The sequence below is a fragment of the Rissa tridactyla genome, chromosome 6 (genome assembly GCF_028500815.1).
Source record: "Rissa tridactyla isolate bRisTri1 chromosome 6, bRisTri1.patW.cur.20221130, whole genome shotgun sequence".
Lineage (NCBI taxonomy): Eukaryota > Metazoa > Chordata > Aves > Charadriiformes > Laridae > Rissa > Rissa tridactyla.
The window spans coordinates 9,211,088-9,354,146 of NC_071471.1; the positions used below are offsets into that span (position 1 = coordinate 9,211,088).

The following is a 143,059-nucleotide window of genomic DNA, read 5'->3' on the forward strand; positions in this document are numbered from 1 at the left end:
CCTTATGTCCTTACTCGTGAAGGAGAAAATCCCAGAGACTGTATTTGCTCCTGAAACGTATTCCAAAATACACACACAGTTCTTCATAAGAGCATCATGTTAACCAGCACCATAGCCCATGTGACATTTATGGCTTCACTGCACTGAGCCACCTCTTCAAACGTGTCTTTTTTACCACTTATGGCAGGCAAACTATGGTCTACTACTCACCTCAACGAGCGTTGGGTTCGGAGGTGAGGCTGAGCGCACGGAGTGGCGTTGCTTGGTGCCAACCGCATGCCTGGCACATTTCACCCACACACCGTATGGTTCCTCGCACACCCACCAGCCCCTCTCACCTACACGAGCAGGGTCTTGCTGAAGCCGATGCTTTGGATGAACCACTGGCTTTTCAAGTGACTTCCCAGGAGCCCAGCACCACCGGCACAACCTGCAGAAATGACGCTTGTGCCTCTCACCAACGCAGGCAGCTCCTTTCCTTCCTGATAAAGAAGGTATCAGTAACAGATCTGTGCAAGGCAGGGGCCATGTTAAAAGAGCCGTTTAACGGCAGCAGCTCTTAACTTTAAATAGAGGCCACAGCTGGCTGCACTCCTCTAAAGCAAAGGGCATAGCCTGCCTTATGGTGACAAAAAGCAAGTCTTTCATGAAGAATTGAAGTTGTGGTGAAAATTAAAACCGTTCTTCCAACCCTCTGCATTTCCACAAGTTACTTCTTTAAAGACAGGACGTGTCGTGGGATTATTTTCTTGAAAAATATAATTAATGACCTAATCTTTGTAACAAGAAATTTTGAAGTAGGTCAAGAATTAGCGAGGGAAATGGAAAAATATTTATTCAAAACCAGTACCGTTCAGCCACCAGTTCTTGTTTTCAACTACTAAATGAGTAAGTACCTAAAAAATTTAGCATTCTGCCTCATTGCACACATCAAGTTCATAACTTTCAGTATCCACAAAATGCAGGTTTACTTCTGCTGGAAAAAACAGTTGCAAGCATGTTAGCTTCTTCAGATTGTTATTATGCAGAGGAACAGTAACTACTTGGACTGTGTTTAATACACTTGAATTGAGATGACTGGAAATCATACTACTTGCAGAAAAAAAATCTGCAGTATCTAAAAAGAGGATTTTTTTCATTTAAATATTCAGTGAATGTGTATACAGAAAAAAATGTATTCCACTGTTTTGTGTTCAACCGTTTACTGCTTTTTCCTTTTTTCTCCTATTTTATCACGGAACGTGAAGAAGAGGAAGGCAATGACATGAGACAGACCCCAAGAAGAGATCAGTGCAAGGATTATAATGGATAGCTCTCTGCCAGCAATCACTGTTCTCCATTTGCACTCGCCAATTAGCTCTGATGGGCCAGAAGAACCCCAAGGTGCGATTTTGGTGTCCAACCCTACAAGGCACAACTATACCAAGCATCGCTCTGTGAAGCCTTTCACACCAAGGACATTCCTGTTCCTGTAGGCACACAATTCGGCAGCCAGCAGCTTTGAAATTTTAAAAGAACACGTTGTTGATCTGAAATACCCCAGTTCTGGCAACACGATCAGCAAAAAAAAAATCACTTATGTTCTTAATCAGACAGTAATTCTTCGTTCATTACAACAATTGATTGAATTGTTTTAAGCAATCCAGCAACATAAGAATTTATAGTCACAGTCGAGAGATCAGTTAATTTTCTAATTGTAAGAAAAATTTCTGCTAAATAGAAAATGCAAAGGCAATAAAACGCATGCTATTCAAACAGAAACAGAATGGATTATTAACTAGTCTGTATGTCCTATATCTCATTGAAAGTATTCTGTTTGCTGTATTCATTTGTTAATCGAGTGGTCACCCCACCCTGGCCCTAGTCCCCCCTCTTGCGACCGCAGGCATCCAGCCCCGGGAAGAGGCAGAGCCCCAGGAAGCGCTTTCTAGAGCAGGGATGTATTTCTAAACGCACCAGCACTGGGGAAAACAGGATTACAACAATTCTACATTTCCTGAGCTGGTTCCCAGGGGTGTGAGGGCAAACAGGAGCCGCTGCTCCTTTCTGGTCGCTCACCAAAGACGGAATTGCTGCAGTGACCTTCATCAGTCCACCTTTGCACTGAAAATGGTGTTTATTTAACATTGTTTCTATAGATTTCCTTTTTTTCTTTTTTCTTTTTTTTTAAAACCCATCAGTCAGCTGATCCAAGCGTTCCACACTGAAATAAAGGTTCCATTTCACACCGCGCAGATCTACTCCAGTTGAGTCGCTGCCAGATTTTAATGATAATCTCTCTTAAGAGCTATTTAGCAAGGTAGAGGTGAAGTCTCCTGCTGCTGCAAAAAGAAAACCAGATGCTGTGTTCACCTTATTTTTCAATTACACAGTTCCGACCTTCACCTGTTACTCGATGTTGCCCTTCTGAAACAGGCTGCAACAGTCGTGGAGTTAGCCGGGAAACCATTTATAAGCACCTGAGTGACCTCCATCGTTTGCGTCTTAAATAAACTAAAATCCTCGTGGTGCTGCTCCGTGTCCTAACCATCCGAAGACAGACAGACCCTGCAGAAGTAGCTGGCAAATGAGGCACATGTGCATATACACACGCAGAGACGAATATTCTGCAATGCCCTATGGATAAACCCTAGATTTTCAGGGAAACCACAGAAGGAAAAATTAACTTTAATAAAGCAAATCCGTTTCTGCCGTAACGCCTCCTCTTGCCATCAGTCAAGAGTCATAGAATCATAGAATTGCTGAGGTTGGAAGGGACCTTTAAGATCATCCAGTCCAACCTTTAACCTACCCTGACAAAAGCCACTTCTAAACCATGTCCCTAAGTGCCCCATCTACCCTTTTTTTAAACACCTCTAGGGATGGTGAATCCACCACCACCCTGGGCAGCCTATTCCAATGTTTAATAACCTTCAGTGAAAAAATGTTTCCTAATATCCAATCTAAATCTCCCCTGACATAACTCGAACCTGTTTCCTCTCGTCCTATCACTTGTCACCAGGGAGAAGAGGTCAGCCCCCACCTCTCTACAACCTCCTTTCAGGTAGTTGTAGAGGGTGATAAGGTCTCCCCTCAGCCTCCTCTTCTCCAGGCTAAACAACTCCAGCTCCCTCAGTCTTTCTTCATAAGGTTTGTCCTCCAGACCCCTCACCAGCTTTGTAGCCCTTCTTTGGACACGCTCCAACACCTCAATGTCCCTCTTGTAGCGAGGGGCCCAAAACTGAATGCAGTACTCGAGGTGGGGCCTCACCAGTGCCGAGTACAGGGGGATGATCACTGCCCTAGTCCAGCTCACCACACTGTTCCTGATACAGGCCAGGATGCTGTTGGCCTTCTTGGCCACCTGGGCACACTGCTGGCTCCTATTCAGCCGGCTGTCAACCAACACCCCCAGGTCCTTTTCTGCCGGGCTGCTTTCAAGCCACTCTGCCCCAATCCTGTAGCGCTGCATGGGGTTGTTGTGACCCAAGTGCAGGACCCGGCACTTGGCCTTGTTGAACCTCATACCATTGGTCTCAGCCCATCGGTCCAGCCTGTCCAGATCCCTCTGCAGAGCCAGCTTCCCCTCAAGCAGATCAACACACCCGCCCAGTTTAGTGTCATCTGCGAACTTACTGAGGGTGCATTCAATCCCTTCATCCAGATCATTGATAAAGATATTAAAGAGAACCGGTCCCAGCACCGAGCCCTGGGGGACACCAACTGGATTTAACTCCATTTACCACCACTCTCTGGGCACAGCCATCCAGCCAGTTTTTTACCCACGGAAGAGTACACCTGTCCAGGCCATGAGCAGCCAGTTTCTCCAGGAGAATGCTGTGGGAAACAGTGTCAAAAGCTTTGCAAAAATCCAAGTAGATAACATCCACAGCTTCTCCCTCATCCACTAAGTGGGTCACCTTATCATAGAAGGATATTAGGTTTGATAGGCATGACCTGCCCTTCACAAACCCATGCTGACTGGGCCTGATCACCCTGTTCTCCTGCACGTGCCGTGTAATAGCACTGAGGAGGATCTGTTCCATGACCTTCCCAGGCACCGAGGTCAGACTGACTGGCCTGTAGTTCCCCGGATCCTCCTTCCAGCCCACAGTCTGCACAGTCTGCAGTCCCACAACTGCATCCTCAATTAGGTCCTTTCCTCGAGCTACTCACCTACCACAGGAACAAGGCTTCTGAGGGGGAGATGAAGTTCAGATATGGTTGTGTTTAGTTTTTTTTCTTGGCACGCGAACATCTTCTGTTTCTTAGAACCTCACACCGTCAAATTAATTTAATACTTACAAACCCTTGCAGGGAAATAACACAGCAAACACAGGAATTTACAGAAGATGTAAAAGGCAGCTATAATCAGAGATATCTCAGCAGTAACACCACATAATTTTTATGTCATCTTTCAATCACCGTTCCCTTAATGCATCCTTGAAAAATAAGGACTGCATCAGTCACGGCAGATTTAATAGCCAGGTAGATTTATACTGGAACAAAGCCAGAGGCAACTTCACGTGTTAAATAGCAGTGTTTGGATTATTTTAAATACTATTACCCAGCCCAGTTTTGTTTTTAAACTGTATTAACAACCCCAGGAGGTGCTGCAGTATCGCAGATCCTTATAAGAGGAAAAAAAAAAAAAAAAAAGTATGTATCTCAGTGTTACCAAAAGGTCTTACACAAATGCGTTTATTAAAATAAAGCTAGCGTTCTCAATCTTGCGTGTGCTTAGTTAACGGTAAATTAATCAATAGCTCTTGCCTGCAGGCAGGAGACAGGCAGGAGCTGGGGGCTGAGGTGCCGGGCGGCACTGGAGCAAAGGCGAAATCCACAGATTTGAGGAGATGTAGATGTTATTTATCCTCTTCTTTAATGGTACCAAGGAGTGGAAGGGGAGTGAATGGCAGAAGAAAGTCTGCCATTAAGCAAGCCCCCTTTAAAACCGACGATCGGATTTATTTCTGCTGAGTGTGCAGACCAAGCAAAAGAACAGGGGTTTTTATCATAAATGTTTCTCCCGCACAAAACCGATGCTTGCCTCCCAGCATGTCAAAACATCGCCTTATTAGGTTGCGGCTAATTAAATGTTTGCAGTGAAAGTCATCAGTGCCCTTTGCAGCCAAAGCCAAGCACGAGGCTGGCTCAAGTGAAACCACCTTATGGGCTGCTTCGTAAGGGACTGGGGGTCTGAAAGGAGCAGAAAACCACACGTACCTCAAAAAAGAAAGGGCAGGTAAATAAAATCCAGCTTTTAGGAGTTTTCCAGTCAGGAGCAGAGGACTCAGGGGCTCCACCGTGCTCCCCAGCTCCAAGGTTTCTTGCAGAAATTCACCTTGAATGTTTCATGTCCCCTCCCCACGTATTCATAACCAACAGGTTTTTCTTGTACTGCAATCCTAGAAAGTTCAGACTTGTTAGCAGACCAAATTTTCAATTCAACATACCCAAATAGAAGAAAGCTATCCCCAAAAAATGGCATTTGGCTGTCCCCTTGGGAAAGGGAAAATGGGGTGGGGGGTGCAGGAGAAAGGGGTTGGTACCATCCCCTCCTGCGTCTCGGGGACAAACAGCAAAATGATCTCTCCAGCCAACCGCACGAAGGACCCAACAGCTCAGTAAACACACTCAGACGTTCCATGCGATGAGCTGCGAGGATGCGGTGCAGAGGGGATCGTCGGGGGAGGAGATTTGCACACAAGCACCTTCAGCTCAGGTGTTGCTTAGGAAAGCTCAACAGCAAGTCCCTCACCTGAGCCCCGGTGCAAGCTTGCAGTACCTTGCGATCCACTTACATGCTCTGGGGGGACAGGATGGTGCTGCTTAATTCAAGGGCACATTGTATTCAGATATTCTTTTAACAGAGTTAGGAAGCAGAATTCAAGTCCCATAAGAAAAAAAAATCAGTTGCAGAAAAATACACTTAGCAGCAGCCAAGGCAAAATTTGGTTACGAGCTCAATTCTCCTACTGTAACTTTCTGGACTGAGATTTTAATACTTTGACATTTGAGATGAGAAGCTTAAATGAACAAAAAAAAAAGACAATTAGTCACAACATCTGTTCCCTTTTCCATTACAGTCTTCCTAAAAGCATGGCTATGACAAGGCTACATCAACTTCCAGTCCTTGCACAGGGAGAACCACACACACCACGTTGCTGCTGCCAACAGACGTGGCAGAACCTCTCCATACCGACAAATTAATGACTCTTCCACTGATGCTTTCTCATTAAAAGCAGGTTAGGGCTTCCCACACCCACAGTCAGGCCATCAGCATTACTGCATGTTGTTACCAATCTGGAGGACGTGCAGTAGACTACTTCCACCTTCAAACCCTCCTAGCTGCAACGGGGGGAGGCAAGAAGAATCCCTATTATCCGCTGCTTTTGTGGTCATAGTAACGCCTACATTAAATCCTGCTCTCGGAGGAGGGCAGGGAACAAGCAAGTCCATTATCCCATTGATGGCTGAGCAACAGATTTATCCACAGCCTGCTGAAGATGCAATTATAGGACACTTGCCTCATACGTGGGTTCAAGTACCTACAATATTACAGATTTCCTATATAACCCAGGAGCAATTAGTTAGCTGAGGTGTCCCAACTTGCCCTTCACCCTGGGAAGCTGGAAAGTGTTTAATCATCTTTAATTTATCTTACATTACCATGGTTCCCAGCTCGGGGTTGTATGCAGACCTGGCTGATCTGATAGAGGAACCAAAAAAAAAAAGGGTTAACTTCAGAGCAGGATTTTGAAATATTATCTCCAGCTTTGGAAGTGTTACTGGAGATGCAGATTGAATAGGGTTCAATGCAAACTCGGCAATAATATAAAAAGCCCACAGTTCTCTTGCAGATCTAAAGATCATTTGGCATAAAATTGTACGAAAAATCCTGCTCACAGATTTAATGAGTGGCTAAATGAGTTTAACACTGAGGGAAAAAAAATAATAAAAGAAAACACCAGGAACTGTAGGCAGCCCTATATTCTAGTGCAAGATCCAAGCCAAAACTGAATATCTGCTCTCAGCTGGAAAGCAATCCTGCACCCAACAGGAATTTAAACAAAACCTCTCACTAATCTCAGATACCGACTTTTATTACAAAAGTCTCTCCCAAGACCACTGGTGGATAACTGAAGTGGCAACTCACCTGCTGAGTCAGAACATGTCAGGGGCTTTGAAAAAAATTTGTTGAGTCGAGAAAAATCCTTCTTCATGACTGTCCTTGATGGGAATCCATTGAAGGGGACACACATTCATGTTTCTTGACCTCTAGGGACACACCAGGTTGTCACAAATAATATAAGTGATTCGGCAGGCACGCAGAGGAGCATTCCTCTGTCCTTGGCTTTGCAGACCTCCAGCTTCATAGGTAAACCCGTAAGTCTAATATGCACATTAATACTGGTTTAGTAAATGGGTTTCAGCCACTCTGCAAATATCTTTTCAAATTTGAAGTTTCCAAAAGCCTCAAGTACCTTCCTACTGAAATAAAGTATGATGAGGACACTTCACCATTTAACTAGTGATGTTTCCAGATGGAAAGTTAAAATTAGCATGCATTCATCGTATGTCACTTAAGCCACTAATATGAGCACAGTTGTATTGAATTTCACCTGCATGGAAGGAAACCAACTTTTTATTCTCTCCCATGGTTTGTAAAATTTATTTCAGAATTTCATCCATGTTGGGTATTTTCAGATTCGATACATGGCTTCTGTGATGATGTGACAGCTGTCATTTTTATGGTTGGGGGTTTTTTTTAGGGGTGGTTTGGGGCTTTTTTTGGAAGCCACAGATTTCTCTGTCCTCTCCACATACTCTGCTTTGGTGAACACAACACTCACAGGACCAGCGTGCAAAGGCATCCTGGGTCTTTTTATGCAGTGCCTCCTTCATTTCACTTACTACAGGTTTATCTTGTCGAACAAAGTGAACTACAAGTACCTCGGAGTCATGAGAGATGGCAGAGGCAGCAACTTATCTTCAGACCGACGAGCCTCCCAGACACCCTTTGGGTTTCGCAGGATAATGAATGAGACGTGGTCAGGAGCTCATTCCCACTCGGACAGAGATCAGTGCGCAACCCATTTGTATCATTTCCACTTAAAGCAAACGGTGGCTATACGCTCTTCCAAAAAAATCGCAACCAAACAAAACGCACGTCACCTGCAATCTTAAAGTTGACAAGTACTCTATTTATTCTTCCCTCCTGATTTATATCCCTTTAAATCAATGGCTTGAAATTACAACCTTCCCACAGGCGCGCAGATCCCATAAATTTCTGACTTTTAATACTACTTTATTTCAAGACTGACAAACAGTAAGCCATGTCAGCGAGGGTAATTAAGAAAGTTATGCTTGGTGTCACCGGATAGTGTGGAAAAGCACTTTCCTGCTGCCTCTGCTCACCTCCTTGCCAGGTGAAGGTCTCTGCTGAGCCCTGGCTGCATTGGGGATGTGCCCCCGCGGCCACACTGGAGCGAGACAAGGCTGAGCAGGACCGTGACCCCCTCCCTTCCCACCGCCTGCAGGAGACCCCCTGGTTTGGGTCCCACCCTGCATACACTGCACACAAACCCACCCTCCCTCCCTCCCATCCTCCTTTTCGCATTTAAGTCAGTTGTGGAATTCAATGGTACAGTACAAATGTAATTTTGGAAAATCAACAGTATCTGTCAGGCTATTTAATTCCGATTACAACGGAAACAAGGGCTGCACATGCACTGGATTTTTATTACACACAGAAAGACTTTGTATTTGGGTGCCTTCTCCCTGAATTATTACTCTGCAACTTGTCTCCCTGTGAAAGTCCTGACCTCGAGAAGTCAAACTCTGGGCAGGAAAGCTTTAGTCTTTATTACTATGCTCCTTGTGGGGGAATGAATTACCTTGTGATACCTGAAGCAAGTCGGCTGTTTTAAGGTTTCTCCTTAAATCCGCTTCATTTTCTGCAGTGTTTTAACGGACTGTTGTAATTATTGTATATATATTTTCTTCAGGAGTTTCATGCCAGTTGTTGGAGAGACACTATGCAAAATAAGACTGAATTTACCAAGTGCTTTATAACATAGTGATCCCACTGCTTGACTCATCACAAGAACTCTCACGCCAGAGCAGTGCCTCTATCACTGCCCTCAGCGACACTAGAAGCTTTGGAGGGAGGAGATTTGGACAGCCAGACACCTTCCTGCACAGGGAGTCAGCACACGTGTCAGGGGGAAGAATTTCTGTTGTGGGTTTGGGGTGTTTTGGTTCTGGTTTGCTTTTTGGAAACTCACCTCGTAAATCTGCTGCCTGACGGCACGACCACATCATGGCTCACAGGCTGAACGCCACAAGGCCTGCAGGAGAAACCCCCCGCAAGCTGACAGTAAAATAGAGTTGTTCTTCCCCTCTTTGAGCTCACCAAAGCCATTCCCATCACCATGACTGCCCTCAAGACCTGGGATTTATGTTTTTTTTTTTTCTATCTCTGTGATGCTGGAAAGTTTGGGCCAGATGCTGGCTGAGCAAGGGAAAGGTAAGGAAACATTAAAGCTCAGGACCCGTTGCCCTTGTCCTGGGGCCACAGAGGGCTCTGACGTCCACCCCTAACCCCAGATGGGAATTCCTGGGGGATTTCTTGCTTTTTTTCTGCAGAACCAGCATCAGTGGCTGGACACAAAGCTTGTCTATCAGCTTGCACTTTGCCAAAAGCCGGGAAAGCTCAGCTCACACAGCAACCAGGGCTTTCTTTAAATGTCATTTTTAATATTTAATCACCCTGGATGGCCTCAATATTTACAGCATAAGCCATTTCATTGGGAAGTTAAATATATAGCCCAGATATTTAAGGAAACTGATTCAGAGCCACATAAATGTAATTGCACTTAACGTGACCTGGGAATGAAATCGCACGCAGTACATTTTTTTTCTGCAGGATGTTTAAACTCCATTTTGAATACATTATGCTAAGGGGATCTCTTTCGATATGTTGCCTGGGTAGAATTCACTAAAGTTGAGTTGTGCAAGCAACCCAAAGATTCCAGGCTTAAAAGACGAGCTAATGAAAAGTTTGTATATGTTACTAAACATATATATATTCTTTTTTTTTTTTACTCTAATATATATATAGGTATATAGTGGAGCTTTTGTAAATTGACACCTGTTTGCTGAAGCAGCCTATTAAAAATGCATTTCCCAAAACACAAAAGACGTAAAGAAAGGCAATAAGGAGGAGTAATATAAAATACTAGTTTTGTAACAGCGAAGATGCATAAATATCCCCATGTTAAGCAATTATGATTTGTTTGTCTATTATTTATCTATATCCAAACTACAAACTCCTCACACAGATATTTGCTTTGACAGGAGCTTCCCGACTCGCAGCGTCCAGCCCCGCTCCGGCACCGTCCCATGCTTGCAGACGTGACCTTGGTCACAACACCAAGCGAGCTGCTCTAGGAGAAGAGGTTTTGCTTCAAGTACCAAAACAAGCTTTACTGCTCTCTGCAGAACAGTTTCTCTTCATAAGGAGCAGGGAAACACACGGTTTTGTCTTCGATTAATCAAGAACTGAAGCAAAACGCCCATCTGTGCCAACGTACGGTCTGCAGATGGTTTTGTTAATGATTTCAGGTCCATGTCTTCCAATAGCGGGTTTTTTTTGCACAGGATAAGAAAACTTCAAGCCAAAGGTAGCCCAGAGTCGCCCATTTTTTCCCCCTCTCCGAATTTCTACGAGGCTGAATATCCCAGCTGATATCCTAGCCTCCTTCCTCAAAGATGTGGGTTCCATTTTCTCCCATAAATACCTCAAAAACGTCAAGCGAGCAGCTGGAAGAGGCCAGGTTTCACCTTCCATTTTGCCGTAAGTGAAACCATAACTTACAGAAGTATTTAGGAGGGGAGCAGAGATCCCAGCACGCAGCCAGCCCTCCCCGCATGCTTCGGGGTTACATGTCGTGATGAATCAAGACAAGAGCAAGGAGAGCAACGGGGGCCCTTTTTCCAGGCATAATAAATGAAAGCAGAGGGGTATTTTTTCTTTCAAGTTGACAACCCAATAACACAGCAACACGGTCACAAATCATCATGCCAAAGAGGGATTTCTAACCCCTGCCAAAGCTCTGCTCTGTTTGTGGAGGCTGTATGTATGATACCTCTCAGCATACACCCCAGGGAGCAATTTTTTTTTTTTTCGGATCAGAGACAGAAATACCATCGTGTTTTTGACCCACTAGTCAGCCGTAGTCCAAGGAATGCATTTAATGTATTCTTCTCCATATCAAAGCAAAATAACTCAAGTAGAGCAGATGATTTCTATTTGCCAGTGGGAGAAGGAAGAAATTAAGATTTGCGGAGGAGCCTCCCATCCCTGCTTGGCCACACAGGGCTGGTTGCCCGCACAGCAGGACTTCCCTGGAAAAATCACTGCAGGAGGATCCCCCTTCACTTAGGAGCTGTAACAGCAACCATAAGGGCTTCCAAAACCATCCCCAGTATCTCTGAGGAACAGGGAAACGCTGCGCAGGGCTGGGAAACACACATTATCACCTCTCGCATCTCAGAGAGGTTCAGGCTGAAAAACAATGTGTTCTGTAGCCAGCCAAGGGACGTGGCTTCGGATGATTTACCGTTACTGGGTTTTATTTAACAGGGATGGGGAAAACTGTCAAACGTTTTATCACCCGTGGCAGTTAGGGCATGATACATGCTGATATCAGCCAAAGATTATAACACAATAGTATAAAGTCTTATTGGAAAGAGAATGGAAGCTGGAAATCTTGGCTAGCGATCACTCCTACCTTTGTAATGAGTTTCTGGACCAGTAGGGGTGAAATTGCATGCCAAAACCCACGTATAATTTATCCCTTGTTTAAACACATACTGGCAACCCAATTATTATTTTCAGAATCGCGGAGTTTAACTTATCATTGTGGTATTGAACAAGAGCTTTCTCTCGTTTCACATAACACAGCAGAATGTGCTTTAACAAGCAGAGAAACCCACGCTGAGGCCCCACCGCTGGGTGAGGGGGAAAAAGCACACAGCACCTACGGGCACCAGCCATCGCAGCACCGGGATGGGCTGACTGATCCCAGACCCTGCTCCTCCATGGGACAAGGATGCTCTTGGTCACCAAGTGCCACGCTGGGTGCAAGAACACAGGTTGTGCTGTTTATGCTTTTGAACCTGAAGGTAACAGCTCAGCAATCGTTGCCAACAAAATTGCGGTCGTATTCCCCCCAAAATGCACAGATTTGCTGGGCAACTAAGTTCCTTAGTCTTCTTGAAAGAAAGGGGGAAAATAAGTTTACCTTCAGAGACACCCATCTAAACAGACAAGTGCTTCTTAAACATGGAGATTAATTAATGAGAATGACACAGGACCCAAAGAGCTGAGACCTTCTGCAGGATGTAAACCCACAGGGCGGCACAACACAACCCCAATACTCTACACTACACCCTGGAACAACTTTACTCTTCAGTGTTTCAATCGCCTGTGCATAAAACAAGGTTTGGGTTTGTGCCTTTTGGCTACCAGTCATTTGAAGCAAGGACTATCTTTCATCTTGCTTGTAGCGGTCAGCCCAAGGGATGGAGAGCAGCGTGGTATAAGGGGCAACTACACGACATTCTCCTGCACTCCACGAGCATCACAGGTTCTTGCACAGGCCAGCTGTATCCACATCCACGGGAGAAACTGCAATCATCTTGAAGCCAAAGGTACAACCTCCTCTGGCCTCCGCAAGCGTTAAAGACGGGAGGTGGACAAAAGTATGAAAAATATTAGCCAGCCCTGATACTTCAGCATAGGGTAAAACCATAAGGCACACTATTTTCCCTGCAATGTTACTATGGTGATTTCACTAAGGACAAAATAGCAGGATGTTTAGTGGAGACGTGGTTATGAACCAAAGCTCACAAGCAAGACACTAATCTGCCCATTAAACAATACCAGGGTTGGTGAATAATAATCAAAAGGCAATTACACAACAGACAGACTATCAGAGCTCACCCCGCTAAGCGTGAAGGTCAAACACATTACATTAACTAGGGATCCGCTCGCTGAAACGCTGCAACTTGGTATACAAAATCATTACTTCTAGCAGTACTAATAATGAAAGGATTGCCAGCACTACTTCATTTACTTAGACCAACATGAAATGCCTGATATAAATATTGCACTAAATCACATGCAAATTGGCTGTACGCAGTAGATCGAACCATATGAAACTACTGCACTGTAGAAAATACATATATATACACTTTAAGTATACTTTCCACACTCTATAAAGATGCGGCGAATTTTGTTAACTGTTTAGAGCTCCACACTACTGAGAATTTATCGCCAAAGTCTACACATTTTGCCAGTTATTGCTATATTGCACATCACTCTTTGAAGTAAAAGGCATTCATTACATGTGGAGACACTGTGACTGCTCCGGTTTTGTAATTATTTCCTTTTGGGGCTGCTTATGAGTCTTACTTTTGTGCTAGAATCATCTTCACTTGCTTTCTGCCAAAGGGTAAATATCTCTACAAAACTCTCGGACAAACTTGCAGGTGTCACAAATTTGTTTCTCACCAAGAGCAATGCACTCAAAGACTGGGCTGCGTGCCGGGCCGCGTGCCGGGCCATTTAAAGTGCTTCATGTGTATTTAAAAATAGAAAGAAAGAAAAAAGAAACTAACATCCCAAAGCTCTGGTAGAGCAAAGGCTCACTTTGCTGAGCTGGGATGATGTGCTTCTTATTCTTGAACTTGGACCTTTGGTTTATAAACTACTTTTCCCACCTCACAAATTCTGTCAGCTTCTCACCCGCTGCTGGAAATTGAGAAATGTAAACCAATGTAAATAAACCGGAGATTGCCACGCCAAGAGCAAGAAGCGGTATCTATTGGGTCCCAAAATAGACTAGGATGGGGAGGGAAGAGAAAGATGCTGCTGACTTTTTCTAAAGGAAACCCATGCGATTTACATATGAACAAGCGAAGAGCATCACGCCAAGCTAGAGAACAGCTCCTCAGTAAAAGGGGAAAGAAATCACACTGGGCGTTACACTAAAGGAGCCTAGACAAAGGGAAACCATGAGACATCGTTGGAATTACAGCCTACAATACAAGAAATATCCCCTTATCTTCTTGTTTATAACTGCCCTGATGTCTTAAATTATTTATCTCCCCAAACCTCTGCCTTTTCCCCACCTTTCCCGCTTATTAATTTTTCCTGGGAGATATGGGATTGTACCGCCTGGGCTCAGGGCAAGGAGCTTCCTCATCCTGGGGAGACAGCACCGAGCTGCGGGATAAATTCTTTCACAGCAAAAATATATGTAATTTCATTACTTGAGTGACAGAAAGCTACTCGCTGTTTACACCGCAACTGCTATTACAGCAATTATTTGGGATCAATGCAATACGGCAGCAGGATTTAAATCTTGCCTAGCAGCAAGGCAAAGGAACTGCTTCTCCAGACAGGTCAAACTCATAACACTCTGTTCCCTTTGCAGCGAAGACCAAAAAGCAATTTCTCTGAAGTCCTTGGTAATGGATCTATATTAAAATGCTTTTTAAAGTCCCCTGCTAGACCATATTGCTGCTACTTACGTTCTTCCCGGTACCATACCACAGATTACATGCAGCTTTCGGGATAATGCCCTGTAAATGCCAGGTTCTTCCACTGCAGACTGTGCTCAACAGCCTTCTCCTGGGAAACAACGCAAGAGCTCAGCCCATCGCACTGCAGCAAGCGTGGCTCGGCCGCAGGGATTTGACTCAAGCAGGGGCAGAGCCGGTGGGCAGCGATCGCTCACATCGCCATGGGCTGGATGAAAAAAAAAAAAAAATCCCCACAAGTGATTTCTGTCCCCGTGACATCAGGCCGTGTCCCTGCATTGTAAAAAACAGCTCGGGGTCTCCACATTAGCATGGAGGACAAGAATTGTATTTTTTTTAATTGCACCTGTCGGATTTTAGGTATTTCCAGAAAATCCCGGATTAAAACAAGCTACATTATAACTATGTTTAAAATTCACTGTTTTGTACATGCTACGGCTGATTTGCCTCACGTCCTCAAGCGGTGCAGATTCTGCGACGTCCACATGAGCTGCTGCAACTCAGTCCTTGCGCCAGCACTCCCCATCTTAAAAAGAAACAGCAACAAAGCAACTGATGCCATACGTTTAATTAATGTTTTAAGCTACAATGAAGCATCCTCTAAAGAACACTTGTAAACCTATAAGCTTACAGTTTTACAAACCCCCTTTTTGTGTACTCTTCCCCCTTCTTCCTTGTTTTCGTATCACTGGCTATCACCAACAGTGCCTTTTGGGAGCACACGGTTGCGGTGGAGCTGCTGCAAGGGCACAAGGGATGGCACCATTGTTGCCTCCTGTGCCACAGATGCTTCAAAATATGCACAAAACATTGCAACCAGAGCAATGAAAACAAGCCAACTGGAAACCAGCAACCAACTGGCAATTCCACTCCCATGGGTGTTCTGGATATTAAAGCCCACTTGAGTTCACCAAGGAGATGCTATGGTGATATGCTATGGTGATATTAGATATCAATTACCTACGCGCCATGCAACTGCCTTTCGGGATGCTCCTCTCCCGGATCCCCCATCCCTCTGCTTCCCAGGGCAGGGGCTGGGAAACTTTCCCCCATAGAATCACAGAATGGTTTGTGTTGGAAGGAAACTTGAAGATCATCCAGTTCCAAGCTCCTGCCATGGGCAGGGACACCTCCCACTACACCAGGTTGCTCCAAGCCCCATCCAGCCTGGCCTTAAACCCCTCCAGGGATGGGGCAGCCACAGCTTCTCTGGGCAACCTGGGCAGCGTCTCACCACCCTCACAGGCAAGGATTTCTTCCTAATATCTCTTCTAAATCTACCCATTTCAGAACATCTGCAGAGACGGCATCCATTGGCCTTGGTCCAAAGCTCAATGAACTTTTGTGCCTGGACTCCACAGATGATAATAGTGATTTCTTCCTCCTTCCCCACAAAGCAGTATCTGCTGGTTGGGGAAACTTATCAAATGAAATGGGAAAAAAAGTCATGTTTGGCAAAAACGTGTACCTGTCAGCACTAGAATTTGTCCTTAGGGTGACAAATGGTAAATGGCACCATTGCAACCTTTAAGTAGGAGGGAAAGTCGCCCATACATCACATCATCTTCTCCATTTGTCATCTTTTTGTGCAGTGCTTTTATTTAGCAAGCCCATTTGTGTACAAAAGGGTATTTTCCCAGGCTCTTCACAACCCTGGCAGAAAGCATGGTCCCTAAGCCAAAGGGTGTGTAGTCTTGGTAATGCTTGTCAGCAAATTTGGAAAATACCTGTAAGTAGAAATACACAAACCCATCAAATTCATACAAACATTATAACAATCACTATATTTTTGAGTTCTTAAAAACATTTGTTATTCTTATCTTTTTTTAAGTCTAATTCCTGGCCTGCTGATACCAGGGTGTTTCTCACTTCACATTGAAGTTTGGGTCTCACATTTCCTTTTAAAAATTATTTTCTCCTGTAAAGGGACCCTGAAAACTTTTTATTAAGTATTCAAAAAGATGCATGCAGAGATCCAGTTCATAAACCGGATAAAATGTTGCTGTATTTGTCCATCCATCTCTAACACTGAAGGCAGCGTGGAAAGCTGGTTGCTAACGCTTTTCAAATTTTGCTGCAAGTAGGGAAGGTATTTCTTTGGTATTTAAGCTGTAGGTGAAAACAAGACAGACATCTGCTAATTGCTGGTTTCTGGGGAAATGGGAATTATTTAGATTTGGGGGCTGATGAGTTTTTTTAATTATCTCGTAACTCTTCTTGCATGCAGTAGATGGATAAGACCTTTCTACTTACTGAAAAGTGACAACACCAGCAGAGGAAAAGCATAATGATTCCTGCACAACCCCCAGCCAACATGGTTTTATCCTGCACAAGAACACACACCCGCCTTGCACCCATACACGGTGTCACTCCGTCTCCCTGACAGACACGTCAGTTCGGGCATCGGACCGAACCCGCGGCCTTCTGGATCCCCGGGTCCCAGGAAAATTTGCGGGTGAACAGCCCCCAGGGAGACGAGCAACATCCCCCGGGTGCTCTTCATCCCTTCCCTTTTACATGCTGTCCCTTATGCCCTTTGCCTGCACACTTCAGTCCGTGAGCGGCTGCTCAACACACACCTGACACAAGCCCCTGGCTCGGGAAGACACACAGAAGTATTTCTTCTTTCCTCCTCCCTCCAATCTCCTTCCCCCTTATCTTTAAACCCCGAAGATACCAGCAGCCTCCAAACACTTTTAAGTAGGGTATCTGCAGATCTCAGGCACGGTACAATGGCAGCGAATCACTTCCATGTTAAAAGATCAAGGCAGCTTTAAAATGGAGGCCAAAGCCTGCAGCAGATACCATCATAAGCTTTTTTTAGGCTACAGTTTATTTTACGATACGTCTTAAAACGTCCCCGTCAGTTTTTACAGCCGGTGACCTTCATTTAACTCTGCCAGGCTTTATGATTTAAACCAAGATGCAAAATGCCATCCCTTCATCCCTAGGAGCATGCTGCTCGCGATACGCCTGCCTGGGGCTCTCCCCTCCGGTACACAAACCCGCTTTTACCCAGCAATTCCCCACGGGAGCATCACTCCTGCTGTACCAAGCCCCATGCCACAGCCAGCATCCCCCGCCGGCTCCCCGCCTCGGTCCTGGTGTGACATTGCAGCTCCAAACATCCCAGTTACGCTCCCCAGCTCATTTCACACGCTGGTACGCAGCGTATGTTCACCAAAACCAAGATCCTGATGCCTGCTTGTACAAGCAAAATATATTTGCCCAAGCCACGCGCAGAAAAAGGTAGCAGAGGCAATTTCCATTTAGGAGCTCCCAGTGCGGTCTCCTGCTAAGCAAAGCATTCTGCCGAAGAAAGACTTGGCCTTTGGAGAATGGCGATAATGGGAGGGAATGAAGGATATCATCCAAACCCAGCAGCAGTGCGGCGAGGTGCGAGGATGAAGGATGGAGCTCCCCTACAGCAGATGGTGCAGATGTTCCCTCTCATCCATCTTCCATATGTTCCAACTCAAAACCAGGCAGGTCTTCAGTTCTGCTCTGGTTGCACACACGAGGCATAAGGCAACAGGCACCAGAGCATCGCACCAATGCCTGGGACGGCGGCTCTCCCATGGCCCCCTCCTATGTCACCATGGCCCGAGGGGTTATTTTGCCAGGTGAGAAAGTTTTTCTCTGATATTACTCCTGCAGAAGCCAGGAGGTGAGACTCCCGATTCTCAGCTCCATGGATTTGCATGCAGGTGGGATGGAGGACATGCCGTGGTACCGGGGGGATGCTGGCTGCCAGCGCCAGCCACCACTCCGATGCCCAAGCATCACCCGTGGCTTCCTCCTTTCTCCCAGGGACAGCAGGTAACTCCTGACCCATCCCACCCGGCAGTAAACCAGCCATCCAACCTGCCAGGAAACAAGGGATACAAAATTGAATATAAACCCCCGCAGCACAGACCCCGTTTTTAATGCCTGCTTCTCATCACCAGGCAGCCGGTGACAGAGTCAAGCGGCAGTGTAATCCGACTTTAATTGATGATGAGAATATTCATTTGGGCTCTGTCCAATTTGGTATACTTAATACCTTGTGCCTTCTCCACACGGATCGATTTTTGCATTGGGTTTATGAGGGGTAATTAATATTCATTCAGAATTAAATAGAATAAGATTCCCAATGCATGAAGATGTTTATTATTTATTCATATCTAAAGCTTGTTAGATTAATCTATTTTAAATTACCGCATGCTGCCAGGCACAATTATTATAATTTATTAGGATAATTTTGGTGTTTTATTTCCCTCTGATGCAACCTTGCAGAAGGTGTATGCTGCTTCTCGAAAGCTCCCACAAAGCAGCTCGTGCTGCCGCTAACGGAGCTGCAGCCCAGCAACAAACATCCCCTTCTCCAAAGGGGCCAACCTCCAGATCAGGCGCGTAAGTCCATGCTAATTAAAGCAAATACCCTGAGGTATAAAAATCCTCGGACCACATCCGAGCACGGGGTGGGGGGTGCATTCATTTGTGGCAGGATGCTAGGAAAAAAAAAAAAAAAATAGATCTGTGGTGACTTATTCCTAAAGATGCTCGATGGTGAATTGCAATAGCTGGCTCAGGCAGTTTAAGGTTACCGCACACGGCATGTCCCAGCTAAGCAACGTAAAATGATGGGCACGCTTGGTACCTCCAGGACCTGCCTTTGGCCACCAAAGAAAACCCTGAACCACCTTCATGTCTCTGTTTCTTGCACATAAAGATCTCCTCATGAGACTTTACGGGAGTGGTACTTACAGCGAGGGGAACATGGAAATAAAGTCTTCAGCTCCATGCTGTGCAAAAGACTTCACCTAATTTCTTTAAAAAAACCCTACATATTTGCTTAAAAGCTGCAGTTAACATTATTACATTTAATTGATACCCTCAGGGGCTCAAAATGAGACAGGCTTTTATGAAATTTAATTATTTTCCACCAGGGCTTGCAAGGTAAAGGTACGATTACAGCAGCAAGGGCCGCTCCTCACAGCGAGGGAGTGCCAGCGTCCTTGACAGCCCCACGCCAGCGCCCAGTCGCTGAGCGCAGATCTCCGCTGCGCATCAGGCTTTGCCTCCGCCGCAGTAGCCCCAGAATCCTCTGCTCATTTTAGCCTTTAAAAAAAATAGTTTAAAAAAATAAAACGGACCAATTTCACTCAACAACGGAGCAAATCACTCCATGTATGAACGCGTCATAATTACAGCAAGCGTTACTTCATTCAGCGATGTCCTTCCAGCGATGCTAAAGCGAGCAGACACCGAGCAGGGTGCAGAAACGGAGATCCGCCCATGCCCGAGGAGGGCTCTGGGCAAGTCCTTCCTCCATCAGTATAATGAGGGAAGTAACACCTGCACGACTGGCGGCAAATCAATTGATACAGTGATTTGCATCAAGCCCCAACATGAGAAGGACATGGATCTGTTGGAGCGGGTCCAGAGGAGGCCACAAAGATGATCAGAAGCTGGAGACCCTCTGCTGTGAGGACAGGATGAGAGAGTTGGGGGTGTTCAGCCTGGAGAAGAGAAGGCTCCAGGGAGACCTTAGAGCCCCTTCCAGTCCCTAAAGGGGCTACAGGAGAGCTGGGAAGGGACTCTGGATCAGGGAGTGGTATGATGGGACATGGGCTAATAGCCTCAAGCTGAAAGAGGGTAGATTTAGATCGGATATCTGGAAGAAATTCTGTACTGTGAGGGTAGTGAGCCCCTGGCCCAGGTTGCCCAGTGAAGTTGTCAGTGCCCCATCCCTGGAGGTGTTCGAGGCCAGGCTGGGTGGGGCTTGGAGAAACCTGGTCTGGTAGGAGGTGTCCCTGCCCAGGGCAGGGGGGTGGAACTGGATGGTCTTTAAGGTCCCTTCCCACCAAAACCACTCTGTGATTCTATGATACTTATACATCACTTTAAATAATATTTTCTCACCTTTGAAAAAGCCCTTCGCTTATCCTGATGCCCAGGGAAGAGCTTCCAATGTGCTGATGCAGGAGGAATAGAAGAAGAGAGCCTGCTTTGAAACTCCCCCCGGCTGAGCGGCTGCAATACCCACAGCACGCCTAATGATTTCTGCCTCCCCCCCAGAATGACCGTACAGTGCAAACTCTTTTGAACTGAGCTGCTTAATCAGAATCTCCTGAGAGTAAATGCAGCCACAAGGAAAAAAAGACCCAACTTTTTAATATAAAAAGAAAAAAGACCTCCTGTGAGTAAAACAAATGATTTTCTAACAAAGAATGTCCTGGGGACAGGGAGACAATGTCGTGCTTTTGATGCTACAATGCTGTACTTGCGATTAATCCTTTCACAGTTAAGATTTTACCCCAATTATAAATCTCCCATAGCAAGTTTTCTCTAATGGCAGATGGAATTTTAGCTATTCTTTGGCTGCTAGTTTTCAGATAGAGAGTTTAAGAGCAATCTAACAAGATTATTTCAGTATTCCTTTCATCAAATGCCTATTATCTGAATATTATGCTTTGATATTTAGGGCATGCCCTATCAGCTATAAGCAAATAACATCAGGGCATTTACATTTTTTTGCCACTTAGAGCAATCTCCAGTTTCCTCTGCTTCCATGAACAGTGGGGGAAAATGTTGGTGTCACCGGGGCCGATCTCCCACCAGGGAAAAAGCTGCGCATTAAACTTTGATCCAACCAATACTACACTAACACTGTCGTCTCTCCACGAGACTCAGGAATGGAAACATTTAATTTCTGTGAATAACCAGGTCACGGTTCCCCTTTGCAGCCCGAGGGAGAGCAGAAGAGCATACGCATTTCCTCGTGTTTATAGTGAAATGACCAAAAGCCAGAAGCAGCAAAACCTACACCAGCGCAGAGCCAGAGGATGGCATCCCTCGCCCTCCTCAAGTCCTCAGACTTTGCTTGGGAACCAAAGTCCTGGCTTTTAACTCATGGGGTTTTTTCCTCTGGGATGTTGGCCCAAGCAAATACAAAACATGTCCAATATTTTTGACATCCGGTAAGCTGTTATTTTAAACACAGTTTCAATAAACTACAAAAGTTGATACTGTTAGAGGCTTGAAAATATACGATCTCATTAAAAAACGCTGGCACTTCGAAAGATCTCTGGTGGCCAATCACAGCTTGTGGAGGGCTGTAATTTATAACTTTGATCCCCACAGCTAAACCATTTAATCTGATAATAAACATCAATCACTGATTTTTATTGCACCATTTTGCAGTCTGAGCAGAAAACCTTGCTCTCGCGGACAAATTAGGCACCCCAAAGTGACTCTTGCAAATAAATACCGACTTTAATATTCAGCAATATAATTCCATGGGATCAATTTTTTATTTAAGCACTACTGGAGCTGGGAAAAAGTTTGTAATTACAAAAATATCTACAAAAGGCAACTCAGTGCAGCGTAACGGCATCTGGCGAGCAGGAGCCTGCCTCTCCAGCAGCTCAGTGACAACATGTACCTTTACCTCTGTTACAGTTGTCATCAGAAAGTTATTAAGTGTGTCCAGATATTCTGCGTGACAGTCCATAACTCACCATTAAAAATGAGGCAAGATCCCATTATGTTCCCATGCAGCCTCTCTCGTTGGCTCGAGGTACTAATCCACCATCTACCACTCAATAGCAGGGGAAATGGAACGGTCAGGCGTAATACATCGTGCAAGCGGATAACTGCCAGAAAAAATAAATCAGATGGAGCCCATTAATACATAATGATGCCAAACTACCATTAACTCAAATACTCTTTCTGAACCAGAGAGCTATTTAAGAAGTAACTGAAATAATGATTTTCCTTTGGACACATCGAACATCATCATCGCTTAATGCTGGATTTTTGCGCTCCGCGGAACAAGGGAGTTTGTCAGTATGCCTTCTGAAACGTCCTTCTGTAAACTAATATTTTCCAATACAGATAGATGATAATTAAGTTAAATTATTTATAAAAGTTCCAGTCCAAGTAGAGACAGAAGATTAAGAACATAAAGCCTGCCTCAATCTTCTCAACGAATACCTGCAAGAATCAAGCAGGTAGGCGGCAGTGAGAACATTGATATCTGCTGGTTACACTCTTATTAACGGGATTAGCTGGGTTTCTGCTTTAGAGAAGGCAAGCTAAGTCTAAATTTTGTTGTCCAAGAATTCACTTAATAGAATGATGATCGCTAGGGGAAAAAAAAGGTCCATTTTTGTCTTCACTTACCAATTCTGCTTCTCCCCAGAAAGAAAAGACAAACGAAGGAGTAGAGCAAGGAATATTTGTCTTGAGACAAGTACTAGGAAGGACTGAAATGGACTTTCTATGTCATGCTTTTAAATCAACACTCACACGAAAGCCAGAGAAATCTGAATGAATGTAAACTATTCCCCACGTCAACCCAACAGTCTTACGAGGCGACTCCAGCAACGGCTCAGCCAGAGCAGGGACCCAACCTCCAGCCCCGCGGTCTAAGGCTTGGCCATCACGATATGCAGACACAGCGTGTATACACAGGTCAAAACTCAATCAATCAGTACATATTGACCTTCCTTAATTATCTCCCCAGAGGACACTCAACTCCAAGGAGCTTTGCTTATAAGAAAAAAATGTTTCACCTTTGTTCCATGCAAGGAAAATATAGGAAGGCACTTAAATTCATGCCTTTTGGTCTTGCAACTCCATGAATACAATTTTAGTTACTGACTACAAGTATTGGAGCTACTCAAAGTGAACTTTCCAGTTGTCTCCGGTAAACCCTCCAGTGTGTATATAAAATAGCTTTAACAGAGACTCACATCAGCAATTTTGTAAGTGTTGCATTAAATCCAGACGGTGTTTTTCATCTCAAGACAGAAAAAATGCATATTAATCCCCCAGCAAAGCAATGCATTGAGAATTTTAAGCATTTCTGTCAGCATCGGTAAAACCATAATACATTCTTTGCTAGATGAGATACTGAATCATTTTGGTTCATTTGGAGGCCATTTGCTAACTTTATTAGGCAATATTCAGATGATGGATATCAAAAGGATATTCACTGTAGAAACAGGCTTTGTTTCTGAAGACAGTAATTAGGTTAACCTCATGAATAAACCCTTTATATCAGCAGCCTGTACAAAGTGAAAGTAAAAAAATGCAGGAGAAAATGAGAAAGGAAGAAAAAATAGTTTCATGAAAGGGAAAAAAAAAAAACTTACATCTATGTATAGCACTCTCCCTCTGACACTTTTAAAGCAATTCATATGTGACTAGAAATGTCAGAGTTCCCGCTGTACCAAAATGGATAGGTATAGCGTTATAGAAGTGACCATGATGCCATTATGGTCATATGCTATGATGCATGTATGAAATTATTAATGCATCATCCAGCGGTTAAGGCACAACCAGCCCCAGGTGGAAGCATCGCTCCTGAGCATCCCCGCTCTCCCGGGCAGCCGGCAGTTCCCCAGCCCTGCTGCAAGGGTTTTCCTACACATTCAGGGAGCCACCAGTCCTCTGCTGATCCCTGCTCCTCACGGCTGCCCTTCCCTGCCAGCGGGCTGAAGCCAACCTAAAACCAACGTAGACATGAGTTGCAGGTGGTGGGATGAAGTTACCCAGCAGTGATTTGCAGAGGTGATAACCAGGTGGAGCTTTTAGTGGCCGCTCCTGGAGCTGCAGGTGCTCAGCACATCTGCACCTGGAGGCCACCTAAGTCAAGAAGCTCAGCATTACCCGCCTAAGGGGCTTTTCCAAAGTGGTACACCACCAGCAGGCTCCAAGCACACCCGCAGACAGTGCCTTGCCTCTTAGCTACAACACCGAGCAATGAGCCACAGCCACTTTCACCCATTATACACCTTCGGAATAAGTTACTAGATAAAAAGGGATGAAAGCTTGTAAAATTTGCACAGGTAGACTTCTGCTAAACTGATACAGTTCGACATAATTTAAGCAGTCTAAATGCAAGCTAAGAAACAATATAGGCAATAGAAGAAAAGCCTTGAGTTAACCCAGTCTCTCTCTGCCATTATGGTTCATGGGCTACCGCAGGACCACACCACAAGCCCAGCGTGCAGCAGCCACGCTTGTACCAGCATCACCGCTATTTGCACAGCCAGGCTCTCATAGCTGCACTGGGCAAACGCAGGGGCATCAGTTAACTGAATGCTGCTAAGTGCTTTTAATGAAAAAGAAATTTTTCGGGGTTTTGTTGGGTTTTCTTTGCCTGGATTTTTTGTTTTGGTTTGTATTGGCTACTCTTTTTTTCTTTTTTCTTTTTTTTTTTAAAGAAAGCAAATAAAGCAGATATAGAAGGATGTGGAAGAAGTGGATCTAAGTCAGAAGTGGGCTGGAACATTCCTACTGGGGACCAACAGGACTGAGAAAGGCAGACCCACTGCGAGCCTACAGGTTCCACTGGCTTCCAGCGGCTACAGCCAACACCAATTAACCTGGTCCTGAAGGTCCCATTGCCTAAATATCCAGAGGTTTGACCTGGAAAATTCAGAATGGAAGGCGAAGAGCAGAGGCAGTAAAGAAAAAATGGTGAATCCCCTTTGCATCAGGCTGTTCATTCAATTAATAGCTATCCTTTCACCCCAAAACTTCTAGTAGTTCCTCCACCTCTAGCAAGGTGAGCTCCAAAACAAGTGAAAATATTAAAGACCTCAACGCAAAATTCAAATAAGGTCAATTTTACATCTTAGCATGGGCTAAGGGCCAACATTGCCAACAGACTTGTAACCCAGTAGTTTGACATAGTAGAACACCCATATTACGCAGTATAAAACTGTTATTAGCATCAAAAACTAATGGCCAACATAACATGAGCAACCTGGTCTAGCAGGAGGTGTCCCTGCCCAGGGTAGAGGGGTTGGAACTGGATGGTCTTTAAGGTCCCTTCCGAGTCAAACCATTCTATGACTCTATAATGGCCAACCCGCTGCGCAGTGGGGATGCAAGTTTAGGTTACTCCATAAACAGAGAGAAAAGGCATGAGCCACAGGGCTGGGTGCAGCTATGGGACATGCAGCCCTATGCATAGTCTGCTATTGCCCTGAAAGTCCCAAAACAGTTTTAGGATACAGAGTGCCCTGAGACAGGTCACCTCTGCTGTTACTCACTCATTTTAAGAGCCATTACAAAGGGTCTTTAGAAAGAGCCTGTTTGATCGTAGGCTTTCCCTTTCAGCAGAACAAAGCATTATATTTCAGCACTAACAATGAGATATTTTTCCTCGAGTCAGCTTTAAAATAATGTTGACATTATAGTCAATACATTATATATCACTATATTTATGTCAGAACCTATTGGCATAAAAATAAATCAATCTAAATGCATAGCTCTTGTATTTAAATGAAGCCTGGCAATGCCATATCTTTCCTTCAATTTTCACTCAGTTTCTCATATGTGTATCAATCATCTCTGACAGATTTCGTACACTGGGATATCACCTCCAGTTGCACTAAAAAATATTTTAAGTGAATTATACATACAAAGATTGGAAAAAAATCTGCTTTTGGGAGCTCTTTTTATAAGCAATGTAGCTTCTGATAGCCTAAGCATCACAAGTGAGGTTTTACTCTTAACCTCATGTTCAAGGCAGGTCTGAAACGCAGGACAGCGTCACCCCGAGTCAGCCAGCTCGCGTTAAAGCAATGGCAAAGACAAAAAAGATGTTTTTTAAACTCAGGTTAGCAGGACTGATTTACATAGAAATACTGACTGGAAGAAATGGCCCAATAGCCATGCAAAACCATCCAGCATGGAAGAGGCCAACAGGGAACACTGTATTTTAAGAGACAGTTCCCCAACAGACCTCATCTTGGCCAACAGATCTAAGCCGACTTGTTCCCATTGCTGTGTTATAAAATAAACCCCAAAGATATCTGTGTCTAAAAATATAAAATAATCTAAATAAATAAAAATGCAACGATCACCTGTAAGGTATTCACTGGCCCACAAACAAAGTAGAATTAAAACAAGTCTTTAAGTCTCAAGTAGGTTAACCAATTTCCAACAAGTATTTAAGTGACATCTGAGATCTTTTCACCAGTTTGCAACCGCCAGAAGTGAGCCATTTCAGCCCAGCTGCTGTAAGGCAGTTACTTCACTTACCTTAATTTGAAGTGGCCAGTTATGCTCAATCATCATTTCAGCTGCCAAGAGAAATGCAGGATGCCAACTCCGCTATTTCTGAATTACTGACATTAACAGCTGTTTTATATCTACAGACAGAGCTTTGTAAACATGTAAAGAAGTCAATTAATTAAGATACTATAGTAACATAGATTTTAATAATTTGAGGAACAGCCTGATGCTCGCAGATCCACAGATGCTCTATAAAAATACCAGAAACAGTAAAATTTGCTCGTTGAGAGGAAGCAGAACAGGAACTATTTCCTTCCTTCTGTTTGCTGGAAGGCCCCACCTTTTGCTTGCAGAACAAAGAGATTTCAGCCCTAATTCCACGGACACCTTAGGACGGATGGTTAGGCTTTCCTCTAAAGGTTAGGTCCAGTTGCAGGACCCATGTGAAACCTCTCCAGTGGCAGCTTTCCATCCGGATCAGATAAAGGTGCACCCCAAAAGTGGTCAGTATCACACTGAATAATGTACCAGTCTCCAAAACAAACTATTCCCGTGCCAGCAGCCTAAGCAACATGGACCAAATCACCCCCAAGGAAACGGAGAAGACTAAGAATTTACCCACCTTGGAAACCAATTTAAGAGAACTGATGGGTTTTGGGGGACATAACTACCTGGTTGGATCAAGACTCCATGCATCAGAAACTTCTCTATCCTGCTCCAACCCACCAAGACTGTACCAACAGAAGCAGCTCTTGATAGAAGTGAAATTGCAGAAAACAAGAGGGTTTTGTGATGGCAACACCAAGCCCTGATCATGAAAGGGGTCAGCAACGCTCCCTGTGCCTGAACACACACACAGAGCTATGTAAGAAACCACTGAGCACGCATAACGCTTCTCTATGGAGGACACGATTTAGGTCTTAGACTGCAAAATTAGAGGACTCTCTTGACAACTCCTTCCTTTTCCATCCAATCCAGAGGGCTGGATTTTTTTTGAGAGAGTTGTTTTAAATAACTTTGCTTCACACATATAACTGATGACAGCAGGGATCGCTCCAGCTGGAGTTTAAACCTACATCACTTTATGCGACTTCAGGCTTCACAAAACGCAACCAATTGGGGTCAAAAGGATTTTTGCTGAGGATGCCAATGCTGCCAGTCAACAGCTCCAGTTGGGGTTGATGCATTCCTGCTGTTTAACATCTTTGTCAGCGACATGGGAAGTGGGAGAGTCTGAGCAGCAAACCACGGCAGCCTTGGGCAGCTGGCAGGGGACACAAATGGGCCACCATTTCAGAAAATGAGACATACAAATTTATGACTGCTTGAGCAGGACTAGGTGATCTCCAGAGGTCCCTTCCAACCTCAACCATTCTGTGACTCAGATTTAAAAAATGCCAAGTTTGGTCACTATATTACCCTACTGTGTTTTACTTGCATGAGAAAAAATAAAAGTGACCTCTTCCTGCTGAAGATTGTTGATATTAATATTTGTCTTTGGCAACGAACCTCCAGAGTCATGTAAATAAGTGACAGAAATGAATGACAGCAGTTGCAGCCTTGAAATCAGACTTTCTGTCCCATTACAGAACACATTTCTTGTATAGTAATGTTGCAGTACTGACCTCTAGTGACAGATAACCCAAAAACCAGGAGCATTTGTTGGGATAAACCACACTTCTCTCCTCTTCCTCCTTATTTCATCCACCAGTCCAGACCCATCTCCCCTACCTCGGAGGGTGAGCAGCCCCCAGCAACCCCGGCCACTCGCTCCCTGATAATACCACGAACATCCCATCCTGATCACACAAAAGTGTTTTTCAAAGGATCAAAACATGAAGAGACATGCGAGTAAAAGTTTGCTGCTCAAGTTACGCAAAGCAGATGATGAAGAAATGGGTAGAATAGTTCAAAAGCCAAGCAGTAAGTTACCGATTTTAAGATATGCGAGTTATTTACATCACTACCTAGTGTAGGCTAAAGCCCTTTTCCATAACTCAGGGGCTGATGCGTGCCTGGAGGGGTTTTGCAATAAGGACAATGACCAGGCAGAGAGGAGCCAGCCAGAACCCTCCATGGCTGGATTCGCCGCAGGACCACGGCAAGGGAGGGTCTCGGGAGCGATGGGACGACCCAGGAGCCCACAGCTCAGACAGAGACGCTCCAAGGGGGTCATGCTGTGATTTACAACAGAAGGCAAACCCAAATAGGGCCTGACGTGAGAGCGTAAAACAAGCATCCTAGATAGATAAAAATCAGGGAGGCTCACCAGAACACGCACGTGATCATTCCTGCCAGGAGAAAACTCTTCAACAGTTCTGGCTCAGGTGACCACGGGCAGAAGTTACCAAGCTTTCCTCAAAATTAAGAACAAAGAGACATTCAGTCATTTCTCGGTTTGATCCTTGCCCTCTTTAGAACAGGGTGCTTGCTAACAAAGCCCTCCTGGTTCCCTTCCTTTTCCGGGAAATTCAGGAGGTATATTGGGTACAAACTTCAAAAAAAGAAATCTAGTCTATACAAATTACATTAATATTTTCTAAATGGGACTAAGAGGATACCAGAAAGCAGAAAAATGCCTCTTTCCCGCTCCTTTGGGAAAAGGGAAACGGCATTTATATTTTCTCAGATTGCAATGACCACACATTTTGAGCAAACCCTTCCCCAGCCTGCCCGGCTTGGCTCTGCTTCCACCCCCGCGAGTGAAGCTGCTTGCGGCTACCCTTGAGGCTTCTTTGCTTGTTGCTGCCGTGGGCAAGCTGTAAATTCACCTCTTCTCAAACGACCTGCGTGCACTGCCAAACTAGTGGCAGTCCCAGGCACCGCCTCTTGCAAAATGCACTCTTGCTTGAGCCCTTCCCTCCGCTGTCCCCGTAAAGTATCTGAAGCTCAGAGGAATTTCAGCACGTGGCAGAGCCCACATTTGCAATAAACGTCATTTTACTGTCCTTGCAATGCCATGCTGGTCCCCAAGGACATATCACCAAGTGTTTGCAGCAGTCACTGCTTTGGTTGAATTCAAGTGGTAACACTGATGCACCATTTCCATCACAGTTTTGTCTCTTCAGAGAATGGTGGGTGCTTTAATTAGGATTTTACAGATTTCTTTGAGGTAGCAAGAGACAAGAGCGACAAATGAGTGTTGGGTGTTGGTGTTTCTATTTCTGGCAGCTTTAAAGCAATAGAAGAGCGGTGCATGGTGCCTAAAGCTGCACCCAGCAATGGAGGGGCTGAAGGAAATGGAGAACAGCCCCTCCGGGAAGGCTTTGTGCCTTCTTGTGGAAGGCTCTAAACACATCTTGTCACCCCCACTTACAGCTCCGTCTTCATGCTGGGGCTGCTCCTCAAGGGAGCCACACTGTGGCCTAGCTGCTCCCACACCAAGGACCGGACCTGCACCACTATCTACCTGGTGAACCTGGCTGTGACAGACCTGCTCTGCCTCTTCTCTTTGCCCTTGCTCATCCACTACATCCTGCAGGACACGTGGCCTTTTGGAGAGCTGCTCTGCAAATGGGTATTTTTCTTGTTTTACACCAACCTGTACGGCAGCCTCCTGCTGCTGAATTGCATCAGCATCCACCGCTTTCTAGACGTTTGCTACCCCATCAGCTTCCTACCCTGCTAGACCCAGCGCGGCTGCGTCTTGGGCACCGGTGTTCCTGCAGCTGCTGCCCACCTCCATCTATGCTCACACCAGCGGTATCAATAACCACATCATCTGCTATGACATGACGAGCCCTGAGAACCTCAGCAGCTACTTTCCCCTACAGCATCTGGTTTCCTCTTTCCTTTCCTCATCACTTTAGTCTGCTATTGTCTGATGATCAGAAGTCTCACCCAACACACCGGAGACACCAACCCCACCAGTAGTGCCGCCCCAGACAAGTCGATCCGAATCGTTCTCCTCGTTCTTTGGGATTTTTGCTGTCTGTTCACTGCCATTTCACATCACCCATGGCATTCACCTCTTCATTCACGTGTACCAGGTAGCTGAGCGCCAACTCCTACAGCGCTGGAGTTTGCTTTACAAGATCTGGAGGTCACTGGTGACCTCAACAGCTGCATGAAAACCCTCCCTCTACTTTCTTTCTGGTCAAACTAACAGAGCCAGGCTCACCTTAGAGCTCAGGCTGCCCAAGGCAGGTCCTGTTGCCAGGCCTGCCATCAACACAGAGGGGACAGATGCCCCAGCAAGACTTGCCCCTTGCCAAGAAAGTACGTTCCTGCAGATTTGTTCCCCTTCAGTGGGTATGAGACTTGGAGAAGAGCCATAAAACTCACCTGCACAACAACAACAATAAAAAAAGTACAATTACAATCCTCTCAGAGTGAGGGCAAACTGCAGTGAGGACAAATTTGGGTGAAGATAGGAAGTGTTTTTATGAAGGACTGAGGGGCAAGTTGCCATCATCTCCTGGGTGAGTTGTGACTAAATAAAGTCGAAATGCACCTTTTCCAAAAGGCATATACATCATTTCTAGTTGTGAAGAGGGCTGTAAAGAAAAATCATAGTGAATAACTGAGGAAGACACCTGAGCAGAGGTAAGCAGTCATCTCCAGCCGTTAGTTAGGTAACGAATTTTTAAAATGCTATGAGTGTACTTCAAAAAGCTACTTGAAGGCCAATTACCACCTAGCTACTGCTGCCTTGGTGGGGTCCATCACAGCAGCACCTTGGCTAAAGGGCAGCAGTCCCTTCTGCTGCTAGCCAGGAATATTCACACTGAATGCACTACGAAGAGAGGCCTTTACCTTAGTGTAGTGTATTTCAGAAAAGGTAAGAGAGTGATTCTCCACAGCACCTTCAGATGCAGATCACAACAGCAGCAGCCGCCAAAGTTTTCGGGGAGTTCACTAGCCAAGAAGCACCGGTTTGCCTAGCATAAGGCAATTAAAAATGTGAACACACTGTCCGTATGGTCACATCTTAACGCCACACCTACGGCACATTCACTGTCACTGCGGCAAAGGTCTGGCTCAGAAACCTTCTGTTCTCTCTGCAAAGGCAGCTCAATAAAATAGCTAACCTGGTGCTCAGAGGAATGAAGAGCTTCTGATTTCTTCCCTCCCACAATGTCAAACCCCATTACATTTTGTTTAAATGCCGTGGGCACTACGGGATACGAACAAGCTTTGACTATCTGTACAAAACTTAATGTGCAAGAACCTGATAAGGACCTCAGCAAGTGCCATAACAGAAATACAATTTGAGATGTTCTTAGAAAGTGCTAATTGCTTCCAAACCCATATTTGAGCTACAGACAACTGCAGACCCATTGCTGCCCACACTAGAGTCGCACACCTTCGTTCAAGCCAACTGGGAGCAGCAATTATTCAGGAGCTGCCAGCCATATGAGACCTAGAAAAAACTACAAGAATAAGAGGAATTGTTTTAGAGGCTGACAACAAATGATCTAGCTGGGACACTGACTGACTGCATCCACATAAGCATCAGAATGAAAAAAGAGAAAAAGTAGAAAAGCAGTGACAGTATACGCCTAAGAAGCAGCAGAGACAGGGTGGGAGAAAGCGAGCTTAGGAAACGCCAAGAAACCGGGTCCCGTTTGTTCATAACCTCTTCGTAATAGACAACTCTAAGGAATTTGGCAAAAAAAACCAACTCAAAATTAAAGATAAAAATAAAAATGTTTTCAAGTCATCTCTGCAACAGCAGTGGCAGCTTCCCTCAGAAGGGCAGACCAGATGGCCAGGACACAGTAACTGCTTCGGCTATCCAATTTTACACATGCTGACACAAGCCAGAGCCCAGACGAAACAGACAGAACTACTTTGACTTTTTTTTTTATTTTTACGAACATTTTTTTTGTTATTTAAATAAAACAAACCCTTTACTTCAGATGTGCCAGATCACGTCCATCGGAACTCTGGGCAGAAGTGCATTTGCTTTGTCCCCACCTGAGCATGGTTGGTGTAACCACAGTAACACGGGCAAACTCAACCAGGGAATACAGATGAAGCCACCCAGCCAGGCAAGGCTGCTCCTATTTCTTTCTCTAACGTTCAGCAGACGGAGGCTTGGCAACGAGACAGAGCAGCTTGGCTTCCCAATCTGTTGATTCAAATTCAGCAGAGGTTGGTAACAACTGAAATCCACCACTTCTGACAGCTGTTTCGCGGGGCCACGCGAGCTGGTTTCAGCACAGTCCCTCACGGGTAATGACAAACAAAACCGTTCCTGCTAGCTTGCTCTGCGGCCACCTCAAAGACAGGCTGCTTGGAGTGTTCAGGATGAGGAAGAGTTCACTACTGTCACTGTTACAAAATTTCCTGGAGGATAAAAAGCTTGTTGATAAGTACTATCTTTATGGCACAAATGATGTTCCTAGTGACCAGTATTTATGAAAAAATTTCAAATGTGCAAAAACAATTGCATACATACTTGGAGAACACCATGAGATGTGGAGCACCGCAGGGTCACTTGGGCAGCCACTCCATTACTGAATGTTTGAAAGAGATACTTCATGATTCATATGCATAGGAAGTTTAAATATTTAGAGAATATTTCTATGCTTTAAACATTTCCTTTTGAAGAGGTCTGCATGAAAGCATGCTGTGTGTACTTAAGTCTAGGGCTTTCTGGCTTCCCATTCACGCCAATGCACATCTGCCCCGTCCGACAGAACACAGCGTGAACATATTAGGAACAGAGATTTTTCACCTTACTCAGATGCAGCTCATTTTCAACAGCTCCGCTTTGCCTCTTTGCTTGACCATCTGCACAACAGGAAAAGTAACAAGAGAGCAGCTACAGTGGTTAACATACTCAGTGGACTAAACTAAATTTTTTAATGAGAAAGCCTATTGAAACATCCAGCAATGATTCCTTGAAGGAAAGACGTGAAAAGGAGAAAGAAAAAAGAAACAACACATCAAAGAACCACAAACACCCCACCCAACAGAAAGGAACAGAACCACCCAAAAGCCACAGCAGCTCTGGGTGTCCCCCATGCCTGGGGGTACCCCACATGAGCAGCAGAAGTAATACAGATGGGTAACACTATTTGTATTCTTCCTAAGTTACACCTCCCCCAGAAATTTGCCCAGATAAATTTGATAAAATACCATGTTGAACCACCGCTTGCTACCATATTTACTAACTCTTCTGTAAACCGCTCCAGGCAAGCGAGCATATCCACTAGCAGAATTTAGCCAGACCACTGCAGTCCAGCAGCAGAGCCCAACCCAGAAACTCTGTATTTAAAAAAAAAAAAAAAGTACCAACAGCTTCTTTGGCTTGTGGGTTAGAAGCCATTAAGGGAAGCTTCGCACGGGGAAAAAGGCAGTCTTACAAAGATAAGCAACTTACAGCTCAAGCCATTCCAAATTAATTGCAAACAGGACTCGCACAAATACTGCCAAGGAACAGCCCCTCCCCAGCCAAGGCGGGCAGCCCGCTCGCTGCTGTAGCTGCTGGCCGTAGCCCTCCCACAATGATCACAACCAGATTTTCACTATCAAAGAGAAACCACATTTCAGAATTAAAAAAAAAAAAAAATGAAAAATCCATTTTCCTCTTGACGATCGACCTGAACCTATGAAGCACGTGTTGAAAGTCTGAAGCACAAACACAGCAGTGAGACTAAAAAGGCTGGCAATAGGAAGAAGGCGGCTCTATCCTATCAGAAATTTATCGGGGGATAAGGCAACAAAAGCCAGATGGCTCCTATGCTGCACATCCACAAATGAAAAATGGAGGTAAAGGAAATCAAGGGGCTGAAATCCCTCAGAAAGGAAAGGCCAGGGCGTTTGGAATTGAGCTGACGCGGGAAGTTACATCATTTACAGAAGTCCACCACAGTACTTTAGCAAGATGCACAAGGGTACAGGGAATTTAGGAACTGAAAATAAAGTTTCAACAAGACATTAAGTTCACAGTTACTGTCTGTCATGTCACATGTGAAACGCTGACCCGCAGGTAACAGCAGAGGAGTTATCCACAAGCACAACACATCAGAATTAGGAGAAGCAGCTAGCTGAAGGAGATGAAGAGCAACAGAAGAGCAAGAATCTAACTCCCTCCCTCCGCAAGAAAGAAAAATGCATCAACCCATCACTGCGGGGAACTGGGGAAAACTTTGCCTTTGGATCCTCAAAGATATACTTCCCCAGAAACTCTACGTATTTCTCAGGGGAAAGCAGAAGTCATGCTTCTTTAAAAAAAAAAAAAAAAAAACCCAAACGCAACAACAACCACCAAGGGCAACAACGCATCACTAAGAAGTCAGGTAAGAAAAATACACATGCCAATATCCATTTAAAGCTTTTATTAGAAAAAAAAAAAGAAAAAGACCCAGAATGCACAAGTCTACAAGGAAAAATAAACCATCTTGCATCAACCAGTCTCAGAGCTGATAGTGTTTGATTCTCAAAGGAAGCATAGAAAGGAACGATAAAAATTATGACAGCTCAGGGTACCACATCCCAGCACAGTTCACAACCTGCCACTTTATTTTCCTAGATTGTTCTTCAGAATACAGAACTATTAACCAAAATAGTCCTGGCTTAGTCTTTCATGAAGACAAAAAAAATCTCCACTGAAAAGTATCTTTAAAGAAAAAGACCTTAAGATCATGAGTTCCAGAAGGTCTGCTTAAATTATAGTAGGCAAAAAACCCCATGTTACAGGTATAATGTAATACTTTTATTATAACAAACTACTTTCTCTGCCATCAAGCAATTCGTCAAAGGCTCTTAAGCATTTTGTGGCACACAAGGACTCCCTGAAGGCAGCCAAGGAAAGCTCACTCACCCCTGTGTGCCTTAATCTCTACTTGCACAGCAGCTCCAAAAAGCCAGATGCTCTTGCTTTTTAAAATAAGATTAGCTTAGTTTAGGAATAGTTTGTCCAATTACCTAAGTAAGTGAGCCTTTATCATTGACAGAAACGAAGGAAAAAGCACTCCACGGGAGTTGCTAGTAGCTAGCTATTCAGCAACAAGCCTTCCACTGAAAATTCCACTTCCACTGAAATTATGGAAAAGCTTTGAGTTTCATTATGAAATCGAACATTTTTCCACTGAACGCCAAACTTCAGTTCTTGCATTTAATGCTTTTCATCATTTTTACTCACAGTTTCTTAAAAATACATCAATTTTCACATTAATCAGGACTTACATGAGGTTTATTGCTAAGCCTGCGACCCGGGATTAAATTCCAGGGCTGGCACTTTTTGAATTGTAACACTGATTGTTGTATAGTTTGGTTTCCTCTGAAATATTTGCTAGGACCAAAATAAAAAGGTAGCCTTTCCTTACATTTTTCTATAAGAAAAAATGGAACAGACCATTTCCGACATGGTAACCGAGTCGTTCAACCTGAGAAGCTAAATAACCCATACCTACCCCAAGGCTCATTTCACAGCAATTTGATTATTGAAACAAAAGCTTTCACATTTCAGACATCGTTGAAGAGATCAAGTCTTAGCTATCGACTCGAGCTACTCACTGAGTATTTTAGACAGGAGGGTGTAGTACATAGCTCAAGGGGCCAAATAAACAGCCAGTGGTCCTTCCTTGGTATCTGTGTTATTTACCCACAGTGCGGAGGGGAAGCTTAAGCCAAGTATTTTTAAAATAGGATCTATGCTTGCGGAAAAGTATGGTGCATCACTCTGCTTTCGCTGTGGTACTTCTCAGTACTGGAAGCAAAGTTTTGTGTACCAGGAACTTCAATGTGTTTCTGCATTTGCAAGCGGGGCAAGATGCTATTTCAACACGCTTCTGTGTACCATTGTCGATAAATAGGAAGAGTAATTATCTGGTAGCTGCAAAAAAAATAAAATTAAAAAAAATCATGCATCATAAGAAGCCTGCTCCTCAACTTATTTCATCCGCCAGCCATTGATTCATTTTCTTCATTAGATTTCTAATTACCATTGGTGAGACTTCATTTCTGGGAACAAGCATGCATTTAGCATTTTAATCAGAGGTTGATTTGCCAGCTATTTGAAACAATAAGCCAAGTTCTTAAAATAAACGTCTCATTGTTCTAGTGTTCATTATTAATACCTCTACTTTGTTATTAATACCTGAGCGCCTAGTCTGGAGAGGTATTTATTCCTTAAACTAAAGTCATCAGCTTTTGGCTGTAATTTAGCCAAGTCATCTTCATTTTGACGTCTGAGTCTCTCTTGTTCTTCCACTCTGGAAAAGAAAATTGGTTTAAGATATTTGCACTGAGGAGTGCAAACCCAAGCAACTTTATCTTGCGTACGCACACAAGTTCTATTTTTAATAACTAGAAGGTTGTAATGTTTATAGATGAATACAGGATATGAGATTAAAAGAGACTACGAGATGCATATGGATTACTCTAATTCAGTGTAAAGAAAGAGTGAGGCTGTTTTCTGCAGTTTCCTTTTATTTAGATTGCAAGACTTCGGTAGAAAGATAAACCTTTTGATTTTCACAGATTACAACATGCTCAGTGAGCTTTTGTAACAGTTTTTACTATGTCTTTATTAAACAAGCTTTCACTCCTTAAAATAAAGATTACAATACAAAATAATCAGTCGTCAAAAATGCAAATAAAAGACTGCTCAGCAGTCTTCAGAATTAATAGCAGTCTCCTACAAAAGAGTCAATATTTGACCAGAGCGCTGTCGCTCATTTTCCACATAAGTCTCAAACAGGACCCAAGAGAGCTCTAAATACACTTAGTTTAAGACAGTGGTTTGCATTAAGAGTGTGACAAAGGTAATAACAGTGACCCGTTTCTAAGCTCTGTAAAGCAATGAGCCTCCTTACAGAACATAAAATGCCGTTACGTTAAGAAATCTCCACCCCCACCAAAACGGTAGCGCTGCACACAAAGACACTTTAGACTAATCTTGATCTCAAGATGAACATGTTTGCCTTGGGTTGCAGGGTACCCTCTCCAATGGCAAAGCTTAAACACAGTGCAAAACCCTGTAAACCCACTCTGTTCAAATGAAAAGATGATTTAGCATTACTTAAAACTGGTTACAAAGCATAAAATTTAGCCATTTACTGTAAATCCCAGCATGTTAGTTTCTTTTCCAAAGAACTACTGTCCAGTGCTGACCACCAAACTAAACACTACAATTCTTCGAGTTGACATGATGCTGATCAAATGCTCCCCACTTCTGGATGTTATTTGCTATTCAAATTTCTTTTCTGCAAGAAACATTGTAATAAAAATTACTGAAAATATTGTTCTAAGACACTACATCCCACAGCATACACCAATACAAAGCCACCTTTCACAGTAAATACTGGAAATGTCACACACATCCCACATGGGCCAGGCTGATTGAAAAGCAGCTCTATTTGGACACAGAATTCCTTTGCTCCTGGGTACAAGGTGAAGGATTTTTTTGTTGCGTTTGTATTGCTTTCGGCTGAGAATGATGCTTATCACAAGTAAGGTAGCATGCTCATCAGGGCTGGTGAGGTTTTAGTTTCCTTGAGCTTTCCTCAAGACCAACGTGTAAAAAGCCCACAAATTAGGACAAGAAACTAAACCATGTTAAACCCTGCAAGTCACTTGACTAGACCTTGTTGACAGGTGTTTGGTGGGTTTTTTTGAGAATAACTTAGTTATCATCATACCAACAGTTACACAGTCCAGTTTCACAGAAGCCCATAAAGCCCATTTATATGAGATGTCTTGTTAGCAAAGTATTTATCTGGAATTAATTTATATATATGCTGCGAGATGTATGATATCTGCAGGCGAAATACAGTTACCTATTAAAAAGTAAAGAATTCCGACAACATTATAGGCAAATGAACTTCAAGATCTGAAGAGACTCGCTGAGCTGAATTAGGTCAGAACAGAAAGCATTTCAAAAGGAAAATGCCGTGTTGTTCACATGCGGCTTGAATTCTACAGATGTTATCTTGAAAGCTGTGACTTGCTGCATATTGACTTACTCTTACGCATGACAGGTGTTAAACTATGACTAGAGTCGTGAAATGCGTACATTCTGCCCTCTCCAACAGTTCTCAATCACGATCTCACCAAAACAAAATTTCTTAGACTTGTTCTACCCTTAAGCAAATTAAACATTTCCTTTAAATATAATAAAACAATAGATTAGCCAAGACTTCATCCCCATTGATATTACATTCTCCAAGCACACATTTTCAAGCCTCTCAGCACTAACTAAAACTAGGAAAAGGTAACACAATTTTTTGGGTGCTGAGACACTACTGGAAGAAGCATCTTCAACAAGGTCATCAGGACAAACTAAGCTGCCCAAACTCAGTCTGACGGACAGACTTTACATTATGTCTACTTAAAAAAAAGCATTTTTTCTACACATTTAAGTAGGGAAGCTACAGAGAACAGAGCTACAGAGAAGCTAATAGAGAAGCCGGAGTGGAAGGGTCTTTCGTTTTGTCTTTAGGTGACATCTCTTGATGGACTTTGCCATACAATGCTTTTTCTTCCCTCTTCCCCCAGTACGAGGCAACTATTTTGAAAGTTGTAAGACTAACCCAGTGTTTGACTCTCTCGTACAGCATTCCATACCCACCGAGAGCTTTATGCCTCATTTAGCATTCTCAGATAGCGAACAAAAAAGCAAGTAAGATTTCTGCTCTGCAGACAGGATAAATCCAGTGCCCTAGAACTTGGGATGTCCCAACAGCAGGTGACTGATACCTTCACATTTGCTCAAAAAACACTCCTAAAAAGCAAGAGTACCTGATTCCAGCTGTTAGGGCTACGCACAGCAATGAACCCTTAACTTGGCACCAATGTTTTGTCAAGACCAAGGAAGAGAATTTTTTAAGTTACTATTCTGAAGAGTGTCACTGTCCTTATTTTCTGTAGAGAGGCAAGCAGGATGTAAGTCTCCCACAGAATGAAGTTTGCTTAATTGAACTATCAAAATTTGCTTATTTCAATAGCTTCTGCCCTAAGCTCACCCCAAGTACTCCATTTCCTTTTAAAGGAAGTGGATTCCAATTTCTTGAAATACCCCTGCCCCATCTGCTTTCTAAAAAAATGGAAACTCTTCACTGTAATCAGTAACATTAATGACACAGATCTGACCACAAACTGAGTTTCACATTAGCACTGCAATTTAAACTCAAGCCACAGTTTTCAGAGACAAGCTGAATTAAGACTTCTAAATAAGACTGCAAGAGCAGCAAGCTGGAACTGAAGGGGAAGTGACTGGAGTGTAGTTTCTTCTGAAGAGAGATGTAGCTTTTAATGACACTTAAAAAGACTGGTCCATGCATTACCTGACATTAAACCCAGGTAATGTTTGCTGCTGAGTGGGTCAGGTACGCACCATATAAACGCTTCATATAAATGAAGTACACTTTTAAATAAGCGATATAACACTTTTTAAACACACTTCAGTTCTGCTTAGTTGGAAGGCTACTGAAATAAAGAAAAATAGCAAGGAAAAGTGCCAGAAAAAGACACCTGGTTAATGGCTATTTCCTCTAATTATTTATCCACAGGAGGCAGGAATACGAAATCCTACTACTAACTGGTAAGAAGGAAAATAACATTCAATAAAAGTGTCAGAGCTACGAGAGATTGACTTCAGACTGTACCCTACTTAATTATTTCAGGTTAAACATTTCATAAGGACGCTGTTCTTTATACTTACTCATTTGCAGCTACTTTTTGCAGTTTTTCCCTTTTCTTTGCAGACCAGTTGAGATCACCACCTGCAACAGAAGTAATACACACTTTGAAACTTTTAAAATTGGTCTTTTTGCATTATATCTTTGGTATCTGTGTTAGGGATAATAGAGGATGGTCCAAGTGAGGCATGATGGAAAATTCCTAGTTGAATCAAACCCAGTATACTGAACTGGGTTTGAACCAAACCCAGTGCTGAGAAAAAGGACCTCAGTACTGTTGCTGCAAAAAACTACGTGTGTATCCATGAGAACCTGACCTTCGGAGAAGATAACAAGAAGGGAGTACAACAGTGTAGTCAGGTATCAGGCAGCCGCTGTTAGCAAAGCTGGATCATGAGTCTGGTAAATTCCGGTAAGGCTCACTGCATGCGCTGGCCACGCGTGCAGCGACTCTAGCCTGTACTTTTCCACTCAATCTGGTGCAGGATATACAGGGGCTGTTTCAGGCCGGGGAGAGAGAGAGAGAGAGAGAGACATGAGTGCACTTTGAAGATACAGGGGACACCCTGACCACGCTGTGCCTTCCCTTCCTCTGCCGTACTGATGCAGCTCCTCGTTATCCTGCTGCTCAGTGGTGCTACTACGATCTACGGGGTGGTAAGACTCTCTGAAGTAACTTTTGGGACAATTGGGAACTGGTTAGCAAGGCTTCGCAATAAAGCTGAATTCACTGGGGTTTTTTTCTGTAGCAAGGCTTCACAATAAAGCAGACTTAACCCTTTCCCCCCCCCCCCTCATTTGTGTGGGCTCCGGTTTGTACGTTGGAATCTTTAAAAAAGAACCGGTTACAGTATCGCACCTCACTACAGAAGTTGTCAGTGCACTTGACAAAGGCGTAGTCATTTTACGAAAGCAGAAATTGAGGTAAAGAGAAAGAGCAATGTATTCATAATCATCCGAGCAAGCAAAATCAGGACCCAAATTAAGCTCTCAAGCCTGATCCAGTTTTCTATTGAGTAACAATGAAGTTTCTCTACAACCCACCATAACACCCCATAAAACTAAAGAAAGAGGAAACAACTTTGAAAGAAACAAATTAATATCCCTTCCAGACCTTTCAAAAGTTACCGCTTCAAAAAAACAGTTGAGAAAGAACACTGCTATTTGAAGGAAAGTCTACGGAATTAAGTTTTTATATTTGCAGATACATGTGCAGTCAAGTTTGAGACACAGCTTAGAAAGAGCTGCAGAATATGCCACACGTTTATTCAGGTCATCTAAAAGAACAGGTATCACTGCCCTGCTGATGAGATTTAACGTCACAGCAAGGTTCAGGGAATTACACACTGCAGCACCTACAAAAGCGATATTACAAGGACAAGGCCTCATCAAGAGATGCTCCTGGTACCAAAGCCGTGAGCTATAGCACCTGCCACGGGACCGTACACCACCACCTGTGAACAGTTCAGCTTGATAATTTCAAGAATTATGATTAAAAAAAATATATCAAGAGAAACTGAAAACACTTACTTACCTGTGAGGTGATTCACAAAATACAGCATGACCACAGCTATTAGTGACACTAAAAAAAAAAAAAAGGAACTGTTTTAGCTGAGAAATTCCCAACAGCGACAGAACAGCAGCTTTAACATACGACAAAGATTTTTCATGATAGTTGTAACTGAAGGGAGATTTTTGCGAGCAGCATCTCTTAATTGCTTTTGAAAATTCCACTTGCTCATAAGTAGCATAGTAACTCAGAAAAGGTTATTTTAGTTTTAGTTATATCAATAACAGCCCTTGTAAACATAGCCTTTAAGAGTATCAGTCACCCACCCTTTTACTCACTCTTCGTATTTTTTCAAAACACTGAAACTACTTACACTAAATCACTTCAAGAAAACCACAAAACACTTCAGCAGGTTTGAGTTACTTTCAACATTGCCCCGGTTGAAACCTCTATCTAACTGTAAGAAAGGAGTTATTACTGTTTTACAGGAAAAAAGCCTAATAAAGCTTTCTGAATGTACAGAATCCATTTTGAATGTTTTTAGTACTTACAGCAAACACAAGCACTGAAGAAGACTTCAAGAAACAAGTATCCTCTTGTGTCCAGAATCATCCCAGCTGCTATAGCAATAATTGCTAGACCAAGATTCTGGATTGACTGCATACTAACACATAAACAAAGGATTACCACTGTGTAGAAATTTATTTTTAAAGAAAACATCATTAGCGGCACTGAACAAATGACGAGATTAACTTCCCCCCATTTGTTATGACATGTGACAGAGTCATGACCACACGTTTTTGCAGAAGCTTCTGTGCATCCACCACACACACACACCCCCTGAAACTACACGGGACTTCCTGCTAGACTGAACTTGGAGGAATTAGTAACCATTAACTGCTTGCTATTCAGTGGTTCAATAGTATCAGGACACAGTCACTGCAGAGCAGCACAGACAGACAGATTTAAGAACTTACAAGCCATAAGCAGTTCCCAGCTGGTGTTCTGGAACAACAAAGGCCACCATGGGCCACAGGGCACAGGCAAGCAATGAGTAAGCCACTCCCAGCAAACACTGGTGAAATAAAAGCAAGTAAACAGATGTTAGACAAGACGCATTTTTGCTGTAAAGTTCTAATAAATTAACATTTTGATTTTCCCCTTTTCCCAAAAGAGGAAAAAAAAACACAGCTAAAGTAACACTTTTTGCAGTATCATTCCAAATAAATACGCACAGATGCGTATTTAGAAGGAGAACGAACTTTTTCCAGGAATGGCCCTATCTAATTAGCATTAAGTAAAGAGCTTGAATTGAATACCCAGAGGAAAAGATCAATGCTGCAACTTGTCACTAGGAAAATACCTGAAAAACAAGGATCCTGTTTTTTAACACTGATACACTGGTGAGCACCATGTTTAAGCCTGTAAACCTTAGTTCAAGAGCAATTTTTCAAGAAATCTGCCCTAAAAAGGGAAACCGATAACAAAGACTTTCATTGACATTTACTACTACCCAACACGGCACATTAGAGACTGTTCAAGTGATAGTAATAAGCTTCAGAACTACACCAAAAGAAGTTGTTTTAGGAGAAAAGGGAGCACCTAGCACAGTAATCTAGCAATAGCTAGCGTAAGGAGCGTCCATGAAGCACAAGAGCAGACCTCTGCAACAGAGCACCAGCAAACCACAGATACCGTGACGAGTTGAGGCCACCTCTGAAGGGACAAGGAATTGCCACTCCATACAGCCCTCTGGTCTAATCCCATCCTTCCTACGAAGATGAACACCCTTTTGCACTAAACAACTATAGAATTACTGCTACAGGCTGCAGCAGCCAGTATTTTCCACTTCAAAACACACGTACATAACTACTGCCTCCCTCCACAAACAGCAAAACCTGAAGCATTACCTTTAGGCCACAGACAGCTTACGTTAGTTTTGCCTGTATTATGCATTCTTTGCTTTCTCACCATCTTCAGTTTTAAACTCAGTTTCACATAGTAAATCCTTCTTAAAGTCAGGGACATGAAAACAGGTTTTGACGACTACCTAACCAGCCAGAAGACAATGGCAACTTATGCAGAATAATTAATAATCAATACCATTTCTTATTTTATCATGTTTAGCTATAAGTCTCAGAAAATTAGTTACCATTGCTATCCAGGGGTTCCAGAAAGTAAAAGCCAACATAATGTGAGAAGCAAGTGTAGTTATTACAGCACATAAAACCCAGATGATATTCTTTCCAACTTTATCCACCAGGAGTCCAAAGACCGGGGACATGGGTGCCGATATGATATACACGATACTACAAGAGAATAAAAATAAAAGAACTGAACACTATCTAGCCATGGATAGCTGTAGGTGTTACACAAAACAAGTCTCCAGACAAAACACCATATTCCCTTGTTACCTGTGAGGCCATAAGAAAAAACATACAACCCACTCCCTCCCCCTGCCCCCCACCCCCAAACAATAGACTCCAGAACTCGAAATTCCCAAAAGGTCCAAGGACATGAAAACATTCAACATCCAAGGAAAAAGAGTGACATACTCCGAACTCTTGGAATCGTATATTAGCAAGTGTTTTGTTATTTTTGGGTTTTATTTGTTTTGGTTTTTTGCTCCATCACAAATTCATCTTAAACTTAGGAAAATTTAGTTCATTTAGTGCTGCTATTAAACTGTTTTATCACTCAGAAGGGAATCACCGAATATCAAAATAATACCCTTCAGACAGAGCCTTTTCTTTCCTTTTCCTCAATGGGAACATCTAAGATGTTTTTATTTAAACAAATACCCACACCTCCCAATTATTCCTTGGGCCACGTGAAATCCGTCCACTTAAATATAAATGATCAAATACGGTCAGAGCCCAAAGATACATACAGCCCCTAGAACACAGCAGTAGCACAATCAACCACAATATACCTGTTAATTGCACTTGCTTCTTGAGATGAGAATTTGAATTTCTCAATAAAGAAAACCCTAAAAAAACAGATTTAGAAAAATGAATACTTGTATGACATGAAAGAAAAATTAAGTTAGACAAAGTAAAGACACAACAACCTAGTTTACAGGTTAACACTTAAATATGCCTATATAGCTTTGACGTAAACATGCTATCACAGATCCTCATTTATAATGCATTTAGGAGCTTATTATCAGACTCTACAAATTTTTGTCTAAGGACTATTCAAATTACACTTTGGGGAAAACATCCAAAGTACATAACCAGCATGTAACCCGACAATAAGACATTAGCAGTAAGCATACAGTAAGAGACAAAAGTGAGAATTTCTGGAATACATGCACGAGCCAAAAAAAAAAAAAAAAAAAAGGCATCTACATTGCTGACTGTAAGGTCTCTCTGAGTCATCTCAGACTTTTCCATCTCACTCAACGTAAAACATGCATTAAGCTCGAGAGATCTCCTTCTAATTCCAAGTGTATTCAGAACCCATCTGATTGAGTTATTAGATCAGGTCATGTGGTTCAAAAGGGAAAACTACATAATACGAATGCTTCAAGTTTCAACTTCATATATACCAAAGTCAGCACAGTAGGAGAGTTCCAGTCCAAAGTTGTAACTACATTTAAGCCCCCACCAGACACTCCAGCAGTCAACAGCTGGAGTATGAAAGGAATTGAATGTGAGAGCTGTCCGCAGCTTTCTACACGAAAACTCACGCCATGCTTTAAGTCTGTATCAAGTTTTAATCAGGAAGTGGAGCACGCATTAAGCTTTTGAGTTCTGACAACCAGCCTATGCCAAGCTGAGTTGGCATACCAAGCCAACGGTATTTCCCGCAAAGCTCGGCACGTAAGGAAACTATAAGAGTAATTTTAATTTGTATAGCAAACAATGCCACAGAAGAAGTGACAAACAACAGCACAGACTCGCTGGGAAACCAGTGGTTCCGTAGCCATCTGGGATTATTAAATACTAGCTTTCACCTCTCCCTTTACAAGTAGCTAGTTAAACCCTGGGCAAATTCAAGAGGAATAGCTGCATAAGTGAGACAGACTTACTTTCCGAGTCCAATGAAAGGAAAAACCGCTACATAGTAACAGACACAGATTACAAATATAAGCCACAAGGACAAGGAGAAGTCCTTCACATCAGTCAGCTTAATCACTTCACCTGGAGTGGGGCAAGAGACAACATTGCTTCAGTCAGCATAAGCGTATCTGAATAATGTTTATTCAGTGAATAAACATTAAGGTGATCATAAGTCACTACTAAAGCATATATTCCTGACATTTATCTACTCTCATTTAAAATTTACAAAGTGAGATTCGGTTAAGAATACAGAAGTCCTAACTCAACAGTGCCAAAGTCAAGAACAAATTGTCTCTCCCACATTAAGCTGGATGCACAAGTTCTCTAAAGCTTCTGAAAGTATTATGCAGCAGAATTAAATACAAACTTTTTCAAGGAAATGTTTAATCAGCTAGCAAAATTCAGGTCTGAAGCTTCACATTATATGCTCTTACTTGGATCTCAAATTTAGTTGATTTTTAATCGGCCTAAATTCTCCCACACGGAAAACTCAAAACATCACACACTGATGGAGAAGAGCTGCATGTTTTTCCACACCTATTAACGGAAATAAGACTAATTCCAACAAAAAAAAGGTACCAGTTGTAATGGCACAGATCAAATTGATGTGAACTGGGAGGCTCTCCACATGCTTTATAAATAAAGCAAATGATACTGCATCTGCCTGTACACTGGTGTTTGAAACTGTAAAACTTCCTATCGATACAAAAATGAACTAAAAGTTCCGATTAAAGCTGTAACTGTGAAAAAGATGTTAAGGGGCAGCCACTGAATTACAGAAAATGCAAACCTACACAGCGCATAGTGTAACTGGAAGGGTCTGTTCCAGAATGAAAGACTGAAGTCAGAATGAAGCCCAAGGCAGGGTCAGCCACACCACTCACCCGTCTTCCCTTGCTCTTTACAAAGAAGCTTCTGCGCCCTCCTGTCCAGATAAGCAAGGATTAATGCACAGGTCAGTGAAAAGAGACATGTTACGCCACCTGAAAGAAGAGACAACAACTAAACATGTCGCATTGCCAAGTAGTAATCTGGCTTTTAAGCACAGCTAGTGTAGCGTACGTTTACATATCTACTACAGACTAAGTTTAGCACTGGCTTGTCTTAAGTATAAGACTCAATAGCTGTACAACTCGAGGAATAAGGTGTAAATGCTGAAACCTGCCACACCAGAGACACCTGCCTTGAAATAGAGTACAAACATGTAGCCACATTTATTTTATTTAAAATACCACCACCACCACTCCCCCTCGGCCCAGCCAGGCTCCTTATCTGTACCTTGTAATAACAGAAACAAAACCTGGGCCTTGTTACCAGCACCAGGGCCTTAATACCCATGGCTCTGGAGGAAAGGAACACAGATCCGACAGCAGTTGAAATTTCACTTTTACATCAGACAACTACGTGCAAGCTTTGACGTGATGCCTTTCACAAAATTATTCAAGTCTGTCTTTTACTCAAAGCATGTGAAACGTTTCATCTCCATGAGATACAAACTTGAATTTGGCAACCACAAAAAAATTCACACAGCATTTTATCAGATGCAGTAGTCACACACTCTACATAAGAATATTAGCCATTGATAGAAACAGTATTTGAATTGCTCTTCCTAGTCTCAAATATATTTGCCCTACTTTCAAATTAGTAAGAAATCATTAACATGTATGCATGCTGTTCAAATTCAGAAGCCTAAAATAGCAGATGACATCAATTAAAATATTACTGACCTATCATGAGGGTTAACCCAAGAGTACTGGGACCAGTATAGCCCAGAAGATCTCGAACTCTATAGTACATCCATCCCATGATATTCATGTTCACTGTGCTCCCCTAGGCAGAACAGACTCATGTGATGTGAAGAATAACGTATTTTACAATTATACAGATCAAAAAGGAACATTAGGCAGACTGCTTATTGAACGGTGTTTAAAAACAAACAGGTAAGATGCTACACAGAGAACACAAATCACCAGCAACAATGATAAAAGTATTCATTGCTGGTTTGGTCAGTGTTTCTAACAAATTAACCATTGCAACAATAACATACCATCACAAACAGACATTTTACACAATGCTAACAGTGTCTCACTGGAGACGTTAGAAGCACCATAAACGTACGTCATACCTTGCATTACCTCATAAACTGAGTTGAATTTAATACCACATGTTAAAGCAAACAGGATTCCAACCTGATAGGCACTAGGAAGAAACACTTCTTTTTTCCCCCCCTTCCCTCCCTAGAGAAGAGACCCATGGCTGCGATATCATGGCTAACAACAGAGAGCCAACTGCAGTTCAGCCGAGACAAGGCAACTGCTAATTAGCAACAGGCTGAACACGAACCCAGACCCAGCTGTGACCAGCTAACCCTCTTTTACCGAGGCAAATACCTGCAGTGGTTCAAGATACCACAGGCTGATGAGGACCCCTAACAGGAGAGGCATGTCTCCACTCTCTTCATTCGCAGGCTGGTGTATTAGTGTGAACCCACCTCTAGCAGCAATTTAAGGGATTGTATCAAATCAAAACAGCACAGCTCAGATGCTGTCACACATTTCCTATCAGAACCAGCAACAGGGACAAAACCACCTTTACAACAGCAGATAAAGACGGGAGTTCTTAAAGTAGCCATCCCAACTCATTTACCAGAGCCTGCACTTAAGACCCCGAGCCACGAGCTGCACTCAGTTAAGGAAACATTTTACAATATGCCAAGAATCAATGTCTGATGAAATGCGGCGCTGTGACTGTCCCACCCAGTAATCTACACTAATAACACCACCAGGCTTCTTCAGAAGTTTGATTCTAAGAAACCTTATTAATCCATTTCCTTGTGCATCCTTTGTCTACTCACCACAAATTTTTAACATTTCAAATTTAACATCCATTTTTAACTAAAACTCCCTAGAGAGCATTAGAAATGCTATTTTCCACCCATCTCACTGCCAAGACAAGCCACACATCTTAAAAGTCTATGAATTAAAGCTATACAGTTGTCCACTTACAATTCTCGCCATGCTTAGTTGTAATCCAAACACAAGATTTAATTCCTTGCCTTTAAACCAACTGACCGCATATGTGTTTTGTGCCACAGCTAAGGACTCTCCACCTATTCTAAAAAAGAAAGCAGGCACAAAAGAAAACACATTACTTGCGACATGCAAAGCAACAAGGAAGCAGTCCATCACTTGCTGGCAATACCAAGATGACAGTATTTCAGAGAAATTTATCTATGTACAGGTAGATTTAATGCATATATGCAAGGCAGTAGAAGTCTTAAAGACAAATCAAAAGAGAATTGCAAGCATCTTAAAAATAATTCAGAGTACCAGGTATCTTAAGTAGTTTAGGAGGGATTATAATTGCCTTTGGTTGTTTACAGAAATTAAATCAATGGGCAGCAGATTCTCATTTCTCTTCTGCATTAAAGAATCAGGTGGTATAGATCCTGACACAAATGAAACCAAATCCAGGCATCTTCCCTGGAATCTGAATTTAACAGAATCATCTGCCCGCACCCCAATACAGTTGGCCAGATTTTCTAACATTTTTATGCTGTGGCACATTCACAACTCTGAGGTATTTCTTCTGACATTTGCTCTCATTTTTGCCACCACAGGAGCCCTGTTGCATATGCTGTTGCTAAGAATTCTTTTTACTCAGGAAAGTAAGAATCAAGAGGAAAAGGAGGACTATCATGGTTTTATCAGCTTACTGCATGTCTTTATTTCAGTAGTTTCATAATTTCTGAGTTCGGTAAGATCTGCAAAGTCCTATTTTTTTGTTTTCTAACTTTAAGTTAGACTGGACATACAACTGAAGATCTTGCACACCTCAACTTTACAGATGCCTCAAAATCCAACGATTTTGTCTCCGAGTGTAAACATGGCAGCAGTTTTCTAGGACACAGACAGTCCTTACCTCCGAAAGCACATACCATACTCTTCTAGACTTACCCAAATATGAATCTGCCCATGTCCATCAGCCAGAAAGTATTAAGTAGTGCTCCCAAGGCAAAAATTACCTGCCACATAAACATTTGAGGAAAAATTATTATTTTATATTTGAAGTATGGAACAAAGTAGAACACACTCAAAAGAGAAACAAAAATGCTTTTCCCTTCTCAGACCTGCAGAAATACTTCACACACACTTCCTACTCCTAGTTTTTTGTCCTTGCTCCCTCTGCCTTATTCATCATCCTGCTGGCTACACAACATCCAACCTAGCCCACCCTGAAACCGCACTCAGAAAACACCTCCACAGGCTCAAGTCATGCTTCACCTTTATCATCATACTCTACCCAAATACATCTACATAGTAGTTTCACATCAAGCAGATAAAACATTTGGTTCCTTCACGTTCTTATTTCCCTCATCTTTCAAGGTCCTCGTTTCCCAGTTACCCCATCTGTTCCCAAGTACCCCAATAAAATTCAGGGTTTTCCCATTTCAGTTCTCTTCATGTGCCCACCCGCAGCTGAAACATACGCTACTACACACGAAGCCACTTGGGCTTCTTCCCCACCCCTAGCAGAGAAGCTCCAAACACACATCATCCTCCACCCTCTCATTTGCACTTACCTGCCCAACACAAACAAAGATACTAAATATTATAGTGCCCAACCTGTAAGAAAAACAAAATCACTTAACGCATAGCTACACTTTATTTTCCTATAAAACACTAATTAAACCTACAGCAAGGAAACAGGGGGAGGCTGACATGCAATAAAAGGTCTCCATGATAAATGCTACAGCTTGACAGATTTCTTTTAAGAAAGTAGTACAGGCTGGCATTTTTGAGGCCACTTTATTTAAGCCATGAAAGGAAGGAAGCCCATTTATACCAGTGGAAACTCCCAGACTGTGTGAAAAATGTTTTGAAGAAGCTTATTACAATTTGAAAAAAACTTTGTATTATAAAAGCTATACTTCACATGCACCGTAAGTCTACCATCCATTGAACACAAGTGACACCAGCATCACACTTACCGTATTCCAAATACTCTGTCTATCAGAAAACCTCCAAAAAAGCAAAGAACCACATTGGGCCAGGAATACCAGGCATAGAGTGACATGAACTGGGCTGTGTTCACCTTCATATCCTACATAAAGAAGGGGGGAATTAAAAAAAAAAAAGTAGTTACAGGGACACAGAATAAGTATCCAAGTAGAAACAAGTGCAACTTCTGACCTGGCCCGAACCTCCCTGGTCTCCGTGACCCCCTTCCCGCCCCAGGCAGCCACTCACCCGTTGAACCTGCGTTTGGAGCGCCGCCGGGTTGTCGTAGCAGAAGTAGCTGCCTGCAAGGAGAAGAGGAGGCCTCAGAGCTCGGCCCCGGCACCCCAGGCCCCGGCACCCCAGGCCCCGGCACCCCCCTCCCGCTGCCGCCGCCGCCGCCACCACCACCACTACCCACCGAAGCCCAGGAAGCACATGAGCGCGAGGACAAGGAGGCGGTGCGGCAGGCGCCGAGGATCGCAGACAGCGGGCAGGGTACGAGGGGGGCCGGGAGAACCGCCGCCATCGCCATCATCACGGCCGGCAGGACCCAACAGCGCCTGCTCCTCCTCCGCCGCCATCGCTGCCGCCGTCACGTGAGCGGCCGTCACGTGGGCTCCCTGCGCGTCAGGTGAGCCCGGCCCAGAGTGCGCCGCGGCCGGTTGCCATGGCAGCGTGGCGCGCGCGCTGGCATGGCGGCGGCCCTCGGCCCCCTCAGGGTCTGTGAGGAACCGGGAACTCACTCAGGTGAAACGTGTGAAATCCCGAGCGTCACATACTGCAACTGATGAGGCTTCTGAGTTAAAACAGGAACGTAGCGGTGCCACAAAACTCCTTAAAATCCCCCAGAAAGGTATCCCTAAACTGGTCTCCTGGTCAGGTGAGGGCATTAGCGATACAAAGGGTGCCCAGCAGTGTGGCACGGGCAAATCGGTGTGGCAGGCACACAGCTGGCAGGGCATTATTTCAGGTATTAGCACCTATAGCCTCCTTTTCTATTTAAAGGGAATTTAAAGGCAGGCCTGTTGTCAAACGGTGAGTGAGCTCCACGGAGGAAGGGTGCCTCTCTCACCTCCGGTTGTTTTAAAATGTAAAACACGGGAGGTAGTTTTATTCCTCCTGGAGGGCAGTCTGCTGGCTCCATGTGCGCCCTGCCTGGCGCTGGAGGTGACAAGGAGCTACCCCAGCCAGCGCTGCAGCCCCCACGGGCCCCTGCCTCCCCAACGGCTTCACCGGCCTCTCTCCTTGCATGGCCAGGCTTCATTGGTTTATATTAGTATTTTGCTTGAGATGTTCAAGGGGAATAAACCTTTTGCAAACTGAAAAAAAAAAAAGCTTAAAGGTCTAGACTGCAATAAGCCCTACAATAACCATACAGGGAAATGTAAAAGCTTGTAAAATTGCTCTGTTATGCTCCTTTCAGCTATTAAAGTCTTTTTACTTGAGCTGTTTGGTCCAAGAAGGTCTTCCCTTTTAGACAAACCGTTGAAAAAGCTATTTATTCACTGTAAAAATGTCCATCCTTCTGTCAAATTTTATCTTCTTACACCAAAGATGACCTGAATCCTGTGTGCACATTTTCAAGTGGCAGATGGTCCTTTTTGATTAAAATATGCTCTTAATGAAGGCAGAAATACTTGTTATTTAAGCCAAAGGATTTATTTAGGATGATAAAAAGAAAAGCATTGCATTTTACTTGACATGCTGTAAACGAAGAAGTCCACTTTCCAGCTACTCTGTATTAATTTGATCAGTAACCACCCAAGAAAATAAAAAATAAGTTTTCAAAACATGCTGTTATCGCATGCTTGTAGTGCATATGCTGCGAACTACTATTAGGCATAAACTACTTACTTTTCACTCAATATGTATCTTTTAACAGCTCTGTTAAATGAGAACTATGTTTTCAAATTATGGGGTCACATTTTCAACTGTCCTAAACTAGTCTAGATTCCTTAAAATCAGAGCAGCTCTTTCAGTTTACTATATTTGCTCTTAAAAACATGGTCTTAAACTGCAAGACTTAGTTGCAAAAGCAGCCGTGCAACAAACTTGAGGGTTTCGTGGCCGCTTGAGGGAGCTCAAAGGTAATGCATGGCCATGCAGATCGCCTTGAGTTTCATAGGGGGCATAATTAAAGGGAGGTAGTTTATATACACAGGTGAAAAAGATATTAACTTTGGAAAGAAAAGTTATATCTAGTGCAAGCTTGTGTAAAAAAGATAAATGTAGTCTTTTTCCTAGCTAACTAGCCCAATGATTCCAGGAGACAGTTGTCATGGCACCATGTACTTTTCTAGGTCTCTCTGATCCACAGAAAATGTATTTTGCTCATGCATACACTCTAGTTTCCCTCCAGGACACAAATATGGCTGTTGCAAAAGGCCAGAGTCGCCAGACTACCCTCTCATCGTCATTCTCAGAAAGAGAATGCTGAGAAATGTAGGACACAGCCGGATCCATCGTTGGTGAGGGTGGAGGAGCCCCATCACGCACTGATCATGAAATACAGGGCCAGAGCCAACAGAACTGACTTCTCCATGGCTCACAGCTGCTTCCCCAAGACCCTTCTGCTCCATAAAATGATAGGTGCCAATTCCAGGCTGCTCTACCCAGCAAAGTTCAACTTAGCAAATCTGTAGAGGGACAGAACATCATCATCAAAAAGATGTCCCTGTAACTATTTTTAAATATTGGTTCAGAAGGCACAGGTAAATATAGAGAAGTGGTAGTTAAAGCTGAAAGAGAGGTTATGGGTGCACACTCAGGGCTGCCATTTTAATGCTTTATCATTGTTTTAAGCAGTAATACTTTGATTTTATTCCTTAAACTATAATACTCATACCAATTTCAAATCAATCTAACGTGTAACTCATATGGCCAGCACTTTGACAAAATGATCCCCCAGAAACTTGTCTCGTATAACTTTTGATCAATTTTATCAGTGAGGACATTTAAAGGAAGATCTCAAAAAGGCTTTCTAGCTCCATAATCAAACCAACAGGCAGAACCGCATAGCAAGTAAACATATTAAACTGCAATTTATGATATAGGATGATAATATTATGGTCAGATTCAGCTGCATATGCCAATGGGAAGAATGGAAGTGAACAGCTTTCAGAGGCTCTGGGGATATCCTCACCAAAAGGTCTGGTTAGGATGACTTCAATTAATCAATTAACTGGCACAAAGAAATCCTGCAATCTTTCAAGCTGACTTGTGCATCAGGATTTCATCCTGGGTACTTTTCTTGCAGTGTTTTGTACGCTGAAGACGAAAAAAATGCACTCTGCAGAAGTATTTTTGAGAGCTTCTGAGAACCGTGGCAGATTGTCACTGCCAAGCACAATGACAAAGGATTCCTGGAAAAATAAATACTCAGCAAAGAATATCATCTTGACTCTCTGCAAACTTAGCAGTAGGATTTTAAGCACTGTTTTCCCATCTTCTTGTCCCATTTTAGTTTATGTAAATCTCTGTAGCATTACAGTCCAAGTCTTCCTTACTGTAAGAAATTCAGTGTGCCACTGTTGCATCAATATGTAACAAACATGAAAAGATCATCTCCCTCCTTCTCCTGTAAAAAAAATGAGACAAGGCTAGTTCAGTACATACCACCTCAAAGGTTGAATACTGCTTAATAATCTCTCTCTAATTTTATTATTTATACTAAAGAGTCCTGGATTTGTCTTTTCTATTTAAGTCACTACCCAAATGAGCTGTATTATCCTGAAAACTTCAAGTTCATGATTTCATAATGTGTCTTGCTTTCTCTTGTCCTCTCTTCTGCCTACTATTGTGAGACCAGAGAATTCACTTATTCTATGATTTCCTAAAAAATAAATGCATGAGTATTAACATTCTGCTTTGCCAATGAAGCCTTGTCGTTCATCCCTTATAATATCAATTACATTATTGGCACTCTCCCACTCCATTACTATCATACAAAAATATGTAAAGTTGGAAGGATCCAGCTATTTAAGCTATTTAAAATGCTACCTAAATAATTTAAAAATTATTACTTTATGTTACTCTTAAGCAGGTTCCACCGAGCAAAATTAATTCAGTACCACAATAGTAAATGTCATGGTGGGGAGGGTTCTTTACATGGAGCACAGCCGTGGCAGGTTCCAGTACAACAAAGGGTTTCTGTGCTTTCATTCATCCTTGAGGAAGTTTCCATAAACCTGAAACACATGCAATTTTATTACATTCATTTTCAAAGAGGTCAGTGGGTTTTCATGTTATTTTCCTTGCTGTGTGCTTAAATATTTCATATTATACAAGACTGGATTTGTACTTTATCTTGTTTGGTATAACATAGCACCCTTTATAGTAGAGTAAGAAATTACACTCATGTATCCAGAATATTTAACAGGAGTAAAGGAATATTTTTCCATTTGCTCTTTCAAAATATTTGCCATGCCACCCTTTTCTTCCCAGCCACTTCTGTCTTCACCTTGGATATGACCTTGCTGTGCCTGAAGCTTAATGGCTGTAATGTGCAGTGTGAGTTAAGTCTAAGATGATTCTCAAATGCATTGCAGGTGAGTGTTTATGTCACAAATAAATACAGTAGATTGCTCTTAAACTCATACTTTAGAATGTTTATTACAGATGCAATTTCTGTCTTAACATAAATCAAAGTACTTAAAGTGCCATATGATACCAAATGCTTAGTTTAACAGCATAAAATTGAGCAAAAACTGTATACAGTACTTTATAGGTGCTATAAAAATTCTTGTGCTTGTGGCCTCACCTTTTTGCATCACCCAGATCAATCAAGTCCACTGAAAACTCTGGATAGTAAATACTCACGTGAAACAACGATTAGCTTTCAGACTTTAGTTCTTCTAAGTTATTACCGTCTTCAGTGAAGATCCTTCAAAATATGACAAAATTGCAAAGAAGCAGGAACTAAATTTAGCATGATTAAATTTACTTCACCATCATTAGACTATTATCTATTCTCTGAAAGAAAAATCTTGTGCTTTGCCTCCAACATGCATTAGCAACCTGTTATGAAAGATCTATCACACATAGGCGTGCAGACATTTTTTTAATCACTTCATGTGGTAAGGAATGTGTTATTACAAAGCTCTCCGTGTCCTGCACTCTTTCTGTCTCAATCAAGTATTATTGGACTTGTGTACATAATCTCCTTAAGACGTGTAATTTCTGTAAACAGCTGGGAAAAGGCTGAGGAAGCATTTTTGCCTCATAAATCTATCTGTCTTAGACCAAAGATCTTGGCCTAAGGAACCTCCTGAGATTCGAAAGGATATTCTGCCAAAGCAAACACCTCCTCCCCTCTCGGCTGAGTCAGACAACAGACCACAGCACTGAGCCTTGTGGGTTTATTGCTCCTTTTTCTAAGCACGCTTATCAAGAAAGATTGCTCTTTGGTATTTCCCAGAGTTACTTAAAGCCCCTAGCTGTTCCCTAAGGCAAGTGGGTACCAGGCTGTATCTCTAACAGTCAAATCTACTCAGGTAGTGTATAAAAAAACACCTGCAGCGAGAGTGTGAGAGCATCATTAATGACATGTAGCTTCTCAGCCAAGCCAGTACTTTCAGGAAGCTTTTTTGTAGTTATTACTACCTGGGTAATTTAACCTAAATTCTAAAAAGTTCTTAAAAAAAAAAAAAAAAAAAAGAGCAGACTGCTAAAATACCTGCTAATTAACTTTATAAAACTTCCTGTGAACAGGCTATCCTTTGAAATAACACAATGCAGGAGACCTCTAAACCTTTCCTTTCTGGACCACTTTGCCCTATCTACCTGCTTTCGGTGCCTGGGGATGTGATTGCTCTTGCTGCCAACACTGACCCTTCTTGAAGCAGTAGCTGCTCGGTGCTTGCGCTCCCACAGGCGCTAACGTGCCAATGTGAGACCAAAGTGAGAGGCACTGACCCCAGGAGCAGGCAGAAACACAGGCAGATGCTGGTGCCTGTGCACATATGGGCCAAAGCATTGCTAAGTGGTGTCACTCTAAGTGTGGAGGCCACAGCACACATATAATAACTTCTCCCTGTAAAAGGCCTCTGGATCTATCACCTTTTCTCAGAAATTCCCATTTATGCATAGTTTTTGTGCTGTTTTTCATGGGCTCATCTGCACAGGTGTAATTTTGAAGCTGGCCCATTTCCCAGCTGCTGGTTACTTTATCGCATTGCTCTGAGAGATCGCTTCCCACTTTCTCTGCGCATCCCAGCAGAGATAGGAGTGAGCAGAGCTGTGTAATTTCAAGCATCCTGCAGGAGGGCACTGCATGTGTAGTCCAGAGCTTAATTCATCTCGCTCATCTTGTTGCTTGCCTAAGTGTAACCTGGAGGAGTTCAAAGTGTTTTTCACTTTGGAAACAGCTATTATATCTAATAAGCCATCTAAGGAAAAATAAGTTTATCAGAGGCTGCTTAGCATACATGTATGTCTCTAGAGCCAAATAATAAAGTGTACAAAATGACTGAAGCATTTACTGGATACTCTGTTAGTGAAAATATGCATTCTCATAACATTTAAACATTTTTAAAACTCTACTGTTTCTTTCAGTGGGATGGACATGAAGCATTTTATAACCAAGCCCAGCAATTTCGGAAGGAAGCTTCAATTTTCAATAAAATGCTCAACAGTCGGTGCGACACACTACCACCACTTGCTGGCGCGGCGGCCCTGGGAATGAAGGAAGTTCACACCCTTGACAAGGACTTTGTTTCCCTCCCTCTGGCTGAAGACCAAGTAAAAGCGGTGCAAAGGCGCTCTTTGTCACCAGGGCTAGACTTTTCATTCTTTTGGAATGGAAGCGTATAGAAACGCAGAAACAGATGGGAGAAAGAAACTCTTTCCCACCAACTCCATTGCAGGCCTTGCGGTCTGCCCTTAATAGCCCTGTAGATATATAATGTGCATAGTTCACCACACATATATCATTCTGTTCTTAAATTGATGTATATTACTACCACCCCATAATTTGGCTAGCCGGCTGTCACACATTCTAAGTACCCAACAAGAACCTCTCATTTCTAACTGCAGCATAAAGCCTCATGGTGTCCCCACCTAGCTCTGGATTTATGTCCCTCAGTTACTCGTATTCCAAAAGCAGATCTCCTGTCAAACTCCTTTTTCTCTCCCTACAAGGCTGAATATTTTATGCACATCAAGCAGTTCCTCATCAGGCATTTCCTCTGCCCTCAAGATACTGAACTTTTCTGGAGAGGTTCCAAGACATGGGTAAGGTGGGTTGTTTTTCTTTCTTTCTCTCTCTAGGCTACAGCCCAGAGTTGAGCAGAACTTTCCAAGCAAAAAGCTTTATTCAGTGACACGGTTGTTCGCTGAACTTTGTGATTAATTTCTTTGCTGATACACCTGATCCTCCTTCCCTTGCAATTGAATCCTCTCACCTTTGTGCAATTTGCTTCTCACTATCTCTCCTAAGCCTTAGATCTGAGGAACTGCTTTCCACTTTTAGCCCGTAAGTGTATTTGTTTGAAACACCTTTTCTCCTGTGCAACCTTCTCCTTGAGGTCCTTTTTATCTAGGTACAACGTGCTGCAGAGCACCAGCTCTTTCCTGACAACACCCTGATAACCATTGCCCCACTTTACACATGCTCTTATCCAGCAATTGTTATTCCAGGAGACACCCTGCCATCGATTTTTAGCTTCCTGATTTATGGTCACTTCCCCTTTGCTCCATTGCTCCAGCGTTTACATGAATTCTTATTCTAGCTGCAATACTTTTGGCAGGTGGCACAGCATAAGTAGATATTTCATCCACTGCAGGAATTCTCAAAATTCCCTGATCCTGCTTGATTGTCCACAAAGAGCAGCAAAGAATCAAGACAAGTGATGTGGTTTCACCTATTAGGTTTTTTTTTAAAAAAAGAAATATTCTGTACCTGTGTTTGAGCCGTGTATATTAAATATTCTTACTGGATTGAGATAAATAAAATAAACCAACAAATGCAAAATGAGTACCACTCCAGTAATTCTGAGTATTCTCCACATACCCAGCTTTATCTCTGAGTGTATGAGGCTTTGCTCTGTTTCATGACCCCAAGAAGTGATACCATGGGGAAAAAAAAAATCACAAAAAGCTCTCATTTAGAAGAAAAAAGAGGAGAAAAAAGCGTAATTCTTTCCTCATTGGCAAAGAACGGAAACTAGCAGTTTATCTACGTGGAGAGGGAAGGAAAAAGTTTCCCGAACTGATGATCAAAAATAAAATAAGGACAAGATATTCTGCTTAAGCATTTGTTAAAGTAAGGGGCTGGAGCAGGCGATGAAACACAGTTTTCTTTTTTACTTTCCTTCAAAGAGTGAATGAAAAATTATTCTGCACAGGAAGAAAATCACTTGTAATATAATTCAGAAAATATATTGTTTCCTTTAGAAGCATCTTGCTCAACACTTGATTTCACACTTTCATTCCTTAGAGATTACAAGTCTTTGCATTTTTATATCTCGGAGTTCACCACCTTGTGGTTTTGAAGTACAAACAACTTCATAAATATTATTCATAGCATTAGAAAAAAAAATCAAGTAGGTTCAGGTTCTTCTACATAAATGACAAGTGAATAAATACAAGTTATATGGGTGACTAACTGAAATATTACACTAACGTTTCCTGGCACTATAGGCATATAATGATTGCTGTACACGGAGGTACTCAATACTGAGTAAACGCGCGTTAAAGCTAACATTATCCCTAGGCCAGAGTTTCAATGAAGGGTCATTCTAGCTTTGTTAGCGTGGAAAATTCTACCTTATGTTAAGACACTTTGTTTCTTCTACAGGACTCACCTTCTTTCTACAACATAGGGACGGGTGGAGAAGGTGATGTAGTGGCATGCATGCATCCTTTCATCGTCTATACTGTATGCTTTGAATATATAGCATATATATTATGTGTATGTCCATAGATGGTATGTAAAATGTGTATATTGTATATATCTCTGTCTAATGTTTTTCAGTACTCCTGTTGCACATTAGAGACAGGCGTGAGCGCCTGGAGAAGCAAACGCCCTAGCCCTAAGGGCCCTGTGCACCAGCTGGCGGAAAGACGTAGTCCCTCTCTCCCTCCGGCGGAAAGACGTAGTCCCTCTCTCCCTCCCTCCTGCATGGCATCCAGAGCTGGGGAACTGCCCGGGCTCCATCCAGGGTTGCGGCTAAGCAGAGAGGGCACGCACTCCTCACCCCACTGCCAAGTGAGGTGTCCTTCCTTGACTCATGCAGATGGGAAAAATCATTCTGTGCGTGGCACCTGTTTGCCACCTGAGCAGCAAAGCATATTTGTTCCTGAGCTCTGGGTGGTTCCTTTCAGAAAGGAGAAAAAGAACAAAGACTTCTTTGCAAATAAACTTATTTGGGCGTAAGCAAATGGTTGAAGCAAAAGTTCTGCGATGGTTCTTATTGGAAATTATGCTATGCTTGTATAACCTTTCACTTACAACTTGTTTTATTTATATATTAACTTCTTCCGTTTAGGGAAATCCTAAATTACATCTGCAAATCTGAAATTACATCATCAGCACTAGGGCAACACGAGAAGAAACTGATCCCACTGACGTGGGAAGGCTGTGACCTTACTTCTCCCTGCTTCCGTCAGGAACAAAATTCCCAATAAAGTTAATACTTCAATTACCGTAACTGAATGTATAAACCATGATCTCATTTGGATGAGCAAGGCAAATCACACTGCACTGAACTGGCTTTGGCCATCTCCTGTGGACTCTGGTTTGATTACACACCATTCAGACGTGCAGATACCCTTCCGAGCTATAACAAGTTGTTTGCTGTTTTTAAACAGAGCCCAAGATTGAAGAGAAAGCTAACCTTCAGCAAAGAGCTCACACCACGGCGTCCCCTGCACGGGAAAGGAAACTTCTGAGCACTCCTCTTTGTCCCTTGAACATCCCCGCTGTTCCCCATCAGCCTAGGAGGGGTTGTACTGGCTTTACCTATCCCGAGCTGATGGAATTCCCTTTGTCCCAGGTGCTCCATGTGTAAATGACTGCGTGCTCCATGAGGAACAGCTTCAGCTTCCTTTCCTGCCTGTCCCCAGGCTCTGCACACTGCGCAGAACTTGGGTGAACACCAGCTCCCTGTTCCGAGTTCTCTTGCACATCCAATGCTTTCCTCACACAGGTCTAGCCCAGTGTCTGCATGGTAACCCTTAGATGAAGTCTTAGTTTAGAAGAAGTTGAAGAGGAAAAAAAAACAGTTTTCTTTCTTTTCTCTTATCTGGAAAGTAAATGCAAAACTTTTTCAGGAAACTTGAGCAGTCAGTTCATGTGACATATCTAAAATGAGATCCACAACCACAAGGTGTTCAAATAAAATACAACAAGGCAGTGAACTGCTGTGACATTTTTTTCAAATATCTAGCATCTAACAACACATGCCAAGCATACTGCTTTGTAAAATTATAGGGAATGTAAAATGGAAAGAGAAAACTGAACTCAGGAAAGGGAACAGATAAAAGTCCTGCTTTTGAGAATGACGCCAAGTAATAACATCCCATCCTGGCCCCCGCACAAGATCTGGAGTGTTTGCTTCCCTTGGCAAACTGCATAAAATCACACTTCTTCCAGCTTATAGTTACACTCTAAACAATAAGTGCTTTGGGACAGACTTAGGCGCCGAGATCTCCAATTAAATGCCCTGCTACCCAATTTACATATAACCCACTGGTGAACAAGAACTGACTCTTAATTTCTTTGGGGAATGCGTCCCTCGGAGTCTTTCCAAGCACGACTGTGTTATTTTGGATGGCTTTTCTGTGCTGCATGGGAGTGTTTACATCACTACAAAAAGAGACGAAACAAACAATTAGTGCTTTTATAACTTCTTAAAATCTGATTATTCCAGGGAATTAGAGAGTCGGTAGATTCACTGGAGGTGAGAGGGGTGGATCTAAACCCTGCTCTGGGACATGCTGTGGAGGAGGGGTGGCACCAGCAAGCACAAAGCGTCCATGCTGCCTTCTCCTCTTGCAGCCAAGCTGCAGACAGGGGGCTAACCTCACAAAGGAGCCAGGATCATATGGGTTTTTTTCAAAAAAGGAACATTTTGCAATGACATTTTTAACGTCATTAAATTTCATAAAAAGTTGCATTGTCCCTGGTCATTCATCAACCTGGAGTAGCGTGTATATACTTCTCAAAGATTACATTTTTCTCCAATAATTTAGTCCTGGATCCTGAAAGGCACCTCAGTGTGACTGAGGAACTAGACCTGAACGTCTGAATAAGATTTAGATATTTTACTGTTCAGATTTAGATGATTTAGTGAACAAATGTCACAACTATTGACACTGAGAAAAACATAACTTTGATAGTCAGGTGTTCTGACTATCTGCACTTCTTAGAAGTCAAAAATCTCATTTTGCAAAGTCAGTTCACATGTACCAAAGTCACACTGCAAACCAATCATAATTCTTCATCTTTGTATAAATTTCTGCCTAGAATCTACGTTTTCAAGTTTTTTCTTCCTTTAAAGGCTGCCTGTTACTACACCCAGCTCTGCTTTTCCTGCTGAGCATTGAACAAATTCTTCTCGGTATATTAGTATGCTCAAATAGATCCGTTATGGTTATTAAAAGTATTACACATGCCAAAATATTTTGACTGACAAAGTGAAAAACATTTCCAGCACCCTGAGATCTCTATCTGCTGTAAGCCTTGTGAAGAGCTGTCCCAAAATCAAATGGCGCTGGTGGTTATTACCACGACCAGATTGGTAATTTGGTAATTACTAGGAAGCACACCAGCCCAGGCAGAGCTGCGGCATCAAAAATCCCCAGGGTGAGGGGTAGGATGGAGCACTGATCCCCAGGCAGCAGCAACGCTTTAGGCAAGATGTACGTGACACACAGCACTCGGGTACAGCCTGGATGCAGGTGAAATGAGCATTACTTACTTGCTGCTGAAAATTATTTTGTTCCACAGAAAAACAAAAGGAAAGCCAGGAACCCTGCACTCGTCACAATAACCCTGCAAGAACGAGTCTGGAAAAGAAGCTTTAGCAGAAAACACAGCCTCAGGGTTTAGACTTTGCTTTTTCATGAATGTAATGAACACCTCAACACAAGTGTGACTTTTTATAGGAATCTTCCATAAAGGACCCTCCTGCCTCCATCCCTATCTGTCCCAACATCATTTCAGCTTCCAATCCAGTTTTTCCTAGCACTGGCTCCCATTTTACTGCGTTTTCTGCTCAACAAGCAAGACTGAAGGTTTTTTATAAGTTTCTTGTACTGACACCTGAAAGAGCAACGCTGCTGTCAGCACATTCCCAGCCTTTATTCCCTGTGAATATTTCCCACAGCCAGCCTCACACCCTGTGTCCCCCATAGGAAAAGTAATTTTCCTACAAAACTGAAGGGCTGGGATTCTCAGGGAGATAATGTCACGGACGTTACACCCAGGAGATAATGTTTTGATAGCCAGCCCTGGCCCCAGCGCGGCCGTGAAAGGCGTCCAGCAGCAGCATGTAGCCCAGCAACCTGCCCCAAACAGCGAGTGCTTCCAGGAAATGGAAAAGAAACACAGCGATTTTAAACAACCCTTTCACAGATCCCACGGGACTGGGAAGAACTGGTGGATGAATCACTGCTCACAACACATGTCTTCAAGGAAGTCAGAAAAATAAACGAGCTCCAAATGTCATAATTGGCTCCCTGGGGGACGAGGGGGACCTTTGCTGAAGCCTACAACCGCGTTTCTGCCTACAACAGTACCACCTCGATCTTAACATATGCAGCAACTGGCTTAGTCACAGTTTGGGCAGGGGGGTCTGTAAGAAAAGAAACTGTGTCCGGCAGTAAACAATCTTGCTGACACAGCATGATGTGTTGAATTTGTAAGAATATCTTTGTGCTGTTGCAATGCTTTTCTCATTCATGTGTGCACCGAGTACTCAGCAAATAGATTTAGCAACCAGGCATTGTTAAACTAGGATATGCTCCTCCTTCAAGATTTATTTTGTATGCTTACTATTAATATCTGCCCCAGCAATCCTGCAGTTTCTCTGAGTTAGCACTAAATGTTGGCCCCGAAGTGACAGTTTTCTCTTGATGCTGTTGCCTTAGAATAAGCCATAAAGCCCAATAAAGGTTCATCAAAAGTCCAGCTCCCAAACAGCAACTCACTCCAAGGGCTCATGGGATGCTCCTGCACTCCCACCTGAGGGGCTGCCGGTTGTTCTCATTGCCTCTCAGCTAAGGGATAAGCAAGAAAAAACAGGGGTAAAAACGAGGAGTTAATGCCTGCAACTCCTTTTCCAATCAAAAACTGCAAAGCTGCTTCAGACCCTGGACACACACTGGCTTCGTGAACAGGTCGTCTTTGTTTTAGTCTGAGAAAAGTCTACCACAGCCTACTTCAGAAAAATGCAAAAATATCCAACATCTTTTTCAAGTCTGTGTTTTTATTTAATTAGACAGATCAAGGAAACCTGAATTTCTTAAAGTGTCAGCATGACTGTCCTGACTAAACTCATGCTCCCTCTTTACTTTGCTGGGAGACGGAAACACAGCAAATATAACTGAAGGGGGAAAAAAAATTAAAAATTCCTAACACTTCACAGAACTAATGGAAAGTATTATATGCTAGTATTCAGGATGGATTATAAATATCTCAATAGGTTAGATCATACCTTTGCTTTCGTATCTAACATTTTGTTCCCTTCTTAAGCTCTCTGATGACCCTGTGATTGAAAGCGAGCTTTTAGAAAAGAACATTTTCATACTCAATCCTCACAGCAGAAACCTCACAAACAAAACAGAGGAATTGTATTGTCAGGTATAATTGTACAGTGTCTAACAAAGAACATAAACAGATATACCTACCTACAGACTTGACAATTAATATCTGTAGTGTCTGATATATACATATATATATGTCTACAAACATGCGCACACACGTATGCAGCCCACACCCGAGTCACACGAACTGTGGGCCAAGACCAGGTACAATATTGTAAGTTGAGGCTTTTATAACTTTTACCCTGAAAAAAACATGTTTTTTCCCCGTGATAAACAAACAACTTAATTCTCAGGAGAGCCAATCAGTGAGAGATGGGCTACAGGATTTCCCAAGTCGATTCCCATCCCACCGTCTGTGATTTTGGTGTTGATCTTCCACCATCTCATATATTCTTAATATAGCAGCAGATTTCTGTTACCTTCTCTAGCTCATTTAAAACTTTCCTTAATTTCAATGATGTCACGTCACGATACAGTCATGGGTTTTCAGGTATCTTCGTTATTTGTATAAGAAAATGTTTTCTACCACGCTCACCATGAGCAGTTAGTCCATTCCTGCCAAAAATCTGTTTGACTTAAGAGCAGGTGCTTATGACTCTTCCACTGGAATTGCCAGGCATTTCCTCTTTCAATCAATAGGCTGCCTTCATAAGTGAAATATTAATATTAAAACCCCTCCATTTTAAGTGTCTTGTTAAGAAACAAGTTTTTATGCCTAAGTCAAACTTACACTGCTCCTTCTAAAATCCTGCATTCACTACAAGTATGCAAAGTTGCTTATTAGACTCCAGAAGGCTAGAAAAAATTATTTCATTAAAAATAAATACCTAAATCATAAAATCTGTACGATCTCAGCAAAAACTAATCTATTCCATTAGATTTTGGTTCTCTCTATAATTGCAAAGTTGCATACAGAAAAATACTTTCTGTCTACACTAGAAGTTAGTTTGTAACATCTCTTGTGAAAACCAGCTAGAGGTGTTTTCTTCTACTTTCGTATGCAGCGAGTTTCTTTGTGCCTTTTTATTCCTAATTCCTCAGTTATGGTAAAACACGTGCAGATTTGAGAATTCACCCTGCCACTACAACCAGACCCCCCAGCAGTGCCAGTGTTCACAATGAGGCACTTGCACAACTGAGACTTTTTTTTTTTTTCTAACAAGGTCACACTTCGCCGATTTAATACTACAAAACCACATAATTAGATTGGGCTCCACCTAGAAGGCTGAATGAGAGCTCTGCATGAGTAATTCGAGATTAAATCTGTAGGCTTCTGTACTGACAAATGTTCAGAGTGCAAAATGGGGATTGCATTTATGCCCATGAGGAAACGTGGGTTAAAAGTACCATCCTCCCAGCTTTTGCTGTCTCCAGTGATGTATTACTCGCCAAAACAACATTGCTCTCACGAGTCTTTTATAAAATCCCCTGCCTTCTCCTCTCTGTCCATGAACACGTTTTGCCTTGCCGGTGCTTTCTCTGTGCAAACTCACGTTTGCAATCCACACAGGGCCAAGCGCTGACTGCTGAAAATCCTTAGCTACTATGAAAGTACTTTATTTTTCTCCATCTCTCTCTGCAATCTGTGCATTGTGGCAAAGTTATAACAGTTAAAAATACATGTTTAACCTTCTGAAGTAAGCCTCTAGACTATGTCGTAGCAGAATATACAGAAACCAGAGTGATAAAGGAACTTGTATTCAACTTCTCAAATTAAATCATGACTGTGCTACATCAAGTTGATTTGGAAAACACTTTCACTTTAACTCAGGTCAGTACAAAAGTCCAGTTATTACAATTAAAATTGATCTATTACTGTACAGAAGCCAACGTGTAGCAGAATTCTTGAACCTAAACTCCTGCTTCCCAAAAATGTGAAGAGGACAAATCCAAGTATACAACCAGCAATGTTTTTATTCAAAGTGAGCACTAATGGTACTTAACCAAGCATTCATTAGAAATTTAACTGGAAGACGCTAGAGAGAAATCTGCTATTAAAAATTAGCCTGTGTCTATCATAAGCAGCAAATTATGCATAATTTTTAAAAGTTTATCTTAGTCCTGTTGTGATGAGATTTTATTGTACCCTTGAAATGTTACCACTAGAATATATATGTTTTCAATATTGATAACAATTACCTTATTGAAGAGGCTCACGGAACCAGGGGCCAGTAGCGCAATGGTGGGTACAAGCCATAGGTTTTGCCAGGGGAAGGAAAAGGACTCGGTGGCAATGGGAGGTCATCAGCATTTCCCATTATTGTGCTTTAAATATGCTCAGCATTCGCTGCCTTCCTATTGTTTTTCACATTCACCTTTGGAAGCAAGGTCAGCCAGGACTATTTAAAAAAAGTCAAAACAAAATGTCAGTATGGGTTTGAGCTATCTGCATGGAAAACTGCAATGGTCATGTCTTACACACAAAAAAGTAAAAGTTCTCCCTCTTTTTCCTTTACACAATAATTTCCCTTAAATCTTCTAGGTTTGTTTGGACAAGACCACGAATGGAATACTACCCTCAATTAAAAATTCCTTCAAAAGGAAAGGGTGGATGCAATCAGGGATTCAGGAAGGAAATCTTAAACACAATATTCACAGCAGTACTTCGATGGCATGTGTTAGACCTTTGTCAATATATATATATTTTTGCCATATCCATGTGGCAATATGTTTTGTTCATGAACGTATTACAGATCTGAAGCCCAGCCCTGTATAATAGAAGGTTATAGCATCAGGCTCTTAAACTGGCAGCAAATCATTTCATCTGAGATGTCGATACAAATACTTTAGTACATTATAATAACACCTAATAACAAAGAAATCAGGAAGAATAAAATTCCACAATTGTGAATGCATTTTTTCTTTAAAAAAATTAGCAAAACCATCCTGACCATAGTTTTACATTGTAACCCAAACCCCACATCTCATGCTAACATTGATTCAGTACACACAATCTGACATTAAAAAGCAACTTCCCCATAAAAGGAAAGTGGAGAAGAGTTTTGTTTGATGCATCGCATAAAACTTCTGATAAGAACTTGCCCTATCCCAAGGTTTCATTGCTAATGCATTAGTGTCAGTGGGAGAACCAGAGATCTTCCAACAGAAAATGTCAAATTTGCATCTGTAAAATATAAAATATTAACCTGGTTTCTGCCATAAATTGCATTTTCTTAAAGACTTTGGAGGGAATCACATCCAAATCCCTGACATTTCATTTGATTTAGTGAAACAGCAGAATAATTTCCCAGATCACACTGCATATCCTGTCAGGAGAAGCTTAGCTAATGGGTTAGATGCACTTTGCTAGTGATAACAAACAGCTAGAAAGGCTGATGACCAGGTGAAAAATAATGTGTTCCACAAATTGCAGGAGAAACCCAGTGACTGTTCAATGGCATTATGTCTAGATCTAGATATGCAGAAAAAAAACCACCCCAAGACCAAGTCGTTGGTTTGTGCTGGAGATGAGCATTAACATCTCCTGATCTATATATACTAATACGCCAATTGTTTCCAGGGAAACTGATTAAATATCACATTCCCCACAGTAAAATATCAGTAAAAATCCATAAAATTCTTAGCTTTTGACCTAACAGTCTGCTGATGTGTAAAATTAGAGATCAGGGTGTAGATTTCCAAAAAAATCTGATAAAATATATCCAACATTTGAATCTACCAAATGCTTAGTTTCCCAGACTGGAACTACCATTTAGACTATTACATGACATTAAACATTTCCCATTTTCATTTGCTCTATTTCTCATAGAAGCTCTTAATAAAAAGGAAAAATGCTAAACATCAATGCCTATTTCAGCATAGAATTGTCTAGGTTGGAAGGGACCTTTCAGATCATCAAGCATTTTTGACCAAATCCATAAAACCCATTTTTACAATGGCACATAGCGAAAAGTAACTGCACGAGTTGTCAGCTCACTCCCCGTTGTAGCGTGATGCCATTGTGCAGCATTCAGCTCCTGGCAGTGGAGGTTTGCCAGATTACACAAGCTCACTTTAAATTCAAACAGCAAGGAAAGTTGAAGAACTTTCTCCTTGTAGTCTCTCCAACTGGAATTAATGTAGCTGAAAATTACTGTTTAGTGCTCCTCCACTGTTCTTCACAAACTGTTTTTTCCTTCTGTTTTAAACGGCTGGAAGTCTTTTAGTCAGTCTTACTATGGGATCAAAGCCACCGCTGAGATCATAGCTTTCGGTTGTCACTTGGATTTTTTCAGTATAAACAATGTTTCGGTGACTAGAATGCTCATGAAAAGTACCACATTGGCCACACTGAAATCTGCGCTTTCTAAGAGATGTTCTTTCTCCCTATTTTCTTTAATCCTTACATCTAACAGAGAGATTTTAATTTTGACTCCACCATCATCCTGCTGACTAAGTCCAACTACGCAATGTGGAGAAATAAACACAATTGTTCTTATACGTTTACGTGAGGAAACAAGTACGTATTTGTCAAAACAGTATGACTAATCGAGAAAAAAAGATCATTTTCTCAGAAGTTCTGGGAACATACAGTGATGCAGAAAAGAACAAAGAAGGAATTATTCCTAATCAGAACCAAGAAAATGAGATTATCGAGAGATGGAGCAGTGATAAGAAAACTGCATTGACCAATGAGAAACGTGCTGAGAAAACAAACCATTCATTAGTAGATAAAGGAGATATTATATGTATAAATTACTTAAAGAACTGTAGACAATCACTCTAACGATTTTATTCCATATTCATCTAATGGTCAGTGTAAAAAATATAGTTCCAATTTATTTTATAAGGCATATAAGCAGTATCTACAATAACCAAATATGAACCTCGCAATGTAAAAAAATCATAATACAGTTTTTGATTTGTTCTGTGAGATGGCTTTAGAAACTCCTGAAGAGTAATCTGCCTTTATTGCTATCAGGGTGGTTGATCTGTTCCAGAAGACCCTGCAGAAGAGTAAAAGCGACCTGCAAATTGTCATCCCACCATTTTATAGGCGTGAGCTGAAAATTGGGTAATATATTTGCTAACAGAAATACAGATTACAGTATTAAACTTTGAGCAAATCTTAAAAAAAAGTAAGCACAAAATTCAGTATGTGAAGAGAAAATGCAACACATAAATCAATTAATCTCTGAAAAGTCTCCCTGCAACAAGAGTTCTTCTTACCAGAGAATTAACAATAAATTCTACCTATTTTCCAGCCTAAATAACATCCTTAACTAATGAAGGGAACCCTTCAATGAAGAACATTTTTGTGTGTTTCATCTTTTGTCTGAGAGACGCCAGAAATTATTTAAAAAAAAAAAAAAATTAGGATCACCTTTTAGGTCTGTCTGCCTAAAACAATCTGTTCAGGAATGACAGCGCAGGATTGTCCCCAACTGTGCTTCTGCCAGTGTTTTGGCTTTCGATTATATGCGCCAGGGACCTTACAGGTCAGCATCCATGGCTCCTGGGGAGAGCAGACCCCTGGAAACGGTCGCTGCAACGGACAGAGAGAACAGTGGTCACAAAGGAGAGGGCAAATGGGAGGATATAGGGAGCAAGACATGGAAAATGTGTTTCCTCTCAATTGTTACTTCTGCTGGATCCTTTCAAACATGTCACCTTGCAAGAAAGACGGTTTGTGATACAATGTTGTGGAATTTAGTGTAAGAATTCACTCATTTGTCCCCACCTTATTTAAAATTAACCAAGGCGTCATTCCCTTATTGTGCAAATATTTCATGCCTTGTTTAAACATTGTGCAACCGAACACTTCAAAAAATACTGTTCTGTTGCAATAGTTATTTAACAGTGACATACATTGGATCTTTATAAAACAAGTGTCAAAAAAGACGGTATTTCAAGGGGATTTTTATTGCTATCAGCTATGAGTAAATGTTAGCTTCAAACAAATTAAAATAGTTTGTGTGTGGGGCAAGGGTTCGTGACTAAGGATCCATCTGGATCTGCCAGGAGGAGTTTAATATAAACAGTGTTTTAGAGGCTTCGTTTTAGACCCCATCTTTTGGAGATCTGGAGCAGTGTCCAAACATCTCCCGAGAGGCAGTATGGCTGTAAGAGCTGTCGAAAGGAAGGAAAGACTCTAACCAAACGTCACTGCTTTGCCCAACCTTACAGCTGAGTTCCTCTGTGACAGCCATCAGCGGTACAAAATGATCAAATAGGTGTGTATTCCTATCAGCATTTCATCTTTAAATGGCTGACATAATTTCTGTTTATTTTTAAACAGGCCTGAGCATGTGTCCAAGATCTGTTTGTTACAATTTTACAAAGCAGAATTGTGTTTTCAGTTTATTAATAGGCATTATTTATTGCTTGTGTTTATTCTTGGCTCTGTAGGATTATATCTCACTGGGCATGTAAGGGATTTGTTTGCTGGGGCCAGTCTATAAACTAAGATTTACCTGTTCCATAATCAAAAGAAAATTATCCAAATAGGTTAGCAAAATGTTCTGTGTCTCCGTTTAATGTCAGAATAACGGTGATAATAATCTGCAATTATTTACTCACCCTTGTTATAATATATGGCCTTTCACTTTTCCTGTGTTTAGGTCATTTCACATATATTCCAATTTTCTAGCAAAATTCCATTTCTGATTCCATTATTTATTTCCTAAATTCAGCTATAAAGCTCATCTCATTTCTCAAGCCCAGCAACCCCCAAGCAAAGTCTATACCAAGAAAAACTCTCCAAACCTTTCACACTGACACACTGAGCCGCTTCCTTTTTTGACAGACAGGCTCCAGAGGCGCTGGCACCGCAACACGTGTGGCATCAGTCTTGTACACTTGATAAAGGTTAAGAAACTAAAAATAGCTGTAAATGGGGTAAATCTTAGCTTTGTGACTATTCCCCAAGGCAAATATGGTCCTATTATGAAATACCCCCTCAAGAAAACCCCAAAGAATCAGTGGTGTGTAGTCACTTGAAGTGGCTGAAGATGCAGCCCAGTGATGCACAATTTCATGCTGAATTCCCCAAGTACATACGATACCACCATTAAAGAGAGAGGATTCAAATTGCACGTGCTTTGTGTTATCAGAATTGATGCTAACACATTTATACTGCAACCACTGTTCACATTTGGGGAAGTACAATAAAAGAGGATCCTATAAATACTCACATGCTTGAGAATTTCTGTGCTTCTCTGTTTCACTGGGCTCACAAAGTTTTTTTCTGCACTTCAACGTGTGACAGTGTAAAAGGTACTGATTTGATACACTAAAGCTGCAGTAGATTGAAAGAAATAGCACTTGGTTTCAAACCAAGGGAAAGAGAGTAGAACGGGAGATTAAAGATGATTTATACCATCAAACATCGCCTCTGAACTGGAGGAGCCTCCAAACAACAAGACCAGAAGACTTGATGGATAGTTCACTGGAAAAGTTTGTCAACAGCACAGGAGCGGTTAAAAGAGAGCTCTGAAGCCTGCTCATTACTGTTTCACTTTTATAGGATGTTGCACGCATTTTAAAAGCAATAGAAAAATATATAAAATAATGAAAACAGATAGAATCAATCTATTTGCAGGTTTTTGTCCAGAAGAGGTTACTAGACCTCCTTGATGGACACGGATATCACAGTCCCTTACATGTCAAGTGGTATTCCTGTACTGACCCAAATAACTTGCATTTAAGTGATAGCTTTCAAGTCCTTTTAACTTTTCTTCACTTCCTGGCTTTAACAATTCTGGTCAAAAACAATCCCATAAGTTTAACAGGAGACCAAGTCAAAGGCCTTGAAAGTAATTCATGTCACAGTGAGTATTTATTTGCTTCAACTGCTTTCTCTCTCCTTGTTTATTTTTCTATTAGTTGCCTGTGGAACTATTACAGCTACACAGCAAACTTCCCCATAGGCCAATTGGCACGTATGATACACAGGTTTTTAGAAAACTTGTCTATTGTACACTCACTCAAAACATAAGAGACTTCGTTTTGTCTTTAGCATAGCCTGTCCTTTTTTAAAAAATGCAACATATCATACATGTTGAGCACTAACACCTGCAGGAAACAGAGTCTGTGTTGAGTCACATATATAAAATCCATTGGAAAAACTGTTACTGGCTGTGCAAGAAGGGCGTCTGTCACTGCTGACACCGAACATATATGTTTGTCTTTTGAAAAAAATAATCCTACCCATAACCAGAAAGATTTAAAAATAGTCAGAAGCCTCCAAACCCTGAAAAAAAGACCCACACTAAAAAGAATATACATATTTTTATGCCCATGCTTAACCGTAGCCGAGGTCAGCCCTGCAATGCATTAGATCACCTCTTCAAAGCTTGATTTATTGAGCGAAAAATTTGGAGACTAATTACACAGAAAATACGTTCTTGTGATTAATTATTTGGAATAAAATCAAGCCATAATTATTGATGGGGGGTGGGGGAAAAGCCATAAACAATTTACTTAAAATCAAGTAACAGGGCTTGTTTTTAACTACAGCAAGATGCTGAAGTTAGAACTGGAAAAGTTGCAAAACAAAATAAACTGAAGCTTTTCCAAATTCATTGTATTATACTACAGTCATCTGTTAGTGATTAAGAGCCAGTGAGGTCTGTTGTAAAATGCTTACAAAGGATATAGAAATAGTCTTCAAATATGAAACAAATTAGGAATAACTGGCCTCTAAACAAGTATCTGATGTATGAAAGATGGTACGAAAATGAAAACCTCAGAATGCTTTTTAGACCAGCTGCCTGAAACAACCCTCATTTCCATTTCTAAAGGGTCCAAGTCAGATGTGACATAAGTGTGATGCAAACCATCGCTCAATGTTAATGTGGGGAAATTTGCCATATTGTATAGTTTGCTAAAGAAGAACAGGGAAGGGAAGAGTAAGAGAGGCTTATTAACATATAACTTACACCACCGCCATCCTTTTTGAATGTGGACCAATTTAACTGGGATGAAAGGTAAAAAGATATTCTAGAACAAAATCTACACGCACTGCATTCTAGAAACTAGAGTATACATGTCACTTCAAGTTAGATCACTCACTTTGGTTCCTTTTCTTCAGATATTAAATGCTGTAGAGCTTCATTTTTACTGTCACCAAACTCTGAAGCAAATGAGCAGAGCCTAGCTTGAGGCCTGGCTGTTAGAGGATGCACTTTCAGCTTTTAAGGGACACAAAAAATCAGGGTTTAAAATAAACCTATTTTCTAAATTATGTGGAAGCAGAAAATGCCTGTGTTTGTACATATTTAGGAGCATCCTCCCAGCCCTGACCTGGACCTGTTCAGCATTTGAGCTTTTATTTTCCCAAGTCAAGAAGCTTCTTCGTAAATTCAGAGTCACGTTTGCTCAACAGCAAATTATAGTAACATAATCTCTACAGCAATTTAGGAAATTGCCATGGAAATTCCTTCTTGTCCTGGTTTTGTGATACGGGTTCTCTGTCCTCGTGGTACTGACCCTCAGGTCTCGGTTACTCACAACCTCTTTGTTGCACTCGGGAGAAAGGAAACAACCATATCACTGACAGTGATGCTGACAGAGGAGGCAGGAAAAGGAGGAGAACATAAGAGGGGAAAGGAAGTACCTAGAAAGTTACCAATGGGGTCAAAGCCTCATGGCTCAGGCATCAGGGGTTTGCAGGCTTTCCAGCACGAGTGACAAAGAGCCAGATCTACAAGCTCTTACTTCTCTTTAACCTCTTACCTTTTTTTAAGCTCATAGATCTCATTTAAGCCTCTGAACTCCCACAAAACCTAAAGCACCAAAACCACGAGCATGAAAACTCTGTGCAGGGTGGTTTTAACTCCTTTCCTCGAACAGGGACAGCTGCAGCACATGAGTGCACTAATGTCGTGAGTGGGAGAAGCTGGCCCCTCACAGTCCTCGCCTCCTCCCTCCCCACCCTCTGTTACGCACCCTGCACCAAAGCTTTTCTCACCAGCAATCCCTGCTTCACCTCGCTGCTTGCCTTTCTGTGGCCTGCGCTTCCTCTGCTCCCATGACGTCCTCAGCCGCTCGTCCTACCTCCAGAGCCCTGCTGAGAGAAACGGAGTGCGTGAAGGGAACTGGTAGCATCAGGAAACAATTGGCGCTGCTCAGACCTCCATGTGTCAGCTAAGGAGAATCGCGCTTTGTATTTCATTTTAAAAGTAACGTCGGAGCTGTCATCGCAGGGAGGATAAATGAGAAAAGACTGGATCTTAGTTTCTTCCAGCTAAAGAGAAAATTTTAGAGACAAACATGGCAAGTGTTCCAATAAGGAAAAAATTAGCTTGCTCCCTCTGCAAAATTTTATAAACACTTCCGCAAAAAAATATTACAAAAATGCCATTACCCTGTAATAAGCAGCTGTGGGATACCAGATATGACGTTAAGTAAAGCAGTGCATTGTAAAACTGGCAGAGATGTCAAAATAATCTAAAGTTAACCTTTCTATATGAGATATAACTCAGGTGCGGATGAGAAGTTTGCCCCCTAAATTAGATAAAAGAAACTTAATTTGCTGCATAAGTTATTGACAGTGTCAATTAAGACTGAAGGCAAAAAACCCCAAACTGCATTGCTGCACATTTTCTCTTGGGTGCTGAACTTACTGAAATTGTCTGAATTTAATAAAACTTTACCGTCTTCTAGTACGATTGGTGTCAGAAAACAAATTATTTTATTTTCCTAAGTCCTGGAGGAAACTGCCACACAGGTTACAGAGACTCTCTGGAGACAAAGACAGAAAGCTAAATAACGGCAAATAGATGGGAAAAGAACATGTTTGTAATTCTGTCTAGAACCATCAAGTATTACAGAAAAACAATCATTAGGCTGGGGTAGGAGCACAGGCGCTGTCAAAGGACACTGGGCTAGATGAGCTTTTGGCCTGACCTGATGTGGCTGTCTTTGTCTTACATTTTCACCCAAAACATGGCCCATTTCTCTTGAGGTACTTCAGACTTGGTTACAAAGAATTTGTAACAAAGAATTTGTTAACAAGCAACTAAAAGGAATAAAGGAAGCTGCAGAAGGGACAAAACAGAAACAGCTCGGGGTTTCTGGGAAGGTAAGAAAAAAAGGGAGTAACTACATTTGCATCAGCTACCCTAGCAGAAAGAAAGAAAACAGCGTGCAAGAGAATGTGATGATACGAACTATTATTTATTGAAAGTATTTCAGGAAGGAAAATCATAATCACCAACAAAGTCAGGGCAATTAAATTAGTTGGGTAACACAGAAAACGGCATAATAAAGAATGTTATTATGCCTTTATTGTAATAATTCCCTCAGCCTCAAAAATACTGAATTTCAAGTTCTGTGAAAAAGCATTAAAGTAATACAGGCAACTTAACGCTCCATGAGAAGCAGTTTGAATCTTTAACACAGAGTTCTGATTTACCTCTTTGACGTCCCAGCCCAGAAGCATGCCCCAATACACATGCAGAAACATAAAAATAGATTCCCAGCTGCGCATACTAATACCCATCTGCTCGGATGGTAATAGAATTGATCATTAAAAAAAACTCAGCATTTTTAACCCAGGAAGTATTGCAGTCTTTTACGTTATACCACATTCAGTCTTTCCAAAAGAGATGCTTCCAGGCATAGCAAGGCAGCAATCCCACTTGCGTTCTAAAAATCATCTTAAGTGAATCTGGCTGCTGGGCTGCTGTCTCAGTTCATTTTCTTCACGCTACGAGAGATACGACCATACTGGTTCCAAAAAATTTCACTTGGTGAGATTTATTTCAGGGAGGAATGCTTCCTTCTGCTTCTTGTGCACAATTTTTGGAATATTTCAGCTGCATCTCAGGGAAAGTGAGTCTCTCTCTGAGCAAGCCTGTTTAGTTTTGGGAAGTGTCGAGTTGTCAGCGTTGTAACGCTAAGAAAGAGATAAATGGAGGTTTTTTCCACATAATTACCTGTGTTTGTTCTGACACGTTATTATAATTGCAAATCTGTCTCAGAGCGACAGTCTCTCGCCTCACATGGACACCTCTCCTGGCCGAGGGGGCTGGGGGTTGTCTGAGGGGTGCTGGGGGCCTCCGGCTAGTTCTTGGAACTAGGGGGTATTTTTGGAATATGGACTAGTTTGCCCTTATGGTAGGGCAGTAATCCTATTTCTGGTAAGATCTAAAATTCTGAGAAAGCTAAAGTGACTGAAGCCTGAGTGATGCTTTTAAATACAGGAAATTTAAGAGACGTCTGATAAGGGATAAAAAACTTCTACGATTAATAAGGGCATATGGACTCAGTTCTCAAAATGAATTCATCTGAAAAATGATCAAGATGAAACAGTCTTCTCATATAACTATACTATTTTTACAACAGCCTTAATTCCTTATTCACCAGAAACTGTTCTGGAGTTAAATACCCACCTTGCTCTTGGCAAATAAGAATACATTAGCCTTTGGAATTAACCTTGGATGAATTTAACACTGGAGAGTTGTAACTTTAACTATATGACACACATTGAGCATCTGTTTGGTAGCTGGATTAGAGTGATCAGTTTCCAGTGGGTGAGGGAGTTTCTCATGCGTCTGTTTCTCTTGGGGAAGATCCTATAGTTAGGAAGTTACACAGCTATTCATGTGAGGCTTCAATGCCTGAAAAAGAGCAAAAAAAAAAAAGAAAATATTACAGACCTGTCTATGTCAGGCTATGAAGATGAATGGTGAATTGTAATAAAATGTTTTCTTTTTTTCTTGCTTTTTGGTTTTGCCGGGAATTTTTCATTTCAGCCTCCCTGGCTCCCCTCAGAACTCCTCCCGCCCAACATCCAGCCCCCCAGCTCCCCCTCAGACAACCCCTGGCCCCCGTCAAGCCCTCGTGGCTCCCCTCAGACCCCGCCGCCCCTCTACAGCCCTCTGGCTCCCCTCAGACCCCCCTCGGCCCCCCTCCCCACCTGCCCTCAGACGCCCGCCGCCCCCCTCAAGCCCTCTGGCTCCCCTCAGAACCTCACGGCACCCGCCAAGCACCCCAGCTTCTCTCAGACAACCCCCGGCCCCCCTCAGACTCCCCCGGTCCCACTCAAGCTCCCCCCGGCTCCCCTCACACCTCTCCGGCCCCCCTCAAGCCCTCTGGCTCCCCCCCGCCCCTCAGCTCCACTCAGACCCCCCGGCCCGGCTGAGGCAGGTGGGAGGGCTGAGGGGAAGGGGAGTAGCCGAAGCGACAGGAGTTTCCCCGGGCGCTTCCCGGCACTGACAGCGGGCGGAGGGAGGGCGGGAGGTAGCGGGCCGGGCCCCCCGCTATTAGTACCGGCCCTCGGCGGAGCCCGCCTCAGTGTGGATCCGTCTCGATCACCCGCCGTCTCTCAGCACCATGCAGGGGCTCCGCGCCGCGCCGCCCGCCGCCTTCCTCCTCCTCCTCCTGCGCCCGCTGCTGCTGGCGGCCGCGGCGCCCGGCGCCGAGCGGGAGCTGAACCCCAGCAGCCGCCTGGCCGCGGGGGCGGCGCGGGTGGCCCTGCACTACCTCAACTTCCAGGCGGCCTCCCCCGGCGCGCTGCTGGCGCTGGGGCAGGTCCGCAAGGCCACGCTGAAGGTAGGGGGAAGGCGGAGGGGGCGGCTGCGGCTCCGGAGGAGCGCGGTGCGGGAAGGGGGCTTTCCCGGGCGGGCAGGCGCGGTCTTTAAAGTGACACTGGAAAAAGTACAATTAATAATAATTCTTATAATGGAAGAACAGGGCGGTGGTGCGGAGCTGAGCCGCCCTGAGGGTAGCGGGCACGTACCCGCGTTCCTCAGGGTGCTGCTGTCTGGCTGCCCCTTCTCTCAGGGACTCGGGGCACCAGGTCCCTTCAGGGCATCGCTGTCCCACCACCTCCTTCCCTCAGGGGGCTCAGGGCACGGGGTCCCCTCAGAGCATTGTTGTCCCACCAACCCTTCCCTCAGGGGGCTCAGGGCATTGCTGTCGCACTCCCCCTTCCCTTGGGGGGCTCAGGGGAACAGCTCCCCATCAGGGGGAAGTGAGGATCGACCTCAAAAGGTCATTAACTTAATAATGATTTAAATATGCCCCAAATTCAAGGTCAGCGCCCTGTATGTTGGTCGAGGTTGCTCTGAGTGCCCCAACCTGGAATCAAAAGCAACATAGCTTCCCACAGATGAGGGGAAGAGGAAACTGAGGCACATGGCAGGCACATGATGGAAAGGAAAGTTTGATAAGTAAACATTGTCAGCAGAATCGCTTCTGGAGGGAGCATTGACTTTGTGTGAGTAGGGATGGAAAGGACTTTGGCTTTCTGTATCTGGAGATCAAGATCTCAACTAAAGATGATGCAGTTCCCATCAGAAAATATGCCTTTATCTTCCAAAAAACATGTCAAATTGAGGTAAGAGAAAGGGGCGAGAGTCCTAGATCCAGGGGCAGAGCTTTCAGGTCATGGGGAGTTTGTCAGGAGATGTCCAGGGCATGCCCAGTGTACCCCGACGGGGGTTCTTTTCCTTTGGCCTCAGGTTGGTTTGGGTTTTTTACAGCTTACTCAGTTTCTGAAAGTAAGAGAACAGGCAAAAACTTTTGAGGAACGTTTGTTCAAGGCTGCAGATCCTGGAAGGAAAGCACCACCTTCCTGCAGAGCTGAGGAGGGTCTAAGCTATCACAGTGGATGGGGTTTAAAGCTAGCACTCTCATCCTAGTCTTTACCTCCAGGCTACTGCTGGGCAGCTCCCTAAAGCGAGGGCCGGTTGGTTTTGATTTCCAGTCTGAAGTGCCAAATGCAGCACTGGATTCCACTGGATCCTTTTCATGGCTCTGGCATCTGAAAAAGAGATCTCATAACATTTATTCTTCAGCATCTGCACAGCTTGTTCAATCCAGGTCCTCACTCCTAAAATTGAGAATAATATTCTGTAGTGTAAAATCTCCCCTTTCAAGAAAGACATTCCAAGCCAGCCTAAAGTGCTTAGGATGTACTATTGAACTTACAACATTGAACTTGAGCCTTAATAACATATATCCCAGTTGACAGTGCTTCCAAAACAATTTGAAGCCTGTTTGAATTGCACACAATACTTAACAGACCAGAATAATTTCTATTTAAGTTTGACAAAACACAAACTACTGCATAACGATTTGGAATTTGCGTATTACTTTGTGTAATGCAAGACTGAAAGATAGCATTGGTGATGCTCCTTATCTGGGAATGCAAACACGATGTCCTGCTATAGATTTGTCTGAGACCACAGCCTTTAGGTAACTCTCTGTTCTCATCATCATTCCCAAACACCTCAGTAAACAAAGAGTGTAATCAGTGCTGAGGATGGATGTGCTAGTGTGACACTTCATTCTTCCTACTATGATATTTGATACTTCTCTTGAAACTTACAAGTGCTCTTTTTGTATTTACTGGGTAGTGCACATATATTTACACATACAAATGCTTGTGCCTCTTTTAAGAACTACATCATGGCCTCTGGGAGTAGTGTGCAGTTCTGGAAGCGGTGCACTGGTCTTTTGTAGAGAGACGAATCAGAAGTAAGAGGTCAGTGCAGATTCTCTTTCCAACCCCAGTGTAACCGAATATTTGCAAGGTGGTTCTCGTTGTGGGGAGGGGAAGGGATTTTTTCCACCCACTGTCAGCCACCTGCCTTTTAATATAGGAAAGAAAAGAATTGGTTCGTTATAGAGAAGTGAAATGCCTTATTTCCCCACAGTACTTGATGCTGTAGGAGCTTGCTGTAACCCCTTTCTGCAGTTTATTTCCCCTTTTTCTTTGCATGCTCTGTGAAAACAAGAGGAGAAATGGTCACTTCCTTCTTTCCTGTCCTCTACTGTAAAAAAATGAAAAGAATTTCCTGGAAGGAATGTGCTATATTATGTGAATGCAAGAGAAAGAAATGTTGGGGGGTTGGGGGTTTTTTTGTTTGTTTGTTTGGGTTTTTTGGTTTTGTTTTGGTTTTAAGTATTTTTTTCTTTTTATAGAAGGATAGTTTCCTGTTGGTTAGTCTATTGGTGGATCAGTAAAGTAGGTTAATTTTATCATGGAATTTAATTATGAGCATTGTATTTTAAAACTAACATTATTAGCCCAGTAGCCAGTGAAACTGTGGTAATTAGAAGCAGGGCTGGAGACAATCACCAGTATGGTAACTCTGTTAGATGTGAAGGATTTTTCAAGTTCAGGTAAAATGAGACTTCAGTGCTTTTCTCTCCTAGCAACAAATAGCAGTGATATGCCAAACATATAATAATTCCTACCTTGCCATTGGCTGCAGTTTGCTTTTGTTGTCCCTTCTCATTGATGTGGGTTTTTTCTTAACTTTAGTGTCTTCTAGGAAACAGCAGCAGGCATCTCATGGAATTGTTGACAGCTGCACTTTAAAATACATTTTTGAGGAGAGAAGCATTAGCGTATGCCAGTTGAAGATCCTAGAATTAAAGAGAGAAACTTTCAAAAAACTGTCATAGCAGTATCCCATACCAAGCTGTCCTGGGAATTGTAACTGAGACATAGGTAGGTGAACCAGGAGGTGAAGTGTAAAGGTCAAGCTAGGCAATCTCTTAACTAACCTGCAACATTTGCTTAAATTGGATTACAAAATACAATTTTACAGCTGGATATTTCTCCTCACAAGCTCATCTTGACACAGAACAGTGTAATATCAGGACTATGGTCCTAATATTAGAAGTCAGTTAAAATATTTCTATTTGTTTCCAACAGTCAGGACCCTGTGTTACTGGGTGGAAAGTAAAATCAGCATCAGGATGGGTAAATTGTCTAGGGAAAGCTAGATACAGAGAGGTAGAGAAAATAGCCACCTCTGCTGGCTTTTCCCTCCTGCCTGGGGCAGTCTGAGAGCTCACCTGGATGCTTGTGGATCTCCAGAAGCCACAGGCCACTTAAGTGTGCTTGCAGGGACAGTGGCAGGGCTGCAAGGTGGAATCCTCCTAAGCAAGCCCCTGAAGCACACCCCTGTCACTCCTCTCTCAGCAGTGTCAGCTTCTCCATACTTAGTGATCAGGTCAGCCCTCTGACCCAGCGACTGAAAACTGGTCCCAGGGAAGAAATGCTGGTGGGGAAACACGGAGGTGAAGAGCTGGAAACCTGCGGAAAGGGGTGAGAGAGGGATCACCCCTTTCCATGCCAGTGGGGAGTTAGAGCAGTGTAAACCAATTGTGAAACCACCTCCTTTGGGACCTGGAATGAATTGCTCTTAAATTGCTATTCTGGCCTTTATAGTACTAAAAATCTGTTGTGGAAGTTGCATTAATTTTGAGCCCGGAAATAAAACAATCCCGTGACCCAGATATTCAGTGGAAAAATGAATTACTCACTTGTTTTCTTCTCTTTTGGACACTTTTATCTTTGGCTGCTTTCAGCCAGCTGTCATTGTGCGATGTCAAATATTCCTGAGCTCTTATTTAACTCATGCTTGTGATGGTTTACAGTGATGCATTTTAGGATGATAGTGGAAAATAATAGTGGAAATAAAAGCGATGCTTTTCTTAGAAACTAGAAATACTTTTGTAAAAATATTATTTCATGCCAAATGTAACTTCTCGCTCTCCCTGGGAAGATCAAAGAAGGTCTCTGGTATGTGTACCAGAAAATACATATTGAATACGTATTTCAGCTGTGCAGCACCACTTGAAAGCTTTCTAGGAGACTAGTACTGCTACTTGTAAATGAAGAGAGAGTATCTACTTCAAAAACCACTTAAGCACAGAATTAAGTATTCTTTTTAAAGTGAGTATTTACCAATTCATTACTCATGAAGTTTTTCTATATCCTTCTATTGAGAAGAACTGAAGACTGAGTAATAAGTATGTAAGAAGCCCCAACTGACTTTGTTTTCTTCATTAATGCTTAATATCATGCAAATGCAATGAACCTGTTGAGACATTTTGTCAGAATCTGATTGCAAACTATTCTCAAAGTTACCACAGCTATAAAAATGATTTTTTTTCTTCAGCAGAGAGAACAGGTGACACGAACGCAAGAACAAATAATACTGGAAGAAAAGTTGAACAAATTTTAAATGACTGAATATGCTGGACAGAAAAGATCTGGTTTAACTATAAAAGAGCTTCTGTTACAGTCTTTAAGACCCTGATGTTGTAACTGGGAGTGTGCAGTCAGGCTGCTGTACTGTGCCCATTGAGGAAAAGGTTCAGGAAGAAAGCCCATCCACCATCATCTGTTAAATCGCAGCTAAGTTTCTCTGGCTTCAGAAGTGTAGTTTAGCTGACTTTATTTCAGGTTCTCTCATCTGCGGTACAGATGACAAGAAAAGAAATAAGCCTAGGTCACTGTGCTTAAAAAAATACCCATACTTGATCAAATGAATAGTGTCAGAAACAACAGAGAGAACACCTCTTGGGTAGCCTTACAGGAATTAGAAACTTAGACTTAACTGCAGTGATTATGATGAGAAATTGGACCCTTCTTTCAGCTCCACAAATTATTGATTCTTTTGTAAACCTGCCTTTCAGAAAGCTAGTTTTTACCATTTTGCTGTACAGAGCGTCTGTTCATGTCTAATCTCCTGTCATTTTTAAGGACAAGATTTTAGCTAATATGCAAAATGGGGGCAGGAGAGAAGGGGAGAACGAGGAGGTAGAGAAGAGGCTATCAAAGTCTGAACTCATCCTCTCTCCATTCCCTTCTTGGTGTCAGCTGGGTCCAGCTCCAGACTTGCCTCATTGCAAAGCTTCAAGAGGGGATTTCATGGAAGCAGAGCAAGCGACTAAACCAATTTGCCCTCTTATCTGCAGTGTATAACTCTGTGTATGTACTAAAGGCAGGTGCTGGGCTGATGGCCTTGCCCTCGGAATGAAACTTTGCTATTAATGGCTTCCTGGAAGAAAGTATGATGGGAACACAAAGGCCCAAGTTTAGATAAATAAAACGTGTGCACGTTTGCTTTGGGTTCTGATCTTCAAAATTGTGCAAACAACCACAGTTTCCCTCCCGTTTATCTGAAAAGTATTGTATTTAAAAACAAACAAGACTAACAAATCAGTGCTGTTGCTGGAATACAGTAATTTGACTTAAATATACACGTCAAAAGGCAGCTTGCATTCTCCAGTAAAATGCGTTTTCTACATACTATCTCACATATGCCCCTATGTAACAATATATCCTACATCAGTAGCAAAGAGAAGCAAGAAAAGGTTTAAGAGAAGAGAGAATGCCTTTTATTAAACCAGGTAATATAAGCAAAAGGAACAAATTTTAAGACAGAGAAATGACCTGGCTTGTATATAGAAAGCTTGTCTTATAAATCACAGTATAATATACAAAAAGACTTATTTTCTTTAATTTATTTCTGGCTGATTTAACCAAAGGAGAGGCTTGGAAATGTACCAAGCAGTGAAGAGACACAAAATGTCATTTTACAAGCAATTGGTTGAATAAATAGAACATTTTCCACACTATTTGTTACTTGGACTGCCCACTCAAAAATAAATATAGACATTTCAAAAGTGAATATAGAAGTTGGTAGGCAAATAAGGGCCTGACTAATGAAGTAAAGAGCAGATAATGCAAATACTTTTTATTAGACTCTGCTCTTACACTGTTCAATGAGACACTGATCCTGTTTCAGGTCAATTAGTATTTTTCATGACTGACACTAAGAGCTAGTTTCTGTTTCAGCATGCTTGGGGACAGGACAGTCTGTGATATCCCACACCAAAAATAATTTGTTAACTGAACTATTTCTGTTAGCAACAGGAAAAAAACCCCACAAATTCAAGAAAATGAGAGATTTCAAAGGTGTACACTTCTAAGGCTTTTCTGATGTTTTGTGCTACAAGAGGTGCCACTGTCTGCTTCCCATCAGCAAGGAGTATTCTTTTATTTTTCCTTAACAACTGGAATCTCAGATAGTTGATTGGGCAACTCGATGACTAGTATTTTCAGGGCAAAACAGAGCAGATGGGTCAGAATCCTGCTTTGACGTGCTGTGAGGAAAAATTAGTCTCTTTCCAGTCACAAGAGAAAAAAAAAAACTAGAAAGTTTAGCATCCCTAAGATTAAATTAGCCTGTGTGATTCCTGTTCAGCTGTGAATCAGTGAGCAAGATTTGATTCATTTATTCAAAGTCACTCTGATAGCCTGTGCAAAAAATACCTCCTCAGAAGCTCAACACTGATTCATAATTTTATTATTTTAAAGTTACTCAGTATCAACCTGTCCTGTGAAGGACTTTGAGCTGCATTTTTCTTCTTGCGTATGTCTGTGAGGAAAGGCTTTAAAACATCCTTTAATATAAAGGTTATTTATTGTTGTTGTTAAGAGTCCTTGTGTTTGCTGCTAGGGTCATCTCAGTGCCTCTCTTCTGACCAACTTCCTGATGCTACAAGGCCATGAGAGAGCCATGGCACCCTCGTTTTCCTCCTCAGCACTCAAGTTACAGTCCGTAAGGCTATAGTTATACTGATGGCTGAATCCTTCTCTCTTCCAGAGCATCCCAGACTCTGGTCACAAGTATTACCTGCAGTTCACTACCGAAGACTACAAAAGCGGGGTGAGTTTATGGTCCTCCATGTTTCTTCTGACAGTGTGCATTAAATGAACTTCAACATCTACAAAACAGCGCACATTTAAGTGCTTTTGTAAAAGGATCTTTCACAATGGAAAGACTTACCTTTATGCTTCTACCTGCCTGTCCTGCATGGGACATGGCTTCCTCTTAGCATCGCTCCAGTATCTCATCTAATTAGTCTTCTGCCTGCGTCGGGGATCCCAGTGGCCAGAGCACCGTAGGTACCTGCTTTGCTCACTGCCTGAAGAGATTGTCTCGTTTAAGTCACATCAGGCAACCAAATGCCCGAGTGAAACTTTGCGATCGTCCAAGCTCAGTGTCACAGCATGGTCCTCATTATGCAACTGTAGCTCCTGCTGTGTCCACACACCAAAATGAGAATAAAGAGTTGACAGCTGTGTGTTCTTTTTAATTATAACCCCCCCCATTCATTCTGTCAGACAGTTGTCATTAGCAATTTTACTGTAAGCATCTGCTTTTTCATTACACACACATTTTATGAAATTCAGATTATTTTCAGAATTTAATATGAAACATAAGATTATTTTTATTTTAAGGATGAAGCGTCATACAATGAAATTCCCTGTTATCAATTAATGTTATTTCTTAAGAACTCTCAAACATATTTCCAAGATTAATTAGTGCATTTCAGCTACACTTGTTGATTAAAAACTTCTGTTAAATCACGTTAGCCTTGTGGTTTTAAGATATTTACTTTTCTGGAAAAAAAATTATATCCATCTAAAGACTATCTTGACCCCCATACAGCTTCAAACAAAGCATCTCATGAAGACATACATGTACTCCACATGTATCTTCACATGTTAATACCATGAGCTTTTTAAAGAATGTGTTGCTGGTTAATAAAATCTCTATTAAAGATTACAGTTTTGAATCCTGCCTTTACAGGAAAATGCTGGGAGCTGCCTTGCTACAGTGTTGTATCCCAAGACAAAGTCTCCGCCTGTTGTCACTATCAAGTGCATGCATACCAAAGACCAGAAGCAAATCGAGGAAGAGGACAACAGACTTTACCAAAAAATTAGGCACCAAACCAAGCCAATAATTGGAAACAATATTCCAGGTATATTCCTCCAAATAATCAATTATATTTCACTTTATCTCGAAGATTCTGGGCACTTTTAAGAATACAAACAAATGTACATGGATTTTAAAACAGAGACAAATGTATTTACAGTAGCATCCTAAAACCATAGAGCTAACCATCAAAACAATTCCACCTTGCCAGCAATTCCTGGGGAGAAAAAAAATCCTGCTGCGTTTAGTGACAACAGTAGTCAACACAATGTTGTGAAGGTGTTTTGGATTTAAAAGCAAGCCTATGCAATTTTATATTCAAATAAAACGTCCTCAAGTAATAACAACTGCCTTAACTCACACACCTTCCCCAGCTGTGGGTGGAAATTCACAAGGGATGACTAACAGAATTTTTTCCACCCTGGAAACAGAGTGCCCCAGTCCCTCTTTTCCTCCCGGCTAGGTAAGGACGTCCATTATCATGGATATTGGGTTTCTCACCTCCTTGTGGGGACCCAGCAAATACTGTCTCTTGGCAATTTCAGTTCTGTCATGCTTTCATGCTTTTACTTTGACTGCAGGTTTAGCATCATTCTCCTCCCTGTTCAAGACTAACACATCAGAGGGAAAAGTTGCTTCCCAGGAATAGTGCTATGCCAGGCTGAAGTGCTCTGTGGTTTATCATTTTTCCGCTGAACAGACAGAATTAATAATTTTTGTATTACTCTTTCTCCCTTGCAGACAGCTATGGCAATATTGAACCTGCCCTGGAGCCAGTGTGGGCTTTGGCTGTTGCTGGCAGCAGTTACATCATGTGGGAAAAGTCAACAGAGAACTTGGGTTACTTCATGGCACAAGTCAAGTCTGTGAAGCAGTGGGTAAGTGAAGTGGAAATTACACGTCTGCATTACAGAAGGTAACAGAGTCTACCACGCAGCAGAGAATAAAATAACCATCAACAGCTCACGCTGTCTGTAATGGCTGTGATTCTCCCAAAATCCCAGTGGCTTCTTCATACAAGTATCTCCACCTCTGGACAAGTATTTTGTCCAGGTTTGGTGGAAGAATTTTACTCATTTGGACAAAATTTTGTTTTCCTTGTTTGCATGAGTGGATCTGTTGGCTTCTGCAGGTTTAATCAGGAGATTGGTCCTGCAGTTCATCAGCCCCATACTAAATTGCTCCTCATACTCTTTGCCCTCATAGCCAAGCTTGAAGGTAGCATCCGTCTAGTGCCTGGCATGCGCTCTCTGGGGAACATTAACCTGCAGCATATAGAACAGGAGTTCCCAAAGCTTTGTTTCCCTCAGTCATCTGCGATCGATAGAAAGCATTTGGTTTCTACTCCCTAGTTATTTAGAATGAGATTTCTCTGAAGGAGATATTAATAGTCAGGTTTGATTCTCAGATTTATTTGAGGGTTAAACTCAATTAGCATCTGAGTTTCATGTAAGAGAACAGTCAGACTGCAGAGCCACGCTGCAGTTGGCGCCTTCAAAGTTTTTATGCAGGAAGTGCTCTTAATTCCCTGTCTCTCCACATAGAATATCTGTCTCACTCCAGCCGACGACCACAGCCATCTCGAGCCCTAATCATCTTGCTCCCTAAGCACGCTAAATGCAGTCAACTAAATCAGAGCAGACTCTAAACTTCAACAATATAACTTGTGTTCTTGATCATTTTTTTCTTTTTGACACATGCCCAGATAAGGAAAGATGATTTTACTGAGTTTGACTACACTGTCCTACTCCACGAAATTCCAACACAGGTAAGAAAGCATAAGCACATACCTCCTTTCATCAACAAAGGAACAGTATAAAGATCATAAACCATGTGTATTTTTAAATCTGTTCTCCAGGAAATTGTTTCATGTCACATGCGCCTCACTTGGCTTCCTGGTCACCCTCTGAAAGTGAAATACTTCTGTGCCTCAGACAACCAGGGGCTCCAAGATGGATCTGGAATGGAATCTGGATCAGCCGCTGGGATTTTAAATGAAAGGGGAGCAAATTTTTAAAAGAGATTGTCACCTTTATGTATAAGTATTAAATGAGAAAATCCTTGTGTTAATAGACCTGTAATTGCAACAATTTTTCTATACAAGTCAAACAGCGAATTTGAATGCTTTCATTACTCTGTTTTGTTCCAAAATTAATTCCTCTGATTTCTTAAACTGCAAGATTCATGTTAGACAGTTCTAGCTAAAAAACTTTGTGACTACATATATACACAGATGAACATACACAAGTTGATTTTATGTCATTAACTTACTGTTACTTAGAGTAACATAGTTTGTAAACAAAGTTAATATATTTGGGTACAAATCTTGAGAAGAGTATTAATCTGTCACTAAGAACTATTTGTCTACTAAATTTTTTTTTATTTTCTTTTTTGAGATAGGTACAGGCTGATTTTTACCTTACGTCTCCAATAAAACAAATACCATTACTCCGGGTCGAGGTTGGGTTTTCTTTCACGCTGCTGCCGTTTGACCCCAACTTTCCGTCTTCTCCCAGTGTCTGGCCTTTAAAAGGATGTGGACGAGCGTAGGCAGCGGAATGTCTCCCCGCAAGGCCCTAGAGCAGCCAGTAACCAGCATCTGCATGGCGCTGGTCCCGCTGACGCACCGCCGTTCCCTGCAGTGTGAGATTACATAAAAATAAGTTTCTTCTCTCATATTTGTGAGGGCAACTCAGAAAATATTGATATAAGGAAAACATGTTTTGTTGTCCCCCATCTGTCACCAGTCCAGAACACTGCAAGGCAGTGTTTGTCAGACGGAAATTGAGGATGTTGTCTTAGCCTATTTGCAGTTCTTGCTATTACCTTGAACGAAAACAGGCAGAACTGCAGAGACAGGGAGGCACTGTGCACTGTGCAGATGGATTTCCACATTTGGGTTTGGTGAGGGAATGGCCCGCTGCCAGAATACCCCGTCAAACAGCTCTTGTATTAATGACTGCCGTGTCTTATACTCATCCTACATACAACAAAGTCCTACTGCAAGAACACGTTTTTCTTCTTTCACACCAAATTCTCCATTTGGGTTTACAGCAGACCCACTGTCCTGCCTTTGTTTGCTGAGATTGTGCCAAACTCCCTCGAGTTCGTAATTTTTTTTCCCCACTGGCAAGATTTATGGCAGGTTAAATTAAGTCCATATCAGTAAGTAGGAAAACAGGCTATGGTCTCTGCCTTCTGGGATGATTGTGTTCTTCATAACTCATGGTATACTGCGCTATCATTGATCTGTAATCAGTAACGATGATTAAGGTATTTAACATGAAAGCTTTAACTGGGGGATATTTTAGGCTGGGTGATGTGTTAAGCCCCCCTCCCCCAAACTCAGGCATTTTACACAACTGTATTAGTCTGATATACTTTCACTGACTGAAGCTTTTTATATCAGCAAATAATAGGCATTACAATAAATTCAGTGACGCAGCATTTCACATACTTTTGGTGTTTTCTTTTGTGCTGGTAAAACATATCAAAAGCATGAAATCAGAGCTTATAATGGCAACATTTCTTAAAGAAGTTGGTGATGAAACATTGGTTTTTTGGAATGAAAACAAGAAAATCATATGGATTTTGCACTTCAGGGTTTTAGCAATGCACTTAATCACAAGTTTCATTTCCTTACCTTGTTTTTGTCACTGCTCTCCAGACCTGGAACAGAGGATCAGGCACTTCTAACTTGCCAGATCAGTGTAACTTTTCACTACTAATAAGCAACACAAACTTAGGTCTGTTAAGAAACTGCATAGTAACTTCCAGATAAGTAGCTAAACCTGTTGGAATTCAAAGGCAAAATTTCCACCAACTTCTTTAGTGCCAAGTTTTCAGTCAGCGGATTGGAACCTAAAATCATAACAGTTTTTACTCAAGTAAAATTCTTGGTTAACTCAATGTAGACATTATCCGAGTCGAGGCTCAGATGGGTTCACAGCTAATTCTTCACACTAAAAAAAACCACGTGTAGCGCATATCTGTAAGAGGTTGTATAGACAAGAGGAATAGTTCTCTTCCATCTTTTCTGCTAGGAAGAGTTCAACTAAGTCAGATGAGTGCTATGTAAAATCTGATTAAAAAAAACTCAAACAAACATCACACACAAAGAAACTAAATCCAGGGTGCCCCAAAATTAGTCTCTTGGTAGTGCTTCTGTCCTTCTTCCACTGTCCCCTACTATCCATGAGCCTTCCCACTACCCACGGATCTTCTCCCTCGCGCTGACATTGAGCAGACCCTGCTGTGCCTCAGCCGTCCCCGCACTGAGCTACCCGAGGCCGTGCTCTCATCGGCCACGTTACATTTGCGGAGAACCAGCACACACCTGGCAGAATCCGTTAGCCAAGAATTCACATCGTGACTGGCCTCTAATAAGTATAATGTAACAGCTTATAAATATAATATAAAATATAAATAAAATAATAACCACCCCATTTATTTCAAATAGTAACCACCCCGTTTATTTCTTCCATTTGTACTGCTTTTATAAGACATCTTTGAATTTTGGTAAATGTGCTATATTTGCTTGTTTAAGTAAAATCTCCAAATGTCAGAGAACCTGCAGGGCTTTTCTTGAAACGAGTTCCAGCTGGGTATTTTCACAAAAGTAAAGCTCTGAATGTCAGGGAATCAAGAAGGATTTGGCCCAAAGCAACATCATACTCATACACCACATTTTGCCAGTGTTTAGTTAGCATTTATGACACTGTACTTTTTTCAAGGTTAAAATCATTTTCACTGTCTTTCTGCGAGGGCTGAGGAAAAGAAGCCAGGGCACTGCAGGGCATTGCGCACTGTCTGCGTCTGGTAAAAATCAACCACAGCCCTGTGCCAGGAATTTAGCTGGTTTTGTACTGGAACTTCATTCTGTTTACTGGAAGTCTGCAAAAATGCTGTTAAGCCGAGTAGGTCAGGAAGAGAGAGCACGCAAAGAAAATTCAGCATAGATCTTCTGGTAGTAATTAAGAAAAAATATTTATGTTAATACCTTCTCTTTCTCACACAACTGTGACGCCCTTGTTTTATCTCTCTTCTATGAGTGAGCAAGATCTGCTCAACTGATTCCCAAGCTCAGCATCATCAGCAACGCGCCCTCTTGATTGTAAGATTCTGTAAGATTGTAAGATCTTTTCTTTGGTTTTCTAACAGAGAGCCAAGAAAGCAAGCACATAAAATAAATCCACATTGTTCATAGTTCTGGAAAGAGTTAATTTCTACACGTATTATTATGAACTCTTTTCAAATGCCTTGTACCATCAGTGATAAGCAGATGTGGTGACAAGCAAGTCGCAGTGACAGATGACTTTGCGCAGTTCGTTAGGACTTCGGAGGCTGCTAATGTTGTTTCTGAAGGAGGAGGGAAAGCTGACATTCCTTCTCTGGAACTGGATAATCTAAAAGCAGGAGCTAAAGGATGTGCGCTTGGAGCACGTATGTGAAAACCGCTCAGTATTGGATGACAATTCACCCCCCATGCCTGTCCAGCAGCTCACAGTTAGTTTAGTTTAGTCTCCTAAACTAAAATTCTTAAAAATTTTTAAAAATTCAAAACCAGAGAAACAGCAACTAGCCTAATTAGAAAATTATGATGTATCAAGTAAAAAAATAAAATTATTTTAATGCAAATGGATTAAGACAAATTTCAAGACAAATTATCACCAGTGTTTTAACATTTATATATTTTGTTAAGGAGCAGCATTTACACGTGAACAATTCCGCTGTAATCTTCTGGTGGCTTCTGAGAATACCACAAAGGAAGGATATTACGATGAAATTTCAAGCCCAAGTCCCACTGCAACCTGCACTTATCCAGCCAGCCTTGATTGCTTCTACCGCTTGGGCAACCCAGCTTTTAGAGAAGATTGTGAAAAACTGTTCAATATGCTCAAGAGGAAAAAAGTCAGCTCTTGGCTTTGCCCTTTTTTGCAGGAAGTCGTCCTGTTGCTTCGAGGTACTTGTTAATAATTTCTTCTTGAGTGCTGGGTGAACACGGTTGATATTTACAGTATTCCATTGTATATTCACCCTTTCCCTGTAGAGTTGGAAAAAGAATGGTCAAAGTGAGGATGTTAAACATATAAACTTGTTTAGGGCATCGGCCACACCCTAATCTGTGAAATAATACACAAACTCGCCAGATTCAAATGCATTCAATAAGCACATACATCATTAAAGAAGGACATCTTAATAACGTGAGCACTGCTGTCAAAAATCTCTTCTACTTGCAGACATTTGTAATTTAATGCCTCAACTTTTCCAGCCTGTGAATTTAATACCTTTACGGATACCTATCACTTTGTACTAGTTGCAAATTTGAATCTTTTCCTCAAAGTACGAAAGAACTTATTGGCCAGAAATGACATAGCTAATGATAGCTATGTTAATTAAAAAGCAGTTGAAGTAACAGTAAAAATGCTAAGGTTATTCACCTATTCTGCATTTTGGTTTGATTTTTATCGCTTTTACTGCTGCACATGTTATGTGTATGATGATGCAAATCAGCACACTTGATTTACAGAAATAAATATGTTCTAGTAAAAAGTACTGAGCATACTTACCTCTGTGCCAGACCTCAGCTCGGTGGCGTATCCAAACATATCGTTCAGTGGCACCTAAAATGCAAGCATACTATTCTTGTAAAAAGGTAATTTTCCATCAGCTTTGTGTTATCATCCAATTAATCTCAATTATGATATAAAGAGTCATCAAAATCTGGTGGTCTTTGTAAACAGTACTGATCAAATGACGTATTTTTGTGAAGTACCTCTTATTTAAACTAATTTATATTCATAACGTGTTTTCAGCAAGAAACCCCAAAAATTTTAGAGTGTGAATGCAGCAGATACCAGAGCATCCCAAATTCAGCAACCTGCGTCACCAGATAAGAGATCGTAACGCTTGAAATATCTCAAGACCGCGGCTCTAGACACAATTCATAAAGCAGAAGTGACGCCGGGTGCGGCTTGTCATTAGCTAAGGCTTCACTGAAACAGTTTACCCTACCACCACTGTTAGACGTACACTTCTATACGACCTCACGTGAGAACAAATATATTTTCAGAAGGGACATAAAAGAAGGGACACTGACAGCAAGTCATTTGCATTTATCTGCAATTATTACAGTTAATGCAGGTAGCAGCTGGAGGAAGGCAGCTGACAAAACGACCTTCCCCCTGAACTCTGTGCACCTCTACTGCTGCACAGGTGTCTTGCCCTCTGAGGCAGCACCGCCAGCCCGTCTCAAGAAACCGGTGTTCTGTTCCTTTCTCTGCCACCGTGTGATTTTAGGTTAAGTTGGCTTCTCTGGAGCAAGACAGATAACAGGTTCACCAATAGTGTACGAGTTGAAAATTAATGTTATGCTTATGCACTGAAAAACTAATGCTGTGTTTATCCACTGAAAAAACTGGCTACAGGTTTACGCATATTAGTCAATAAGCAAAACAGGAATGGAGCCGAAAGGCAAGGCAGGAAAAGAAAAGGTCAGGAACCAGTGAAGAACACAAACCTCAGCATAGAGAGTAAAGTAACCCTCTGTGCCGTCTTGTCCTGTGATCACTCCATGACGGCGATTAATTCCAGCTATCACTGCTCCTTGGAATTCAGTGGGTGCCATCACCTCCACTGCCATAACAGGTTCAAGTATACGCACGGCAGCATTTTCCATAGCTGGAGAAAAAAACCACTTAACTAAATAATCAAACATCAAAGAACAAACCTGGTATAATTCAAGACACCCCTATGCATGGCAAAGAAGCGCTTCATGGTTAATGCTAAGCGTTTCTTACATCAGTGGGGGAAAACAATAATCAGCTATGTGGAATTCCAGCTCCTCTGCCTTTTATTCCCAAGACTGCAATGCCGGGAGGCAGACAGTTTGATAAAATGTTCTTTTCATACCCGTCTAAGAATGAAGCTGTTGGTGTTTATTTATTCTAGGACAACTAAAAGGATTATTGTGCCTCCCTCAAAATTTCTATAAACTCTTGCATATATTCTGCTCTACACAACTGGCCACACTTTAAATACATGTATGGATACACGCGGCAACAAACAAACCCATAGAAAAGAGCTCGTTAAATTTAGCTCTGACAATACAGAAGCCAGCAGGATTATGCGTTCTAACGACGAGCTTTATACCTTGCTTCAGGGCTCCTTCCCCTGCTCTGATGAAAGAGATTTCATTAGAGTCCACCGTGTGATGGGCACCATCGTCTAGGACGAACCGGACTCCAGATATCCTGTGCCCTGACACTGGACCTTTTTCACACGCTTCTCGGAATCCCTGTCAAATAACATCTCAAAGTTAGTTGTTTGTAGACGAAAATGAAGCTTAAAAAGGTGGCGTTAACAACAGCCTATAAAAGACATTCAACTTCAAAGAGAAAACAACAATAACAAAAACGCCAGGAATCCCGTATCTACCCAATGGACCTTCTTGCTTGATAAGATAATGAAGAAAGTAACAGTGGGGAAAAATTGTCATTCCCAAGTGTCTGAAAACTTTGTATCTCATTCTTTGGCACCTCAGTTTGATACTGATATTTTTTTTTTAAAAACAGAAATCATGTAACACGCAAAAGTACAAGAAAAAGAAACGTACTCAGGATTTTGCTTTGTTAAGAGACTGTATGACCAAAGACTGAAAGAATGCTCCACGTGGAAAGAACTACTCTAACCACTGGAATGAAGAACAAGATTCCTTTAAGAATACATGCTTTTTCCAGGATTTGGAAAAAAGCTTTTAAGTCTTGCATCATGGAATAATGAAGGAATTATTTTAGGAATTCAGAGATTATGCTAGGTACTACTTAAAGCAGTATGTGATAAATTACACAGTTACAGAGAGACAGACACAGAGGAAGACCACAGAAGAGATGAAAAAGAATATTTAGCAATTCATGCAGGAAATCTAGCTTAATTACAGTTTCCTCCATAACTGGCCTCAGAGAAATCACAAAAAAAGTTACATATTTCGGGGTTAGAGATGACAATCACGTGGCCACAATCAAAAGCAGAAGAGGGCCATTAAAAAGCAGATTTGACAGGAGGAGGCTTGTTTGACTGTATGGAAAAAAAACGTAGGAAAGCCTACTTCTTGGAGTGCTGCACTGCTATGGAAATAGAGCAAGCACACACCACCAAAGAAAACAAACAGCAGCTTCTAAATTAAGTGGAAAACCTCGGAATGTAAAATATTAAGCAAAGCCACACAAATTTGACTCTGCTTCCACTGAGGTAACAGGAAAAGCCTCCTTGCCTGGAGCAAGACAGTCACAGTAAACGCAGACGGCATAGCAGGAAAGCAACAAGAATCGGTATTTTTCGTATCGTACACACACACAAAACACTTTGTACCTTTTCAACAGCAGGAATGAATTGTTTTGGAATATTTGTGCCAACGGTTCTGTCTTCAAATTCTAATTTTGTGTAGTCCTCCGGATCCAGGGGCTCAAGAACGCCTATAACTTTGCCGTACTGGCCTGCTCCACCTGTCTGTTTCTTGTGTATGTATTCAAACCTAAGAACAAACAAATCCCCCCAGAGAATACCGCGTTACTCATTACACAAACCATGCTCTAACTGCAGTTTTCTAAGGAAAAAGTTCCCATTCTCCATTTTGGTTTATTCCATTTGGTTACATGTAACCAAAACGGCTAAATGCCACTGCAGCGGCAGAAACAGCAGCTGAGGATACTTAATGCCCAAAGAGGGAGTTCTTCACCGTTCTTCATCTTGCAAGCAGGAAGCTGAGAGATCGTAATGGGTTAAATCTCTCCAAAAACAACCACAAAAACAAGCTGCTTCTCTGTGTGGCAAGCAAGGCTAATAAAGCCTGCTTACCTTTAGGCTTATGCTTGTTGTTGAGTGAATAGCAGTAATTTTTGTTGTTGTTTCCACACATACCTACAGTTTCCACCTACAGAGTACTTTGATGTTCGGTGCAGACATTGAACAAGGGGGTAATCGGGGGGCAAATCGTCAATATGAACTGTTAAAACTGGCGGGATATGAGGTTTCTCTGAAACATCCACCCCCTGTCCCACCCAGCTGGGGTGGCCGGGCTCCAGGCCGGGGGGGACACACGGCTCCCCGGCGGTGGGACAACCCCCGCGTGTCACGGCCCGTCCCCGCACCGCCCTCGGCCCGGCAGCTCCGGGCGGGGCGGGAGGAGGTGGCCCCGGCCCCGGCCCCGGCCCCGGCCCGGCCGCGCTCCGCCCCGTCCGTTTCCTGCGGGAAGAGGAAGCGGGTCCCGCCGCCATGGAGGTGCCGCTGAGCCACGGCCTCGCCAGCCGGGCGGCAGCGCTGGCCACCGGCTACCTCTGCTACCGGCGGGGCAGCCCCGGGCGCGGGCTGGCGCTGCGGAGCCTCCGCCGCGCCCGCAGGGAGGTGAGGGCCGGGGCGGCGGGGGGTGACCGGGGCCGGTGTCTGGTTATCTGCTCGTCCAAGGGCCAGCTTGTCTCCGTGGAGGGAGAAATTGGCAGGAATTCATAGAATCACAGAACGGTTTTGGTGGGAAGGGACCTTAAAGTCCACCCAATTCCACCCCCCTGCCCTGGGCAGGGACACCTCCCACCAGCCCAGGTTGCTCCAAGCCCCGTCCAGCCTGGCCTTGAACACCTCCAGGGATGGGGCAGCCACAGCTCCTCTGGGCCAGTGTCTCACCACCCTCACAGTCAAGAATCCATTCCTAATATCTCATCTAAATCTCCCCTCTTTCAGTTTAAAACCTTTCCCCCTTGTCCTATCACTCCCCTCCCTCATCCAGAGTCCCTCCCCAGCTTTCCTGTAGCCCCTTTATGGACTGGAAGGGGCTCTAAGGTCTCCCCGGAGCCTTCTCTTCTCCAGGCTGAACACCCCCAACTCTCTCAGCCTGTCCTCACAGCAGAGGGGCTCCAGCCTCTGATCATCTTTGTGGCCTCCTCTGGACCTGCTCCAACAGGTCCATGTCCTGCTTATGTTGGGTGCCCCAGGGCACCCTGCAGGCAACACTGCAGGGGGGTCTCCCCAGAGTGGAGCAGAGGGGCAGAATCCCCTCTCTCGCCCTGCTGGCCACGCAGCTTCTCATCAACCACCACCCCCAAGTCCTTCTCAGGGCTGCTCTACATCCATTCTCCACCCAGCCTGTGTTTGTGCTTGGGATTGCCCTGACCCAGGCACAGGACCTTACACTTGGCCTTGTTGAACTTCATGAGGTTTGCATGGGCCATCTCTCAAGCCTGTCCAGGTCCCTCTGGATGGCATCCCTTTCTCTCCAGCATGTGTCAACTGCTCCACATAGAACTGATGAGGGCAAGGCTGCCTCCAACAGGCAAGGGAACAACCTCGGTGGCTACTGAACCTCACTTGGGAGGAGGATGCTCTTTTCGTGACTACCTGGATTTGCTGGTAAACCTGCTAGAACAGGGGTTATAGCAAAACTAACCTGCTTGCTTTAAGTCATTATTGCAGATACCCCCCAAAAAATATGACATGATACAGTTCATAATGAAGTGCGAAATAATATAAGGAACCCAAGACTCTTACCTCAATATGTAACCAAGCAGCACATTATTGGACAGAATCATACGGGGAGCCCAAATATGGCAATTAAGTAGTATACAAGAGTAGGAATGGACGAGGAGTTACTAATCAAATGTTGCACCAGATGCATATTAAATGAGTGATTTTAATACAGCAGGAAGAAATAAAAGAATATCCTGGCTCTGCGCAGGCCCTGCAGAGAATGGCACTGCTGCAGTGTGCTTCAGTATGCAAAATAACTCAATTTACAAAATAAATGTTATTAATGTTTTCCTTATTTAGGACATCGATGATGTTGGGCATAAGTACTATCTGGAATTGGAATTAGAAGACGTCCTTGACAAAGTGAGTTCAGATTTATTTAATTAATACATTCTGTGGGCAGAAGCTGGCACTACTGATGTGTAATAAAAAGCCATCGCTTTATGCTCCTGATCCTAGCTGAGGCCAGTGGGCCCGCCAGTTAATAATACCTGGTACTGTGCTTCAGATTGTTCTATACTGCAAATCAGGTAAAAAAAAAAAAAAAACGAACACGAAACAAAACAAAAGGCTTAACTTTACCAAAAGGGAACTCCCATTTTCTACACCATAAAAACCCCGAACATCTCATACCTAGTACTATGACACAAGGAAATGCTTGAGGGATAACAAGGACATTTCAGTGTCGTTCAGTTTCAAATTGGAATTATTTGAACCCACTACTCCCAGCTGAAGAGTGACAACACAAGTGACATTCTGCACCACAAACACTGCCCTTTCTATCACTGCAGAAAGAGAACTGTCCTTATGGTAGAGTCACAGAAATACTATGAATTTAACCTTGTCTTAAAGAATCGCAAATCTCTATGGGCCAGACTCAGAGAAAATGGCAATTACATAAAGAAGGAAAAAACATTTTAGAAGTGCAATTACCAATATTACAAATGTATTTAATCAAGTATTAATACCCATAATTAACTCTGTAACAGGACAGTACTGTTAACTGCACTGCTGAGGTTCTTTATCATCTGGGCAACAAAAACATTGCTCCAGATGTGCAATTCACACTTGAAGGAGAGCTTAAGAACACAGATGAAGCAGATAACATATTCTACAATCGAGTCAAGAGCCTGGAAAAAGAGCTTGTGGCAGAAAACATACCAGGTACAAAGAAGGGGTCTGGGCGAGAAGGAAATTTTTGAGACCATGTCCTCCATGGCCAGAAGCAAACCTGAGCTCAGCTGGTGGTGGTCCACAATCTGTATGGGAGCCCCTTCCAAACGAGCAGGGGCCGAGGGGCTCAGGCCGTTAGCCCTACTCTCAACACATGCTGCTTTGCTTTCTCTTATTAGGTTGGTGCATCAATCACAATACTACTAAATATATTCCTCATTTCTGAAATCCAGAAGCTATACGTGATTTGCATGTGACTGTTCTTGGAAACCTCCTGCTACTGTCACCTCTCCCTTTACCAGCGTCCTGCTCACTGTTTGTGGCTGTGGAAGGTCTCTGACGCAGCAAGGAACATAAGCGCGTGACTTTTAGCCCCAAACCCTACTATTAGGTGATGAGGTTCTGTTAATGGCTGCAACTCCACGACTCTTGCTTCATGTATGTTATTCATTTTGTTTGCCAGACAGCCACGGCAACGTGCCCCCAGAAATGGAGCCCATCCACCTGCTAGCGTGGGTTGCCTCTGGCTATGTGATATGGCAGAACTCAACGGAAAACACTAAGTTCCAACTCGCCCAAATTAAACACGTGAAGCAAGTGGTAAGTTACCATCAATGCCCTGCAAGAAAAATAGCATTTAAGAGCTAAGCAGGTATGGCGTGTACTAGAGTACAGCTGAAGGTAAGTTCTTAAGCAAGAAACCTCAACTGTGTCTGATTTTCTTGGCCTGGTTCATTTTTAAGCCAGTATTTGGGTTTTATTCCACCTACTCCTTTCCTCTAGCAAATAGTGAATGCTTGAGTGTTTAGTTAGATCACTCCTCCTCTTCATAAATTTTGCTTATAGAAGCTGTGTCTTCTTGGCAAGAGCAGTATTCTATGCTTATTTAGTTAAGAAAATTGACTCTTCCACTTGGAGGTCATCACGTTGGTTATGGTTTTATATTACTTTCCTGCCTTTCATCTGTAGTGTAAGCCCAGCTGACAGTATTCTTGCATCTGCATAAGATGCACTGGAATATGGTACTTTATCTCTTGATCTACACCATGATCTAGCAATCAGTCACAGTAATACTGCTTGACATCTCTGCGATAGCCATGTCTAGACAAATAGCAATGGGCTGCCCCTCAAATTCAATAAAACACAATCTGCGTCGCTTTTGTTTGCAGTACTGCAGTCTCCAGCCATTTGCTAGTTCACCTCAAAATGCTAATCAAGAAAGAAAATACTGATGTAATTCCACTCTCACCATTAGCTTTTTCACTTTGTTCTTCCCAAACTTACTTTTACTGATTTTTAACATTGGGGGGGGGGGGGGGGGGGGGAGAACATAAAATTAATTTTTAGTTGAGCTGCATCACTTATACTAACAGGATGAGCATCAATTAAGTTTATGATAAGAAAACTGAATTCAGGAAGATGTGTCACAAGACAGAAAGGGAACAGAATACTTCAGGACAAAATGTTTTCTATTTTCGCTTATTTCTGAGTGGTTACAAGTGAGGTGTTTATCTTGAGCAGATCTGGATCTGCCCTAAGCTAAGAAATAAAAGACTGGCAAATCTCACTACAGCTATTCAAATTAACTGAGTCATTAGCTGCCACTATCAACAGGCCTTGCAGACTCCTTGCCTGGATCAGGCTTAACTGATAAAGCCACTTGCTTTCAGAAAAATTATCATCAGAGCACAGTTTTTGGGTTTGTTTTTAAATTAATAGAATTCTATAGATTCTCCCAGTTCTTCTCTGTTCTATTTGGAGAAAATACACTGTGAGTTAAGAATAACTTCTAAAAGGATGGTCAACTTTAAATTCAAGGAAATTTAGTATGTGAGCTAGGATAAAGGAGCAGGACTTCGTATTTAGAAAACCCACGTATCGGGAGTCTTCAGGACAGACTTCCAGAGCCTCAATGTTTTGCCACTCAGAACAGCCAGTGAAGTCCCATGAAGTTCAGGGTATAAAGGAAAGGGCAGAAACTCATTCTGGGAGCACGATTTGTTAATGTTTTGCTCCCTCTGATGGCAATCTGTAAGCAGTTCACAGGTGCTGCAGGACCGTGCACAAGCAACATTTAAAAACCCTCCTTAACAAACCAGATGAATTTAAGGATAAGGGAGACAGAAGACTACTTAGTTTAAACTAAATCAGCTGTCATCTCTTTAGTAATTTTGTTCCTTTTCTTTTCCCTAAAGAATAGATACATAAAGAATATACTCTAAAGGCCGGTGGGTATTCTGTCGCTCACACAATCACACAAACTGATAACTTGTTATCCACTGTAAGGCCTCTGGAGTGCGTTCCAAGTCTTATCCTACTGACAGTTTTTTAGGATTATTTGGGTTAAATTAACACCTTGTAGAATCGGGTGTTCCGTTCCCAAATGAGTTCCTGAAGTTGAGATATATCTAGCTTCTTTAAGGGAGGAATTAGCACAGTTTGAAGTTTCACATTCAGTCTCTCAAACGCAGTTTTGGAGTTGAAAGAAATACAAAACAGTATCTCTTTGTCTTGTTATAGTGACTAAGCTCCATCTGCTCTATTTGTAAACACAAGCTGCCAGAGAACCGATTCACTACTTTTAAGATGGTGGAAGCCCCAGATTTAACCCTTTTCATTTTGTCTTTCCAGAAAAGAACTGATGAATATCTTGAATTTGACTACATGATTCTACTTCATGACATGGTGTCCCAGGTAAAGTCTTGGTTCTAGAAAGCCTTTTTTGTTTTAAGATTGCCAACTCTGTAACCTCCAGCTGAGACACGCAGATGGTGGGGCGGTCACAGATCTGCTGCCTGCAGGTCAGTTAGCAAACGGGATGAGATTAGGCAAACAATGACTATCTGTCCCAGCATTACCGGCTTCTGCCCCTACGCAAGCAGGAGACACCAGGTCTCCACCTTGTGTCAGCAGACAGTAATTTTCAGCTATTTCTGGACCCTTCTTGGGAATGGCAGAGGTTCAACACACTGGTCATTCACAGCCCTCTCCTCTTGGGAGATCCTGTTGCCAAACTGGCCAGGGATAAAGGGAAGAAGCAGCTGCCAGCACCCTGGACCGCTTAGCTGCATTCCAGCTGGAGCTGCAGAGTGCTTCTACACTAGAGGACAGTGATGGTGAACCAGTACACAGAGGCATCATCTACCCCAGTAGCTCCCAGAAGCAGCAGAAACTTTGGTTCCCAGAACAGTACTTAGATTCTATGGTATTCTGCATCCTAATTTTCTGATCTGAGCAAGTGTTTTCCTAAGAAAAACACAAAAAATTTGAAAGAGTTCTCCTTGATTGTGCAACCTCCTGTAATAAATCATCCACTGAGAACAATTAGAGATCTCGCTCCCTGCTTCTAGCTCCACTGCTTCCTACCCTGCTGCACTCTCAGTTCAGTTGGGACATCTGTAGTGGTTTTACATCCCAAGTTTTCTATGAAGAAAAATTCCCGAGTAGTAGCTAACTAATTGCAGAACAAAAGCGTAGGTTCTTCACTGTGCCCTGTTTGGTGAGGGGCAGGTGTCCCAAATTATCAATAGCACTAACAGTAAGAGGGGTCTAACACAGACATGCTTGAGCTGCAAAACTTGCCTAATGAAAGAAAAATGTACTTGCAGCAGTAGGGAGCACAACACAGGCTGAAAAAGCTTGCAGGAGAACTTCAGATATTTGGACAGTTCAGCAGGAGTGTGCGTTACAGTGCTTACCCTGCACTGTTACTAGTGCTTGAGCAACCTACTTATAATCAGTCCAGGTATGGCTGTATCATAGCAGTCAATTCCTGATCAGTATTGTGCAAAGAAAATACCTTCTCACTTTCTACAGTTGTATTTTCTACCCACAGGAGATCATTCCCTGGCAAATGACAGTTCTCTGGCACCCACAGCATGGTGTTCAAGTAACACAGGACAGCCGTCAGCCAAAACACGCGTCGGGATAACAGACCACCTGATACCGCCATGGAAGAAGCTCAAATGCTACAATAAGCATTTGAAGGGAGGGCAGATAAGTTGGTCTGAGTGGACTGGCAATCAAGGTACCAAGAAGAAAGTCCTTCCTCCATTAACGGTTTCCTGTACATCATGCTTTGATCTGATAATTCGAAAGGCACTTTTTTTTGCTACGTAATCAAGTTCTGCATCAAAATAAATTTTAAAAACTTCTGTTGCCAGAACAAATACTTACGGCACAGGTTTGGAGATGTTCTCCCTAAAGGCAACTTTTGGCTTTCCCATGGTGCAAGGGCAACCATATTCTCTTTCCATTCGCTGCAGGGAAAAAAAAACAAAACAGAATGAAATGCAGCATTCTTCCATTGGAAGAATACATTGGAAATTATTTTCTTTTTGAGTCTTTCTGAAATGAGAAGCTTAATCAGGGTTAACCTTGGGGTTGGATTGATTTTTGGGGTCCTGGTGGGGGTTTGTTTGGTTTTTTTGTGGTTTTTTTTTTTTAAATGTTACAAATAATTCACTGTCATTCCGTACTCATCCTTGTTTAGGGGCTATAGCTTTAACTACAGGAAAAGGGAACAGCAATAATTATTTTACTCAAGTTTAAGTTTTCCAAGACAAAAGCCATCTTTTCTTCATTTTGTCAACATTTCAGATACATCTATTGTCTTAGACTAAAATAAATTATAAGCATCAACTTGAAAGAAACAAATAGATCACTGTAACTATTCCCTCCTGCCTGCATTGTCTCTTATTATGGAATGATACATTTAAAAACACAGAAACAATATTTCTCTCTCCTATAGGAAACAGCTAACCATAAAATTAATTATAAGCAAAGGCTGCTAAAGCAAAGCATAGTGCTTAATACAACATTTTTTTACGGATTTGAACCAGAAAATAAAAGTATTCCAGGCAGAGGTTTCATTTAAATAGTTTACAAGCCTTCAAAATAGAACCACTGGAGAGAAAGAATCTTCAAAAGTTGACTGAGAAATTAAAGCTCTTCCCTAAATAGCCGGCATTGTTCATGTTAATGCCACGGTGCTTTCTAGTAGGAAGATCTCAAAATTCTTGTCACACGATAACCTTGATTTACACAAAAGCAAGCGGAGTTGAGCACCTCCAAACATCTTGTAAACGTACGTGTGCTCAGGCACCCAATTACAAAATTGGGCATAAAGGCTGGCATCAGTTAGCCCATCTGCAGATACATTTTAGTTCTTAGCCAGAAAGAAAGGAGAATTCTTGGTTGGGAGAACAGTCAAAAGCAGAGCCCATGGAATCTGCTTTCCAAATTACCTGGGCATAGATTTCTAAGTGCAGTTCCCCCATTCCTGAAACAATGGTCTCTTTGCTCTCATCATCAAAATGGATTCTAAAAGTAGGATCTTCCCTTGTAAAGCGGTTCAGGCCTTTTGAAAATTTGTCGAAGTCATTCTGAAAAACAGTCACACACAAAAGGAAACATTAACTCAACATCCAGAAGTCACACAACAAAAAGGCGTCAAGTTTTCCCATCAGCTGCTTAGCATTTCTACTCTCATGAGGTTATTTGGTGAAACACAGCTATACATTTGTAACTGAATTTATTTATCCCTCGAATTACTTCAAGTCCACGTTTATGCAGGTCAAAGACATGCATCCTGATGGCTAAATGATACCATCTAACACAGTCACGTGCTGAATGATCGATGTGTTCTTAAGTACTTTGGATAGAACATTTTAAAACACGGCTCGTTTTAGTCTGTGGTTCCATATTTAACTGCTAACTTACATAAAATAATGAAAGCAGCAGAGGAAAGTTAACTCAGTCAGAAAGCAGTTGAATTACAGGCTCCTACCTTGTTGGATGGCTTCATGGCTACTGAAATGACAGGATCAGGGATGTGAATTGATTCCTGCAATGACCATAAAGGAAGAGATCATACAATCAAGTTCCACTGCACCTGGTGATGCTTTTTTTCCAGAAAAGTTTGGTCACAAAGATTCTGGGTTACAAACAGGGATGACTGTTTTACTTATCTAGCTTGTATCTAATATTATAGGGTAACAAAATCTGGCAACTCTCCTGAGCTACAAGGCTGTAACATAATGCACGTGTACTGCCAACCACAGTATTTCCAACGCTGTTTCCTAGGTGAGAGTTGATTTCTGGATTTCACACTAGTTAGAAGACTCGGCTTCCTATCAGGTTAAAACTGATGTATTTAAATACACATACAAATACATAGCGTAATACTTTGGGGTAACGGCATCCACTTCTAACAGCCCAGAACAGTTCACTAACACTGAAATAACATTTGATGTCAAACGTAGTGAACAAGTGTGTATCTCTCTTGCACATACCATACCTTCTATATATTCAGGCTCCTTGAATTATAACAAAAAACATTTGCAGTTGCATACACATCAAAATATATTTAAACTGAACAAGCGATTACAAACTTTTACAACAAAACCCTGGTAAATTCCAATGCATGAAACATACAGACGAAAAGGTGTACTCACCATGGAAATGTCAGTACTGGTTTTATCAGTGAACGTATCCCCACTAGCACAATCAATTCCAAACAGCGCACATATGTCTCCTGCATAAACTTCATTTACATCCTTAAGAAAGAAAAGTTTACTGTTTAGATAACACTGAAAGCTATATTACAAACTACACCTGGTTTTAAGAAGATATATAAATACTGTGTTTAAAAGCTTGAAGTTAAGGTCCTTTGAAAATTCCAACTTTGATAAAATGCTCTGCAAATCTTTTATCTCTTTATTCAAAGCACAAAAAGGAGACCTCAGATTGGATGCTAACTTGTTCTAGTGCAAGGATGTGAAACAAGCAACATACCGTGTTTCAGGCAGTCCTGACCGAGCTGTAGAGTTTAGGAATCTTAAACAGAGAAGGGCAGGATTTGCACAAGTTTCAGAATCAATTTTAGTTTAAGAGTTTTATTCAGTAATCACACAGAAGGAAACTCTTTTGTATATTTTGCCAATCCTAATACCCCTCTCCCAGAAGTACAGGATACAGAGATATCTTATCTCTGTATCACCACAGCTAGCTTTCTTTAGCTATCACCTCAAAGACAATTTATAATGCTTCTTGGGCAAAGATTCTTCCACTTCAGTGGAAATAATACACTAGAGATCATTCCATTTTCTTGTAGAGCTCTAAGTGCTACAGGCAAGTATGAATTAACAACAAAAGCAGAAGTTTGATATATCACATCCTTCAAATATAGCTGAAAAGCAAGAAGCTTGTTTAGTAAGAATGGTTCAAAAGGCAATCCCTGTGGGCTGTACCTCTCACACTCACCTCCATGTTGTCTGAATGCATACGGACGAGTCTTTGTACACGCACTTTCTTCCCAGTCCTGGTGTTATAGATATAATCAGATTTCTTCAGCATCCCCTGATAAACTCGAATATAAGTTAACTGCCCAAAACGGCCAGCCTGGAATCAAAATTCATTAAAAATCAGATATAAACCTCCTGGGAGTCAAGACCACTACTATTCAAAGCATGATCTGCACTGACTGAAGAAATATTTCTGTTTTGAATTTACACACTAGACATGTAAATGAAACTTTTTTTTTTTTTAACAGTCTCAGCTTTCACTTGGCTCTGGAATGGAACTTGGCATCTCCTGGCAATTTTCTTCTCCAATTTTACCAGTCCTAAACCTTTCCAACAGAGGCATACGTCAACTAGCAATTTGGCCAGCCACTTTCCATATGAAAATCTGAACTGCTACTCTATAGGTGGCAAATAATTTGTTTGGTTAAAACTGCGTGTTTTCTTGATACATGTGTGGATGTTATGGTTGAAACTGGTTTGGGTTTGGTTTTTTGTTTTGTTTTTTTTTTTTTTTTTTTTTTTTAAGTTAAATTTAAATTGAACTTAAACCAATTTTAAATTTGTTCCACGATAAGTTTTGGTAGTACTATCTGTTTGGACCCAATCTGTTTTCTATTCAAATCACAAATAATGAATCTGGATACCTTCCTTTCTCCTTCAGGGATAACACAATGTGAGTACAACTTTTGCAGTTCCTCTGCAGAGGTCAGATATTGGTAGCATGAGAAACTTGCAAGCAATTGAATAAAGTCAGCTAGGTAATGTCCTGGGCATCTGTTCTCTAGAAACTTTCAGTTTAGCTTTACCATATACATAGTGACCAAGTAAAAAAGCCATCACATGCACAAATAGATACACTAAAAATACAAAGGTTTAAATGTGTACTTTTCCCCAAAAATGAAAGGCATTGCCCAGGCATCAACAGCAAGCCACCAGCTCAGTGCATGTAGGACTTAGGTACACCAACAATTCTTGCAGGAAATGCCCTGCTTCTCCACTGTTTTTGCTAGACTAGAAAAGAAACCAGTAACAGCTTACCTCCAGTTTAAAAGCGAGGCCTATAAAAGGCTGGGAATCATCGCGAGCAGAGTTCAACAGAAACTTGGATTTTTCCTCAGAATCCCTTAAAAACAGGGATGAAGAAGGAGCTTACGTTATGAATCAAACATGGCAGTCTCCTCTAAAACATAAACCCAACCTCAGAAAGTCCCAAGGGCCTTCAGTTTCACAGGTTTATAGCAGAGACTTAATGATGCTCACATACATACCTCACATAAGCTCAGAAAGTACCTCAAAGAAACTGCAGCGGACCCCAAAAAGGAGGTCGAAACTATGACAAATATCACTAGTCCTTTGTATCATTCAACTATTTTGCCCTGAAGGCAATTAATCATACGCTCAAACACAAAACATGAGCAAGTCCAGTTTTAGAGTGAAGAGACATTGCAGTAACTCTACTGACAACGCTCACAAGCCACGTGAGAAGTTTTAGTCTACCCCAGTAGGCAGATGTCAGAGGCAGCGAGAGGCAGAGCAGCACTGAGGACTCAGTCAGGTAACCGCTTGGAGAAAAAGCCATCAACTGTATTTATTAGCACAATTTCTATTTAGCTATTATTATATTATCTGAACAACTCAAATACATTAAAAAGACCTGGCAGCCACCCCTAAGCCATGACTGGAATGTTAAGGACTATTCACTGGCTCTAATGCTGGGTTTCATGCTTCCGAACTGTGAAGGCACATCTACTTCAACAAACACATCCAAAGAATAAAACATTTCAGATGTGCTCTCTCCTCTATTGTAGGCAAGGTTTTAAGGGTTGCCATTAATTTCTAAAGTACTTTCTCATCAGATAATAGTGTTTTCCAAATTTAATGTGTGTTAAAAGTACCAGTATAAACAGTAACCCTCAAATGAGAGATGAGCTTGCTTTGTTTTGGAAGTTTGTGCAAAATTATGTATTTTGTTAGTAATGTTTCCTGCTACGTATTACACTGCTTTGGAACCTGATTCCAAGACCACTTTGTATGCTCATGAATATACTTACCCCTGGTTAAGAATAGCATAGTTCTCAACCTCTGAAGGATTGGGGAGATATTCCAGGACGGCATCCAGCAACGGCTGTACTCCTTTGTTCTTTAAAGCACTTCCCACCAGTACTGGTGTAAAGGACTTCTTCAGCGTTGCTCTTCTGATTGCAAGCTGGAAAATATCAGTGCGTTACTATCCTCCGGCAACAACTCCAGGAGTCTGACGCAGTGCCAACCAAGCAGCAGGCTAGATTCTCTCTCTCTCATTGCCGGTCATCTCTACTTCTGGAGTAAAACAGCCGCTCCCACACAGTCTCCTGTACGACCCTTTACATAAGAGCCTCCCACAAAACTTGCTCACCAGAATTCTAGAGAAGCGCGAGGTATTTTTTCTCCACTCATCTTAAATTCAACTTAAAAACGAAAATGCCCAAAATAAACACAATAATAACCCCAAAAATATTCAGAAGTAGTTTCTTGATTCTCTGCTAGTAAAGTCAGGATTTCTTCATTTCTGTTTTAGACGTCTCATTTACACTATTGAGTTATGTTGGGAAAAAATACACATTTAAATTTGTCAAAATGAGATGACATGCTTCAATATCTTTAAACTACAGAAAACTCTTCTAAAAGAGGAGGTTAGGTAGGAAAGGGATATTTGGGTCAGTGCCGTGCTCATCATTTTTTGATGAAGAATGTCTTAAAATCACAACAGAACAACCTACACGCATTCATCTACAGACCTAATGAAGTTGCATCAACCGTCCTGGGAATCTTCTCAGGATATCGCAGCAAACTGAGCAAGACAAACTAACTGCACAGTAATCTCATGCTTATTCAGTGCCTTTCACCCAAGCACCACACAATGTTACAAAGCATAATGGAGCACCTACAATTTCCACAACAGGGATCATAGCCACCTTCCATAACGGCGGACAGAGGTTATTTGCCCCCCTCCCCACCTTGCAATTAATTACGCAAGCCAAGATTGCCACCTCGGTTCCACCTCTCCCTGCCACTAGAGGATGCCATCTCCCCATGCTTACTGAGGCCCTCACTCCAACCGACAGCAGCTCCTGTCTTCTTTGATAAGCTAAAAGAAATGTATCCTCATTGACGGCCAAGATAGTTAACCGTATCATCTAATCTGGGTGTTATTTAGAGTACCGATGGTTAAGCTGTCTTCATAATTAACAGAGAGAGCGGTTCCTTAAATTTGTTGGTGTAATGACTTCACAAAAATAATACAAGGAAGAAATCCTACATCAGCAATTCTGCTCATCTAGCCCACGTCTGTTCTCATATACCAGAGCACTGGAAATATGGCTGTGTTGATGCCCGGTGTTTTCATTTCGCCACGTTTTCAAATGAAGCAACATGACTGCAATTTATCCTCATTAACAATTACCTTGGGGAAAAAAGTAATTTTATGTTCACATAAAGATTATTGTCACTGAGTGCCCCGCTGAGTACCTGGGACACATCAGTTCCTTGAGCGCAGCACTACAGAAAGCAGCAAATTAGGTGATGTTTAAGCAGCTGATCTTCAGCAAACATCATATGCTATGGCTGTAGCATCCAGGAGTGATACTTAGCATCATTTTCACAAAAAGATATTTTCAGAGGAAACTTGGCTGCTGGCCACTGAAAGAAAATCCATCTTCAGGGACATATTAGTACAAATTAATCTGCATCTGCAATACTATAGCCATTAGAGCTGTAATTAATTGGCTTTCAGAAGTGGGAAGCAGAGGCATGCTGAATAGACAAATTTATCTTGGTAACAGATTTCCCTCCCAGCAGGAGCTATCAAAAATAGCTTCCTGCTAAAAATCTCTCACCTCTTACAACAACAGAGCATATTCGCATCGGTACCATTCCCTCTGCCAGGTGAAGGACAGATCCTTACCGGTCTCTAAAATTGCTGGTTCATTTCTGTCTTTATCGAAGTGAGAAGGGCTGCTATGGAACAGGAATAGCTCAGGCTTCATAAAATAATATTTGATAACTGGAATAACTAAATGCCTGGTTATCAATAAGAGATACATTTGCATGGTACATCCGAAAAACCCCTTGTGCTTTTATGTCTCAAGTCGAGTTGAGATATACAGAATCCTGCATACTCTTCTTAGAGACAATAATTACCACTAAATCACCCACACAGCCAAAACAATTTTTTTTTAAAAAAACCCCTCCAAACTCAAGGTCCATAACAAAGTTGAAAGGAATCAAAATTTAGGAGCCATGAAGAATTGAATAAATAAATCTTAAGGGGGACTGCAACATGCATCAGCTTTGAGGGACTGCCAGTCCTCTACCTCCCGACAGACAGAGCGGGCAACTTCCAGGAAAGCAAGGACTGCAAACCCTAACAGGGAAAGGGCTACTGCACAGAGGCAACCAGCCAGTGATAATGGGCAAAATACTCAGAAGATGACTTAAATATCGAAGCTATCTTTAAAGTAGCAACTTCAGTGATCCCATCTGACTCGAACTCAGCTGGCCTAGCAGGCTCCACTCAGAGAAACAGCTCCTGCTTATGACATTTATGTCTCAATTCGGCTTGTCTTCTTCAGCTACCAAACGAAGCACCCAGCCGCAGGCAAAGAAAAGCAAAAGGAGGTAGCAAGCGCCATGTCGGGCAGCCTCCAGGGAGACTCCGCGTAACACCACCGCTCAATGACAGGCTGTTCTATCTCCAACAGGAGCTCTCTCCAAAAAAAGCAGTCTGCCTACAAGGCTTCTCCCACTGAAACAGGCTCTTCAGACCTCACTTTTTATTTAATCACATTAAGCAACTGGTCTCGTGTAGCTGTTTCAATTTTTGACTAATTAATAACTATTAACAGCGGGCACTAGAAGATTACTGCTCAAGTTAACTTCCAACGCTAGCAAGAGGTGGTGGCCAACAGCAAGATGCATCACACAAATCCTTGCACTGAGCATGAATTAAGGGCAAAACCCAACCACGTTGAGACCAGGCCTGCAAACCATACAGCCCTCAGCGCGGTTCCCTCATGCTACGGTCTGCCAAGGCACAAAGCCCAGCAGACTGCTGTGTGTCAACAGCTACAGGTCGTTGTCTTGAGTTACACACCTACCCCACGGGGCTGCGCAGTAAATTCAAACCAGCTTAGCACTTCTTCTCTAAATTTACATGTCCTCAGATTACCTTTATGCTCACGGCACAGCAGAAGAAGGTCCACATGCACCACAGGGTCTGCTATGCTCACGCCAGGACAGCGAAGCTTTTGCACCTGTCCTGACTAAAGCTAACACCGCAGTAATTCAAGAGGCACCATTAGTCAACCACTATGCTGAAAGACGGGACTGCCATCCACATAACAATTGCTACAGTACGTGCAGATTGCCAAATTGGACACAGAACAGTCTAAAAGAAGGAATCCACGTTAGTCTGCTGCCCAAACGGATCTCATCCTGGAGTGAACAGTGGCAGGACTTGCACAAAGACTGTACAGCTGCAGCTGATCTTCCTAGGCCTCCCTACCGCCTTTTATTATGTGGACATGCACTTGAAGGAACAGCGACACCAAATCGTCCCGAGAACAAATACTTTTCTGTAAGCATCCCTTTATGTTGGCATGTTTGCCATTCCATATCTGAAGTATTTCATAAAATTAATCATGTATCATTTTTTCCCCTCTTTCAAGAAATGCAACTCTTCTTTTTTGAAAGTTGTATTTTGACCTGGATTCATTTCCTCTGGAGTCTCCAAGTCAAGTCATTCCAGCTCCCTTCTACTGTATTGCTCTTTTCACCTCAGGTGGATGTAAGCAATGCAAATACAAAGTAAGGCAGGATCTGCTAGGCACAAAGACAACTTAAGGCATCTCAACGACTGACCTGCTGTGGGATGTGAAGCAAGCCAGACCCATCAAGGTGTGACATGGCAAGGCACCAGAATGACAAAAATTACCAGATATACCTTTGAGCCATTTGCTGGTCCCTAAAGGGCACACGCAGGCTCAGACTTTACAAAGCAAATGAAAAACACATTTGGAATGGGCCCTTCAACAGGGAGTGAAATGGAAGTCCACCTGTGGGAGGTGACACTCACACCAGAGAACTCAAGTGAACAAGATTTCTTCATGACTTCCAGGAATTTTTATTGGAGTATGGGGAGGAGGGGGAATAGGGACACAAAAGAGCGAGATAACTGCTACAGCAAGAATAACCACAATAAAGTTACCTTTAACTCAGCAGCTGTAGGAATCTTTTCTTCCAAAAACAGCTCTGCAAGATGATCATCCGAGTTAGCAACGCATTCGATCAACTCCCGACGTCTCTCTGCAGCCTCAGCTCTGAACTCAGCTGGAATTTCATCATACCGAAGAGTCTGGCTACGCATACATAAATAACATAACCACTCTAAAGGAATACCACACAAATCAACCTTTCAATCACTAATTATTGTGATGACCAGCCTGACCAAAAAGATTTCACCATTGACATGGATATTGAAAGAAAAGTCACTGAAGAACATCAATGTGTTATCTTTGATGCTTTAGCAGAAGACAGTTTCTTCCCACTCACGGCAGGAGTTTGCAAGGATGCAGGATAACCTGCTCAACAACCTCATCCACATCTTATCTTCATCCCAGTAAGCTCAAGCCAAACATACATTATCGGTTCCCGTTATGAAGCAAATCCCCTATTTCTCAGGGTGGCAAGCGTGGCTACCACCCTTTCACACTACTGCAGGTAGCCAACAATTCACGCTGCAGCTACCCATCACTAAACCTGACCCTGCAGAATCACTTTGCTGTAACTTGGAGAGCTGAAGGGTGATATTTCAGCCCAAGCACAAACTACATCCCTAACTTTCTAAAGGGCAGGCTTTTTCACCTCTGAAGAGAAACTGTAGGTAGCATCACTCATACGAAGAGTTGCTCCAGCTAAGAAATATGCAAGTTTCAAAACTTACCCAAGAGCACCATCAAAATATATAGCTCTTTCTTCAATAAGATCTATAATTCCTTTAAAGTTTCCCTCCAGCCCCATTGGAATCTGAACAAAAGCCGCATTGTGTTTTAACTTGGATCTGAAAAAGTGAGCAAATACAAATTAGTTCAAGAGAAAAGTCATTTCTATATATGTCCTCCAGATGGTCTTTGAACAACATCCCATCCCTACAATATCCCTATCTTTTGTTCTTTGGACAGTGCCAAAAACCTACCAAAGCTGATGAAAACGCCTAGTTGCATTTTAACCTGAGTGACTGCCAGCCCTCTGTATCCCACAGAGTGATCAACTTTCATGGGAAAGAAGGCAGTGCAAACTGGTTTCAGATTAATTACTTGATTATGGGAATTGCTTCTCCCTTAATGCATGTTAATGAGTTTATCTCCCAGATTAAATTAGGCACAGAAAGGCTGCAGGTAGGGTATCCGAACTTCTGGTATCCGAACAAGAAACCGTCCAATCCTATGTCATCTCCCTGCTGTGGGCTACAGCACGTTTGCTATCAGGATCTACGGAAAATGTAAAGGTTGTTTTCAAAGTGGCTCCAAATATAGTTCCATCAACAAAATAAATATCAAACGCCCCACTCTCAGTCACTGCAAGCCTGGGCTGACACTAACACTTGTTTTCCTTGAGAAAATGGAGACTTATTATAGGTCAGTTTAAGATTTAACCTCAAATCAGGTATTATCCTCCAAAACTGTGACTATAGACCCCACAAGATAATGCTTTTCAATATTCTTAGTATTAATCTGCTATATGAATTGTTCAGAATTATTTCACAAATAATTTTAAGTGATAAATACCTCAACTGCTGCACAGCTCTGGTTGGATTAGAGCCCAGTCTGTCCAGTTTATTGATGAATGTTAAAAATGGCACACTATAACGTTTCATTTGCCTGTTCACAGTTATTGTCTGGCACTGAACTCCTCCAACAGCACAGAGAACCAGAACAGCTCCATCGAGAACTCTCAAAGATCTCTCCACTTCAATTGTGAAGTCCACATGTCCTGAGTAACAAAAAAACCCCATTATTCATAGGCGATAAAAGGTAATGAGCTTCATTACTGCAGAAAAGAGCAACAGCCAACAGAATCGGTCTCCATCTGTAGAGTCCTATTAGCTCAACTTGAGTGACTAATGAACACAAAGATGGCACTATGCTCTTTGTATACATGAAGGAACAGGAATCTTAATGCGTTCAGAACTGTCATTACCTGGTGTGTCTATGATGTTGATGTTGGTGTCTTTCCACATGGTGTATGTTGCTGCAGACTGAATTGTGATTCCGCGCTGTCGCTCAAGCTCCATTGAATCCATGACAGCTCCAACTCCATCCTTACCTTTCACCTTAGCAAAAAATAAAAAAAGGAAAAGAAAAATAAAAAATTTAGTCCACAGGAGTTTACTAAGAATTTCACATGTGCAAGGGTGATGCTTTATATACTGCGCATCATTTTTCATGCAGTGAAGAAAAGCAGACATGGCAGAATCACTTGTAATTCCTGAAATACAAACAAGTTTGGTGTTGGTTTTTATTGCAGCTGCACCTGCAACTTCAATGCATTTTGCTGTCCTGAGGATCATTCCTGAAAAAGGTTATCAGAAATCTGATGCAAATTATGCTTCACTGTAAATTTAACAGGCTAACACACCCGAAGCTAAAAATTACATCCTCATGTCCTCTGTTTCTCACAGTCATCTTTGACGACATCAAAGGAAACATCTATCTTCCATTGTATATTTACCATAGAGATAGTAAGGGAGAAGTAAGTCTTAAAATAAGATTTGAAGCGTTGTGAAAGAGGGAGAACACTGCAGTAAAGGAGGGATTACTTTCAATCTCCTTGCCACCCACTTATTTTTAAAGGGGTATCAGGGAAACCAGCATATTTTTAGGACTCCCTCTCCAGCTTGGCCAGAAGCACCTCACCGGGCCCACCAAGCATGGCTCCCCCACCCCATGCACTACACCCTGCATTCGAATGAGTCACGGCAACATCGCAATGGCCTCCAAGAGCAGCTCTGCTCTGGACTCCTCCAAAACGCTTATATCAGCGTTTGTATCAACGTTTATAAATACTTAAAGGATGGGGCCAGGCTCTTTTCAGTGGTGCCTGGCAAGAGGACAAGAGGTAATGGGCACAAACTTGAGCACAGGAAGTTCCACCTAAACACAAGAAGGAACTTCCTTACTTTGAGGGTGGCAGAGCACAGGAACCGGCTGCCCAGAGAGGTGGTGGGGTTTCCATCTCTGGAGACATTCCAAACCCGCCTGGACGTGTTCCTGTGCCACCTGCTCTGGGTGACCCTGCTCTGGCAGGGGGTTAGACTGGATGATCTCCAGAGGTCCCTTCCAACCCCGACCATTCTGTGATTCTGTGAAAACCCACCTCGTGCATTTGCGCTATCCTGCCCGTATAGAAGAGGATTCGCTCCGTTAACGTCGTCTTCCCCGAGTCGATGTGGGCCGAGATGCCGATGTTGCGGATCCTCTCATTGGGGAGGACTCCCGAGGAGCAGTGCCTGCAGGAGTTCAGGAGAAACTGAAAGGCAAGAGATGTTTTAGCCGGGAGCAGATCAAACACAGTGTGCTGTGCCGACAAATAAACTTCCAGCCAAACTGTTTTTCTATGGCCTCCAATCAACGTATGGCAAATCGATCATTCAAAGCAAAACGGCCTTCCCAAGCGCCCCCAGGGCCACTTCTGAGCCCCGCACCTGGCTCAGCGAAACCAGGCAGCCCCTCCGCGCCAAGTCCCACATTCCAATCCCGCTGTACATTCCCGGACTTCCCCGCTTTTCCTCCACTTCATTCGACCGAGCGGCTGCAGGTTTTCCTGCGGTGCTTTCGGAGGGGTCTGTTCCCTCCCTGCCACCGTCCCCTCCTCCGCGGCTCTTCACCTCCCTCCCGCCGCCCTGGGGACGGGGGAGGCCGACACGGCTCCGCGCCGCGGGAACCCGACATCTCGTGTCCGGCCTCCCCGCGGTCACCTCGGCCCCACGCCTGGACGAGCTCGGCCCTCACAGGCTTCGCCAGGCCCCTCCGGGCCGCGTCCCTTGCAGTCTCCTCCTCAGGGCGCCCGCGCTGCCTCGTCCCGTCCCGTCCCGTCCCGTCCCGTCCCGTCCCGCCCCTCACGAAATGGCGGCGGCCGGTACCTGCAGCTGGTGTTGCTGCTGCAGGCGCCGCCGCGCCAGGCCGGCCCGCAGAACCCGCAGCATGGCTCCGTCCCCCCGCCCCGGTCAGCCCCGCCGCCGCTTCCGGGGCACCGCGCATGCGGAGCGCGGCCGGGCCAGGAGGCGGGGGAAGCGGCAGCGAACGGTGAGAGCTGGGAAACAACGGTGTGGGGTCGCGATAGAGGAGAGGGGATGAGGGGGAAGGTTCCTGCTGGACTGGTCCCTAAGGATTTCTTGGGACCGAGGCCGTTAGTATTTTAATTAGCGACCTTGACAGAGTAATTAGGATTCATGATGCTGAAGCTCACTGATGGCAACGTTTGAAGACATAGAATCACAGAATGTTTTGCGTTGTAAGTTCCACCCCCCTGCTCTGGGCAGGGACACCTCCCACCAGACCAGGTTGCTCCAAGCCCCATCCAGCCTGGCCTTGAACCCCTCCAGGGATGGGGCAGCCACAGCTTCTCTGGGCAACCTGGGACAGGGGCTCACTACCCTCACAGTACAGAATTTCTTCCAGATATCCGATCTAAATCTGCCCTCTTTCAGCTTGAGGCTATTAGCCCATGTCCCATCATACCACTCCCTGTTCCAGAGTCCCTCCCCATCTCTCCTGTAGCCCCTTTAGGGACTGGAAGGGGCTCCAAGGTCTCCCCAGAGCCTTCTCTTCTCCAGGCTGAACACCCCCAACTCTCTCAGCCTGTCCTCAGAGCAGAGGGGCTCCAGCCCTTTGGTCATCTTCGTAGCCCTTTGTGGAGGATGATGCTGTGTGGAGCACAGGTACCAATTTATAACACTTTGAATGTTGTGTTAACATAGCAAAAAAGTTTCAGTTAAGTCAGCATTAGAAACAGACAAACAGAATAACCCAGCTCTTTGATCCATTACTGTGTGTGACTTCTTTCTAGTAGACAACACGATGAAAGAGAAATTCTCACATCTAGCATCAAGAGCATGCATGTGATGGCTATTGAACAGATGGCACGCCAAGGTTCATGTCATACCTCAAGGAAGCTATAGTGTGTACCTATATTCTCAAGTGTTATTAAAAAAAAAGAAAACCAACAAAACCCCCACTGTTCAAAGTGCATCAAGAACAGTTGGGTTTTCATACCAGAGAAGACTCCAAGAGCAGTTCTGAAGCAGAGAAACAGCCCAGCCAGCACCAGACTCAAGTTCCACCCCCATCTGCTTCCTTTTAATAAACTTTTTTTGTGGTAAATGCATGTTTCCCTTCTGGAAACTGAGGCGCATATTTTTCCCTCATTGTGTTGCTATTGGTGTCTCATATGGGAATGTTTCAAAGCAGCCCAAAATAAATAATGCACAAGTCCTTTTGTGGTGTAGAGTAAGCCAAACAATAACCATAAATAATAAATAACTTTATTAAAGAATTACAGTTTGAGATGCTTCTACATAGAACAATTTCTTTTGCCTTACATTTTAGAGCGTTGTTTTGCATAACAGAATAATCTGTAATGAATATTAGCCTCTTTACACTACATATATACTTGACTTGTTTTATTGATTATGTATACGTATGATGATTTTTAATCTTAGTAAAGCAGCGTCTCCCAAATCAAAGGTTTCTTTTGAAATTGCCAAATGAAAAAAAACTTTTCTGCTGTTTATTACAGGGAAGTTTTAGTGACGTACCTGGAAAATGCCTCCATGCCCTTACATTCTCAGTGACATTTATTGCAAAATCCATGTTGGCTTCAGTGTATGGAAGATCAGGCCCTAGAGTTGTACTCTTACTTTTTAAGGAGTAAAAGCATCCTTTAGATTCAGGGTTCTGGCAAGCCGGACTGTGATCTCCCCCTGTTTCAGCCTGTCCTTCTGTCACAGGTTGCCGCCCCCTTAGCACCCCCTTACCTCGACTGCCCGTAGGATGGTTCAATTGTATAAACTTACTGCCACTAGTATTTGCTCCAACGGGAAGAGACCATTGCATTAAACAAGCAAATAAACAACTGTCTTTCCCTTGTCAGAGTTTAACAAAAGTACTTTTTATTCTTTTTGCACATTAATAAACACAGAATTAAATAATCTGGGGAACCTGCAGAAAGACAGGATTTAAAGGCCACCTCCTTTTTGGACAAACAAGTATTAATCTTGACTTACTAAACATTTTCTTTTATAATATAAATAGTGCCTTTTTAAAGGCTATTTTAGAATGTTTTAGCCTTGAAATATGCTACAAGGCTAATGCTATTATGGTATAGCCTACAGAAGTTATTTACGCTACAACACGGGGATCAATTCTGCATTAAAAAACAGCACACAAACTTAACGCTTGCAATACAAAGACATTTTGTGTTCTCAGTCACACAGTTGGCTTTCCTCTAGAACAGCAGGCTCTTTAACCAAACAATAACAAGGTCAAGGGAGATCAAGCGTTAGATTTACAAACACATCTCATCTCAGCTGTGGGGGGAAATGGTTTCCTGCATGCAGGGCTCTTTTAGCTTTTTAAAGCAGAAGAAATGGTGTAATCATTCCTTATCCAGTTAAACTACTGCCCACTCAACCAATTTCTCCCACATATTTTTCTGATTAATAACTAATAGTTAAGCTGGGATTGAGACACAGTGGCATTATTACAGAATAATTGAAAGCTACTACAGAGAATCTTCAAGAATGAAAAATAGTGGGCCACCTCCAGAGGAAACACGCCAGGAATCAGAAGTACAAAACTGACAGTCTAGGCACAGAAAAGAAGAGGTGCAAGCTGAGCTTATGAACATAAGAATGCTGATAAACGAAAACTTACTTGAAGTATTTGTCATTCTAGTATTCCTCTCACTTTTCTTCATATTAAAAATCAAGGTGAATCTGGGAATTCTATAACAATTTAAATATGATTTTAAAGATAGATATATATATAGGGACTACAGTGCTTTCAAATTGCTATTAATTGCTGTATAACCTAGAACATTAATAATTACTTCAGCCACACAAAAAGAGAGAATTTACTTTCTGTCCAAGTTACAGAGTGTGGGAAAAAAGTAGTTTCATTACCAGGCTTAATAAAAAGTCTAAGACTGGTGCAGTTCTAGTAGAAAAATCTTGCTAATCAAAGCTTTTTTTTTTTAAAAAAAAAACCCAACACAAACATCCCACCCCAGAATTAGTGATAATTCATTAAAGTGCTTTTAAGTGGAAGGTTGTCAGTTTTTTAATTTACTGGAACTAGATGGTTTAACCAAGGATCTGAAGTTTTCAAGAACAGTAAGTTGTCAAAAGATCGGAGTAGCAAGGCACACTAATACTTCCTAAAACAAAAAACAGAGATTGGTCATATATACGTGTATACTTATATGAACATAAGCAATGCAGCACCATTATCTCCTCTGAAGAAACTCCATTCAAATGGAGAATGGAAGCAATTTATTTTTTGCTGCTTTTGATGGGGACGTGTGTTCCTTTCACACTGAGATTCTCCAAAGAAGCTCTGGGCTCCCTGGAACCTGCAACTGCAAGTGGTTTCTCTCTGAAACAAACAACAACAAAAAATCACAACCACCAAATGATACTTGTACAACATTTGTGCATAACTGAGCTAAGAGCACCACCATATTTCTCCATAAAAAACATTCACCATTTTAGCTTATCAATTCATTAAGTAATTTTCAAAGTCAAAAATACTATATTTCTTCAAAATTTAGTTAACAAAATACTGCCTTATACTGTTTATTGTGGCATCATGAGAAAAGGAGCAATAAACCATGCCATTTCAGGAAGAAATTCTTGAGTGTGAGGGTGGTGAGCCCCTGTCCCAGGTTGCCCAGAGAAGCTGTGGCTGCCCCATCCCTGGAGGGGTTCAAGGCCAGGCTGGATGGGGCTTGGAGCAACGTGGGCTGGTGGAAGGTGTCCCTGCCCAGGGCAGGGGGGTGGAACTAGGTGGTCTTTAAGGTCCCTTCCAACCTAAACCACTCTATGATTCTATTTCTCCTCAGATTGCCAGTAAGCATTGTTTGTTCATAAACAGATTGCTTTCGAATTGGATTTTCATTCTGTTTCTAGCATTTCCTTAATTCTGGTAGGAAACTATTTTTACCTTCGTGATCCATCTTCCTTGGGTATGTGATGAATACTTCTGTACTTTGGAGCTTCTAAATTGCATCTAGTCCTAGATGGCTTGAACTTCATAATCTCTTTCTGCCACTCCTCATCAAAGGTCCGGGCCTCAGCTGAAAAACAGTTAGAGTTTGCTATTATTTTTAATAAATGCAAGCAAGATAGGAAAAAACATGAAATGGAAATCAGGTTTTTTGAACAGTGTTTTTTAAACTTGTGGTCTGTGACTTTCCACATGGCCCACAAACTATTTCTAGGGGATCTGTAAAAGACAACTAAAAGCTCACTGCAGTAAGATTACGTTCAGAAGATAAAAATAAAAAACCTGAAAGTCACCGTGTTGTAGAAGTATATTCACATTTTAACCACACATTTCTTAAATATGTATTTTATGTTAGCCACAAACACACAGCAAGTAGTAAAATTCTGTTAAAAGTTTGATTGAAACCATAAAACATTAAAAGTACTTCCAAATATGAGCAGCTACTGTACAAACAAACAGTACCTAAGGCATTGTAACACATGTTCAAGTCTAACTAGTTACTTTAACTTAGTTTGTCCAAATTTATATCAACTGTGGAAACTTGATTTGCAGACTTGCAGATTGTCTGAAAAACAGTCCCTTTTAAGATGTCTGAAGCTGGAACTTCAGAATTGGTACGTGAAACAACAGTGTAAAGCCCATTAGAGAACTGCATAAAAAGACATACTTTCATCCAGGTTGATGAATTCTTGATTCATTTCTTCATCACCAGTCTTGCTGTTCTTTGATTTTTTAATGACGTGAGCACGATCATGAATATGATGACCAATAGCCATTTTTTGTAGTCCACTTTCAGAATCCCTGAGTGCTTTTCTTGTCTCCTTAACCTGTACAAAAGAGGGAAGTGTCCTTTCAACCAAAACCAGAAGTTTTTTAAAAATTCCAGTTTTCTTCCCCAAAGTTTTTATATCTTTGTTTTGAAAAGGTTAGGTTTTACAGGCTTCTCCAATTGTCTCATCTACCGTGTTGGCTGAAAATACACCAATAAAGCACAGATCAAGTCTATTTTCTTTCTGCCAACACGCAGGAAGATTAAACAAGAAAACCTAAACTCCTTAAGTAACGTACAATACTGGATATTAATTGTTGGGAAAAATAAGCCTAGTCTAAATATACTACACACAGACAAGTCTTCTTGACATTCTCCTTGACAACAGAACGAATAACAGCCGATGCCAATATTCTCAGCATGAAGGGACAACTAATTACTAGGTTGTCATGTTGACTGGCTTGAAACCCAGGCAACCACTTATCACTGTGTTCATAGGTATTATTATTAGAACCTTTTTGATAACTGAGTGTCTGCTTGAGCTTGAACATAACCCACAGCCAATCATGCTCAACGGCCTTTACTGCTCACATATAGTCTTTCATGAACCTTGCTTCAGGGTTCAAATTCAAATTCAAATTTCTTAGCAGAATTAGACGCAACAGCTGCGAGGAAGTCAATGAAAGGGCATCTCCATCTGAAGCGTTACGTAAGCTTTTAAAAGTGCCCGAGTAAAGGGGATGATTTGAAGCCACATTTTGCATAAATAGACTGCCTCTTGCTCTCCTATATTTTAGACAGAATTTTAAATGTGCAAGAAGAGGATTAATTACAGCAAAGGGAAAGACACTGGAGACCACCTTGAAGAATCAGCTGTTCTGGCACTCAATTTTTCCAGTCTTTGATAGGCATACAATTTATTTAGACATATACTTAGAAGCATACAAATTACAAGGAACAAAATCGCACTTTAGCTTAAGAAGCCTTTAATATAGAGCGATATTTAAACAGACATATATTTTTCTAAATTATAAGAGTAACTGTCTCCAGTAAAAAGAACCTGCAGGAAACTGGTTTAGTATAAATGAGCTTCGATTCTAATAATTACATACCACCTTTTTGTTGCATCTCAGCACTACTTACACCTCCTGGAGCGGTGCGTGTCTGAGCCGAAGCCTGGAAAACTTTTGGTGGTTCATCACCTACTTTGGAGTATGTCATCACAGAGGAGGAGCTGAATGTGTGTGCATCTGGATGGATGGATAGGTCATCCTACAAGCAATGTAGGCTTCTTATTAATAAAAGTTAAAACTTGTGGATAATAGGTACTTCTTACATTCTGAGACTATCTTATAATGAAAAAGAATATCCCCCTGAAAAAATTAACCCTCAGTCCTGGCACTGCCAATATGGCCTGTTGGGAATAGACTTTGGCATTTGATATGCTCCCACTCTAGTCCAAGCTTTGTCTGGCCACAGGTCTCCCCATGCCAGGAAACATGACAACAGATAAAAAGCACGGGCAGCAATAAGCAACTGCTCAAACGTTTGCCCTGGCATAGTTTAGTAATGAATAAACTATAACATCGGTCTTGCCACATACAGCATATAACAAGGTGTGTAAAGAATTCTGGTGAAATAGGACTTGAGCAACAATGGTTACAAGCTGTTTTACGAGGCCAATAAAACACAGTAAATATACTCGGCAACACTTAATAGATACCAGCATTATCTTCAAAGACTATGAAGAAAGAAGCAGCACTGAAAACAAAATCAGAGGAAAGTCCATATGCAGGGTGGCATTTAGGAGTTTGTGGTTTTGTTGTTTTTAAGTGCACAGTAACACTTTAAACTGCTTCTTCACTTAAGGTGTCAGCTCTGGCAACAGCTAACCAGATAACTTACAGCAGTTCTAGGCCCTAGAGAATCAAGCAAACATTTAAAGTATTGTTAGGAAATAATCAGTGACAACATAGAGAATAACAACCACAATATAGTCTGGGGAAAAAAAAATAAAGTTTTACTATGTGCTTGAGACTAGTAACCTTTTTCTTGGTAAGACTGAGTAATATTTTAAATAACTATCATTCTCCAATACAATTAATTTTAGAACACATTTGAAAAAACTTACAAATTTTCTTTGCATTTCCAGCATACTGTTTCTCATATTTGACATCATCCTGTCCATTGCAAAAAAAGGTTCCCCAAAATCTGCATCCTGCTAAAAGCAAAGACATGAAAATTAAAACAAAGCCTTCTGGCTCTTCAAGTTCTGAGGCTGGTTTTTTTATGTGCGTTTTTAATGCAAATCAGACCATCAAAAATGGTTTTTACAGGCTGCAATTCACACACATAGACAAGCTAAAGTGCACCTTTTCAAATGAAAAATTGAAAGCTAGCATGGGGAGCTTGATTGGAGATATTAGAAAGACAGACATGGAAGATTTGACACTCAAATATTAAAAATAAGCTCATTTTGTGGCCAATTTACAAGAAGTATTTTCATATATCTTCTAACCTAAATAGCTTCTGCTGTAAAAAGTACTATATGACTCTCCATAGCTTATAACCTATCGAAGATCAAATTATCTCTATTATGCAAATCCCTTAATGCACATGGAATCGCATTGAAAACGCATCCCAGCGGACACAGCTGTTCTTTTGCAGGAGTAGTGTACATTACTCATAAAAGGGCACTGTGGAAAAATCAGAGAACCATAACTTGGTATTTTAATGGCAGCTTAATTACTTCATGCTATAGATGTATTCAACAAAACATTCATTCGTTATTTTTACATGAAAGCAGAAGATACAGTGTTGCATGAAGGATAGATACTAAGACAGGTTGACATGTACAGAATTTTTTTAATAGGATCTGTAGCTGATGGCATATACTGATGAAAGCTTCCTTTGCAAGAAAACAAAGCAAAATACAGAGACAGGGAGACAGTAAATAGGGAAAGGGTGAACTTTAAGTGACCATCTGGGAAGACAGCAATGTTGTCCCAAATGAGCTTCCTCCTCTGGGCTCCTCTCCAGTGCAGCAGGTGGTGAAGATAAAGATGACTTTCGCCATGCCTTTTGTCTCCTACTATGGACTTTTCCTCAGGACCCTTTCAAACTCCCTACCGGGCTCCTGGTTTCCGACATGAGCAGCTCTGGTTGGAGTGCACTAGTTAAGTGCAAACACCACACACTGATTGTTTGGCGAGCTTTAGACACACATACACGTTGCTGCTTCCCAGGAGAACCGCTGTGCCACCACCACGAGCTGGTCCATAGGTACGTATGAGGCCATGAGAAAAGCACGGAAAACAGCTCCCAAGGGCTCTGCAAAACCCAGCAGCTTTGGGAAAAGGCAGGCTGCTGGGCTGCACATAGCAGCCCTTTGCACTGCTAAGGCGCTACGAAATACCAGGATGCTAATTACAATAGCAAACACCCCACGTTCCTCCAACTACTGGAAATATATAGAATTAAATTTAAATAAATTCATGTAAATAGTTATGTATTTAAAAGTTTAAAAATAAAACCTGCAGTTTAAGCACAAAACTAAGTAAAATTCAGGTATAGAAAATCTTCAATTTGTTTCTTGAGTAGCAAGAAAACCGAGTCCTTAAGGGCTATAAAAACCTCTGGGCAATAACTGTAGACAATTTAGGGCATCAAATCATTGCAAGTGTCAGTAACTCCAGAGAACTGCCTTCTACAGTTAGAAGTCTGGACGCTGACCAGTGACATTACATAGTAATCAGCTGTAACTATGGAATTACGTGCCATAGATTGGGGCAAGGGGAGTAAAACCATAGCCTGTGCAGTTAATAGCAGAAGAACTTTGAGTAGCTAATACACTTTTTGCATACAGCAAGTTGCCAGTTTGTGCCTCAAATATATAACTGAACAAGTAATGCTTTTACATCTGAAAATTCAAAGACCCATGCTTATTTTTACCTGCTCTGCAAGCGAGAGCCACACTCTAAGCTACTGGTTTTCAATCTGAGGATTCTTTAAAGACTTCCAAAGGAAGCAAAAACCTCCATAAGGGTCATAACAATAAACTTGGTTTTCCCCAGGTACTTTTTACAGATCTTTTACAAGGTATTCCAGAGACCCCAAGAAACCACAGCTGAAAACCATTCCAAGCCCAGTTCCACAGGAAATTCTGTCTCCAGAAGCTGGCCTGTCTTAGCTGTGACCAGTGCTACAGGTCTTATCGTTATCACAGACGCAAACACACTCCAAGCCACTAGCATCTATCTACAGGCAACACTCAGAAGTTTGGAGTCTGTCTCCAGGGATTATTTCATGCATATCCATCAAACACCAATGGACACATGCCAAGTAGAAAAGCCAGCTGCTAAGTATTAACTTTTCCAGTCTTGATATGAGCATATTTAGTCTACCCCAGCATTTTCATTTAATAACAAAAAAAATAATTTTAAAAAAAAGAAATCTTTCTTGAATTATATTGTTCCATGTATCTAAACACCACCAAGAGCAGTTCACAAGCACACTGAGACTAGCCTTTGCCCATGCTTTAGTTATGCAGACAGTATACACATGCTAGGAAGAGCTACAAGAGTTATTGCTCCTGGGATACTAACCACTCTACCAAAGCCTGCAAAGGGCATGAGGGAGTAGCTTGTTGCCTGGAAGAAAAAGGACCAGCATCTTTTAGTTATTACACTTGTTACCAAACACAGCAAAAGTAATTTTCATATACAGTACACTTTCATAGTGCACTTTCATATACAGCAGGTGATTAAACATTTCCGATCAAATAAAAACAGTCACTGAAGTGGACCTTGGTAATTTACAATGTGCTACAACAATATAATATGAAGTAGTCTCTGGATATATGGAAGTAATATGTTTATACTAATGATATTGGAAACTGATAGCTGTCACCACACTTAATAAGTCATACCCATATGTATGTACTAAAAGTACTTAAAGCTAGAAGTTGAGAAACATTTGTATACCATAGCAACCTCTGTATTAAAATTATTTAAATCGTGGCACAGTGCTTCAGACATCACCCACTTTTCTGAAAACACTTCATTCTACTTATGCAACAGAGCCCCATCAATGAAAGTTGATTAAAATCAACAAATCAATAGTTCCTTTAATGTAAATTTATGTAATTAAATTTCAGAAGGCTGGCATACAATTTTAGAGCTTAAAAAAATTAAGTGATGCAGCTGACCTGTTTGCAAGCACTCTTTAGGTATTACTAGAGATTAATGTAAATATAAAAAGATATTTCTGTAAAATATCCATACATCCCTTGTGATAAACAAAAGGAAGTCTAGCTTGTCATCAGTTTCAAAGGTCATTGCAAAGAAGTTCTAGGTAAATCTATAATCATATACAGAACCACATGGAGACAAATACCCCGTGAGCAAATTATATTCTTCTGCAGTTGTATAAATAGCTGTAACTATAAACACCAGCAAATACAGTTTCTGTCTGACCAACTGATATTGAATATCCCTATATGAGATGCTGGAAAACACACTGATGTTTCCAGGAAACAAAGATGGGAGAGATATATAAAAGCCTACCTAAAGAAAGACTGGTTAGACAGAACTACCAAACACTTTACAATAACTAAGTACAAAAGAAAGGAATTAACAGATTCTTGAATACCTTTATGAACTCTGATTGCAGTTCTGTTTAATATGTAGTGGCAGGAAAGAATATACCAAGTGCAAAAGGATATCCTCAGAAAGAATAAAGTTGTTAGTCATAAAAAGTTTATAAACTCTATTTTAGAATACATCCTAAAAGCTGTTAAGTAGTTGCCCAAGATACATTACGATGAGATATCCAAACAAAACCGAATGATGGTATCTCGTAAGTTGTTTTACCCCAATCCTCCTCCTCCTCCTTGTATCCTTTCCTCCTCCTTCCCTCCCTCCAAAAGGCTAAAAGTTGACACTGCAAACCTCTTTGAGAAAGGAAAAGCATTTTCAAATTTGAATGCTATATTGATGCATATTGAGGTGTTGCAAGAAATTCTGTTCCTTGTAAAGTAGTTTTAGGCAGGCTATAGTTTACTAAACATTGAATTACAACACCAGTAATCAGTATGAGTAATTTTAACAAAGTATATCTTACATGGTAGTAAAGATATCCATCTTTTCTTACATAAAAATCTAATTATTTTAAGTGTTTGAATAATCTCTTGAGGGAAGCCAGTAAAAGCATTTTGAGACTACAACAAGGCTCAAATAATCAGTGTTGAGTCTTCCGTGACATCTGACAACTCTTAGGTGAAACATGAGGAAGATTAAAAGATACTGGAAAGATTTTAGCAGGTGTGGAATTCTTTTGTGCTTATCAAAATAACACAGCACTCTTGCACCTTTAACTCCCCTCTGTAACCACAGATAAAGGTTTTCTATGCCTCACATTTTTCCCCACTGCCAAAACCAAGGGATACAAACCCCTCAAGATAATAGAGTAAGGTTTAACATTTTCTAAAGGATAAGAAGTCTGATCTGGTTTTATGCATCTATTGAACCAAGGCCTAAGAATCTGCTTCAGTAAAGGAAAGATCGTACCCTAATTAGATACAGCAACATCTATATTTGAAACTAACTGGCAATGTATGAGCACAGAGGAAAGAATCTGACAGTTACCCTTTTGACTTGTAGGTGACAGTCCGTGTTTCAGCTATGCTTATTAAGCTCTAACTATCTAGGCTTGAACAACCACCACCAAAGCTGGCTGAGTTCCACAAGCCCTTGTAATCTGTTTTGTCTTCCAACTGTTTTTTAAAATCAAGTGTGATTCATTATAGTAAGAGATCATTCAGCTGCAAAATGTTTAGCCTGGTGGAGGGAAAGGAACCAACTTCAAACATATATCCTCTCTAAACACAGCAATTAGATAAGGAAGCCTAAGATATAGTTGTCCTGCATGCCCAGAGAGTTGAAAAGATACTTTATGTAAAACACAGGTCATTGCCAGCTTCTCAGTTTCAGTGGTAGTTTACAGAAATACTAGGTTTTGTATCATTTTCCCTGACCTTTAATTCTTACAGTCTTATATCTAGAGAAAACATTAAGAATCAGACCAAATACAGAATGCAAAGCCTTTATTCACAGTTGCGAAATTGAAACAGGTTTAATATATCTGTGTAGATACTATTTAAGTGTTTGAAACCCAGGTTTGTGTTAAATCAAACTAACATAAATACCTAGACAAAAGATACTAAAGTGCAAAATGAAGGCATAAACATATCAAGGTATTTTTTTCAGTAAAGTTAGCATGAAAAGGAAGTAAGTGTTCAGAGAAGGCTCTGTCATTGGACAGTTTTAATGCCTTTCTGTAATAGAAACATTTATTACATAGTATTTATTAAACCAAACATTTGACAAATATGTTTAGTTTGTTTCATAGAATATTGTATATTCAACGTTCAATAACATACAGACTTGTTGTTAGTGCTAACAGAAGTTTGTTAGTGTCAAGTAACAGGCCATTAAGGAACCAAAAGAGAGAGATTATTCACATTTTACTCCGTGCTGAAACACTCTGACCAAGGTTGCAATAACTGAGCCAGGTCTCTGTTTCCACTGGACCAAGTTTAACAGACATGGAAATGTGAAGCCAACTAAATTACCAGTAAATGCAAATTCCATGTAGCAATCCTCAGAGATTAAGAAACTACTTACTCTGCGATTTCCTCTTACAGCAACCTGAGAGTCCTGGCGTGCTCTTCGATCTACTGTTCTCTCCCCACCATCTGTTATACTGAGAAATGGATCTCGTCCAAAAGGATCAGAAAAGCTTCTCATCATCTGCCGCATATATTCATGGTGCGCAGCAAAAGGATCACTGAAAATGAGATATTTCACATAGAAAGTCATTGGAGTTTATTCCGAGCTACGTACAATGACTCTGAAATTTTTAAAACTCAATTTTTAAAATTATTCCATATGGTTCTTTATTCAAATTCTTTTTTTTTTTCTTAATAGGACCCAACTGGGTAATCTCCTGTTCCTCACAGTCTCTCACTTCTTTCACTCTTCTTCCCATCTTGCAGGTTAGTTGGGTGTTTTAGTTCTTCTGTCTTCATTGCTCTCCCATGCTCTTGGGTGTCCATATTGCTTTTTGTCTTTCCTCATCTTTTCCAAAAATATTCCATCCTTTGCAGCCACCTTTCACTCCAGACTATGTTTACTGTCTGCCAGGAACTATAAAACTGACCTATATTATCACTTCTTCTACCTCCAACCCCTGATATTTAAAGAATTCTCCCCCCGCCCTTTCCTTTACTTTCATCTTCCAAAGCTTAGCACAGTACTACTCACCGAACCCATTGTGTCCCGCTAGATTCCTCCCCTCGGCCCCCAAATTTATTTTCTGGTCACTCCCATTCTACTTCTCATCCTCCTTGACCCACATGCTCAAAAACGTATACCATCATCTAAACTCAAGCCAGCTCCATCTCCTTTAATTTAGTCACCCACTATTGCATCTTTGCCTTCCCTTTCCCACGAATCATGTTCTTGCATCCCTTTTGCTTGCTTAGGAAAAAGGATTCTTACTGGCTTTTTGCTTTCCTGTTAGTTCTCACCCCGCCTTTTTTCTCCTCTTTCTAAACGCTCAACCTGTTTCCAGAATCCTGCAGAACCCCATCAGTAATCCTAAAGCTTGGCTTGCAGGTAAAACATTGCTGAAGTTGCTCTCCATTATTACTTAATTAATTCTTTGCATTCTCTAATTTGGACAAGAACAAAATATTTCTAACTGAGGCCAAAAGAGGAGCAAAATATTATTTTGTCAGAAGCACAATATATGATCAGTACTGTTGCCTGTGGTCCAAGGCTACAAATTACTACTTCATACAAAAAACATGCTTCATTTCCTTCCTTCATCTCCAGTCTAATTTTCCCCTTTGCTATTCCGCTGAAAGGCGCTTTATTAACAGTCATTTCCCAGGTATGTTTACTTAGACTTAATAGCACCTCATCTTCCTTCCTATCAGTTTCCTGGCACTCCCCAGACACCTCATACCCTCATTCTGTCCAGGACACCGCAACCTTTCCCATGACATCTCATCTTCCACGAAGAAAAGCTTCAGGTTGTTCCTCTGACTTCTTCAAGACCCAATTGTCTCTTGAAAGCCTCCTGAACAGCTTTTCTGTTCTCCCCACCCCTTAACTCCAGTCCCATAAAAACTAGTTTCCACACCACATGGCCACTTTGATCTCTGTGCTTTGCACTTTCTCTTCTTGTGCTAAAGTTGCTTTTTCCCCCCCCCCTTTTTAAGTGAAAAAGAAATAAGGTTATGAACATAATGCTGGATTAATTTTCAAACACGATTTTTTAATCCAACAATATCTCTTTAAGCTTTGCAACATACTTAACTCACTCCAATGCAGACAGACCTTTAGAAGTAGTTCTACCGTTGTCATTAAGCAGACCCTAATCTACCCCACTCACATGACTACTAGCTTTAACTTCGGTCCTAATGTGATAAGCAGCTTGCACACAGCAAGTGTCCCCTCACTTTTCACAGGATGAAGAACAGATGGAAAAAGTCTCTACACAAGCCAAAATGAGGGAGGCACACAAGCACTACCACAGTATGTGCAGTCTTCCATCAAATCTGTTTTGACACCACAAACTTCAGATAGGTTTGGTTATCAAAACACAAATAAATATGAATGGTATTCCACCAGTAACTTATGCATAACAAAATTTCTTCCCAGTCCCTTCCAGTTCGAAAGCAGTAGGACACTCATAAAATAAGCTATCTACAGCACCTCATATGCAAAACAAGATTCCATAGATGTAATATAGATAATAAAAACTGGTTGAATTTAGTGTAACATGCTGTAATATATGTCGCCTGACATAAAATAATGCTTCATACCTTCCAAAATTGTCCTTTTTGCCTTATTTCAATTTCTTTGGCAGCTTCTCTTGGCCTTTCACCCTCCACTACATCTATTTCATGTACTCATACCTGCATCTTAAACAGTGGAGTTCTGTTGTTGTTGCTGCTTTTTTTTTTTAAAAAAAAAAAAAAGAAAAGGTCTGTGAAACAATTTTTAAGTACAGCTTCTTACTATCAGAGATAGGGGAAGTAAGATATATTCCCTAGGAACATTTTAGGGAGCCATTCATAAAAGAAAAAAATCTAGTGTTGTCAAGCCTCGAAAGAAATACTACTATTTCGGTAGGGCAAAACCAACGGAAAGTCAACAGAGAATCTATCTGGAAGACAAGGTTTCCAAGGAATTAAGATCTACCACGTTGATGGCTCTGATGACTAAAATTCAAACTATAACTACAAAAGTACAAAAGCAGTACGTCACCCTTACAGAAAAAATATATATATAAAAAACAAGTCAAAGTCTCCCCAGTAGAGGATGCAAGATCTTAAATTCTTTGTTCAAATCACAGATTTTATAGGATGGCAACAGGTGGAATGCATCCTACTTCAATTACTATTGATCACATCTCACTTAAAATCTGACCTTTTTTAGAGGGGGGGTTGGGGAGGGAAGATACTTTTGATGAGACAGACATATTTCTGCACACTTTGCACTATTATATCATAAAAGTGATGGGGAAGAAGAGAGGGGGTTCTATAAGGGTTTTGCACATGGAATTTGTGCCTTTCACGTGTTAGGCACTGTAAGTTATTTTCAAAATTATGTCCTGAATGGAGACAAACGATTTATACATTTGTTGTTCCATTATTCTGCAGTAACAAAATTTTATCTAATAAGTAGTTGATCTGACCTTCACCTGACATTCAGGTGTTTGCAGGGATCAATAAAGGGAACAAAAATGTTCAGCCTCTCAGATCATTACAGTCTCAAACAAGTATGTCTACTCTACAGAGAAAGAGATTTAAAAGGCTGATGCTGCTAACACAGATGCAAGTGAGGATTTCCACTAAGATACACCTCACTTGGTAAGTTCTTGTATGGTTCAGGCTTAAGGCTCTATGTTCCAGCTGAAACCTTTCACAGTGTTACAGTAAAAACACAACATTATTCCTTACTTGAGTGTATGTTTCTGGTCAGTTGACAATCAGTGTCCTAGAACAATAAATTCAGTTAACTATTTTTGAAAACTGTACTTGCTATTATATATATATATAATTTTTTTTTTCCTTAGGAAGTTGTGTAAGCCTGAAATTGCAGAAACACACTGGATATAACACCTGGAACAATAAAACAAGAGCTGAGCGTTGGTAAATTAAAAACAGATGCCAACTGCACTTGGCAGAGAAGATGCAACTTCTGCACCTGTCCAGGCTATTTGGGATGAAACTCTGCTGGGCCTGGGCAGCCCTTGGCCAGCACTTCCCCAGGGCAGCTGCTCACAGAGACATTTCTTTTAACCCAGGCACTATTTCCAGTTCAGCAGTCAAAACCTCTCCTTCTGAGGCAACAGAAGCTTAGTATTACACTATTTTGGAAGCTAATCTTATCTGAAGTAATAAGCTGATTTCCTTAACTATATGCAAAACAGACTTACAAGGACAGTGCCAAGGAAATGAATCTCAGTATCAGTCTCCCTCATCTCTCTCACACACACTCCCTTCCTCTTATCTTCTGTAATCTTCCCTCCCCCCCCCCAATTTAAACTGCATCTGCAGCTACAATAAAAATGAATAAATAAGAGGAGAGCAACTGATATTTTAAAAGCACGCTACAAATTACTACAAACAAGAATTTCCATTTTTATTTTCATTTCATGCAGAGGATTTGCATAGTGCACTTTCTGCATAGTGTATCCTGCACACAACAGGTGAATTGTTATAATAGCATGCATATTCCTAGAAACCAAGTGTACTAATCCACCTTGCACAGCTTTAGAAACTGTCCCACCGCTAGTAATGTGCTTTTGCAGCGAAGCAGTAGATTCTCCTTTAAGAGGTACAAATGCAGCCTCAGCTAGAATATCCTGTAACTAAGAGATACAGTCAACAAACCCACATCACAAGGCCTGATGCGATACCCCTCCTTGTCCGCCCACCAGCATTACTCCTTATCTTTGCTTGTAATTAAGCTCCACGTAGTTTTTCTAAAGACGTGGTACTTACTAAAATCGTTCAGACTCCTCTGAGTTCTCTGATCCCAGTCTTACCCGCTACAGATTACAGCTTCTGACAAAAAGACACAAAGTGGGGCCAGACTAGATACTTCAGCAGTTTTGGCTATCTCAGCACTCTATGGGAGCATTTACACAACGCTACTTAGATTTATGTTCCAGTGGCAAAAGAAGATTCCCAGCAGGAATAAACTGATTTCAGGGTTGAAAACATAGATGTGCTTTACCCCCAGCACAACCACTGTGCCCGCGGTATAGAAATTAAAAAAAAAACAAAACAAAAACATCTGCTGAGCCAAAGCATCGACATCCGTTCAGGAAATCGGTACAAGGAGAGAGTTTGCCTTTACTGATGTCACACACACACTTACAAAGTTTTAACACAAGAACACCCGGTGTGGTCTTTAGCGTGTGCATTGACAACAGGAGCTCACAGACAGCCTACAGTAAAAAAAATAAATAAATCCAGAAAGGCTAGAATCCAGCACCTGCCCACTTTTTAAGTAACTGAAGAGAAAACCAAAACTCAAAAAACAAAACTCAAGAAACTCAAAGCAACGGAGGTGAAGATTTCTTCTCAGTAGATGTCACTAAGAAATTAAGTTTTTTGCTGCACTATGAGACAGTAAATATTACAAGCATTACTGAAGAGGGGAGTAAGAGACAAGACCCTGATGTTTAAAATCACTGGCAAGAATTTAACCCCTACAAAGCTTTAAAGGGCACTCCGCACCTTCGCTCGCTTGGGGTAACCAGAGAAGCACGGCCGTGACCCACACCGGCGGTTTAACCCCGCACGGGGCGACAAGACCCTCGAATCGCTCCCTCAGGCGGCGGCCTCCCGGCCGCCCCTTCAGACCCCGGCCGCCCCCTCAGACCCCCGCGGCGCTGGGGCTCGGGGCCCGCCGCCCGCCAGCCCGACCCGTCTCCCCAGGCGGCGGGAAGCCCCTGGCCGGCCCCCTCACCGGAAGAAGGGATCCTCCTCGAAGCAGCGCCCCAAGCCCCCGAACATGGCTGCGACTCGGACGGTGCGAGCGGTGTGAGCGCCGCCGGCCCCGCCAGCGCCTCGCGGCGGCACCCGCTGCCCCACGTGACGCCCGCGAGCCCCGCCCACTGGCCGCCGCGGCGGTGACGAAGCGAGCGGGGCGGGGCTCGGCGGGGGTAGCCGTTGCCGTGGCAACCGGCGCCGCCGCGGCCCCGCTCCAGAAGGTTCGGCCCAGAGCCCGCTGTGGGTCCCGGCGGGGAGAGGGGGCAGCCGTACGCGTGGAGCACCACCCTGCTCCTCGGGCTGCCGCTCCCCAAGCCCCGGCGAGGCGGCGGGGCCCGGCCCGGCCCGGCGTGGCTTGTGGGGGTGCAGGCCCCGGCGGGGAGCAGGCCCGGCCTCCACCCCAGCTCCTGTCAGGCATTTGCGGGTGGCCGCTGCCCCCGCTGCCGCGTCCTTATCAGTCTTAAAAAGAATTACTATATTTTTTCCGGTAGGTGGCAGTAAAATAAAAGCGACCGTGTTCTGCTGCCTCCCCTTTCCCAGCGGCTGGAAACCAGGCGTTTGCCTGAGCGGGAGCCTTTGGAGGAGCAGCCGCACCTCAGTGGGAAGCATCAACGGCCTACGCGAAAAGCAGCCATAAGTAGCAGTTCCAGGAAAAATATAGCAGCGAGGGAAAACTGAGGCCGGGATGGAGGAAGGCTATGTGACCGCAGTCGCTGCTCTGGCTGCGGGTGGCTGTCGCAGCCGTGTGTGGCTCGGGATTACCTTTCACTCCGCACCAGCTAAGCACTCACAAGGCATATCCGATTTCTGAGGCTTTACGGTAGTTACCTTCTGGCCAGCAGCTCATTCTGTGTTGCTTAACTGTACCGGCTTTGGGGGTGATACTGGTTAGGATTACTGGTTAAACAGAAAGGGAAAAAAGAGGTCTTTGTCGTGTTGGCGGGAAGAAACAGCCCCGCGGGCGGCTGTAAAGGAGGAAGCCCTCAGTAAACCCTGTCGCTGGGCATGGTCGTCAAAGGAAGGTTTCAGTAAAAGAATGGAGCAAATACATGGGGAGGTTTCCTGGAGTGGTTATGAACATGTAGGAGTGCGTATAAGAACCGTGGTTAAATATAAACTTAGGGCTGAAGGAGGGCAGTTTAAAAGAACCAGAGGTTTAGGAATGTCACCTTCATTCTTCTTAAAATGGGAGAATTGTGGAGAAAAGTTTATGTGTTTGGAAAAATTCTCCTGATCTAGATGGCAAAGTTTCTCAGAGCTGTGAGCCTGGGGGTTGTTTCCTTTCTTGCATCTCCTGCTGAGGAGCAGGTGAAGGCTCTTTCCTCCTCACATCTCTTTCAATATCCCAAGTTTTAGGGGAAAGATAGAAAATGTGCCCTGGATAACCAGGTGGGATTAGAGAGCATCGGAGTATTTATGTGGCAGTCATGAAAGTAGATCCTTCGTTCCACCAAGATCCATCATGCTGCAGAAGCAGCTCTGCTGGTATTTGGCCCAAAGTGGGAAACCGACATAAAAGATGAATGAACTGAGCCTGCAATATTTTTGAAAAATATCTGTAATCGGGTGAGCATTGATTTTGCTGTCTACTGATGTAGACTTCTCTTTAGATCCGAGCAAGTGGTGATATTGCAGCCTTAAGATGCACTCCGAGTTTGAGCAGTTGTTACAGTGAAAACGTTTATACTGACTGACTGGTGGGCAGGGAAGCCTGCCAGAAAAAGGGTTACCCATTGATTATCCAGGTGAAGTCTGTGAACTGTTTGTACATTTCTGATGAAAGATTAGCAAATAAAACAAACCAGGCGGTAGTCATGGAAGTGAACTCTGCTGCTTTGGGGCTTTTCATAACAAAATCTTGTGCCAGTTACGATGTTATCAAAGAACTTTTTTATTGCTCAGAGACAGAATTCAAGCTTTGTTTCAAACCCCCCACAAAAATATTACAAACAATCTAGTAATATCACCTGCACTGTAGTTAGTCTTTCAATCCACAGATTTTAAAGCGCTTTAGAACTCCTCTGAAGCTAGAGTGTATTCATAGTAGAAATGCAATAAGCAGTAGCTTTACCATAGAGATTAGGTCATATACAGTGCTTATTTATTAACTGCTTGTCATTATATTTTGATTAATAGATAGATGCCCTGGATCAATTTGGTTTTGCTATTATAGCAGTTCATTAATATCTATGACGTGGTATGCTAGAATGTTCACTTACTACCTGCTGCAAACCAGCAAGGTGAATTTTCTGTAACATAGTTAGCACCTCAAATACAAAATCCTTCAAATTCTTATTCTCCTGGAGCTTTATCTTCTCAGAATGTTTGCTTTGGTTTGGTTAAATTGTTTACCGTTTTCTACCAAAACCTAACTAGGTATTTTTTTACAGAATCTATTTACAGTTTCTGAATACTTATACAAAACAGACTACAAGTTCAGTTAGCACCATGGAGCCTTTGTATGAATTCAGCCTTGTAAAAAGAAACCGCTTCTGCAAAATGATGAAACAGAAATGTGGAGCTTTCCAACAGCTGTTCAGAGTACATCAGATCATCTACAGTTTGCTATTTAATTTTATGCGGACTCTGACTCCAAAAGATGAAATTTCTTTCCAAGTCAGAGCAGATACGGAGCTGGATTACTGTGCAGATAACTAAGCAATACGAGTTCTAGTTATTGTTAATTTTTTGGCTGCTAGTGGGAAGATGGGCCCAGTTAGAAGTGAGCTCATTATGAGAGGCTCACTAACACGATAAAGTCAGTACTCTATTTGCACAGAGTGATATCTCTAATTGCTCAGGCCTTCTTATGGTTTGTGTCTGCTTGAGTTAGATTTCTTTTGTGTAGATAAAAAGACTTCTGTAAGAAATCACCTCGGTGCTACAGCACTGTCAGTCTGGAGGGCATCTCCAATGAGATTAATGATGTCTGCCTTAATATAAGAAAACTTTGCATAAATGAGATTATGGTTTCTGCTGAAACCTGCCAACTCTTATTCATTTGCAGTAAATATTATCTTTAATTAAAAGTTTTAAGGTATCTTGTTCCTGAACTAATGAGATCTACAGTGATTTCCCTTAGGAATTAATTTACCTTCTTAATTCTTACTCAATTTGGTGATATGACTATTTAAATCTGATTCAGACTTCAGAGCTTTGTTGAACATATTCATCTAGAACAAAAGGTCATTTTGCCGTATTGATGTTTTGTTGGTATTTATAATTCTCTGTTCTCTCTCGATTCCGCAGATATGTGTTTAGGTTCCTGTCCCAAACATTTTCTACTAATACTTCTTCAAGCTGAGTGGCTCTTTTTCACAGCTATTGCACTTTGGCTCATGTTTTCTGTTCCATCCAGAGTACAAATCAATTATAGTGGCATTGAAAAAAGATCCCGATTGTGATCAACTTATTTAGAATAGCACATCTATGTAAAATATACGGAAAACATTTAGTGCAATTGCTGAGAAATACAGAAATATTTCTGCCTTTATATCTGGGTAGTCATCAGCTATAGTTTCTCTACAAGGATTATTTTTAACCAGTAGGGATGCTTAACACTTGGAGGTGAAAATTGCATTCCTGCATACATGTTTAAATAGGCAAAGTGCCAGCAAGCAACTGGTTTATGAGAATGAGAGCCAGAACCCATTTTAAGATTGTACACCGAAGGACAATATTGCTAGCGAGATTTTAAAATATGTAATTATTATAAATAAATTATGAAGTCCCCTTGTTTTAAAAATAAATACATATAAAAATTAAAAAGTAACAGTGAAAAGAAATACCCAGATTGCATACACAAAGAAGACACTAAGGAAAAAAATTAGTAAATACTCCTTAGTTCATTAGCAGTCGACTTTTCTATTGAAATCTAATCTGAATCGTGAGACACCCCCTCAGTCTCTTCATTGGTGCTCGAAGATGCCAGGTCTGACAGCAGTCCTTTACTGATGAAGGAAATGGAGCGAGGCAGAAGTAAAACTGTCTCTTGGTGTTAACCAGAGGCCTTTTTTGTCTCTGATGAAATGTATAATACCTCTTCAGAATTATATTGTCAGCATTAAGTAGATAAGTTGAACCATATTTTTTGTAAGATGCAAACTGGTGAAGATTAATTCCTGCTTTTTATAGGAAGAGATTTTTGTCTTTTACTATTATTCCAAAATCTTCCATTTTCCCACCCAAGAATTTGCAATAGAAAACATTTCTGTGTACACTCTGAGACTCCCTTCAGGCTCTGTATATAATCAGGACATATCGTTAAAATCTACTGTTCTGTCTTTGAAGTTGATTTAAAAAAAATGACTATTATACATAGACTGCAGTAGAAACTCATGGCTGCGGGAGATTCCTAACCCTGTGCTTGCACCATCGGTGGGTAAGAAACATGTTTTGTGGCATCAGCAGAGCATGGGCTGGGACTAGCTATATATAGAATTGTCACTGACTTCTACAGGTTGTTGATAACCTTCCATTTATAACTTACTCGCAGACCAACTTCCTCCCATCACACACAAATTAGAGGATTATCAATAATGTATGAACTAATAAATAATGCTTGTGTCCTGTTGTCAGGGCAACAAATATCAGTTGGACTGCAAGAGAGATCCTCATGTCGTGTCAAGTATATTCAAAGTCTTCCATATCTGTAAGGCTTCAGCAAAGTAAAAGAATGAGATTTTTTTGTTGAGACAGCTGAAAGAAACGGGGAAGTATATTCCGTTAGATTCACAGAAACATGAGAGATTGGCTCCCTTTTAAAAATTAATATTTTATATCATTTACTTGTTTAATAGCTGTTTACAAAATACCAATATAAGCAATGTAGGAATTGCCAGATTGGATTACCTGGTTGTCTGGTGTCCAGTGTCTTATTTACGAGTTACCAGGTTTAGATGTCTCGTAAGAAAGTGCTGGGAAGTGCAGGAGAGCTGTGTGCGACACAGCCTGCCCGTGGCCTGTCGCACCGTTGTGATACAAACTCATTTCCAAGGCCTGCAGGATAAGCTTTTGCTGCTTTTTAAAAGTATTTGGATGTTACTTTTCAAATCATCTCTACAAGCAATAATCCATTTGAGAGTTTCTAAGTTTTTGGCTTTACTTACATCTTGTAGCAATGAATTCCTGAGTTTAATTTTTCATCATGTGAAACAGCATTTCTTTTAATCAGCCCTAATTTTGCAGCCTTTCCCTCTACGTTCTGTTCTTGGTTTTGTTTAACAGGGTGAAAACTGAGGCACATAAATACACATATTCTCATTTTTAAAATAAAACCCAATATAACAAACAACCAATCCAAGACCTGGCCCCAGTGTCAGTGTTTATCATAGATTCCAGGATTTGGGCCAAAAATAATATTTGTTTAAATGGGCTCTGTTGCCATCATGTACAGTAACTATTGATTTATAAAAACTTTGGCAGCGCGCGTTGAAGTTATCAGGGAGCAGAGGGAGTTTTGTCCCTGAGTTGCTATCAGTAATTTGCAGCTATCTCATTTTGCCATTCCCAATGGCCAAAACGACCAAAAAAATACATGTTGAAGATGCTGAACTTCAACGGCCTTCCGTGAGATGACATATTTATTTCTTAAATCCTGGCAGCTTCTCCTCTCTCTGGCACTGGGAGGGAGGGAAAAAAAAAAGCATACTCTAGTCTCAGCACCGTGGCATCCCCCAGGTTTTTTTTCTGATGACTGGGGCAAAGCCACTTGCACTGGTGCTTCCTTCAGCTTGCTTCCATCTGTCTGACCGCAATGCGTGCGGGAGGTCGGACAGGCTCCTCGACAAACCCATCCACCAAGAGGAGAGACCCTCTGCTGCCAGGCTGAGAGCTGGGGGCGTTGCTCTTGTAACCAGAGTAACAAACTGCTGGCACTGGGAGCAAATGCAGCAAACGCATTTCTAGGGCAAAATCTTTATCAGGTTAATGGCGAAGATCGCCAAAGTTGAGCTCAGAATTTGGCCACAGCCTCAAGATGTAAAATCAGACCCAGAAAAATGCAAAATGTATAGCAACGCATGCCCAGGGCTATAAATCAGCTGGGCAGCAAGAGCTGCTTGATTTACCCGGTGCCTGCAAAAGCCAATTTCCATAGGAAACCCGAAAACAAGGTGTCCTGCCGCAGCTGGTTTGCGCCAGGTGAAGCCAAATTTCTCCACCGTTTAAAATTTGTGACCGCGGCTCAGACAGTACTGTGTTTGTTCAAGTAATTGAACTAATTCAAAAGGTCTTGCCAGCCTTAGGCTGTTTGTCTCTAGAAATTAATCTTGCTAGTTGAGCAGACATTGTTAAAGCCATATTTAAATTAGTCCTGTGGAAAACCAGTAATGCACAAGTTACCACTACATACAGCTCAGAATATGGCTAGTTTCACAAGTTAGGCAAGAATTAATTGTCAGTTTTAATTGTTAAGGGGAGTTCTCACTGTTTACCTAAAGAACAAATATCCCATAATTTATTACACAATTACTTCTTGATTACATTTGTTGCAGCCCCTAACTTCCAAAAACGTCGGAAAATGTTTAGCTCTCTTCACCTGACTATTGCGAACCAGCGCAGTGTATTAAAAATAGGTCCTTTTTCTGAACTATTTTGGAAAGAAACCAGCAGCAGAGCCGGGGGGGGGTGGCTCTGCTGGGTTCTGCGCGGCGCGTTGCCCTGTGCTGCCGAGCAATGTCAGAGCCAAGGTTGAAGGTAATTTGAGAGGACTCAGACAATCAGCGCTCAATCCCCAGTCAGTTCTCTGCGGATCAGCAGTTACTATTTAAATTTAAAATGTATTGGCATAAATAAGGTACCCTTCGTTGTGACGGTTAAGTTCCTTTACAGGTAGGCGTAAAGATGCCGTGCAATTTCCAGAGGCTTAAGCGTGTTTTTAGTGGAAGTGGCCTTTTGACAGTGTTGTTACAAAACTGATCACATTCCGTCTGTCGTGTCGGCCCAGCGCAGTCTTTTGCAAAGGCGGTTTGTTAGAAATTGTTCGTAAATGTCAGATAAAAGCGTCGTTCTACTGCAAGCAACTAGAGGTAGACGTGTAATAACGTTTACATTAATATTTTATTTAAATATCTATTCAATTCACATAGTCACCCACCTCTGCAACTTGTATAAATACTGAAATAAGACGTCAATAATTTATAAAAAAACCAGTCTGAAATTCACTGGAAAGGTAGCCAAAAATGCAATTCGACATTTTTACAGATGTTAGCTGTATTTAATTTCCATTAATAGTAATTAATGAGATTTGTTCATGCCTTCCTTTCAGAACTGTAACATGGAAATCCAGCCGCTGCCTCCAGAGATGCGGAGACGGGCTGCATCCCGGGAAGGTGGCCTGTCCCTCCCGTCACCCCCAGCTCCAGGACCGGCCGCTGGCGATACCAGGGCAGCGCGGCCCCTGGCAGCCCGTTTTGCTGATGCGGGAGGGAAAGAGTCCACTTTTCCTGTCTACAGACTCCCCCAGGGACTGCGCCACACAGATGGTAAATATTTGGAGCTTACCTTTTCGAGCAGTATTTTTTATTTGACAAGATGTAGATTGTAAGGCAACAGAAAACTATGAGAGAAACTGTCTTCTTACCCTAACTTCAGCTGTGGTTAGGAAGAAAAAAAGGCAAATTCAGACTCTGAGCAGCTCATTCCTATGGCCTTTCTAGACAGCCACTGGTGTTCAGTGTGACAACTGCTCTGGGACGCCAGAGACATCTAGTGGGAATGAGATTTTTACAGCGGCAGCTCAGCAGAGACGACACCTTTCAAACTACAGCCTTTTCAAAATCGTGCTTTCGAAAGCAATGCCCAAGGGCCAAAAGGCTTCTCCTATTACCACTGTCCCTGCCACCACACAGCCCCAGTCCACGTCGTACTTCTGAAGAAACAAAACCCCAACCAAGTAGCCTGTTTGTTTTCACCTGGGTTTAAATCGTGGCATAACGATTTCCAGCTGATGAGGTGCTCTCCCTGATGGGGGGAGCCCGGCTGGGGGCCAAGCACAGCTCAGTGCTGGTCATAGCGCTTGGCTCCCTCCTCACCGCCCCGGGCTGCGCTTCAGCTCCTGCTTCCTTCCAGAAAGAGTAGACGTCTTGTGTCACATCTCACCCCGGAGTGGCAATTCCAGAGTGACTCAGTGTCTAAGTCTTGCTCCCCAGCGTCACATAATCCGTCCCAGCCACTGCTACTCCTTTTTCCTAGGTCTTAGCAACGGGGCAAGACAAGAAAGGAAGAGAACAGCCAGGAAAAAAAGGAATTAGGCAATGCTGCACTAAGTCAAAATTACAAATGGTGAATATTTAAAATTCTGGAGTAATAATACTTCTAGCATTGCTTTTTATCACCACTGTGAGCTGCAGAGTCGCCGCAGCCCTGTGTCGTATGTGGATTAAGTCATGGGTTCAAGCTGATCTCTCCTGAAACAGGTTTCTCAAGTTCAAGGATCTCCACTAAAAATAACTTGCTTCTTGTAACCTGACAAATGGAAAACTGCAATCATCGAGAAGGTTGGTTTTGGGTTACTGATGGAAAAAATGGCCTTCGGGATCATCCAGTCCTGCCCGAGCGAAGCAGAAGTAGCAAAATTTGATCTCCTGCCTGGCAGTGTTTTCTTAGATACCATTATTTTAGTAGCAAAAATCTTTCTAAAACGTTGTAACAATAATCATCATTTAAAAACTAAACACAGCTCCTTTTCAAGCAATTATAACAAAAAATAGTTGTGGCGATGCTGGATGACTGAAGAAATCAGAAACGGCTAGTGAACATTTTACCTAAAAGTTATCAAATCAAAATCAGCCTGGTTTGATTTTAATTGACGGTGGCTGTTCAGCAGGCTAAGTGAAATGGGTTTGCTAATGTAATTTCTAGGGGTAGAGGTCTTTGCTGACTACCAGAA

General features: G+C 42.1%; 5 protein-coding genes, 2 long non-coding RNA genes and 1 pseudogene across 17 annotated transcripts; 4 read left to right on the forward strand and 4 right to left on the reverse strand.

Annotated features, from left to right (window-relative positions):
• The first annotated feature begins 29,828 nt into the window (after nucleotides 1-29,828).
• Nucleotides 29,829-30,884, forward strand: LOC128911050 (P2Y purinoceptor 3-like; annotated as a pseudogene).
• Nucleotides 30,885-33,078: 2,194 nt separating this feature from the next.
• Nucleotides 33,079-51,381, reverse strand: MFSD1 (major facilitator superfamily domain containing 1). 4 transcript variants are annotated; one of them, XR_008467234.1, is made up of 18 exons: nucleotides 51,192-51,381; nucleotides 51,023-51,075; nucleotides 50,764-50,876; nucleotides 50,356-50,398; nucleotides 49,730-49,797; nucleotides 48,779-48,887; nucleotides 47,501-47,603; nucleotides 46,658-46,756; nucleotides 45,743-45,854; nucleotides 44,642-44,698; nucleotides 43,862-44,018; nucleotides 42,687-42,784; nucleotides 42,261-42,373; nucleotides 41,734-41,781; nucleotides 40,223-40,283; nucleotides 36,659-36,773; nucleotides 36,076-36,394; nucleotides 33,079-33,345 (listed from the first exon to the last, which is right to left on the reverse strand). XR_008467234.1 is itself a non-coding variant. In XM_054207509.1 (17 exons), exons 1-17 carry the CDS (start codon nucleotides 51,352-51,354, stop codon nucleotides 36,335-36,337), a joined length of 1,572 nt encoding a protein of 523 aa, XP_054063484.1. In that variant the 5' UTR covers nucleotides 51,355-51,381; the 3' UTR covers nucleotides 34,904-36,334. The 4 variants fall into 4 exon arrangements, 3 of the variants coding, with proteins under 3 accessions (XP_054063484.1, XP_054063485.1, XP_054063486.1); XM_054207509.1 differs by lacking the exon at nucleotides 33,079-33,345 and having other exon boundaries at nucleotides 34,904-36,394; XM_054207510.1 differs by lacking the exons at nucleotides 33,079-33,345; nucleotides 43,862-44,018 and having other exon boundaries at nucleotides 34,904-36,394; nucleotides 42,261-42,398.
• Nucleotides 51,382-51,390: 9 nt separating this feature from the next.
• Nucleotides 51,391-58,701, forward strand: LOC128911917 (uncharacterized). Its single transcript, XR_008467235.1, has 4 exons — nucleotides 51,391-51,520; nucleotides 55,217-55,320; nucleotides 56,483-56,615; nucleotides 57,326-58,701. It is a non-coding gene; the product is annotated as an uncharacterized LOC128911917 (long non-coding RNA).
• LOC128911918 (uncharacterized) lies at nucleotides 53,269-80,365 on the reverse strand. Of its 2 annotated transcripts, none has more exons than XR_008467237.1 (11): nucleotides 79,133-80,365; nucleotides 76,873-77,100; nucleotides 74,448-74,543; nucleotides 69,861-70,022; nucleotides 66,677-66,876; nucleotides 65,073-65,181; nucleotides 64,429-64,541; nucleotides 61,480-61,577; nucleotides 55,592-55,655; nucleotides 54,796-54,960; nucleotides 53,269-54,350 (listed from the first exon to the last, which is right to left on the reverse strand). It is a non-coding gene; the product is annotated as an uncharacterized LOC128911918 (long non-coding RNA). The 2 variants fall into 2 exon arrangements; XR_008467236.1 differs by lacking the exon at nucleotides 79,133-80,365 and adding an exon at nucleotides 77,753-77,870.
• On the forward strand, nucleotides 77,693-88,464 carry LOC128911915 (ovocalyxin-32-like). The gene is made up of 6 exons (XM_054207513.1): nucleotides 77,693-78,034; nucleotides 84,898-84,960; nucleotides 85,888-86,062; nucleotides 86,758-86,894; nucleotides 87,722-87,784; nucleotides 87,875-88,464. Exons 1-6 carry the CDS (start codon nucleotides 77,816-77,818, stop codon nucleotides 88,031-88,033), a joined length of 816 nt encoding a protein of 271 aa, XP_054063488.1. The 5' UTR covers nucleotides 77,693-77,815; the 3' UTR covers nucleotides 88,034-88,464.
• Nucleotides 88,465-91,625: 3,161 nt separating this feature from the next.
• On the reverse strand, nucleotides 91,626-116,335 carry GFM1 (G elongation factor mitochondrial 1). Its single transcript, XM_054207508.1, has 18 exons — nucleotides 116,188-116,335; nucleotides 115,422-115,574; nucleotides 114,246-114,378; nucleotides 113,834-114,038; nucleotides 112,990-113,106; nucleotides 112,255-112,405; nucleotides 108,062-108,216; nucleotides 107,049-107,133; nucleotides 105,970-106,107; nucleotides 105,162-105,263; nucleotides 104,495-104,551; nucleotides 103,953-104,090; nucleotides 102,883-102,965; nucleotides 95,386-95,548; nucleotides 94,168-94,312; nucleotides 93,536-93,696; nucleotides 92,586-92,639; nucleotides 91,626-92,059 (listed from the first exon to the last, which is right to left on the reverse strand). The coding sequence occupies exons 1-18, from the start codon at nucleotides 116,248-116,250 to the stop codon at nucleotides 91,928-91,930; spliced, it is 2,235 nt and encodes a 744-aa protein (XP_054063483.1). The 5' UTR covers nucleotides 116,251-116,335; the 3' UTR covers nucleotides 91,626-91,927.
• LXN (latexin) lies at nucleotides 96,267-102,887 on the forward strand. Of its 2 annotated transcripts, none has more exons than XM_054207515.1 (6): nucleotides 96,267-96,417; nucleotides 97,834-97,896; nucleotides 98,523-98,697; nucleotides 99,170-99,306; nucleotides 101,338-101,400; nucleotides 102,542-102,887. In XM_054207515.1, the coding sequence occupies exons 1-6, from the start codon at nucleotides 96,289-96,291 to the stop codon at nucleotides 102,635-102,637; spliced, it is 663 nt and encodes a 220-aa protein (XP_054063490.1). In that variant the 5' UTR covers nucleotides 96,267-96,288; the 3' UTR covers nucleotides 102,638-102,887. The 2 variants fall into 2 exon arrangements, with proteins under 2 accessions (XP_054063490.1, XP_054063489.1); XM_054207514.1 differs by lacking the exon at nucleotides 96,267-96,417 and adding an exon at nucleotides 97,204-97,416.
• A 1,237-nt stretch (nucleotides 116,336-117,572) lies between the features above and the next one.
• MLF1 (myeloid leukemia factor 1) lies at nucleotides 117,573-134,299 on the reverse strand. 6 transcript variants are annotated; one of them, XM_054205893.1, is made up of 8 exons: nucleotides 134,147-134,299; nucleotides 128,780-128,942; nucleotides 125,702-125,746; nucleotides 123,229-123,315; nucleotides 122,241-122,369; nucleotides 120,996-121,155; nucleotides 120,266-120,398; nucleotides 117,573-119,698 (listed from the first exon to the last, which is right to left on the reverse strand). In XM_054205893.1, exons 1-8 carry the CDS (start codon nucleotides 134,191-134,193, stop codon nucleotides 119,596-119,598), a joined length of 867 nt encoding a protein of 288 aa, XP_054061868.1. In that variant the 5' UTR covers nucleotides 134,194-134,299; the 3' UTR covers nucleotides 117,573-119,595. The 6 variants fall into 6 exon arrangements, with proteins under 6 accessions (XP_054061868.1, XP_054061867.1, XP_054061870.1 ...); XM_054205892.1 differs by having other exon boundaries at nucleotides 123,229-123,318; XM_054205895.1 differs by lacking the exon at nucleotides 125,702-125,746.
• Between the last annotated feature and the right edge of the window lie 8,760 nt (nucleotides 134,300-143,059).

Bases quoted from the DNA above. Each gene is read 5' to 3' on its own strand.
- LXN (XM_054207514.1), top strand. From the start codon at position 97,219: ATGAGGTTTGCATGGGCCATCTCTCAAGCCTGTCCAGGTCCCTCTGGA. The intron at 97,417-97,833 runs GTAAACCTGCTA...TTCCTTATTTAG, and splicing joins GTGACTACCTGGATTTGCTG to GACATCGATGATGTTGGGCA. The intron at 101,401-102,541 runs GTAAAGTCTTGG...TTCTACCCACAG, and splicing joins TTCATGACATGGTGTCCCAG to GAGATCATTCCCTGGCAAAT.
- LOC128911915 (XM_054207513.1), top strand. From the start codon at position 77,816: ATGCAGGGGCTCCGCGCCGCGCCGCCCGCCGCCTTCCTCCTCCTCCTC. The intron at 86,895-87,721 runs GTAAGTGAAGTG...ACACATGCCCAG, and splicing joins TCAAGTCTGTGAAGCAGTGG to ATAAGGAAAGATGATTTTAC. The intron at 87,785-87,874 runs GTAAGAAAGCAT...TCTGTTCTCCAG, and splicing joins TCCACGAAATTCCAACACAG to GAAATTGTTTCATGTCACAT.
- GFM1 (XM_054207508.1), bottom strand. From the start codon at position 116,250: ATGCTGCGGGTTCTGCGGGCCGGCCTGGCGCGGCGGCGCCTGCAGCAG. The intron at 104,091-104,494 runs GTAGGAGCCTGT...ACTGTTTTTCAG, and splicing joins CCATGAAGCCATCCAACAAG to AATGACTTCGACAAATTTTC. The intron at 92,060-92,585 runs GTAAGTATGCTC...CCAACTCTACAG, and splicing joins AGCTGAGGTCTGGCACAGAG to GGAAAGGGTGAATATACAAT.
- MLF1 (XM_054205892.1), bottom strand. From the start codon at position 134,193: ATGTTCGGGGGCTTGGGGCGCTGCTTCGAGGAGGATCCCTTCTTCCG. The intron at 123,319-125,701 runs GTTAGTATCCCA...CTTTGCTTTTAG, and splicing joins TTGCAGGCTTTGGTAGAGTG to CAGGATGCAGATTTTGGGGA. The intron at 120,399-120,995 runs GTATGTCTTTTT...ACTGTTTTTCAG, and splicing joins ATTCATCAACCTGGATGAAA to CTGAGGCCCGGACCTTTGAT.
- MFSD1 (XM_054207509.1), bottom strand. From the start codon at position 51,354: ATGGCGGCGGAGGAGGAGCAGGCGCTGTTGGGTCCTGCCGGCCGTGAT. The intron at 51,076-51,191 runs GTGGGTAGTGGT...TTCTCCTTGCAG, and splicing joins CATGTGCTTCCTGGGCTTCG to GCAGCTACTTCTGCTACGAC. The intron at 47,604-48,778 runs GTAAGTGGACAA...TGTTCTGCCTAG, and splicing joins AACTAAGCATGGCGAGAATT to GGGAGCACAGTGAACATGAA.